Source organism: Nyctereutes procyonoides, unplaced genomic scaffold, assembly GCF_905146905.1.
Source record: "Nyctereutes procyonoides isolate TBG_1078 unplaced genomic scaffold, NYPRO_anot_genome, whole genome shotgun sequence".
Lineage (NCBI taxonomy): Eukaryota > Metazoa > Chordata > Mammalia > Carnivora > Canidae > Nyctereutes > Nyctereutes procyonoides.
In genome coordinates, this window is record NW_026575024.1 from 30,223,882 (window position 1) to 30,348,529 (window position 124,648).

Here is a 124,648-nt window from a genome sequence, read left to right on the forward strand (position 1 = left end):
ATGCTTAAAGGATCTGAACAGATATATCATCAAAGACACACAAATGAAAAGATGCTTAACATCTTATGTCATTGGGAAATCGCAAATTAAAATGAGATTTCACTACATACCTATCAGAATGGCCAAAATCCAGAACACTGACAACACCAAATGCTGATAAGAATGTAGAGCAACAGGAACATCTATTCTTTGCTGGTGGGAATGAAAAATGGTATAGCTACTTTGGAAGACAGTTTGATGGGTTTCTTACAAGTTAAACATAGTCTTACCATATGATCCTGCAGTCACACTCCTAGATATTTACCCAATTGAGTTGAAAACATGTCTACACAAAACTCTGTCTACAAATGTTTATAGCAGCTTAACTTATAATTGCCAAAAACTGAAGCAACCAAGATGTCCTTCAATGAGTAAATGAATAAATAAACTGTGCTACATGCATACAAGGGAATACAAGTTAGTAACAAAAAGAAATGAGCTATCAAGCCATGAAAAGGCACAGAGGAAACTTAAACACATAGGACCAAGTGAAAGAAGGCAGCCTGAGAAGGCTACCTTCTGGCAGTGCCTGGGTGGCTCAGTTGGTGGAGCGTCTGACTCTCAGTTTCAGCTCAGGTGGTGATCTCAACCGTTGTGGGATCGAGTCCTGTGACCACTAAACACTCAGTGCAGAGTCAGCTTCAGATTCTTTCTACCTATCCCTCTGCCTCTCCTCTCTCTCTCTCTCTCAAATGGATAAATAAAATCTTTGAGGAGAAAAAAAAGACTACCTTCTGTGTGATTCCAACTATTTGATTCTGAAAAAGGCAAAAATTTTGCCTGGGGTTTTCAAGCGCTCAACAGATAAATAAGTGGAGGACAAGATTTTTATGGCAGTAAAACTATTCTGTATGATATTATCATTATGAATACAGGATATCATACATTTTTCAAAGCCTATAGATGTAAAGCACAAAGAATGAAACAATGTAAACTGTGGATTTTAGTTAACAATGTATCGATGTTGGTTCAGTAATTGTGACAAACACACAACACTAAACTGAGATGTTAATATAAGGGAAATTGTGCAAGGAAAGGATCCATGGGAACTCTGTAGTCTCTGCTCAACATTTTTGAAAACTTAAAACTATTTTTAAAAATAAAATCTTTTGGGGGGCGCCTGAGTGGCTCAGTGGTTAAGCTTGCAACTCTTCATTTTGGCTCAGGTTGTGAACTCAGGGTCGTGAGACTGAGCCACGCCTCGGGCTCCAGTTTGAGCATGGAGCCTGCTTAAGATTCTCTCTCCCTGGGGGATCCCTGGGTGGCGCAGTGGTTTGGCGCCTGCCTTTGGCCCAGGGCGCGATCCTGGAGACCCGAGATCGAGTCCCACGTCGGGCTCCCGGTGCATGGAGCCTGCTTCTCCCTCTGCCTGTGTCTCTGCCTCTCTCTCTCTCACTGTGTGCCTATCATAAATAAATAAAAATTTAAAAATATATATATATTTAAGATTCTCTCTCCCTGTCTCCCTCTGCCCCTCCCCCTCTCAAAATAAATAAATAAAATCTATGGGGGGATGCCTGGGTGGCTCAGTGGTTGAGTGTCTGCCTTTGGCTCAGGACATGATCCCAGGATCCCGGAATCAAGTCTCATGTCAGGCTCCCTGCACGAAGCCTGCTTCTCCCTCTGCCTATGTCTCTGCCTCTCTCTTTCTGTGTCTCTCATGAATACATAAATAAAATATTTTTAAAAATCTATGGGGTGAGGGATAGGCAAAAAGGAGTAAAGGGGAGTAGGGGATACAGGCTCCCAGGCATGGAATGAATAAATCATAGGGATGAAAGGTACAGCACAGGGAGTAGAGTCCGTGGTATGGTAATAGCTTTGTGTGGTGATCAGTGTCAGCTACGCTCCAGGTGGGCACAGCATAATGTACAGACTTGTCCAATCAGTATGTTGTATACCTGAAACTGAAGTAACATCATATGTCGATACACATATCGACATGTCAATGAAAACATAACTAAAATCGGGACGCCTGGGTGGCTCAGTGATTGAGCATCTGTCTTTCGCTCAGGGCATGGTCCCAGTTCGGGGATCAAGTCCCACATAGGGCTCCCTGTGAGAAGCCTGTGTCTCTGCCTCTCTCTTTGTCTCTCATGAGTAAATAACTAAAATGTTAAAAAAAAAAAAACACACATAACTTGGGGGATCCCCGGGTGGCTCAGCAGTTTAGCGCCTGCCTTCGGCCCAGGGCGTGATCCTGGAGTCCCGGGATCGAGTCCCACATTAGGCTCCCTGCATGGAGCCTGCTTCTCCCTCTGTCTGTGTCTCTGCCTCTTTCTCTCTCTCTCTCTGTCTCTCATGAATAAATAAATAAAATATTAAAAAAAATAACTAAAATCTATTGATTTTTTAAAAATATTTTATTTATTTATTCATGAGAGATCCAGAGAGAGAGAGAGAGGCAGAGACACAGGCAGAGGGAGAAGCAGGCTCCGTGCAAGGAGCCTGACGTGGGACTTGATCCCGGGTCCCCAGGATCACACCCTGGGCCGAAGGCAGCACTAAACCTCTGAGCCACCCAGGCTGCCCCTGATTGTTTTTTTTTTTTTAAAGGCAATCCTTAACAAGGAAGAATCTAGTAGATGTACAGAGAATAGCACAGAGAGTCAAGTAGCAACAGAGAGGAAAGTGGCCAGGTGATGGCTCCCTGGCTACTGACATATTTCCAGTTCTTTGTTTCAGGCCCTCATGAGGCCCAGATGTACCTTCTTCTGCTCCTGGATTCTATAACCTACAAACCAAGGAGCATAAGCTTCTCCTTCACTCACGCTGCTCTAATGGGTTTTGATACTTATGAAACTCTTCTAAAGTTATTACCCAAATTGACCCAGTCTCCAGGTGATGTTATGACAGAAGAGGTCCAGGCTAGCCACCAAAAAGTAATTTCAACAAATTTCAAGTTATGTATATTTTCTTAAACATCACAAAAGGGATACTTAGATTAAGCAACACATGATAAAACCCCTTTCTTTCTTCTTCCACCCCCTTTACCACATACCACACGTGCTCCTACAATTCTCTCTTGAAAAACTCAAGACAATTTCCCCAACCCTGTCCATACACTTCTTGTCTTTCCCCTAGCCTCCCTCCATCCTGAGTCTGTATCATAAAAACCAAAAAGTGTTCCAGAGAGACAGAACTTTCCTCCTCCAACAATGTTGGGAGGGGATGGTTGAAACTGAGCAACAAAGCAAGAATCACCTTTTTAAAGATTTTATTTATTTATTCATGAGAGACACAGAGAAAGAGGCAGAGACACAGGCAGAGGGAGAAGCATGATCCCTGTGGGGAGCCCAATGTGGGACTCGATCCCAGGACCCCGGGATCATGCCCTGAGCCAAAGGCAGACGCTCAACCACTGAGTCACCCAGGCCGCTCCAGAATTATCTTTTGAGGGCAAAATGGTGGGGTACGCTGCCTCCTGGGAAGCCCTCTACCCTTCTCTTTCACACTGCACTCCCTGCCTGGGTGATCTCATCCACTCTCGTGGCTTCAATTACCATCTCCATGAGGGTGACTGCCAAATTTCTACCCACAACCCAAAACTCTGTCCTGAGCTCCAGATCCATATACCAACTGCCTAGTCAACATTTCTCTTTGGGGTCGAATCAGATAGGATTACATTTGGCTATGAGCAGAAGAGCCTGAAAATTCAGTGTCCTAAACAAAGGGGTTTCTTTCTTCTGCATTAAGAGTCTGGATGTACACAGCCCTTGGCTGGCATGGGAATACTGTTCAAGTGGAAGTCTCTCCGCAGGTCACTATTCTACCGCCCAGGCATGTTCCTCAACTTTATGTTCCAAAATGGTGGTTGGAGCTCCAGTCATCCCATCAACATTCCAGGCACAGGATGGAAAGTAGCAAAATGAGGAACAAGGAACAAGAGGCACTCATCAGTGTTTTAAGGCTGGAAGACCCTATGTAACACTTCTGTTTGTGTCTCATTAGCCAGAACTTAGTTCCATGGCCATGCCAAGCAGAAGGAAGGCTGGGAAATCTTTTCTTTATGCTGGGTGGCCATGTGCATGGTTAAAAAAAAAGAGATTTTATTGTTAAAAACAAGAAAATAGGTACGGGAGATGGGGGCAGCTCCACAGCCTCCCTCAACTTAACATGGCTAAAATGGAAGTATTATCTTGCCTCAACACATCCTGTTCCCTTATAGTCTTGGTCCTTTCCTGTACCCTCACAGAACCCTAGCAGAGGGGCAATTCTGTGGGATAGCAGCTGGCCAGGGGAGATGTCACTCAAACTAAGGAAAGGGCTGAGCAGAGAGAATTGTGCAATAAATCTCAACCTTTGGTCTGGAATAGAAACCAAAGATCCTAAACAAGATGCTCAAGTGGAACAACAACAAACGAGATTGGAGATTCCCGAGCAAAGGACCAGCATGCCTACTGGAGTAGGACACAAAGGTCTACTTGAAGACGCCAAGGACAAACATGCTGAGCTTGTCATCCAGCTGGCTACTGGGCCTGTCAATCCCATTCTGCCCTCCTTGCCTTTATATGCACTGTTTCCTCCTCCTGGAATGTCCTTCCCACTTCTCGACACGGATGACTCTCTCTATTGTCCTTCAGGGCTCAGATCAGGGGTCACCTCCTCCAAGAAGTTGTCCTGATGTTCCCGCTGGGAACCCTAATGACATCACACTGGAAAAGGGCCTGCAAGTGGGACAGTGTTGGTGCAGAGTTTCAGGAAAGAGGCTGATCCTGGTCCTTTGGGTGTCATTTGGGGCAGGATGCTGGAGACGCTCAGTGGGAAGGTGGGACCCCAGGGCTTTCTTTTATGAAAAAAGAGGCACCAACTTCTCTTACAACAGTGGAGGCAGGGCGCTACCAAAGCTGACCGTGGACTGGGCCTCCCACACTCCCATCTCTGATGAAGAAAATGGTGTGGCTGTGGGCCACAGAAAGGAAGTCCAGCTGGGTGGGGGCAGGCGGAGTAATTCCTGGAAGGAAACTCGCACCTAAGGAATCCGGTAGAGAAACACTCTAGAGGCCTCTGTCCCAGAAGCTCTCCACCTCCTGTCCCCAGGAAGGGGCAGGCAGGGCTGGGCAACCATTGGGGAGCCACCTCTGGATGCCTAGCCTCCATCCTCCCCTGCTAGCCTCCTGCCACATGTGGCACAATCAAGGACATAGGCCCTGAGGCCACTGTTGGGTCTGAATGGAACAGTGCTCTGTTCTCCCTAAACCTCAGCTTTCTCCTCTGTAGAATGAGGATGGAGGGCCCTCCCCACCAAGGGTTTGGTGGCAGGGTAGGTGGCAGGGTAAGCTACCCAGCTAGGCATCAGTACACTGTGGGGTTCAGCCAATAAGCTCTACTGGTGAATAAAACCATCTGCCCACCCTTCTCAAGGCCAGCTATGGGGGTACATGCCCTCCCCGGTGGTGAGTGTGTGTGCATGTGTGGGGCCCCAAGCTGGGGCAGAGCAAGCAGCTGGACCTGGGCAGGAGGGAAGGGAGATTGAGACCCTCCGCCCTAAAACTGCCTGCTGGTCTACCATGTCAGGCCAGGTGGTGGGCACTGGGAAAGGAGAGCCCTGCTTCTGCCTTCCCAACCCATAGTTCTCCTGAGAGACCCCTAGTGATAACCAGGGCTCGAGGCTCTCTGAATGGACACAGCACCCACAACAGGGTCCAAGGGGCCAGTTTCTTCCCGAGGCCCCAAAGAAAAGCAGAACATTGCTGAGTAGGTCAGGGCTGGGGGCCTGGCCCAAGTGGAACAAAGATTGTGTTTGAAAGGCAGGAGATAAGGTTGGAGCTTAGGTCTGGGAAGGGAAGCTTGAGAGGTCAACCAAGGGCAGGATACTTCTTGGATCACTTGGATCTTCTCCTGTAGGTAATGAAAAGCCACAGAGAATATCAGTGGGGAGGTGATGGGGCCAGATTTGTACTTTGGAAAGTTACCTTCAGTTGCCCAATAGAGATAGTTGGAAAGGCAGGGCATCCTCAGAAGAAGGAGTGAGCCAAGGCCAGAGGTGGGAAGCCTGGCCTGGAGAGACACTGCTCCTGGGAGGATACTCTCAGATGTGGATCCTTACACCAGCTTCCCCACCCAGGGAGAAGCAGAAAGCAAAGCAGAAAGCCGGTAAAGTCAGTGGGGGTCGGGAGGTTCCCAGAATGGCACTGGGAGGGGAGAGGAGGGCATCCAGGCACACAGAGGATGGTAAAGGCAGGGGCTCTACAGGATCCTTGTGCACGCCTTCATGAGGCCAAACCTGCTGGCAACTGAATCGAACATTCCTGAATTTGAGGATTCGCTGGGATTATATGCTGTCCTCTCTGTGTCAGACTGGAAGCTGCCCAAGGGTGGGGTCTGTAATTCCCAAATCATACTGAGAGGGCCTGAAATCGTGGGATGGGGGGTGAAGGCTGCCAAGTAGGATGCTGCTGAGGTCTGGAGACCCCCTCCCATGAGTCTTCACTCCTGCTCAGAGCCTGCTGCCCTGGCCCTCAGAGATGAGCCAATATGTAGAGCTCAGGGTGGGGATGGAAAGAAGCCAAAGTTGAAGGGCAAAAGAAAACAAGAGACTGGGCTATATTGGAGGGGCCAGATCCTTGGCCCGTTCGTTCCCCATACCCTCACCTGCAGCCACTCCCACCCTCCTCAGCTTTGCTCAGCTTCTGGCATGACATGAAGACCTAACAGCCCCCCATCACACACCTGTCACACACATAAATACAAACACATGCACAAAGACACAAGATACAGTGACACAATTATGTAACATACATAGACACAAAGCACAACCACACATGTTCCAAGAGACACACTAACACATGAACACGGATACGCACATAGAGCCACTGGCACACAGAGATGCACTCATTCACACAGACACGCACTCACGGGAGCAGTCAGGGGAGGCTGCCGATTGGATACCCTGCTGGCTTACTGGCCTAGGTACTGCCATCCCAAACTGAGTGGCACAGCACATCCCCTACCCCGGACCTGGCTACAGGGGTGCTCCACGTCAGTGACCTGACGGTAAGGGCAATATGCCTAGGAGGGGCAATGCTTAAGCTTAGGAACTTTTAGATGCGCAGTAGGGGAGGAGGTACAGTTTCTAGGGAGGGAAAAAAATGGCCCCTACAAAGGTCTGGGGTAGTGGGACAACTGTGATGCCCAAAGAACTGTGGGGCCCTCGTCTGGGAGGGGGAGGCCAGCCCCCCTACTGCTGGGAGACGTGGCTGAGAAGCAGCCCTTGGCCCCTGTCCCACCCGCGCCCAGCCGGGGTCCTCGTGGGGGCCCACTGTGCAGACCAAGCTTCATCAAGGAGAGAGCCAGGCCCAGCCTGGGCCCCAACGGGCTGACCTCACCTTCAGTCTGACCCTGGAGACTAGGCTAGGGCTGGGTGGCACGCGGAAGGTGGGATGGATTGGGGACTGTAAGTAAGAGGAGTCGGGACCGGGGAACCAGAGGGGTCTGGGCCGGGCCCTCCCTCACCAGCGGCTAAGCTGAGCCCCGAGGTGGGCCCTTTGGGGCGGGGAGACAGAGCCCTCCGCCGCCGCCGCCGCCGCCGCCGCCGCCGCCGCCGCCGCCGCCGGCCGCAGGAGGCCAACCAGGGGTCTGGAATTCCTCTTCCCTCCCTCCGCCTCCCCTCCTCACCCGCCCCCCACACCCACCCGGGAGCTGCGGGCGGGCGGAGGGGGGGCGCGGGGAGGGGCGGCGGCGCGGGCCGGGCTGGGCCCCTCGGAGAGGCCCGCGCAGGCAGGCCCCGCCCCGGCCTCGCACATCTGGGCCGGGAGCGCGCGGCCATCCGGCCCGGGGGCGGGGGCGGGGGCGGCGGGGTGCGCGGCGCGCGGCGAGCAGGAGGCACCGGCCCGGCGCACGTCGAGGGCTGCGGCCGCCGCGGCGGGGCTCGGCCACGGGCTGCGGGCCGGGGATCCAGGCGGCGGGACGGAGGTCGAGCTGTCGGGAGCGCGGAGGTGAGTTCTGGGCGCCGGAGCTCCCCGAGAGGAGAAAGGCGGCGAGGTGCGCCGTCCGGTGGGTCCCGGGCTGTCCGCTGAGACCCCCCCCCCCAAAAAGGCTTCCTAACCCTGTGGGGCCGGGCTGGGGACAGATCCTGCCAGCCGTCCTCTCCACTGGGGCTGCGGGTGCGGAAAAGCAGTCGGAGCGGTGACCGTGGGCTCCCACCCGGGCTTCGGGACCCCACACCGGCTCTGCGGAGGGCGGGGGGCTGAGGAGACCCCAGGGCGGAGGTAGGGGTGGGGCTGCGGGGCTGGAGTGGGGCCGGGGTCTGCTCCAATAAGCCAGTTTGTGGAGGACACAGGGCCTCGACCAGACACGGAGACCTGGGGCTTGAGACCCGGCTGTGTGTGTGTTTGGGGGTCACCTGGTGGGGGAAAGGGTCCCTAGGGCCTATGGTCTGGGAAGCTCGAGAGTGGCGGAGTGGCCAGGATGCTACAGTTCCAGACGTGGGCAGGCCTCCTGACCAGGGACCTCTGGTTTCTTTCTGTGAGGCCAGTTCAGGGGCCCAGGTAGGGTGGGGTCTCCACTCCCTGCAGAGGCAGTGGAGCCGATCTGTTAAAGCAAGCGTGTGGGGCGGGGGGGTAGAGAGACTGCGAAGGAGGGAGCTCTAAAATATGGCCTCCCTGTGAGAGCAGAAGGGGCTCTGGAGCCCCAGAAGGTAAGGGAGGTGATGGGGGGACTGGTGGGCAGAGGATGGGAGGGGCTTCAGATCCTGGGCTCAGTGGGACAGAGGTTGTTTGTGAACTGGCTGCTGCAATGATGAGGACCCAACAGGGGTGGGGCAGGATGTATGGAAAGAAAAGTTGAGGACAGGGAGGGGCCATGGGAGGCCATTTATGCCTCCCCCTGCCCCACCACAGGAGAGGCAGCCCCCTTGCCCCCTTACCCCACAACTCCTAGTGGTCTTGAGGGTTCCTCTCCAGAAACAGACTGGAACAGCCCTTTGGGTGCCATTTCTTATCTGTCCCTTGGCCCTGGTTGGTCCAATCTGTGGCTTGGGAGAAATGCCTGTGGCCTCTCTGCCTGCTGACAGAGGCCTATTCCGTTAAAGAGCCAGCAGGACATTGAGCAGAGAACAGTGGATGGGAGAGGCAGGGTCCAGTGAAAGGAAGCGGGCAGGGGAGGGAGGGGAACTGTAAAGATCTGAGTGGGCTCTTTGTCTACATGGGCAGAGGACAGGTATGTGTGGAGTCCTGAAATCCAGCAACACTACACACCCTCAGTGTTCTTTGGGGGTGTAAGTACTCAGCCTTAACGTCCCCTTTCCCAGGAAGAGATTCTGGGAAAATATTCTCCATCAGCCCAGAAGTCCTAGGCTTTTGTGAGTCTGGGACGCACTCTGGAATGGGAGTCTCCTGTTCTGAGTCCATGGACTCACCCACACCCCATCCTGGTCCCCAGTGACGGGTAGGTCATACCAATTGGGTAGAAGTCAGGGCCAGAGGTCAGCGTGAAGCTGAAGATTGGAGATCAATATGAAGCCAAGGACTAGGGGTCAGTCCATGGGAGGGTTAAGGGTCTGGCTGTGGGTAGGGTTGGGGTCAGGCTGGGGCCAGAGTTTAGCCTGTGCCTGTAGCCAGGAAATGAAGTTCCTTTCTGCATAAATCAGACTACCACACCCAGTTATGCTCAAACCCATAAGCATCACCAGTCTGAATTAGTGGGCCCCTGGGGTGGGGGTCTACTTTGCCCCATGTCCAGCTATGGATACTGCCCAGTCATAGCTTTGGGGAACCAGTGTTGTCCCGAGCTTCATGATTAACATTATTTTTAAGTGTTTCTGGGTATGTATGCATGATGGGGGATGTCCCAAAGACATATGAGGCTGCCACTCCCTTCTACTTCCATCTCTCAAGGAATCATCAGGATCCTCCTTCTTTAACACAGATTGATTTAAGTTCTCCCTCCCTCCCTCCAGAACTCAGAATGATTAGAATAAAAGTCTTAATAAGACCAAAAACTTCTGGGACACCTGGGTGGCTCAGTGGTTGAGCCACTTTGGCTCGGGGCGTGATCATGCCCCTTTGGCTCAGGGCATGATCCCGGACTCCCGGGATCAAGTCCCACATCAGGCTCCTTGCAGGGAGCCTGCTTCTCCTGCCTCTGCCTATGTCTCTTCCTCTCTCTCTCTCTCTCTCTGTGTGTGTGTGTCTCATGAATAAATAAATAAAATCTTAAAAAAAAAAAGACCAAAAACTTCTAACGAGGAAATTCAAAATCTACACCATGAAGGAAAAGAAAACTGCTCACACCTGTTCAAGTCCTCCCTTAATCAACCACTTTCCTTACCTGGACTTGTTGGTCTTCACAAGTCCCCTCTGTGACCCATTTTACAGGAAAGACAATGAAGCACAGAAATGACACAATCACTCTGGCCAGGTGCCATCATAGGCCTTTGCTGGCCCTGAGACCTCAGGGGAGGGGCACTCTGTGTCCACATACTCAGAGATGGGAGATAACTGGAGCAGCTTCAGACAGCTGGGAGGACTGTAGGCACAGTTTGGACATGGAATCCAGCTTAGAGTGATAACTCCTGAGTCGTTTTCTCCTGGAGGTTCCAGATTGATTTGCCTCCAAATACAATAGCATTGGTCCAGAAAATTCATTCATTCCTTCAACCTCCTACCACAGAGCCTGAAACAAAGAAATGCTCAGTGTTTGCTGAAGAATTGAAACAAACTACCAACAGGGCTGTCAGCCTCTCCCTTGTGTCCTCATTCCAGTGGTGTGCTGGTAAATGTTTTACCATCAACTCTCAGAGGGAGAAAAACCTGATGTAGAGGGTTTGCCAGTTTCTGTGGTGTAAATGCTTCCATCGTGGCTGATTTCAAGTCACCCATGTGCTGTCAATGAATACAGAGTTGGGAGGAGATGCAGAATCAGCTCTTGGGGCTGGGGAGGACCACCTCCAGCACACCACTCCCTCCCCCTAAACTGAGCCCCTGTTCTGGCTCTCAAGAGCCATACCCATGCCTACCATTGGCTTTCCCTTTTCTTAGCACCACCCTGCTGCTCAGAGTACCCACAAGCAGCCCCTATCTTTCTCATGATTCTCATTCCTGGGCATCAAATTGTGCGCCTCTGCTGACAGCAGGATTGCAAGTGTCTGGAAATTTTTTTTTAATATTTAATTTATTTATTTACGAGAGACATACAGAGAGAGGCAGAGACATAAGCAGAGGGGGAAACAGGCTTTCCACGGGGAGACCTATGTGGGACTCAATCCCAGGACCCCGGGATCATGACCTGAGCCAAATGCAGATACTCAACCGCTGAGCCACCCAAGTGCTCCAAGTGTCTGGAAATTTCTATGGTGCTGGACATGGGGAGTATTCTGGACATGTCAAAGTGTCCGTCCATCCTGGGGCTGGGCTGTGTAAACTGTGTGTGAGCAAGGGTGTGTGCGTTTGCGTGTGACAGTGCCCAGCTCTGTGTGTCTGCCTGTGTTCTGTTAGCAACACCTCCTGATGGGGCCACTGGCTAGAGGGAGTGGGCTCTGAGCAGCCTCCCCTGTGTATAGTGGGGAGCAGCCTCCCCTGTGTATAGTGGCCTATAGCTGAGGACAGTAGCATGGGTGATCTGAAGATTGGCCCAGAGGTATGTTGCATGGCATCTCTCAAACTCGAATGCACATAGAACCATGTAGGATCTTGTTAAAATGCAAGTTCTGACTCAGCAGGTCTTGGGCAGGGCTTAACAGCTCCCAGGGGTCCAAATGCTGCTGCCTCTAGCCTGGCCCCTAGAACTTCACAGGCACAAACTCAGGTTCCTCCCATCTTAGGAAAGAAAATGAAAACATATCCTCCCCTCCTCAAGCTCTGTGTTCCTGCAGCTACTGCCCTCACACCAGCCCCTGATCTCAGCCAACCTTCTTGCAGATGCTCACTGCATTCTCCTACCCTCTTCTCACTTCTTGACGAGGCTCGCTTGACTTCTACCCCATCTCCATCATTCACCAAAATGCTGGCCTGGGCCAATGAAAACAAGTGTTTCAAGGCTCATCTAATAACTTCTAAGGCATCTAGCTTCAAGTGCTTGTCTTAGATCTGAGATCTTCCCTGGAACCATAGCAGGCGTCCAGTCTCCTCAGGCAGCCTGCCTTCCTCCAGACAGCCTTTCTGTGCTGATTCTCCCTTCTCTTCCCCCGCCACTCCCTGCCAGGCCTCCCTTGACCATGACTCCCAAAGGCGCATCTCTACCTCTGCTTTCTCTCTGACCTCTGCATCTCATGTCATCTGGCTCCTTGTCTGTTCTCTTGGCAGTTTCAAAACTGTACCCAGAACTCTACCCCTTGCCCGTGCCAGCCTGACCTTCTCCAGTGTTCTCCACCTCACCGGCCACCTCCTAGCTCAAACTGGACAATGTCACCTTTGACATCTTCTTCTTCCTAATTCCCCATATCCAATCTGGCCATCTTCTGTCATCGGCCCTGTTGGTTCTAACCTCTAACTCGAGAACTCTGCTTCTGTCTCAAGACATACAGCCACCACTATCATCCATCACCTGGAGCCCTGAGAGGGCTTCTGCTGCCATGCTGCCTGCTGCAATCTGCAATCTCCATACAGCCAGAGGGACTTTGGAAATGCCAATTTAGTCATGCCTCCACCTCTGCTCTGCTACTTCAAACCTTTCAAGGTTTGCTGTTGGCCTTCATATAAAACCAAATCTAAAGTAGGGTCCCCGAAGGGTGCCTGGATGGCTCAGTCATCTGCCTTCAGCTTGGGTCATGATCTCAGGGTTTTGGGATCAAGTTCATGAGGCTCCGTGCTCAGTGGGGAGTCTGCTTCTCCCTCTCCCTTTGCCCCTCCCCCCTGCTTATGCCCTCTCTCTCTGTCTCTCTTTTTCTCTCTCTCTCAAATAAAATATTCAAAAATTTAAAAAATAAAATAAAATAGGGTCTTGGGGGCCTGCCTACAGGATCAGACCAGCCCAGCCTTTCTGCCTGGTTTGTATCCAGCTGTGACCTTGACAGCATCCTTTGTAATCTCAAATTCACTTGGGTGATTATCTGACTCTAATCAGTTTCCCCACCAGGCTGTGGGCCTCCAGGGCAGGAACAGTGTCTCTCTGGGTCGCTGATGCCTGCTAGCACCTGGCACAGAGTGAGCGCTTGAAAACATTTAGGAGCATCTTGATTCCAATAAAGCCACTGTTAAAAAGATATTTTTGAGACAAGCAGGGACTGTGGAACTAAACATTAGATGAGCCTGAGGGATTGCTGTTAATATTGTTACACATGACACTGGTGTTGCAGTGTTGTCTTTAAAGCCTTTATCTATTGGAGAGATGTATTGAAGATTTTATAGGTGAAGCAACATGATGCCTGGGATTCATTTCAGAGGACTCCAGCCAGAAGTAAACAAATAAAATAAATAAGCATTCAAGGAGGAAACAAAAGAACAAATAAATGCCGTTCTGTTTGTCTGTTCCTGCTCACTGTCACAGGGCCTGCAAAGATGCTAGCTGTCCCGGACGTGGGCCTGCAGGGGCTCTACATCGGTAAGACTCTGCCTCACCAACCTTGGCCCTGACCCACACCCCACCCGCCCTGGCACTGAGACCCACCCCCAGTCTGCATGTGGGTGTCTCTCCCACTCTGAGCGAGCAGACACAGGACTGTGTGTGTGAGTGTATGTCTGTGAGTGTGTGCACCCAACACTCATAGGACCGTGTGTATGTGTGCACATGTCTTGAGCAAGTTCTGTGAACATGGGCCCTGGTAGTAGTGTATTTGTGTTTGTCTGTCTGTCTCTCTGCCTGCGGGCAAGTCTCTGTGCACAGGACCTTTGTGACAGTGCATATATATTGGCAGGTGGGTCTGCATGCACAGAATTTTGCATGTGTGCACCCACTTCTGCCTGTGGCCTGGCCTGGGAGCGGGCTCTGGGCTCTCTGCAGGGGTGGGAAGCCAGGAGGCAGGAGGGACACTCCTCAGGAAGTCCATTAACAAAGACCTGGCGGGCTGGGCCTTCCTTCCTGCCTCCCGTCCCGGCTCCCCTTGAGCTACAGCAACTTGGCGCCTCAAGCTGGAGCTGGTGGCAGGGCCTGGGCCTGTACTGACCGCCTAGTTAAAGGAGCCCTGGGAGAGTGGCCACCATCCCCTGCCCTTCCAGCACCTTGGGACAGACTCTGACCCTACCCAGGCACTTCCTAGCGTCCCCCCACCCATGCCTCACATATGTTCCCCGGGGTGCCCCAAGGCCAGGGAGAGCTAGGACCTCTCAGGGCAGGACAGCTGCTGAAGGAACACAGGCCCTGGCCCTGGCTCAGCCTAAAGCCAGCCAGACATGTTTGACATGCCAATGAGTCTGCACACCAGACCCCATGAGCCTCCTGGGCCAGCCTCCCTATCCCCACACCTAAATCTCGGGGCAGCCGCAGTACCCCCGGTGTGGTGGTGATGAACCACCTTGAGCTGCCTGACAAGCCAGACTTGGGGCTGCCTTCCGGAGCTGCTCTGCCTCCTGCCCCCAAATGCCAGCTCCAGGTTTCCGCGTGTTGTGAAGGGAGGCTCAGAAGCCAACGTCCTAGTGTTGTGGGCATCCCCAGCTCAGGGCTGGGCTGGGGGAGTTCCATTCCCCTTCTTAGTCCTCACCAGGCAGCTGGCTGGGACCATCCTTGGCCCTTAGTGGAGGGAGGGTGGGAGGGTGGCTCCTTCAGCTCCTGATTAGAACCATGTGGCCAAATGCTACTGGGGAGGGGAGCAGACCCACCTCCTGCTCAGTTCCCTCTGTGCTTCCCCATCTTCCCTGGTTTCTCTGCCCTCCACCCTCACCTCTGCCCCAGGAGCCCACTCACCCCATCTCTTCTGCCCTTCTGGCTCTGGACTCAGTCTCCTCCATCCCCCATAATGCTTCTCCATCTCTCCCCTCCCCTTGCTGTGTCTGAGGGATGCTGGGGGAGACAAGGAGTTACCGGGTGAGGCCTGGGCCACCCTTCAGGGGTAGATCACCTCAAATTGATTAACAGGCCCTCCATCTGCCCCTTCTTCTGTCTTTTCCCTCCCCCACTAGACCCACTTCCCCAGCAAGATGCCTCTTGTCTCAGCCCAGTGAGGACTGATGGAGAACCTCCTAGTGCCAGGCCATTGGCCCCTATCCTGATTGTGCCAGAGTGACTTGCCCTCTCTTTGCAGGCTCTAGCCCTGAGCGGTCCCCTGTGCCCAGCCCGCCGGGCTCCCCAAGGACCCAGGAAAGCTGTGGCATCGCCCCACTCACACCCTCGCAGTCTCCAGTAAGCCTGGGAGCAAGGATCTTGGTGGTGGGTGGCCTGGATGCTATGGAGACGGGTCGTGCTCCAGAGAGCAAAGCCTGGTGTCTAGCAGAGTCCTGGTGGGGCCTGGGCTGGGCTGGGAGTGGTGCCATGCCTCTTGCCCCAGCACACCCCAGTCATGTCTCTCCCAGAAGAGTCAGCCTCAGGTGACCTTGGACTATAGAGGTAACAAGTCTACTAAGGTGAGCCCCACAGAACTAACACCCAAACAGCCCCGCTCTGGGATGACATCCATGGACCAGACCCCACCTATGGCAGGGGGACATCTGAGCATGTAGTTACTTTAGGGCCTTAGAGCACTGGGCCTTTCAGAGTTTCTCACCATCCTGTCACCCATAGCCCTCCCCGAATACAAGTTCTGTCTGGGGAAGTGAAGACACATTGCTAAAAATTAGCTTGGAAACTATTAACTTGAAGTATACAGGATATAACCCGCCCCTGCAAACTCCCTGGGTCACCCCAACCAAGGTGGTGTCACCCTAGTGATCCAGCCTGAGGACCCCCCTTGTTCTCAGAGAGCCCAGGCCTGGCCTGGGAGAAGGAAGGAGCCACTGTGTGCATGTGCACAGGCCTTTCTTCTCTGACACAAAACCGACACAGTCTGGTTGTCTCACTGTGGCCACAAAGATCTGGGGGGTCAAATATACGCAGATTCTTGTGTTACTAAAGCTGTCCCAAGGAGCTGTGAGATGGGGGTGGGGCTCAGGAATGGCCAGGCAGAAGGTGGGCAGAGAACTGAAAGAGGAAAACCAATGCTTAAGCCAAAAGCTTCAGAGGGCGACCGGAGAGGCCTTTGGGATTCTGAGCAGTTGGTGGCTCCAGGGCTCAGCCTGGAGCGTGGGAGGCGAGGGGAGCCCGGACAGGTAACAGAAGCCAGGGCCAGTCTGGACCACAGCCAGAGGAGAGGAGGGGCTTGGGTATGCAGTCAGTCGGGCCCTCATGCTGCTGCTTAACTCTGGGTCTCGCCCTCACAGAAGTCCGAGGCCCGAACCCCCCAGCATGCTCCTTTCTCCGTGGTGGTGGCCATCGACTTTGGCACCACCTCCAGTGGCTATGCCTTCAGCTTTGCCAGTGATCCTGAAGCCATCCACATGATGAGGTGAGGGTAGCTGGGCGCGGGGGTCTTCACTCCCTGGGATGGGCCTGGTCTCAGAAGCACTGTCACTGAGGACACATGGAATCTCCCCAGAGCTCCCTCCATCCTTAGCACACACAGAGAGATGCACATATATGTGTTTTTTAAATAAAAGTGGGATATCATAAGATTTGCCTTACTTTTAAACTTGCAATATTCTTTTGTAGATGTTTCATGTCAACACATAAAGCCACAATTTCTTTTCTTTTCTTTTCTTTTTTTTTTAATTCACCTGCTTTATTTTTTCTTAAAAAAGGAAAAAGAAAAAGGAACCAAACAAACAATAAAAACAAGGTAGCTGCCTGGCTCCCCTGGGATCTAGACGTGCATCTTGTTTGACAGAGCTGTTCTTCATATCAGCTCCTGTTAAAGCCACGATTTCTTTTAAAAGCTGCATAGTATCCCACAAGTACATATGTGTCATGATTTTTCTACTGATAGTTTTAGGAGGTTTCTTCCCCTCTCATTTTTCAGTATTACAAAAAGTGCTGCAATGAATATCTTCCTTGAAAGCCTGTGCTGCGCTTTGTGTGTGGTCAACAGGCAGATTCCCAGATTGAGCACCTCAGTTAAGGTCGGGGATGTGAAGGATCAGAGGCTTGACTGAGTTGACAGGCCACACAGTTGTTATGAAAGAAATGTGCAAAAAACCCATTCTGATAAGTTTTGTTTGAACAATGCCTTTGTTTGACACTCCCTTCTAGGCCTCAAGACCCTGATCTTTTCTTTGAGTGTGTCTTTTTTTAAAAAAAGATTTTATTTATTTATTCATGAGAGAGACACAGAGAGAGAGAAAGGGAGGGAGAGACACAGGCAGAGGGAGAAGCAGAGGGAGAAGCAGGCTCTGTGCAGGGAGCCCGATGTGGGACTCGATCCCGGGACTCCAGCCAGGATCACGCCCTGAGCCGAAGGCAGGCGCTAAACCACTGAGCCACCCAGGGATCCCCTCTCTGAGTGCGTCTTAGTGAAGCTGCAGCCAGTAGGTGGAAGACCCTTCTAGAAGACCCCAAAGCTCCAACCCAGACTGGGATGGGGGAGCAACGAGGCTTCCCCAGGGCCTGGGAGGATGAGATGGCAGGGTGGATGAAGAGACAAATATTAGGGTCACTTCCCCAAAGATACAAGGGACTTGACCTGCATGAACTGTCCTTCCCCTTTCTCTGTTCTATCCACATCCATATCAAGCCACAAAGGCTCTGGGCACTTAAAGCCCTCTAGGAGCTGCAGGGCATCCAAGCCGGCACGCTTGTCAACACACACAGCTGAGACCATGCTGGACTCCATGCTGGGGCTGAGGACCAAGAAAGGACACTGTCTGATGAAGGAGACAGTCACGGGAAGTAACTGGAAAACTTCTTGGCTTCCTCCCAAACCCTCCCCCAACCCTACCAGCCACCAAGCCCTGTCATTTCCATCTCCCTAATATCTCTGGAATACCCAGACACTTCTCTCCATGGCCACTACTCCTAAGTTTAGCTCTCCCCTCTCTCACCTGGATGGTAGCAATATCCTCCTCTCTGGTTTTTCTTCTTCATTTTTCTCTCCCTCCAGTCTGTGGCCACATGGAGACCAGTGACCTTTCCTCCCCCATCTCCTCCTCCTTTTCTCTCTCTTTCTCTCCCTTTTTCTCTCTCTTTGACTGGGCTAAATGGTTTTATTAGAGAAAGACAGGATTACAAAGGACTTAAGAGTTGGCACTAGGGCCCTTCTTCTTGCCAAATGTGGACACAGCATTAAGAAAGCACCAGTTCCAGGGGATCCCTGGGTGGCGCAGCGGTTTGGCGCCTGCCTTTGGCCCAGGGCGCGATCCTGGAGACCCGGGATCGAATCCCATATCGGGCTCCCGGTGCATGGAGCCTGCTTCTCCCTCTGCCTGTGTCTCTGCCTCTCTCTCTCTTTCTGTGACTATCATAAAATAAAAATAAAAAAAAAAAAAAAAAAAAAAAAAAAAGAAAGCACCAGTTCTGGGATGCCTGGGTGGTTCGGTGGTTGAGCACCTGCCTTTGGCTCAGGGTGTGATCCCGGGGTTCCAGGATTGAGTCCCACATCGAACTCCCCGTATGGAGCCTGCTTCTCCCTCTGCCTGTGTCTCTGCCTCTCTCTGTGTGTCTTTCATGAATAAATGAATAAAATCTTTAAAAAAATAAAAAAGAAGAAGAAAGCACCAGTTCTGCATCCACTGTTTGGCCTGGCCTATCTTCTTTTTCTTCTATTTGGCCACTTTGGGTCTGCCCTCTTACTTTCCCAGCATGGCCCAGGGAACCATGGACTTTACCTTCAAGCATGTGGATGGTTACTTCCCAGGTGGTAGCTTCATCTTCTAGGAGCAGGACCTGATCTCCTTGGAGTGATGACTCTCCAACAAGTCTATGTGAGCCTTGATCTGAGCTATTGGCCCCTAGCCAGTCACCTCAAGGGTATGTAGCTCCTGGGCGTGAATGAAAAGCTCTGAACCAGAAACAGAATGGCGGTCACCACTGCTGCTACCACAAATCTAGGCAGAAGGGACAATAGCTAGTTCTCCTTGCTCTTTCATACCTCTACACTTTTGCACATGCTGTTCCTTCTGCCTATATTCCCAGTTCCTTCCCCTAAAGGCTGCAGGGACAAGCTTGGCTTAGAGGGGTCCAGGCATCAGAGAAAGGCAGAGGGAGGGGAAAAAAGAAGTTTCAAGCCAATGACTAGACAGGGAGTTCTGGGTGGAGATCCAGATGGCACCTGCAGAGGGGGAGGTTTGGAATCTGGTTCAGGTTTTGAAGCCCTGCTGGAGGTGCAGTCAACTTGGGGATAGCTGTAAAGGTGGGTCAGATAGGAATGATCACCAATGCCTTGAAGGACATTGGCGGTGGAAGACAGCCTAGAAGGGGGCATACCATCTGGCTGGGAGAAAGCTTTTGCTAGTGTCCTCTAAGGATACGTCAGGAGGCCAGACCCAGACAGGTGAATGATGGCCTGCTGCTGCTTAAGAGTACAGCAAAGTGAAGTTCAATGGTGCACCTCATGGGTGGAAGCAGGAGCTGAGAATGTTGATGGGTCCTGTGGCCCAGGGATAGGGAGGATCCCATGAGCAGCATTTATGGAGATTTAAGTGGATGCCAAGCACCATCTTCACAAGAACCCTAAGAGGTGGGTATTATTTCCATATTACATGTAGGCAGACTGAAGCTCAGGAAGGCTAGGTGGCCTGCCCAAGGTCACACAGCTGATCACAGAGCTGGTTCCCAACCCCAGGAAGGGAAGGTTTCACTGGACCGCAGTGACAGCCCTGTGCCTCCACAGGAAATGGGAGGGCGGGGACCCAGGAGTGGCCCACCAGAAGACCCCCACCTGCCTGCTTTTGACCCCGGAGGGCGCCTTTCACAGTTTTGGCTACACCGCCCGCGATTACTACCACGATCTGGACCCTGAGGAGGCACGAGACTGGCTCTACTTCGAGAAGTTCAAGATGAAGATCCACAGTGCCACTGTAAGGCACGCACCGGTTGGGGGACCAATCCAGCCAGGGAAGCGGGGCCAGGAGGGGAAAGGAAGGGGCTCCTCTAGGGGGAGCAGAGGTAAGGGGGGGAGGGGGGGAGAGGCTGAGAGGGCGGGGCTAGAGGTGGGGCCAGGATTGGATGAGGGGCGGGGCTAACGAGAGGGGCTGGGGCCAGAGCTACTGAATAATTAGCAAGGACACTTCAGAAGGGAAGCACCAGGAAGTGGGGGGATTTTTAGAGAGAGGTCGTCAGGAAACGGGGGCAGAGCTATGACCTTCTGCAGAATTGCCAATATCCCTGCCAGGATCTCACCTTGAAGACCCAGTTAGAGGCTGTAAATGGAAAGAAAATGCCAGCTCTGGAGGTGTTCGCCCATGCCCTGCGCTTCTTCAAGGAGCATGCCCTTCAGGTGCGCTGTGGCCCCACCCCTGCCCACCGAGGCAGGGACCCCCGGGGTCCATCCTCTCCTCTCAGCCTATCTGTCAGGGGTCAGAAATTATCTTGTCTGGCCCCTGCCTTCCCATCTGATGAAGCCTGCGGGAGACATACAGGTGTTGGGGAAGGGGGTGTTAGGAATTGCTCCTACTCAGCTGGGAAGTCCGTGCTGAGGCCTGAGTAGTTCCTCCAGCTCCCATACCCTGAAGGCTGAAGACACCCCCCACCCCAACCCAAGCCAGCTTATCCCTCACTGCCCCCTCCTGCTCCAGGAGCTGAGGGAGCAGTGTCCATCGCTGCCAGAGAAGGACACTGTGCGCTGGGTGCTGACAGTGCCTGCCATCTGGAAACAGCCTGCCAAGCAGTTCATGCGTGAGGCTGCCTACCTGGTGAGGACGGGCAAGCAAAGTAGGGGGCGTCACTGGGGAGGGCTCCAGGGAGGCCCCAGGCCCTCCTTTACCCACCACCCTTGGGACCAGTCATTGTGTAAAGACCTCTGGCCTTCTCCTGCTGGGCACACTGGATGGTTGTTGCCCCCAGGAGAGGGTGTGAGTCTGCAGGAACAGAGAGCAGGGGGACAAGAGGCACAGCCAAGCCAGCTTAGCCGGTGTCTTAAGTTAGGTTCCCTAGAAGCAGAGCCCAAGACAGGGACTCTTGTGCACGTGGTATATTGAAGAAGGGCTCTCAGGAGAAAGAGGAATGAGGGAAATGGACAGGATAAAGACCCGAGCAGGAATGTGGTCTCAACTGGAGTCTAGCCTCAGCCCGGCCCCATGGAGAGCGCTAGAGGGAGAACTGTACCCAGCAGTTGACCACAGTGAGGCAAGGCACCTGGCTTTCTGTATATCCGTCAGTCTGTCTTGGTTGCTGGGGGGTGTGCGGGAAACTTCTCCAAGTGAGATGGTTTCCTCTACCTCAGCCAGCACCAGTATTGTCAGGGACTCCACCACCATGCCTCAACCACTGTAATTTCTTGAGCAAGGGACACAGGACTATGAGACGATGAAGGAAAGCGATTTGGACCAAAGCTGGGCTTCCTACCATAAGAGATGCCCAAAGGTCTGGAGAATGGGAGGAAGGGTGCACAAGTCAAGTCCCCCCACCTCCAGTGAGATGGAGTGAGGAATTAAGGAAGCACAACCTCCCAGAGCAAGACTCATTGTTTGGTCCTTGGGGGACATCCTAGGACCTCCAAAAGGCCTGCCAGTGCACCCCCTGGAAGATATCAGAGCCCCCAACCCCCACCCACCATGGGCCAGGTATGCTCCAGGTGTCAGATCTGTGTGTGCCTGCGCTTATAGGAGCTCACCCTGAGGTAGTGGGCATCCCTACTGCAGAGACCAGGATGAAAGCAAGGCTGTGCCCAGCCAGGATAAGCACTGCCCCCCACCCTAGTGCCCCCTGCCGGTTTATCCACCCTGGTTCCTCCCACACTGTTCCATGGCTGCCAGTTCAGGAAGGGCTGACCCTGGACAGGAAGTCTAGATACCCACCCATCCCCAACCCCCACCCAGTCAGAATCCAGGGAATCCCACAAAACCATAGAGTACTTCCCACAGGGATCCCCTGTCCTGATACAGGAAGCAGAAGATCCCGAGTGTTTTTCTCCCCTCAACTGACCTGTCCTGGCACCTGGAATTTTACTGTTGTCTCTTGGTGCCTGTATCTGATTCTCTGGGGAAGCAAGTTCTTCTGGGAGTGAGGAGGCCTATGGGTATTCTCTGCCACCAGCCTGGTGAAGGACATGAAGGACGAGGGTTCAGGGAGCCCAAGGGGACCCCCCACACATACCATCTCCTCTAATTGGTGGTCTGGCCATTACACCCCCATACACACTGTGCTAGAGTCTTCAGTTGGTGCTCAGCTGGCCAGCCCTGCACATGTGAAGGGGACCTTGCTGCAGCCTGGGCCACCTTGGGCAGCTTGGAGGGACAGAGCCCAGGTGCTCTAGGTTTCTCACTCTGTCTAGGGTCTCTTCCTCCTGGGCAACCCCATGGCATTCCTGGCAGTGGCAGTGCCACTCCCCAGCCTGGTCACAGGGTGGCTGGGAGGCAGTTCCACATGTGTGAAGAATTGGGGGGGGTGAGAAGCCCACCATGGGTGGGGTGTGATGGAGAGGTGGTGGGAGCCCCACAGGCCCTGGTTGCTTGCCCAGAGGTGCCATCTTAGGTGTGACACTTGCCCATAGAGCTCCCTGGCCCTACCCACCACCTCTCCCCAGGCTGGCCTGGTATCCAGGGAGGATGCAGAGCAACTACTCATCGCCCTGGAGCCAGAGGCTGCCTCTGTCTACTGCCGCAAGCTGCGTCTACACCAGCTCTTGGACCTAAGCAGCCGGGCTCCAGGCAGTGGACGCCTGGGTGAACGTCGTTCCATTGATTCCAGCTTCCGGCAGGGTGAGCTGCCCCCAGGGGCACTACCCAATGGTATTACGTTTGCCCTTGGAGGGTTGGAGGGTCACTGAGGCCAGAGGCTGGGCCATGTCCAACATAAAGAGGAGATAACCCCTCCTCCCCCACCTCTAGCCCAATCTGAGAGGGCAGAAACATCTCTGGTGCAATTCAGTCTGAGGGAGGAGGCACAGCCCTGACCTGGGGAAGCCCAATCTGAGGACAGAGATTTCATGTTGCCCTGGAGGATCATTGTCTGAGGAGGGTATGACTCAGCCCCCATCCTGAATCTGAGGGTAGGGGGAAACAACCTGTCCTGAGGGGAGGTACTCAGGTACTGACAATGAGGAAGTCAGCTCCCATTCTGAGCCAAAGGTGGTCTCTAAGAGTTTTGTCTTAAATAGCCACTGAATCAGCCGCCTCTAGCATCCTGGCACATCAGCTGTCATTCCCCTTCCTCCACAATAGCCTTGAGCTCCTGCTACCAAGCTCCAGCTCCAGTGTCCCTGGACTGGGCCCTGAGACAGCTATGGTCAATCTTAGTCACTCTCCCAGATACCATCTCCTGTAAGTAGGAGAGGTCCCTAACGCTAGGCTCCCCTGGATCACCCAGGACCAACCTCTCCCCACCTCCCCCAGCTACACACAGGTCCTCCAAACTGTCCCAACCCTGATTTTGCCATGCCTCAAGCCTGCCAGCGTTAAGGGAATGTACTGTAGCCAGAAAAACTTCCCCTCAGCTGTTGGTTACCCCATCAGGTTTTTCTGGACCCTCTGAGGTTCAACAATGCCTTCTCCTAGTTAGAAGTAGTAGAGCAGGAGTTTCAGGAGAACTGGCTGGTCCAGATACTCATGGAGGGTACTGGTGGGAGGATGGGGGTCAAGGTTGGTAGCTGAGGCACCTCCCTCTAACCCCACTGTCCTGCTGTCCCTCCCCGCCCCCCCAACCCCAGCCCGCGAGCAGCTGCGCAAGTCCCGCCACAGCCGTACATTCCTGGTGGAGTCTGGTGTTGGAGAGCTGTGGGCAGAGATGCAAGCAGGTGGGGGGACAGAGGGATGTTTCTTGGGCCCTGAGGGGAACCGTAGGGGCAAGGCAACCTTCTTGAAGTGGGTTCCAGACCCTAGAAACCCTGCCCCTACTCCTCCATCAGCTGCACCTAACCTGGTAGTCTCCCCATGGTCACCTGCACCTCCATGTCACTCAGACTCGCCCCTAACTCCCACTTCTCCGTGGGATTCTCTGCGGATAGAGTCCTGGAAACATTTTCCCCAAAACCCTTGCACCCCTTCCCGGTGGCCTAAGTTTCAACTACCTGAAGCCCCTTACAGCCACTCCTACTCCCATCCTCCCCGCAGGCAAGGGTCTCTGGTGTGGGGCAGGGCTGGGGGCTGGTGAATCTGGAAGGGGAGCAGAGCTGAGGGTGCAAAGCAGACCAGGAGTGTGTGCTCACGCTCGCCGCCACAGGAGACCGCTACGTGGTGGCAGACTGCGGAGGAGGCACGGTGGACCTGACCGTGCACCAGCTGGAGCAGCCACATGGCACCCTCAAGGAACTCTACAAGGCATCCGGTGAGTAGCCAGCCAGGCAGCACGCTGGGTACTCAGCGCTCGCGGGCCCTGCCACCGCCCTCTGGCGGCGGAGTCTGCGCCGACGTCCCCTTTCTCCCCTGCCCGACCCCAGGCGGCCCCTATGGCGCGGTGGGCGTGGACCTGGCCTTTGAGCAGCTGCTGGGCCGCATCTTCGGCGAGGATTTCATCACCACCTTCAAAAGGCAACGGCCGGCAGCCTGGGTGGATCTGACCATCGCCTTCGAGGCCCGCAAACGCACGGCAGGCCCGCACCGTGCAGGGGCGCTCAACATCTCACTGCCTTTCTCCTTCATCGACTTCTACCGCAAGCAGCGAGGGCACAACGTGGAGACAGCCCTTCGCCGCAGCAGGTGGGCCCCGGGGGCCACGGACTCAAACCAGGGTTTGCTGCTGGGGAAAGCCCCTGCAAGGGAGGATGTGGGTCCCAGAGGACAGTGGGAATCCAGCCCATCTGCCCTGTGCACATCTCTTGCCAGCCGACGGCAGGCGGAGGGCATGAGCATCCCAGCTAGAGTCCGCTAGAACCCGGGTGCCAACTGGGGCACAAATCTTGAGCCTGGGGGAAGGGCCAGTAACTTTCTCCTTGCACCACACCCACCTCGACAGCCACACACAAACACACACCCCGTAGCAGGCAGTGTGCCTTTGTTCCTCTGCCCAGAAGCAAAGAGGGGCTCCTCTCCTGGGACTTCATGCCTGGAACGCAGGCGGGCTGCTAAAGCCCCTGAGGGAGTGGGGTTGAAAGAACACACAATTTGCAGTCAGTACCCAGCCACACTGGCCTTCCAGGAACCCTGGAAGAACCCTGGACCCTGACCCATGAGCCTGTGCCCCCCCTTCATCAACAGCGTGAACTTCGTGAAGTGGTCCTCACAGGGGATGCTCAGGATGTCTTGCGAGGCCATGAACGAGCTCTTTCAGCCCACCGTCAGTGGGATCATCCAGCACATAGGTGAGTGCCTGAGCTTGGGTCCTCCACTAACCCCCGCATTCACACTCAGGTGCAGAAATGATTCTTCCTTATTAGTGCCTGGACACATCCACACATCCATACACTGCAATGAGACTCAGAATCATCTGGAACACCTAGAAGACACAGTGTGGTGGGTATTAAGAACTAGGAAGGATGATATGCATAGCCTCTCCAAGTGACAGAACCTCTGGTGCCTTGGTTTCCTTACTTATAAAATGGGGCGATAGTATTGGGCTCCCAAAACTGTTATCCCAGGGATTTCAATGAGCTGAAACATCTAGAGATGCGCACACAGTTCGGCAGTAGACACTTAGTACGTGTAAATGCGTATCCTTATCTAGCCCTCCACATTGTGGTGGGAAAGGAAAGGGGGTAGCATGCTGGGGAAGCAGAGCCCGCGAAGACTGCCAGAAGCACTAAATGAAAACTCTCGGTTTTTCTTCATCAGAACCTGGCTACTGTTTTAGAGTGAAATAGCTAGTTTCTAGTTGCCAGCTGCGTACAGGACGGCGGAGGGGAGGGGCCTGTGGCCGCAGCGAGGCGGCCTCAGCGGCTGGTGCTCTCTCACCTCCTGTTCCAAGCTCTCACCTCCGCCCCCCCCCCCCCCCCCGCAGAGGCGCTGCTGGCGCGGCCCGAGGTGCAGGGCGTGAAGCTGCTGTTCCTGGTGGGCGGCTTTGCCGAGTCGGCCGTGCTGCAGCACGCGGTGCAGACGGCGCTGGGCGCCCGCGGCCTGCGCGTGGTGGTCCCGCACGACGTGGGTCTCACCATCCTCAAGGGCGCCGTGCTGTTCGGGCAGGCGCCGGGCGTGGTGCGCGTGCGCCGCTCGCCGCTCACCTACGGCGTGGGCGTGCTCAACCGCTTCGTGGCCGGGCGCCACCCGCCCGAGAAACTGCTGGTCCGCGACGGCCGCCGCTGGTGCACCGACGTCTTCGAGCGCTTCGTGGCCGCCGAGCAGTCGGTGGCCCTGGGCGAGGAGGTGAGACGCAGCTACTGCCCAGCGCGGCCGGGCCAGCGGCGCGTGCTCATCAACCTGTACTGCTGCGCCGCCGAGGACGCGCGTTTCATCACCGACCCGGGCGTGCGCAAGTGCGGCGCGCTCAGCCTTGAGCTGGAGCCCTCCGAAGGCGCGGTCCCCGGCCGCCGCGAGATCCGCGCCGCCATGCAGTTCGGCGACACCGAGATTAAGGTCACCGCCGTCGACGTCAGCACCAATCGCTCCGTGCGCGCCGCCATCGACTTTCTTTCCCACTGAGGGCGCGCGCGGGGCGCGGTGCCAAGCCCCACCCTGTGCTGGGCCCCGCCCTCTTGCGGTCCCGGGTCTGGGGCGCCGGCTCGGCTCGGGTGGACAAAGCTGCTGGTTCTGAAGTCAGCGCCTCTTCCCCCTCCCTTTTGCCCGGGAAGATGAGGTCGCAGGATGGGTGGGGACAGACTCTAGCTTTGGAATTGGGCCCGGGTCCGCTGACTGGAAGGCTGAAATGCTCTGCCAAGGGCTGAGGTCAAGGACTGGGAAAAGGTTTGTAGGACGGTGTGCTCACGGGGGGCACGTGACCTCTAAGGCAGCATGCACCAGAAGACCAAACCACAGTTTGAACTGGGTGGGAGGTGGAGGTAGCTGGGAGAGGCCGGCCAGGGCGGCTGCAGGAGGACGGGGGATGTGCAGAGCTTGGGCCTGAAGGCCCCAGCACATGGACTGATGGGCGTAGCCAGCACAGGGCGCTGGACAGAGAAACCCTACGGTGTAGATAAATGGCTGGAGGCTGGCACAAGCGGCACAGGGGTATGGGACCTTCCCGGGTGTGGTACGGGCCATCCAAGTATGACTGCTAATCTTTAAAGTGCCTCAATTAACAGGCTAATGAGAAGGATACGGGATGAAGGCACTTATGAGAAGATGTGGGGGAAGCCGGCTGGGGGGGCCTTCAATCAGGGCAAATGACTCATCTGAGAAGGCCCCAAGGGCAGCCTATGAATGACCCGCTTGCACCCTCTCCCAGCCACCGACAGTAGGAGGTTGGAGGACTGTAGGGAGACTGGAGAACTAAGGGCTGATCCTGGCTCTGCCATCAACTCAGTGTGCCATTGGGACATTACCTCCCCACCCATGACGTGCAGCTGCCCACCTGCCTGAAAACCCTAAGGTGACAATAAAGCATTTATGCTTCAGGTGGGGTATAGCCTGCTGATACCTCACAAGAGAGGACCCCAACAGAGGAGTAGTGGAGGGGGCTGGTTCAAAAAAGGGAGTGTTTTCGGCTCTGCGCAGAGCTGGACACTGACCAGAAGGGGGCGCTGCTCTCTGTCAAACATCCCAAACAGAACTCGCCACTACCAAAGACCTCTCTCAGGCCCAGGCAGAAGGCTCCTCCCCATTTACTCTAGTCAGCTTTTCCCAGGCCTAAAATACCACACGTGCACACTTCTTTGGGGGCTAGGTGCTAGAATACCACGGAGTGCCCTTGCCTCCTAAAAAAATGATTATAGCCAAAACTGTTCCTTAGCCTGTCTGCAGAGGATTGTGGGTGTTCTTTTTTTTTTTAATTCTTATTTATTTATGATAGTCACAGAGAGAGAGAGAGAGTGAGAGAGAGAGGGGCAGAGACACAGGCAGAGCCCCATGCACCGGGAGCCCGACGTGGGATTCGATCCCGGGTCTCCAGGATCGCGCCCTGGGCCAAAGGCCAAACCGCTGCGCCACCCAGGGATCCCGATTGTGGGTGTTCTGAGAGCATCGAAGAACAAACACTGGCTGGCATCTGGTATCCACTGAAAATTTTATTTCTTTACGGTTTTATCCCAACCAGTCCTTTAAAAACCAAGTAACACAGACCTGGGGGCTAGGGCTTGGGGACTGCGCCTCCCTCCTACTCAGCGCTGACAGCAGTAGGAAAGAGGGAGGGAGCACGGGAGGGCTAAAGCCAGCCAGCAGCAGCAGTAATGGGAGTGACGACGTCACAGAGCCAGCTCCCTCCTCTCCCAAGCCCTGGCTAGATCCCCTATGGCTTGGGGTAGGGGTGGGCAGAACCCACCCCAGGCGCCCCCCTCCCCTCCTCAGATAGCCTCCTTGGGGGCTCAACCCATTTCTTCTGGCAGGAGACTGAGGCACACGGAGAGGAGGAAGTGGGAGAGGAGGACGCAGGAGAGGCAGGGAGGTGGCACAATGAAGGCAGAGGTGAGAGGCCCCTAGACACCCCACCCCTGCCCCCACCCCGGGGAGGGGCGAGGAAGCCACACCATCACACAGCATTCGGGGAGATGAGGTGGGGTTTAAGGCTGTGGGGGCCCGAGGCGTGCAGGGCCTCAGGCCTCAGTCGAAGCCGTGCCAGTCGCTGTGCTCTGAGTCGTATTCTAGCTCAGCACCCACGCACTTGACCCCATCAAGCAGCATGGGTGTGCCGTGGTGTCGGTCTGCAAGGCAGATGACAAATCAGGAAGCCAGGCTGGCCCCTTGGCCCCACCCACTCATTGGAGGCCCCTCCCCCACCTTCCCTCTGGGCTCTGCTAGGAGGGTGGGGAGAAAGGCAGCCGGGTATCCAGGGGGCCAGGGTAAGAATCCCTTTTTCAGACAAGGAAGATAGAAACCCCTTGCAGCCAGGCTGGCACCTCCCTCCTCTATCCAGACACAAGGCTCACACACTCACCCATGACGCGGGCCTGCACTGTCACTCGCACACAGGTGCCAGCGCCACCTTCACAGGCTAGCAGCATCTCCTCCTTCAGGACGCCCTCCTTGTGCGCTGAGTACTCACACTTGACACTGTAACCTGCACAGGTGATCAGCATTTCCATGGTCTCCACCCCTGCCTCTCCCAGCACTCACTGGCCTCAGCATGCCACCAAGACTGGCCACCTCCTCCAAAGGAGTAAGGATGGCCTAGGACCTATCTGCCCAGGGCTGGGCAAATAGGCCTTGGAAACTTCTCACTCTTCACTGAGCTCTACGTGACTCCAGACTGTGGACAACCCCATTAGGGCTCCAAGGGTCAAACTCAAGTTTCCAGGAGGAAGACCCACTGGCTCCCCAAAAAGGAAAGCAAGGAGAGGGGGTGGTGGGGAAAGAGGGGCAGGGCAAGCCCTGAGCATATGTGGTGGCAAGAGGTAAAGGCCAGAGGGAGGGAGCTCAATACACTTAAGGGAAAGATCATGAAGAGGAAGTAGGGGGACATGAAACTGAAGCTGGGGTGTCAGCGTACTGTGAAACTGATACCCTAACCTCTGCAGGGGCAGGAGAGGACTTGAAGAGTTGGCAGGGTAGGGAGTAGCAGCCCCAAGTCTGAAGCCTGTGCCTGGCGGGTGCTAGGAGGTAGCTGCCCAGGATTCCTGGGGCTCTGGCAGATTTTTCTTAAGGGACAGGCAGGAGGGAGAGCTGGAAGCCCAGAGCCAGTTCACTGGCTCCATGACCCCACTGAGGGAACTATAAGGTGACACACAGGCACGGGCCAGTAGTGTAACCCCAAGGCCTGAGGTATGGGACCTCCCGAAATGCCACACTGCAAGCCCATAAGGAGGCCTCATGTCCCCCAATTGCTGAACTGCCCATCCACCCTAGAAGGGGGGATAGCACCCATGCTCTCACTCCCGCTTACTTCCTGCTGGAAGAGAACAGGAGAACAGGCCTCCAGCACCTGAGCAAGGGACACACCTTCTGGGACGGGCATGACGCTGAGGAGCTTGAGGTGTAGGCTGGGGACTGGTGCTTCTCGGATGTCCTTGCTCAGCCTGTGCACTGGGGGCAGAGTGAAGGTAATCTCATACCTGTGCAGGATCTTCAGGAAGCCAACCTATAGCAGAAAGGTAGGGGGAAAGGAGGAGCACCTTGACTCTCAGCCTCCCCAGGGCCCACCCAGGTCCTGCCTCTTATGATCCTGTGGGCCCCTGCACCCATTGCTTTAGGGATCCCAGAGGGGGCCTAACTCCCTCCAGCACTCTAGCCTGTACACGCCCCAAGCCCAATGGCTCCCAGGCCCTTTGCCTGAGGACCTCATTCCCTCAGCTTGCTGCTCAGCATGTTTCACAGGCCCCACAGCAAATGGTGGCCCATTTTATAGATGGAAGCCAGTGAGTGGCTGAAGTCCGCACGGTGTGGCCAGGGTAAAGCTCTCCCTAGAGGTCTGGGCCACTCCTGCCACATGTAGCACATAGCAAGGCACTTGCCATTGCCCAAAAAGGGAAGCTCAAAGTCCCACAATACAGATCATTCACCTCCCTCCACCACTGCCAACACCTGCCCAGAGCCAATAGCCTGGGGTCAGGGACACTGGTCCTCTAGTCACTCATGTGGAGACAGGGGCAACACAGATTACACGGGATGGCGGAGGAGACAGAATTAGAAAAAGACACTAGATCAGCTTGTCAGTCTAGAGCTGGCCCCTGGGCACCAGCTACTGAACCCTGCTGGCACCTGAATGTGGATGCCTGCCTGCCCACTCAAAGGCTCAGTGTGCCCAAAGCCCCAGCTCATGGCCCAAGCCCTTTCTATTGTTCATACACAGTGACTGGCAACCAATGCCCCCTGGGAGAGATGCCAACCTGGGTAAGTCCAGCCATGTGAAGGGACACAAGCTGAGGTGGCTGCTGAGCGGGCAGGCTAACCAGAGTGCAGTCCAGGAGGCACAGAGGTGCACACTGTACCTACAACTCATGTACACACACACTGGCTTGCTCACAGTTGCAAGAGCTGGACAGCCCTGTCACTGGGGCTTGTTAGGACTGGCTGCATAAAGTGTTTAGCTTTTCAATGGGATAGGCAGACATCAGTGTATGCTAAAGGTCAGTCCATGTGGCTCTCTCATGCTGCAGGTGGAGGACCCACCTCTCAAGAGGGCTTTCTGGCTATCTCACCAATGGTGACCCTGTGGTCCAGCTGCACCAGTTGCAGAATTTTTCAGGGGAAATCCTAAGAGATGTGCAAAAAACACTCACCACTGCACCCATTTGTAACAGTAAAAAACAGAAACAGTCGTTAGTACCAGGAATAGGGAACTGGCTAAATCAATGATGATACATTTAATGGAATACCAGGCAACTGGAAAATCTCATGGAAAATTATTTACTGACATAGACAGGAGATGGTTCACAACATAAGCAAACAAAAAACAGTGTGTCCGCTGTGATACCAGCTGTTTTTGGAAATAAAGCAAAAAAAAAAAAAAAAAAAAAAAAGGCTGAAATAACACAAACCAAAATATTAACTATTGTTGTGTCTGGATAGTATGATGGTGTGTGCTTTTAAATTTCTTTATAGTTTTCTCTAGCTTCCAAGTTTTCCCCAATAGATGTCAATGGGTTTTGCAATGGGGAAAGAAGGGGAGAGAGAGCTATTCTTTAAAGTTTTGATTCATTCTGTTAATTCCCTTGAGGAAGCTGTCAGCTATAGGAAAAGAGCAAGGATTTTACAGTTGGGCAGAAATGATGAATCTGGACCCCTTCTCAGGGAGGTCTCCATGGACCAGATGCCTTCCCCTTGCTAGGGCATTCCTGTTCAACTCCAGAGCCCTGGCTTATTGTTCAACCTCATGAGGGGCTCATTCCCTGTTTCTCCACCAATCTGTCCCCTCCAGACACTTCCTCCTGCCCCTCCCAAGTGGATGTGGGATGTGACAGTGCCCCAGAAGTTGGAGAAGCCATGCTGGGGTGTGTGTGAGGTGTGACCACTGGGAGAGGTGGGTCCTCCACCCAGGAGAAAACATAGGGGTGATCAGTAAGCATTAATACCACAGAGACCCTTAAGCAGCCAGAGGTTTGGCAAAGAAGAGTAAGTAAAGTCACGCCTTGTTATCACCAGAATTGGCCTCACACCTGTGTGACACACATACATTCTTTTATCTCATTCTCACACCAACTCTCTGGGATGGAAACGGTCTTCATTTCAGAGAAGAGGAAACTGAGGTGACCTGTCCAAATTCACAGCTCCAGAATAGCAGGCCTGGACCTGATGTGCAGTATCCCAAGCCTTGACACCACCTTCCATTGCCTTGACACAACCATCTACAGGGTGGGGAGTGGATGTCATTGTTGGGATGACAATGATAACAACAGCTCCGTACCACTTGTTTGAGTAACATTCTAAAGGTACTCATTTCATTGTAATCTCACCACCTCCCATTTACAAACAGTGAGACCAAGGCTGAGGTAGGGACACAGATGTGCCTATGTAGCCAGCTTAGAAGAAATGGAACAGACAGGCCCAGGAAGCCAGGCAGGGCCAGGCAGCAGGCAGAGGGAGTCAGGCAGATGGCACGGGGAGGTGTGCACGTACCTTGACCAGAAAGCTGCTGTCACTCTCCTGGGTGACCATGACCACAGAGTCATGCAGCTTTTCATCAAAGTGGACATGGCTCTGGGAGCCTTCTGCATCGTGGCCTGCTGCAAAGCGGATACTCCGGACTCTGGGCTTATTGCCTAAGAAGAGAATGAGAAAGGGCTCCAGGGGCTGCGGGCTTCCTCTACTCCCCCTTGCCATTGTCACACACACCCCCACACACACCCCTAGCAACTGCCCTTGACATCACTTAGCACCCACTAGCTGGGCTCCTTTCAGGGCTAGGGCATATCCTACTGGATACTAGCGGTCATGAGGCTTAAGGCCCCTACCTGCCCAGTCCTCCCACAAAATATAAGCACCTTGGGAATGGGTGTGTCAGGGATTGGCTAGTATGACCCCTTACTTAGAGATGAGGCAGATGACAGAGATAATAAGAGTCCTCCAGACTCTCGGCAAGCCCCAAGTTGTGCAGATTCAGCCTGGGCCTTGGGTACCCTGCCCAGTGCTCTCCTTCACAGTGGCGAGCTCCCCATTGCTGAGATCTCTTACAGGTCTATGAGTGCCAAGGCCCCTGCCTGCCCCTCCTGACGACTGCAAACTGAGAGAAGAAGGGAGTGGGGACTGGAACAGGCTCTGTGGGACCCTTCTGAGGGTGAGAGAAACAAAGGGAGGCCAGAAACCACACCGAGCCCACCCAGAAGAGGCTGCAACTGTCCCTAAACTTCATCACTGATCATCAGCAAGAAAGATGGAAGTACCCAGGGCAGCCTCTCAGACCCCTCCCAAAGACACCCTTCCCTCCTCTATTTAACACACACACAAGGCCATCAGCTGTCCCTACCTGGGTCCAGTTCTCCAAAGCCAGGAGGCAGGGAGTTGAGATAGGCAGAACAGTTGGAACTGGGCTGAGGGCCTGGGCTGGGGGAGGTACATCTTGCCATGAACAGGACCCCAATACTCTGGCCCACAGCTATGGCCCTTAGGCCTCCCAAGAGCTTTGCCCAGAGTCCTTGTGGTGGGAGGGGCTGGGCCAGGCCTGGCCTGAGTTCTCAGATACTTGGTGGAAGCCTAGGGATGCAGGCTAGGTGCCCTGCTGAGCCCCTGGGAACTGACCCTCAAATTTTACCTAGCCTCCCTTGCCCAAAACCCTCTATGAGCCTTTTTGGATGCTAAATGAAGCCCAAATTCCCTTCTGTAGCTTCCTGTGGCCCTAGCTACCTCGTCACCCCAAGACTATTGCCCCCTAGCCACTGCAATGGAATAGGAAAGCTGGAACTTGGGGACATAGGGGCACATCCCTCCACAAATCAGCACACCAAGGAGCCAGCATGAGTCTTCAGGTTCCCTGCTAGGGCTTGGGTCAGTACCGGGATCCAGCACAAACAGTGGTATAATTACACTGATGTAATGTATATCACACACACACAGCCAATGAAGGCCCCACATGCAACAATACCCCTCCTGCCAGAGCCCACTGGAAGACTCATGCACACCCTCCCAAGCCAGGAAGGCACTTACCCTTGTTGGCTGCAGCCATGGATGCCTTCCCTGCCACAGGGTAAGACACGCAGCTCCTGCCAGACTCAGCCACTCAAGCGCAGCAGCCTCCCATGCTCCAGGGACACCAGTGGGAGCCTACAGGGTGGGGAGTGGAGAGGGCAGGGGTCAGAGCCACCCACGGGGCCCATGGCTGGGGGAAAGCAGAGATCTCCCTTTAGGGAAGACACTAAAACTCAACCCCCTGCTGCTCTCACCAGCCAAAGGGTGCTTGTACCTTCTAGCCTGGGGGCGCTTCTGCTCCCCACTCTGCATGTTCCCCAAGGGCCCTCACTCCTGCCTGATGCCCTGCTGCCCCAGAGCCTTGCCAGCATGTGCTGAGCTGCTGCTTCTGGGTGCCAGAGTTGGTACAGGACTCTTGTATCCAACCCACCTGAGGCTGGCAGGAAAGGCTGCCTGGAAAGGAAGGGGACCTCACTGGCACTTTTCAGAGGCTACTTCTCATGCCAGTGACCCCAAGGGCTCCACCCTCCTACAGCCAGATGCCCCGTTATTCAGGTGAAACACCCAGTGCAGCTGGTCCAGGTTAGAGTCAACAATATGCATGAAAGAAAGCAAGAAACAGGGCCCACAGAAGATGGGCCCTTGGAGCTTCCCTCCTGATAGCAGGTCAGAGCCATAAACAGAACAGAGCTGGGTGAAGGGGCTGCCCCATGGCAACCCACCATTCAGCCTCTGGCCTGAGTCTCTGAACTAGTCTCCTGGCTCAATGCCCCAAGGGCAGCCTCAGGGCAGGGGCAGCAGGAGGCACCCCCAGGAAGCCTGTGTGAGCAGCCTGGCCATTAATGGGCCAAGCTGGGACCATCTAAGCTTCAAGAAGAATAATGAGCGCAACTGCTGAAAACAGATGGAATACATAAAACTGCAGCATTCACAGAGATAAGAAAAAAGAGACAAAGCAAAATAAACTCCATCCCTCATTTGTCACCATGACAGCAGCAATGCCCTAACTCTTTACTCTGAGGATTGGCAATAAAGATGCGTGCCTGGGTGGCGCAGCTGGTTAAGCATCCAACTTTTGATTATGGCTCCGGCTCCAGTCGTGACCTCAGGGTCATGGGATTGAGCCTTGTGTTGAGCTCCAGACTCCGCAGAGAGTCTGCTTGTCTCTCTCTCTCTGCCCCTCTGCCTTCCTCCCCACCAAGCAGGAGTTCTCTCTCTCTCCCTCAAATAAATAGCCTTTTTTTTTTTTAAGAAAATTGGCAATAAAGATAAATAATTTGGCCTGCCCCTTAGCCTTTCATGTAACCAAATCATCCAGGTGGCTAAAGGAAACCTCTTCTTTTCAGAAGAATTCTTGCTATTAAATAACAAAGGAATGACCAAATGCTAAATAATGCTGCAGCCGCCAAAGAAACAAATGCTGGAGGTGGGGGGCAGTCCGGGGATCCTCAACCAGAAGAACAAAGGCTGACAAAAGTAGGTGCTCACAGATACCCAAGTGCCACTGACACATGGTCTGAGCTTCTTCAGGGGACTGACCCAGGTTTGCAGTGGAGGGATGTGGTGTCAGCCACACACACACCCGTCAGTCTCCTGTCACTCACATTGGGACAGACTGACCATAGAGGCCTCCTGAGGTGAGGCAGCATGAAGTCACAGTATCACTGACAAGGAGGTCCTGCCTGAAATGTCTAATCTGGATCTAAGGAAGCCCCTAGTTCCAACTTCCTGCTGACTCAAAAGGCTGAGGTGAGTAGAATACATGAGATGACTCCCCGGGGAAGAAACAAATCCAGAAGGCAGAATGTTCTATGGGACAACTGACCCATCATTTGGGTTTTTTCCCCCCAAACTACAAGAAAATTAAGGGAGTGGTAGTTGTTCTAGATAGGGGATGGGCCAGCCAGAGCCTGAGGCGGACGTTTTCTACAGTGGTATTGGACAAGGGGATCCCTGGTGGCTCAGCAGTTTGACTCCTGCCTCCAGCCCAGGGCAAGGTCCTGGGGTCCCAGGATCAGGTCCCGTGATCAGGTCCCAGGATCAAGTCCATCGAGTCCTGCATCAGGCCTACTTCTCCTCTGTGTCTCTGCCTCTGTGTGTGTGTGTGTGTGTGTGTGTGTGTGTGTATCTCATGAATAAATAAATAAAATCTTTAAAAAAAAAAAAGGAACAAAACTGCACTCCTTTGTTTAAATGGTGTCTAAAACTGCTTTTGCACTAAAGCAAAGCTCCTTTGAGTAGTTGCAACAGAGACCACATGGCCTGCCTGCAAAATCTAAAATATTTACCGTCTGGCCCTTGACAGAAAAAGTTTGCCAACCACTGCTCTAAATTAACACACAAAGAGAACAAGAAGGCAGGGTGCTCAATGGGACAGCTGACCTGGTTTTTTCCACTATATCAGCTACAAGAAGAAAAATAAATGGGGTAAGGGGTTTGTAATTACCTATTTAAAAAGGACATTTTGGAGATAATTGGAAAACATGAATAGGACTGGATCTTGCGTGGTGACATTAAGAAATAAAAGCTAATTTTGTTAGGTAAGATAATGGAATTGTATCGTATAGAGACATATGTCCTTATTTTTCAGAGAAATGGGCTGAAGTATTTAGAGAGGAGTAAACCATGAAAGACCTTGGCTAATCCAAGGAGCAAAGAGAAACCACAGGGTGCCCTCCTAGTTGGGGGCTGGGCTGTAGAGGACACAACCTCAAGGTCCCTTAGGTACCAAGCTGCCCTGGGAGCAGGCCTCAACTCCCGTTTCACTTTCCAGTGCAAGAGAAGCCCACCCAGCCCCAAGCACCTCATGGGCAGGGTGGACAGGAACAGACAGGAACCAAGAACCCTCAGGCAGAAGGCCTAAGGAGCTACAGGGAAAGGCAAGACTTTGGTCTCAGGTCTCAGGCCAGTACCCCACCACCGCCACCACTGGAAGTTAGCTCCCAGGCCCAGGGTATAGGGAACGGAACTACTTATCTCCCCACTTATCTCTGGCCAGGGCCACTCTGGGGTCAGTCCCAGAAGGGCAGCCCCTTAGCCCTGGAATGCTCAGCTTGTCCCCAGACAGACTGGCCGTTGAAGTGAAGCCTCCCCAACCCCACCCACTCTAGCCATCCCTTGAAGCTGTGGATTCAAAACATGAGAAAAATGGCCAAAAGCATACCAGGCCCTCTTCCTACCTTGTGCAGAGGCTGCTCTGGCCACACAGGAATGACAGCTCCATGTCTACAAGGTCCCTCCATCTCCCAAGACACTTCCCAGAGACCCAGATGAAACTCTTAACCAGTGGCTGGTAAGCAAAGGCTCCTGGAGACTCCTTCCACAAATATTCTGACCCACTACATGCAGAGCCCCCTCCCTGTCTTCCCTATCAACCCACTGCCTACTGCCTGCCTGTCTTCATCCAGACTCTCCCTCTGGCCTGGAACAACCCTTGCCCCCAACTAATACCTAAGCTCATTCTCAGCCCAAGGGCTTTTTTAGGGTACACAACTCTACCTCACCACCTCCCATCCCAAGATAGGCCTAAAAATCTTTAAAAGGACCCCCTTTAAAAAATAAATTAAATAAATTAATTCATGAAATATGTTTAGCACCGCCTGCAGCCCAGGGTGTGATCCTGGAGACCTGGGATCGAGTCCCACATCAGGCTTCCTGCATGGAGCCTGCTTCTCCCTCTGCCTGTGTCTCTGCCTCTCTCTCTCTCTCTCTCTCTCTCGCTCTCTGAATAAATAAATAAATAAATCTTTTTTTAAAAAAAATTAATTAAATAAATAAAAGGACCCCCTTTCCCAGCTTCTAGGATCATTTTATGTTCCCCACATTGCCAGAGCAGTGACTATGTTTGTGCCAAACCCTGTGTACACACTACCCAGCCTAGCATGGGGCAGGGAGCAGCTGGGTCCAGTTATATTTGTTAAATGAATGAATAACCAAACTAAGGGGAACCCAAGCATGGGCCTTGGTTGGGACCTCTAGGTAGATGTGACATGTCAAGGCCAGTATCTCTATACCGGAAGCTCTCAGAAAGAGGAACACCCCACCCCACTCTTAGCCAACTCTTACTCCAGAGGGTCCTCCCCTCCCCCCATCTCGCAGAACATGGCTTCCCACTGGGCATTATTCTGGCCTTGCCACAGTTACTTCCCTTGAAATGGAATGCCCCCTGAGGGCAAGACCAGCATCTCCTGCACTGCCCAGAGCTCAATCAGGCCTGCCCGTAACCCTTGGGCAGTGAGAACACGGAGATGGAAGGCAAGTGACTTAAAGGGCCCAGAGGAGGCTGAAAGAAGCAAGCCTCCTTTCTCAGCAGAAAGCCCTGTCAGTCGAGGTCGCCTGGGAGCCATATTCTCATTCAAACACAATTCCTCATCAGAAGTGGGAGGAGAGGGGATCCATCTCCCTTTGCTGCAGCTGTATCCATAGGAACTGCTGGGTCCCCTCACAACCCCAGGCCTCCTCCTGTGCCAGCCACGTCCTGAATGTGGTCCAAGCTGCAGTCACAGAGACAGGAGGGACATGGTCACAAGCACGGGCTCCAGAGCCCAGCAGTCCTGGTTCACATTTAGGCAGCTTGGAAAGTTAACTCGGAGTCTCTGTGCCTCAGTTTCCTCGTCTATAACACAGGAATAAGCAGTGACCTCTTCCTCTGAGGGTTTGGTGCAGCCGATACCTGAAGCTCTGCTGGCACTCCCCGCTCTGCCCTCATCTTTGCAAAAGCAAATCCCAAAGGCCTGGTTTCTGAAGCAACAGCAATTTCAGGGCAGCACCAGTGGAGAGGCTCTTCAGTCTAATCCTGGAACAGTCAGGAATGGCCCTCAGGGGGGGCCCCAGGGACTTCAGCCTTCTCAGAAAACAGCTCAAGGGTTGAGGGGCCCCCTCCCCTTCCCTCCTCCCGCTTCCCTCCTCCCCCACTCCCAGGCTAGCCAGGTCCCCCAGGGATAACCAGAGAGCAGACTGCTGAGAGTCCACTGTCCCCTTCAACCAGAGGAAGATGTGAGGAGTGTATATCCTGAGAAATGCCCCCTCCTCAACAACAAAAACAAAAGGACACCAAGGTCAGCCCCCATCCCAGCTTAGCTGGGCTGTGAACAGGTCATCAGTGATACCATGGACAGTCACAGGATGGGGAGGGCTGGCCCGCTCGGAAGCTGGAACAAGGAAGGGCCTTGGTGGGGGCTTCTCTGGCTCTGTTATTCTCAGGGAAATTGAAGGAAGCTTCTCTCTGGGAGACAGAGCTGAATTCCCTCTCAGCTTTAGAGAGAAAGGCTGCTTCAAGGTTACCCTACACAGGTCAGGGCTCAGCCAGGCCTGGTGGAACTTCTGGCAGGAGAAGGCCCAGGAACATGACAAGTGAGCAAACAAATGGACAAAGAGACAGTTACACAGATATCCAGAGTTCTCAGCCCCCTAGACTCCAGCCCCACAGGGTGCTAGCTGCTACTCCAGGCTGCCCCACACTGGGACCCAAGGTTCCAGACAGGAGGGAGGACCAGGACAGTCTGTCCTCCGCAAAGTGGAGCTCCAGAACATACCCTCCATTCCACAGCTGCACACCTATACCACACCTCCCTGCCCTGGAAGCAGCTCCTAGATCCCAGGCACCACAGGGCGAGCCCCAGCTTGTCCTCTGGTTTATGGCTGGGAGCAAGGCCCCAAACTCCTGGGGTCTCATTTTTCATTTATTCCTCCATCTCCATTCTCAACCTGTTCAAGGACTTTGAGCCAGGATACTCCACAACCTTCCACCCCACCCCTCCTCCACCCCCCCACCCCCTCTCTGGCCCCACTCTGCCCCACCCAAACCCACGGCTCAATCCTGGTCCAGCCTCTCATTAAAGCTCAAGCTTGTGGGATCCCTGGGTGGCACAGCGGTTTGGCGCCTGCCTTTGGCCCAGGGCGCGATCCTGGAGACCCGGGATTGAATCCCACATCGGGCTCCCGGTGCATGGAGCCTGCTTCTCCCTCTGCCTGTGTCTCTGCCTCTCTGTGTGTGACTATCATAAATAAAAAAATTAAAAAAAAAAAAAAAAAGCTCAAGCTTGTAAACAGAGCTCCCATTGAGACCACACCGACCTGCTAACTCCAGAACCTGATATAGAACTGGGTACATAGTAAGGGAACCACATACCTAGGACAAGGCCTGAAAAGGCAAAACTGGATGTCGGTTTGGTTGTGGCAATTATACATCAACTCAGTCTGGATGGGACTCCATTTCCTCCTCCCTCCACCAGGCCAAAAGTGCAAGGATAAGTATGGTGTTCTCTTTCTCACAAGCAGGGGTGAATTAGGGAAGAGACTCCCACCATCCCACCCCCTCGTGTATCCACAAAATGTGCAATCCTCCTCTGCCCAGCATTCCCTTCTCAAAACCCCCCATCCCCCAGCTAGGGGGTCCTTAGACCCTTCTCGAACTCTAGATTGCCTGCCCCACCCGGTGCTTGCCCTGAGCCTGTCACCTGAAGGCCCCAAGAAGTAGAGGCCAGGCCTAGTGGGGGGGGGGGGGGAAGGGGGGGAGGGTGGTGGCACTTGCTCCTGACCTTCTTCAGCTCCCTGGGAGAGAAATGCCCTACCCCCACTTCCCAATGCCAAGATTTAAGAGGAAAGGCAACCCAAAGATTCTCTTCTCAGTCCAGCAGGGCTTCAGGTCCAGAACCTACATAAAACCCCTCCAGCTGAGATGACAGGAAGGTGCTGGCCAAGCCCCCAAAGGCATCAGGAGCCCAGGTCTAGGACCCTGTCCTCTCCTGCCTCTATCCCCGTGGGTGTGGTGGCCCATCACCGCCCCCTTCTCATTTTCTAGGGGGACCGATGCAGCTAGACGTTCCCCCTCCACCACACCCCTCCAGGGCTTCTAGGCGGCAGCTTTGTCCCTTCCCACCCTCACCTCTGCTGACGCAGGAGTCTCAGGAGCCTGCACTCCCCGGTATCACCGCCCTCCTCCCCGTAGGTGCCCAGGCAAGAGAGGCTCAGAGGCTACTTGTCCAAGGTCACACAGCGAGGCGTGACAATAGCGGGGGAGGGGGAATGCTGACGGTGCTGACCCCATTACGCCCCCGCCCTCGCTGTGTCACTCGTGCCCCCGACGGCGCGCCGCGGAAAACATCCCCGCTCCACCACCTAACGGTCACCCGCGGCTTCAGGCCTGACATTTCCCCAGCTCAGTTGCCAGGGAGCACTCCCGTGTGCGGCCCCACGGCGGAGCCGCCGCCCCAGCCCCGCAGGGTCCCAGTCACCGACTGCCCGGCACGGGAGTGCATCTCGGCGAGCAGAGCGGAACTGGGAGGTGGCGGGCGGAGGAGCAGTCTCACCGTGCAGGGCGCACCCTAGGGCCGGTCGGGAAGGGTCCACCACAGCGGCGGCCGTGGCGGTCGCGGCGGCAGCGGGGGCTCAACGCCGAGCACGAGGAGCGAGCCCCGCGCCCGCGCCGCCGCCGCCGCCGCCCGCCTCATGGGTACGCCCCCTACCTCTACCCATTGGCCCGCCGAGGGGGTGGGGCGAGAGCGCTTCCGACCAATGAGCGGGCGCCAGAGAACCGCCAACAGGCGTTGCGCCACCGTGTCACGTGCATGGGGCCCGCGGCTGCGCGGGGCTAGCCCACGCCTACCCGCGACCCGGCGAGTTCTCGCGATGAAGGCAGCTAGGCCGCCCGACGCTGCCTGGGGCTGGCGTGGGCCAGAAGCGGCAAAGGGAAGGAGGGGCGTCTCCAAGAGCCCCCGCCTGCGTCCCAACTTCGACTGAGGAGCTTGCACCGCACCTCCTGCCCGGGCCCTAACTCGGAATGGGATTCCCCTGGCCTCTGTGTCCTCGAGCGGCCGTGAGGCGGGACTCGCCTTTCTCACTAGGCTTCCAAGCCCGCCTCGGCAGTCGATATGGGAATCTCTGGGTCCTGTTCCGGAGCTGAGGAACCCGCCATCCTTCCCACTCTGCGACCCTCCTCCCCATCTACCCACCAGCCCCCTTCTCGGAGGGGGAGGAAGCGCTCTCGCACGGACTCGCCCGGCCGGCCCGAATAAGCATCAGAACAAAGAAAGCTCGCGGGATGAGCCTCCAGGGACCGCAGCCTCTGCTCCTGGTCTCCATGGAGGCGGTCGCCATGGCAGCGGGAGGCGCCTAGTTTCGCGCGGGTGGGGTGGGGTGTGGGCAACTGCACGGAGCCCCCGGGCGAGAGGTGTGGCCCTAGGCTCTTTAGGTGTTCCAGCCGCCGCCCCCCTGGCGCTCCTGGAGCGACTGTCCTCCCCCAATTTCGCTGGCCGTGAGAGGGTCCCTAAACTTCCTGCGGGGAGCGGTCCGGAGCACTAGGTTCCCTCCTTACAAACAGTGGAACTAGGAGAGCGACGGTGATGGCTCGGAGGGTCGGCTTCCTTTCAGAAGGACCTCGGCCGCTGCCTTTGAGGAACGGCCAAGGCTCCTATCATCCGCTGTGTATCCCTGTGGTCCCTAACCTGTCTCATGGTCTCTGGTCTCCGCACGGTGGGCGAATTAATTTTCCTGAGCTATTGTTTCCATCGCATCTTCCCCTGCTCCATAACCTCCGTGCTCTGGAATTGTCTCCAGCAGAGCTTCACAAACTTTTTGGAAGCATTTTGGGTGATTCGTGCGCACTCTGGCGTTTGAGATACTGCCCTCCAGCGTGGGCATTAGGAGATTTCACATTCTGACTCCTGCCACATACTTTCTAACTTGCCAACCCCATCGTTCTATGTGCCCCACTATGCTCCCCCTCAAAAGAAAAATTGCATTCCCATGTCTATACTATTCTTCAACGTCTAAAGGTGGCAGACAGTGGGCTCAAAGTGGGCTACAGACATATTTTGTTTAGCCCATACAGGACTTTTTAAAATTCTAATTCTTCCTCTTCTTTTTTTCTTTCTCCTCTCCCTCTTTCTCTTTTTCCTCTTCATCCTCTTTGTCTTCTTATTCACCTTTTGAAATATCAGAAGATCTAACAACATGGATTCACATTCTAGCCTGGCACCAGAGTCTGGCACATCAACTTGCTGTTGTCCCCACTAATCCCTGTTTTTCCCACACTGATTTTTACCTTCTGGGTCTGTGCAGACATTTGATTTCCTGATACCCTCCTTATGCTACCTTTCTACATAGAATGCCCTCCCCACTCACCTCTCATAGCCAAACTCACCCTCCCTTCAAGACCAAGTTAAGGCCTGCCTTTTTAATGTCTACAGCCCTCCTCAAAATACAGAGACTAGCTGCTTACTGGGCACTGCCTGGGGCCATTTCCTACTGTCAACTCCTTTATTATTTTTTTTTCTGTCAACTCCTTTAAACAAATATTTACTAAGTGTGTATGATAAACAAATTACTCTGGAGTTAGAGACACTCACAGGTCAGGATGGGAGGTATGCCACACAAAGAGTTGTGGTTTCTTGTCCCTGCCAAACACATCTCACACTCCTAGGTGTTGGGCAGAATCGCCGACTAGCCAATTGGAAGGACCTCTAATACAGAGCTATCCATGCCTGGGGATACTACAGGCTCCCAGGGAAGGTCCCAAGGCCACAGTAAGTACAGATGGTTCTGGAGAGCTTCCAGGAGAAAATGTGATTCTTTGTGCTGGGAGGAAGCTAGATTAGAAGGTACATGGCTGTCCCATTGCAGCTCAATGGGTCTGTGCACCAAGAGGAGGGATGGTAATATCAGATTGATGCCCAGGCCCTGGGACTTCCTGTGCAGAGGGCCTTAACAGAGCTTTGAGGGAAGCCACAGTCTCCCTGGAAATTGGGGGTTATATGGGAAGGAGTTAAGAACAACTCCAATTTAGCAGAACAGATTGAATACATTCCAGTTCCAAACACGTGGTATTATGGACTCTATTCTTTAAAAAAAAATTTCATTTATTCATGAGAGACACAGACTGAGAGAGGCAGAGACACAGGCAGAGGGAGAAGCAGGCTCCTCGCAGGGAGCCCGATGTGGGACTCAATCCCAGATCCCAGGATCATGACCTGAGCCGAAGGCAGGCACCCAACCACTGAGCCACCCAGGCATCCCGACTCTATTCTATTTCTATTTTAATAAGAATTAAACAACCATAACCTTGTTAGAAAACTTCTGGGCAGTATCTAATAAAGCTGAAAATGCCAACCCTTTGAACAGACAATTCCACTGGTTTCGTTACATACCAAAAGACAAGAATACAAATATTCATGGCAGCACTATTGGTAATAACCCCAAATTGAAGACAACCCAAGTGTCCATCAACAACAGAATGAATAAAGAAACCATACTGTATTCATACAATGGCCTCTCCTATAGCAATGACAAAGAACAAACTCCACCGAATGCATGCAACAACGTGGATGATTCTCACAGACAATATTGGGCAAAAGAACCCCTGCCCCCAAATAGTATAAACTGTATTGTATATTCTAGTACCTGTCTTGGTAAACATATGTATGCATTTCTCTTGAGTATATATTGAGGAATGAAATTACTGGAACATAGCTGTGGCAGCTTTTTAATCTATCACCTTAGCTATGGTGAACTGCATTTTCCAGAATTCCCTTCTGATTACAGTGGGCCACAACAGACATTTTTGCACGAGATTTGGAGAGTGGAAGGAAAGCAGTGGCTGTATTGGTACACTTGCAAAATGTGGGCAGGAGCTTTGTAGCCCATAAACTTTGTTGCTGATCTGCTGGATCACGTCATTGACATGGGATAACAGTCAGGCCTGCAACTACTCCCCCTTTCCCTGGATCCTCCTTCAACTTCTTTGACTCTTGGGCCAGATAACAGAGGGCACCAGCCTCTACTGCTGGACACCCACATCATCAAGTAGGAAATAACACGAGTTCCAGTTTGTGATTAAAGGTTCAAGCTTATGCTAATGGATTCCAGTTTGTCCTTTCTCTCCCCTACTTTATATCCCTCTTTCCTTCCCAGTGGCCTGACCTGTGGGCTTTAAACTCCAGGATCAGTTGTAAAACCATAGTCTTACAGAGACCATTTAACAGTTACCCAAAGTCAAATTCCTGTAACAAATTCTTTTTGCTTCTCCAATAAAACTCTAACTGATACAACAGCATAGGCATATATTTCATTTTATATGAAACTGACAGGGATGCCTGGGTGGTTCAGCAGTTTGGTGCCTGTCTTTGGCCCAGGGCATGACCCTGCAGACCCAGGATCAAGTCCTGTGTCGGGATCCCTGCATGGAGCCTGCTTCTCTCTGCCTATGTCTGCCTTTCTGTGTCTCTCATGAATAAATAAATAAAAACTTTTTAAAAAACCTGACAAACTGTTCTCTGAAATGGTTGTACTCATACTCCATCAGCAGAGTATGAGAGTTCCAGTTGCCCCACATTCTCATCAATACAAAAATCAGCAGTTAGTTTTGTAAAAACATGATACTGTGCAAAACCAAAGCAAGGCAATGGGCCGCCAGTCTTCAGCCTCTGCTCTGAACCTTGAGCCCCTGTGGAGGAAATTTCACAATATCACGATCACAAATGCACATATTCTTTGTCCTAACAACCCCAGTTCTGGCACTGATCGTGCAGATATACTTGCACAGGATACTAAACTATGAATGCATGAGGTTATTAATTGTTACATTATTGTTATTAATAAAATAAGGTTAGAAACAACTTAAATATCCAAAGAGAGGACTGATTAATTAAATTCTGTACAGACAATACAAAATAAATGGCTTTAAAAACAGGAAATTTCAATGTTTTGATATGGAAAAATCTTGTATTAGTTGAGGTTCTCTGGAGAAACAGAACTAATGTCAGATGATATGGAGGCACATTATATAGGTGATACAGATAGAGATTTATTAGCTAATGTGATGAAAGAGGCTGATCTACAGAATTGAGTCAGCAAGTTGGAACCTAGGAAAGTCAAATCCAAAGGCTGGCAGGCTCAAGACACAGGAAGAATTGACATTTCAGTTAGTGTCTGAGACAGAAAAAAAAAGTCAATGTCCCAGTTCAAAGGCCACCAAGAAGAAGAAATTTTCTCTGACTCAGGGAAGAGATATCTTCTTTATTCTATTCATGCCTTCAACTGATTGAATGAGGCCCACTCACATTAGGGAGCGCAATCTGCTTTATTCAGTCTACCTTTAAATTTAAATGTTAGGGACGCCTGGGTGGCTGAGCAGTTGAGCATCTGCCTTAGGCCCAGGGTGTGATCCTGGAGTCCCAGGATCGAGTCCCACATTGGGCTTCCTGCACAAAGCCTGCTTCTCCCTCTGCCTATGTCTCTGCCTCTTTCTGTGTCTCTCATGAATAAATCTCAAAAAAAAATAAGTTTAAATGTTAATCTCATCTGAAAACATCCTCACAGAATATTTGACCAAATATCTGGGCACCTTGTGGCCCAAACAAGTTGGCATGTGACCATTACATATCTATAAAAGATCATATTGAGTGGAAATCAAGATAGAGGACAGAATGGGCAGTATGTGTTCCCTTCAAGGTTAAAAAAAAGGTGAGGAGAGTAACAAAAAGGGTGCATATTTGCTTGTATTCACAAAAAGACATTTTGGCAGAATGCACAGAAACTAAAAGGTTAACCCTATTAGAGGTGTGTGGACACCAAAGAGACTTCTTACTTTTCTATGTGCATTAATTAGGTGTGTTTTTCTATTCAAAACATTAAGTTACAAAACATTTTAAGTGCCACTTTGCATGCCTTCTCCTCTCTTCTAGGATTGTAAACGCTTGGAGAGGCAAATCATGTTTTATGCTCATCTTTGTGTTTCTGGCATTTAGTACATAGTTGGCACTAAATGCACATTTGAAGAATTAATTAATGAATGAACCAGAAGAAAGCAGATTCAGTGTGGGTCAGAAAGGGAAGAGTAGGGTAAGGATCAGAGCGGGAGAAATATGGCAATGGCTATTGGAGTTTGGAAGCTTGGGGAACAAGAGAGATATTTAAAGAAGAGTTATAGGATTATAATGTGTGATGTAATTCACTTTCATATTTATTCCCAAGAAACATTCAATAAAATTCTCCATTGTTTTGGAGATTTAATTTGTAGGGTTTCAGATATGATTTTAGATTCAGGCATATCTGGATACTAGGAATAGCTGGGGTCAGCGTTGGAACTCAGGGAAGAGGAGGACTTGGCTCAGCCTCTAGCATGGAGAGAGTCAGCAGTTTCTTGAGAGGGTGATCCCTGCCACCAAACTTTTACTCTGGGCCCACTGTGTTCCTGTCAGGCAGAACCATACCCTAACCCACCTCCTGGTCCCCAAGCCCCTCTACAAACCATTCCTATCAGCTCCACACACAGGAATCTACAGATGTGGTCCATGATGACAGACCCAGAGAACAGAACTCTGGAGACCCAGTGCAGACTACAGCAAGATAACAGTGCTAGAGCTGAGGTCAATATGTGTGAGGGTTGGTGGTTAATTTGGGGAAGGTGAGGGTTGGTGGTTAATTTGGGGAAGGTAGAAGGTCAGGTTAAAGCCAATGTTAACCTGAGACCAGGCTGAGTGCAGAGAAGAGGCTCAGACCAAGGTTAGGAGTAGTCATCAATTTTTATTTTTATTTATTATTTGAGGAACTTAGGTGGACAGAATTTGACTACGCATACTCCTTAGTTCATGACACTCTCTCTTGCTTGTCCATAAACAGCCCACTATGAACACCTGTAAACCCACCACCTGTCCAAGGACTAAAACATTACAAATAACTTGCATGCTTCTTGCATCTCTGCCCTCCGCTTCCTCTCACAGGTAACCACCCTCCTAGCTTTTACACTTTTATTACTTTTTCCTCTTTGTGGTATACAGCTTCTAAAATGGATCCCAAGTATCCCTGTCTCCTAGTATTCACACCCACGTGTACCACACCCCTTGAATGTGGGCTGGACCTCATGACTTACTTCTAATAAATAGGATACAACAAATGTGATGGATGTCACTTCTCTGATTACATTAGATAAGATTGTAACTGTGATCTTGCTAGCAGACTCCATTAACTCTCTCCTTTGCTGGCTTTGGTGAAGTAAGCTAATATACTTACTGGACAGGACCACATGGGAAGGAAATGAGGGCAGCACCAGCTAACAACCAGTAAGAAACTGAAACCCTCAGTCCAACAGCCTACAAAAAAAACTGAACTCTATCAACAACCACATGAACTTGGAAGTGATTTCTTCCCCAGTCAGGACTTCAGATGAAACCACAGCTCTAGCCAACACTTTGATGGCAGCCTTAGGAGAAACTCTGAAGCAAAGGACCCAGCCTGGACTCTTGACCCACAGTAAATATGATATAATAAATGTGTGTTAAGATACTAAGTTTGTGGTAATTTCTTATACAGTGATGGATGCTAATACAAATACTTTTCAATTATTTTCTATTACAGAGACTGTCACTGTGAACATCGCTGTACATGTGTTCCAAAATACAAAACACAAGAACTTAAATTTCCCTTGGTATATGTCCAAAAATAGAATCATAGGGTTCCAGAATGCTCTAGTAGTCACTAAATTATCAAGAGTTAGGGTCACTTCATGGCCATAGTGTCTTGGTCATGTTTGAGAGTCAAGCTTGGCTTCAGTTCACAGAGCTAGGGATGAGTCTGTGAGCAGGATAGGGAGTCAAGCAGAGGACAGATTTAGGGGTCAGTCCATGGGCAGAGTTGAGGGTGTGTGGTTACATTTGGGGAGAATCTAACCTGGGTCTGGAGTTGGGTTTTGACACTGTGAGGATGGATTTGGGGGTCAGTCTAAGACCAGGGTTAGAAGTTAGGCTGTTCTAGTGCACAAGACCTGACCCCTATGATATCAACAGCCTACCAGGCAGTGGCTACCCAGGGCCCAGGTGCCCATAAGATGAGCCCTGCTCTGGGCCTACAAGGCTCTTTCACTCAAAGGGAGGAGGTGGTGGCGGAGTGCAGCATAAGAGAGGCAAGAAATCTAGACAGAGAGAGAAGGCAGTCAAGGGAAAGATAGCACAACTCTTTAATGGGGGCCGTGTGATACCATAACTCCCAAGTATTCTCAAAGGTGCCCACAGTAAGGGAGAGTAATTGGGACAGGCACAGCCCATGTCTTCCCCACTCCTCACTGAACCCACTCATCCTTTCCTCTCCAGCTGCTGTGTTCCCCAGCCTCGATCTGGGTCCCAGGTGAGTGCCCAAGAGAGGCAAGGGTCTCCCTCAGCTGCCTGGGGCAGCTTCCTGCACAGCTCAGAGCGCAGAGAACTAGCCTGGATGGAGACAACACTGTCCTCAGAGCTGGGCTTGGACCTGTTTCTAGGAGTGTGGACCCAGCGGGAGCACTGCCTCTCAAGGCCCAGAGCAGGGAACATCAAGGTGGAGCCCCTGGGGTTGGGCGCTGCTTTGGAGAGCATGGCAGGTCTCTGCACGTGGCTCCTGGGTTCTGGAAAGCGGTCCATTCTCCTGACCCGGATGTAGTGGAAGAAGGTGGCTCAGTTCCAGGCTCCGCTCTTAAGGCTCCTGCCTCGCTGCCCCACCGCCCACCCCATACGTGCCCCACCCCAAGGGAGGGACGTGTTGGCTCCCCGGGAGGCTCATTGGACCTGCTGGCTCGGCCCGCCCATTCGTCCATCGGTAGGCCAGTGGGTTCGTGGGTGGGTGCTTCGGTCGCAGTGTCTGGGCTCTGGCGGGTACTGGGGTTTCCTGCTCGCTCCGACCGGGCCGTGGCTCGCGGCTCACCGCTCACCGCTGCTTACGCTCTGCCTGCTGGAGCCGCCGCGAGAGGTCGTCGATGCGCACGTTCTTCAGCTGGAGCAAGTGCTCCAAGCGCCTCACCTTCATCTGCAGGACCTGGGTCGTGCGGCACAGAGGTTAGGTCAGCTGCCTGCTGCCCTCTATCCCCACCACCGCAGGCCCTAAGCACCCATTGCCCCACCACTGCCCGCACCTTCCCAGGGCACCCTCACCTGCACAGTCTCCTGAGAGGCCAACAGCTCCTGCTCTTTTTCCGCGATCTGGAGGACGAAGCTTGGGTCGCCCTGCACTGCCTGGCTATATCCTGGAGGCCGAGGCCCGGGCAACCGGCCCTCCCTGGAGTGGGAAGCTGCTTAGCAGAGGCTTGGACCTTGGGCCCCACTCTCACCCTTCCAAAGTCCCTCGGGCAGGCCCTCCCTCCCCATTCCCCTGAATCCTCCCCCTCCTGGTTCCTGCCTTCCCAGGAACAGCCTGCCCCACCCTTACCTGCCAGTGTTGGGGGATTACCAGGCCTGGTAAGATAGGAACTCCCAGCTTCCTTACCTGAGCTGCCCCCCTCCCTGGGGGTCCAGGGCACCTTCCCCTCCGGCCTTCCGGGACAAACCTGAGACAAGGCAAGTAGAGGAGTTAGCCATGCTAGAAGTCCTATTTTCCCAATACGAAGGTAGGACAGGAGGAAAGCTGCTCCTGGGAGGGAAGAAAAATAAAGGCCACTTTACCCACATCCATGTAGCCAGTGCCATCCTGAGGAGCCAGCTCCTGAAAGAAGCCCAGGGGTGTACTGTGAGATCGGGCTCCCTCATCCCCAAGGAACCCCATATCTATTCCATGGTCTCCAAGGCCAGGCTCCCTCTGCCAGACTCCCTTCTCCCACACTTATCAGAAAGGTGGGGCTTCCTGCTGCCTGGGAAGCTTCCGCAAAGCAGTGGGAGATGTTTGAGCAGGGTGGCACCTGTAAGGAGCTGGTGCCCTGCTTCCTGCGCCTCTGGCGTTCCTCCAGGCGCTGCCTCAGCGGAATGAGTACTAGCTCCACCACGCCCGGCGCGCATTGAGCGATCTTGCGCATCACATCCTCTGGTACCGAGAAGTTCAGTTTGTTCAGCACTTTCCTGGAGGATAGACACAGGGATGGCAGACTGGGTCCTCAGGGAATGAAGTGAGGGACGTGATGGAGGAGGAAGTGGTGCGGCTGGGGCGGGGGGCGGGGGGGGGGGGGTAAAGCCGGATTCTCAGGTATCCCATTTCCTTGTCTCCTCCCCCAGTAAAAGAGTCCCTTGATTTTGTTACCAGATTCTGTCTGCGTTATGTCACCAACAGAGTCCCAGCCTGGGCTCTAGGACTCTGTTGGAGACCTTAGGAGATGTGTGTGGGGGTGGGGGTGTTGGGGCAGCCCTGCCTGGGATCCGGGGGTAGGGGATGGAGATTCCGGTAGTGCACCAGGTATTCTGCTACCTGTTTAGGTGACCCCAGTTGCTGAGCTTCTGTTGGAGAGAGTTGGCAGGGACATAATTGTGCATCTCCACCATCTTGGGGAAGTAAAACTTGATGACTTCTGCGACCAGGACTGAAGAAATGCGAGCAGACAGAGAAAGTGGTGGGGGGGGGGGGAGAAGGAGTAGGGAGAAGATGTGCATGGAATGGGAGAATCAGGGGTTGCAAAGTGGTAGGACCAAGCAGAGAGGTAGAGATGTGGAAAGGGAAAAGATGACAGGGAGGGAGGGGTGTTGAAGGAGAGGGAAAAGTGTTCAAGAAAGCAAGATCAGATATCAGCAATCAGCCTCCAGTATACCCCAGAGGAGTGGCATCCCACCCCCATTAACTCAGGCACATGAAAAGGTCACAGGTCCTCTAGTAGAGAATGAGTCTCCAAGACAGCCCATCAGGAGCCTGGGTTCCACCCTAGTCATTTACACGGATACTCCTGCATACGCAGGTACACACACACACACACACACACACACACACGCAAACTCCAACCCTAAAGTACCAGGAAAGAGTCACAGATTCACACAAGCAGACACGTGTGATAAGATCCCCCTATAGAAATGCATATAGGACAAAGTGTGTAGACATACAGGACACACACATGCCCATACATACACAAGTCCACATAAGGTACACACGCACACACAATACAGAGACACACAAACACACACACACACATTTTTTCCATCACTCAAGTTCCAAGAGATAGTCATGAACATACACAAGCACAATAAGTCACACAGGGACCAATAAATGCATACAGAGATGCATACTCTGTCATTAAAATCTCAGGAGAGAGTTTCAGACACAGAGCCTCCTAACAATCACAAAGAAACACACATGCAAGCAAGAAGTCCTACATGCATGCAGGACAGAATCATCAATAAGCAAATGAATATACACATGCTCAGACTTCCACAAGACAGATATAAGGAATGCAGCAATGAGGGATGCCTGGTTGGCTCAGTGGTTGAGCATCTGCCTTAGGCTCAGGGTGTGATCCTGGGGTCGTGGGATGGAGTCCTGCATCAGGTTCCCTGCAGGGAGCCTGCTTCTCCCTCTGCCTATGTCTCCGCCTCTCTCTGTGTCTCTCATGAAAAAATAAATAAAATCTTTTTAAAAATACAGCAATGAACAAGAACACACAGAGAAATGGACAAAAACAGACACACGTCTTAGTCATTAAAGTCTCAGGAGTCACAGACTCACACAAACACACCACACATGCATGAAGGATAGAACAAGGGGACGTACATATGGACACACGCACACTCACATTCCCATAGAGATAGAAACACACACACACACACACACACACAACTTCTACAACTGAACTTCTAAGAGATAGACACCCCCCAACAAACACACATACCCACACACACAAAAGCACAGAGACATATGCATACAGACCCCTTACACATATACACACAGGACAGAACGTGTCAACAAACATGGACACAAGGGATACACACAGGAGCGCACACACACTGAGGTGCACACCTCCATCACTGAAATCCCTGGAGAGATTTCGCTTGGGCCGGGACAGAGGTATGTTGTCCACCCACAGGTACAGCTGGTGCAACGCCTCCTCGTCCACGCTGCCCGCCATTGGCACCGTCGGCAAGGCCAGGCTGTTCTAGCCGTCCAGCGTCCAGCCTCAACCTCACGATCCCTCAGGCTCCTCTTCTCTTGCCACTGAGGGCGACGAGACCTGCCTCCACCCCTCTAATCCGGACTCTCCTCCCAGCTGGGAGCAGCCATATTGTTTTCTGAAACCATGGCAACTATCCTTGACTTGGCAGGGAGCAGGGATTTCTGGGAGTTGTAGTTCTCTCCCTCTCCTTACTCTCAGGCCCCAGCTTTGAAAGGCGATTAAGTGGCCTTGTCTTCCCAGCATCTGCGCCCACTTCACCTGATCAGCCGTTGGCCCACTCAGGAATCTGCCAAAGCCAACCAGACCCTCAGAATCCCTGCACCAGCCTCCCCAGGGCTGGGATTTCCCCTTTTGGATCCTTTAGTGATCAGTCCCAAGTGAAGGCAGTATCCCAATGTTTATCAGCTTTTTCTGGCCATCCACTGTTAATCATCTGCTGCTTCCCATCTGGATTGTGTGATAGGCTGTGTGACAGTGCCTCCCTGCTGGGTCCCTCCTCCAGAGCTCTGTGCTACTAAGGCCACCACCACTACTACCCTTCCCAGCAGTGTCCTGGTAGGACTTTTAAATATATTTTTTTAAATTTTTATTTATTTATGATAGGCACACAGTGAGAGAGAGAGAGGCAGAGACACAGGCAGAGGGAGAAGCAGGCTCCATGCACCGGGAGCCCGATGTGGGACTCGATCCCGGGTCTCCAGAATCGCGCCCCGGGCCAAAGGCAGGCGCCAAACCACTGCGCCACCCAGGGATCCCCTGGTAGGACTTTTAATATGAGACTCAGACTCCCAGGTTCAAGGCCAGTGCCTAGGGCAGGTTATTTAACTCCTTAACCCTATTTCCTCTTTGGTGAAGTGGGAATGGTTCTCACCTATTTGTCCCAATGGGGTAATAGGGAGGAAAATGGAAAGGTATTTACAGAAGATCTGCATTTATATGGGGACTGGGGGAGATGGGAGTTGGCCACAGGTGTAAAAGCTGTAGGAGCTCCTGTAGACACTTTCACAGCCCCCATCTCCTTTCAAAGAGCTATTCTTCCAAGGATTAAATGGATTTCAGTAGCCAATTCCACTTCAAAAGAGCACGAATTGTAGCAGGGTTAGGGATGTGGGTCCTTCCTTAGTGAAGGGACACAGTAGCAGCCAATGAGCCAGAGAAGAAAGCTTGCTTCCACCAAAGGCTACCAATGTGGCTTTGGGTAGAATCCTGGATCTTTCTGTGCCTGTTTTCTCATGGTTTTACTTCCCTCAAAGGGGATGTATGAGCATCTGAAGTGCTTAGCACAGCGCTTGGCACACAGCAAGGGCCCCATTTACATCAGTTGGTGCTACCATTAATGAGATGACCTCAGTTCAGCAGAAGAGGAGACAAATGGAAATAATTTGCCTTGTTGGTATTTGAAGTAAGGGGCTGGGTTGAACAGGAGAAAGGCTACTGCTCCCCCCTTACTCCAGAGCAGGCCAGGGGGTAGGCTGGGCTTCCTTTTGACTTTCCGGTTTCCTCCTCCACAACTCAAATGGGGGTGGGGGATGATGATAAGGGGGAACCCAACTACTTTTGCTGTCACTCAGCAAGGTCTACAGGGGAAGCCTGAGCACCAGAAGTGTGGAAGGCCAAGTGTGGAATTGGCACTCTACTTTGTTTTAAAGTCATACATGGTGGCCTTGCCTTTCTAGAAGAGATCACACCCAGCGCAGGCAGGGGACAAAAGATGACCTAGACAGTCTACAACCCCCCAACATTCCAGGGTGGAGAGAGGAAGAACTGAAAGGAAGTGGTAGGGAGGGAAAGGCAGCAGTGACATGCCAGCCTTAGCGGAGGTGGGAAAACCGGTTTGGGGGCCTGGAGCTGCCTGGCAGCCCCAAGCCCAGGCCCTCCCCCGGCTGGAACTGCTGGGGCCTATAGGCCTCAGTGAGGGAGGGGCTGAGCCACGAAAGGGGTAGGATCAGCAGAGACTCCAGTCTTCACCTTTGGACCGGGGTGCCCCCCAGCCTTTTGGGGGTGCAATCTGTCCCAGGAATTTTATCTTCCTCCTGCCACTGTCCCCAGGATAGCCACCAGGCTTGGAGATGCCAATCATCAAAAGGTCTAAAGGGTTCCCTCTTAAGGCATCAAAGATAAACCAAGGGATGCCCTGTATGTTCCTCCAGACTCCAACTTGCACCACAGAAGTTGCCCCAACACCCCTTTTGCTCTGCCTTCTGACTCCAATCCTGCAAGGATCTTCTTGGGCTTGATAGGCCTGGTTGCCGGTGTAATTTGGCCCAAGAGGGATTGCTGGCTCCCTCCCTCCTCTCCTACCCAACTGACCCCCAGCTTCTTTCTAACCCCAAAGCAGTGCAAGGCCTGGCCTTCCTCAAACCCAAGCCAGTGTGAATATGTCACCTGCCTCCCCAAGCCTAGACAGTATTTAGATATGGAGGTGGCCCCTCACCCCAGTCAGGGCCTCAGCTGTGGCTACCCTCTCAACACTTGGCTCCATGTCCCACCAGAACAAGGACCAGAGGGAACCAGGAAAGGACGTGTTCCCAAGACAGACGCAAGCCCAGACCATGAAGGATGCACCCTTGGCTGTTAAAACGTTCACCCCCACAAAAGGGGGGTGGACGGATTTATTGAATTCAGACTGGCAAAGGAGCGGCTGGATGGCTGGACTATGGGCCCAGCCCCAGGCCCCCTGCCCAGGATAGGGCCCTGCCAGAGAGGGAGGAGAGGCATGGCCCCTGCAGCTACCCACAAGGGAAGTGCCCATTACCACTCCCCTGGAGGGCCTCTTGGGAACCTCCAATCTGGGAAGAAAACCAAGGGCCAAAGTAACCTGGACTGGACCAGAGAAAGGGATTGGGAAGATGGGGAAGCAGGCAGAGGCAGGCTCAGGAGCCTGTGGTGAGTTAGACTGTGCTTCTCAAGGCGGCCCAGGGGCAGGGGTGGGGGGCTGCCAGCCTTGTGGGGGCCTAGGCTGGACCTTCCTCTGGAGCCCTTCCCAAAATGGCTTTGGGGTCCCCCCTACCAAAGACCTGGCATGGACGGCAGAGGGGAGAGGCACTCTCCGGCCAGGAGCTTCCAGGGCCCATCCCTGGCTGCTCCTGTGGCCTAGTCCACTGATGGCACGGTGTGGTAGCACCGGACAGCTCCCCACCCTCCCCACCTGGTCCCCCAAGCCCAGGGGCAAATGGGGAGGAAAGAGGACTCTGAGAAAGAGGCAATAAGCAGGCAGTGAGGCTGACGCCAGCCCTGGGCCCTATGGAGGTGGCTGGGCCTGTCACCAGGCCCAGGGAACATCACTAAAGGATCTGGAGCTCCCCACTCTGGCTCCATCTGCAGCAGTCGCCCAGAGAGTTCTCCACCCTGGGCTGGTGCTGCCACATCCGGGTAGGGCATGGCTAGGCCCAGTGGCTCAACTCTGATGTCCAAGACCCCGAACTCCCGCCTGTCTGGCGTGGTTCTTTCTGGTCACGTGGACCAGATCGTGTTCCAAGTGAAGGATGTGGCTCTGCACTCGGTCGTCGATGGGGAAGGAAGTAAGGTACCTCTTGACCATAGCAAAGTAAGCCATGGCCTCCCCAAAGCTAGGAACAGGCACCTCATCACCATCCTCCTCCTCATCTTCATCATCTTCATCCTCCTCATCCTCCTCCTCTTCCTCCTCTTCCTCACTGTCAGACTCTGAGTCCTCTTCACCCTCCAGGAAATGGAGGGTTGGGCACTGGGCCTCCTCCTGGGCACCGTAGCCCCCAAAGCTGCCACCGGCTTCCACTACCCCCTGGGCCCAGTCCTCGGCCTCCAACCCCTCAGAGGAGCTCTCTTCCTCCTCTTCCTCCTCCTCTTCATCACTGTCATCAACATCACCCTCTTCTTCCACCTCCTCTTCCTCCCCCAACTCCTCTCCTTCCCCCCCTTCCTCCTCCTCGCCTTCTTCTTCCTCCTCCTCCTCCTCCCCTTCACCCTCCTCCTCCTCTTCCTCCTCTTCTTCTTCCTCCTCTTCCTCCTCCTCCTCTTCCTCCCCCTCACTCTTGAGGGCAGTGGTGATGGTGGCATTTGGGCCACCCCCGAAGCCAGCCTCACGGAAGCAGGCAGCTATGTCCGAAGGCTCCACTGCCTGCCAGGCAGCAGCCACAAAGTGCAGGGCCTCCATCAAACCTAGCTGCAGGCCCGAGCGATCCTGGCCCTCTAGTGCGGCCATGGCCTTGAGGAGCATAGCCTGGCGGTAGTGGCCCTTCACCTGTTGGACCACTCCCCGCTCCAGCGGCTGCACGGTGCCCGGAGGGAAGAAGGCCAGCTGTACGTGCCGCAGGCCCGAGGTATCCAGGGACTGGGCAGCCAGGCGGCCAGCCAGCAGCAGGACTCGGCGAGACTCCGCAGCCATGCGAGTGTCCAGGGCCTTCAGGTACTTGGCCAGGGCCTGGGTGGTAACACCACCCTTAGAGTTGGCCGTGTAGTCGCAGGGCAGGCCAGCTTGGCCTGCACGGGGCTTGGCCGACTTGCCGGCCACAAGCGGGGGCAGCTTCTCGCTGCCGTCCGCGTTGGCGCACAGCAGGACACTCAGGCGCTGGGTGGCCCTGCGCGCCCGGCCATCGCTGCCGCACAGCCCCGCAGCCTGGTCGGGCAGGAAGTCGTACCACAGACTGGTCTCGATGGCGCTGAACACGTCCTGGGAGGCGTAGCCCTCGGCCACCGACGGCGGCTGCTCCTCCCGAGCGCGCCAGCCCGTCGAACCTCCGCCACTGCCCTCCGAAGGCACCGCAGGCGGGCTGGCGGCGGCCGCCGGGGGCCGGGGGGCAGCACTGCGCGACCGAGCGCGGGCCACACCGCTGCAGGACACCACGCCGTGGCGCCGGCGGAAGCGGTCCAGCCAACCGTTGGAGGCGGTGAAGTCGTCCATGCCCAGCTCCTCGGCTATACGCAACGCCTTCTCCTTGAGGATGATGCCCTTGACGGGTAGGCCAGCGGCGCGGATCTGCTGAAACCAGGCGATGAGCAGCCCCTCGAGCTTGTCGTAGGGGGACAGCTTGTTGGTCTTGCGGCAGGTGGAGGCCACCCCGTACTTGCGCTCCGACGCCAGGATGGCGCGCTTGTTCTTCAGGATGGTGCTCAGCGTGGACGGCGGGATGTTGAAGCGCCGCGCGATCTCGCCCTTGCGCAGGTCCGGGTTCTCCTCCACCTCCTGGATGATCCGCGACTTCTCCCGGAACGTCAGCTGCCGCCGCTTGGGGCCCATCCCGGCGCGCCCCCCGCCCCGGGGCCCGGCGCCACCGCCGCCACCCCGGGGCGGGGGGCCCGGGCCCGCGGCGGGGGGCACCTGGCGGCCTCTCCCGCGCGCCCCGCCCGAGACAAAGCGGCTCGCGGGGCGGCGGGCGGGGCGGCGACCCGGCCCGGCCGGGGACACCTTCGGGGGCGCCGGCGGGCGCGGCGCCGGGCGGCGGGCGGCAGGCGGCGGGCGCGGGCGAGGGCGGGCGGCGCGGGCGCGGAAGGCAGGAAGTGCCGCGGCGCGGGGAGCGGGGAGCGGGGAGCGGGGAGCGCGGCGAGCGGGGCGGAGCGGGCGGAGCGGGATCTCGCGGGAAGCGCGGGGACGCCCGGCGCCGCCTCCCCGCCCTCCGTGCCCACCGCCCCCCCCACGCTGCCCCGGGCCGACCGCGGGGGGGCGCTGCGGCCTGCTGGACCCGCCGGCGCTCGGGCGGCCGGCGACCTGCGGGCAGGGGCGTCGGACAGGCCTCTGCACCCAGTGGGCAGCGATCTGCTGCGCATAAAGAGTAACAACTGTGTTTTGTGGGGTTTTTTGTTTGGTTTGTCACAGCAAAAATAGTTCACGCCTTTTGGGGAAACTGAAAAATACGGGAAACTAAAAATCACCTTTCACCTCAACACCTGGAGAGATGCGCACAGGTAACATTTTGATACGTTTCCTTCCAGTCTTTTCTCTAGGCTCATGCAGTTTTCTTTTTAAAAATTTATTGCATAAACCTGGCATCAGATGTATAGACTGTATGTCTGGCTTCTCCTGCTGTTTTACCTGGCATAGAATGATGAGAATTTTGCCACGTCGATAAAATATTGCCAACATACTTTTTAATGGTTGTATATTGTTCCAATTATGGGTGAACACCAATCTATGTACAGCCTATTGTTATACATTTAAGTTATTTTTATAAGCAACATTACAATTTTAAATCTATTTGATAGTAATCCCATAATCCATAGGTAAACCCTAGTAACATCTCTGTGTGTCACTTTCTGGGCTTTTCCGTGCATACAGACATAAATGTTTGTATTTTCACCTACAGAAGTAATATATGTATATGAATCCCTGAAACCTCCTCCTGTACTGAACACATAAAAATGAGATATTCTTAAAACAATGAATGCATTGCAGTGTTTTAAAAAATCTTAGGGTAGCCTGAGGTGTAGTCAGAGAGGAAGCCTGTGACCCAGGGGCATGGGCTGAGGACCTGGGGCTGATTAAGGCTTCAAGTGAGGGGGCGTGTACAAGGAAGAAAAGAGGACCAGGGACAGTGCCCTGGGCTCTCCAAGGTTAAGGGTTCAAGAAACGACTAACAAGAAATTCATGAAAAACAGCTGAAGAGATAAGAGCACCATCAAGCCAGTGTGGTGTTTCTGTAGGCCAGGTGAAGAAAGTTTACTCATTGCTGTGTTCGTGTGTATTTTTCTTTTCATATGTGTTTTGGCCATTTGAATCCTGTGATTTTTTTCATACTCTTTGTTGATTTTTCTCTTGTATTTGCCTTTCTGGGGACTTCTAGGAGCTCTTCATAGGCTCTGAACACAAAATCTTTGTTAAGTATGTTGCAAATATGTTCTTCCAGTCTGCCAGCTGTCCTTTAATTTAGCCTAGGGAAATCTTAGATATGGAAAGTTTGTAAACCTTTAGGTAGGCAGGTCTGTCAGATTTTTCCTTTATTGCTTCAGGGTTTTGTGTCTTACTTAGTTAGGCCTTTCCCACTCCTGAGACATAAAAAATATTCTTCTAATCACCAGATCTAGGAGAAAATGTGGGAGACTTTTCCCTACAGGAGTCAAATCAAAAAAAAAAAAAAAAAAAAGGAGCCAAATCAGTTCTTGGTCCATAATAGGTGATGGTCCGTATGCAAAGGTGAGTGTAGGGCTACCTGTCTGAGACTCCCTGCTATACATTTTCAGGAAACCATGTCAACATTTTGGTGATTTCATCCATATGTCCCTCCTGCCTCTTCACCCATCCTGGCTTACAATCAATGTGTGCTTGGGTAAATGCAGTGTGGGTAGGCTTATTTTTTCCTACTTTGCTGAATTTCCCACTTTTTTTTTTTCAATAAGTGAGTATAACAGGTCCTTTAAAATGAAAAGGAGGCGATCCCTGGGTGGCTCAGCGGTTTAGCGCCGCCTTTGGCCCGGGGTGTGATCCTGGGGTCCCGGGATGGAGTCCTGCGTTGGGCTCCCGGCACAGAGCCTGCGTCTCTCTCTGCCTGTGTCTCTGCCTCTTTCTCTCTCTGTGTCTATCATGAATAAATAAATAAATAAAATCTTAAAAATAAAATGAAAAGGAGACTGGAAAGCTTTCTAAGAAGCATGAAAAATAATGATTAGATAAATGGAATGGGTATTAGGCCTGGTGGGCAACTTTGGACAGCTTGGACCAAAAGAAGAGAAGGTGGACTTTGGACTTGTTTAAGGTGGGGAATTGGAAAGATAGGGATTACAGAGGGAAGTGGGGGGAAGATCCCAGGGTTCCAGATGGATTGGCATGGGGATTGCTCAGTTTAGAGGGAGTGGAAATGGACCCTATGCCCCAGCTACAGGCAGTGGGTAGATGAGATGTCTAGAAATGGCTGTGTATTCAGCACATGTGTGTGGCTTTTTTTTTTTTTTTTTGGTCCTGGAAATGGCCATACCAGTATCCTCTGTATGGCACCAAGAATGGGCCTAGAAATTGAAGACAATGTGGGCCTGTTGATGGAGGTGGATACAGTTAGCAGGAAAGAGGTTGTCCAGCCATTTGAGGACATCTCCAGAGTTCCTAGAGCCAAAAGTCCCAAGAGAAATACCTTATCTCTCCCCCAGTCCTCCATAATTCTATTCATGCTTTCATTTTTAACAGCTTTATTGAGATATATTTCACATATCATACAATTCACCCATTTAGCTATATACAATTAAATGACACATGGAACTATCATCACAATTTTAGAACATGTTTATCACCTTAGAAAGAAATCCCATAGCCTTTAGCTACTATCTCCCTATCCACTCCCTGCCCCTTCCCCAGCCCTAAGCAACCACTGATCTACTTTCCATCTGTAGGTTTCCCTGTTCTGGACACTTCATATGAATGAAATCATGTAATATGTGTCTTTTATGACTGGCTTTTTTCACTTAGCATCATGTTTTCAGCATTCATCCATGATGAAACCTCAATTGGTACTTTATTCTTTTCTTACAGCTGAATAATATTCTATTGCATAGATGTATGACACTTAAAAATGTTTTTTTATTTATTTATTTGACAGGGAGCACACAAGCAGGGGTGGGGGTTGGCAGGCAAGCAGAGACCCTGACATGGGGCTCAATCCCAGGACTCTGGGATCCTGACCTGAGCTGAAGGCAGATGCTTAACTGGGTAAGCTACCCAGGTGCCCTGATACATGACATTTTTATCTATTTGTCATTTGATGGACATTTGGATTATTTCCGTGTTTTTGACAGTTATGAATAATGCTGCTATAAACACTTGTTTACAAGTTTTTGTGCAGACATATGTTTTCATTTTTCTTGGGTATATACCTAGGAGTGGAATTGCTGGGTCATATGGTAACTCTATGTTTAATTGTTTGAGGAGCTGCCAGATTGAGATCACAGTCTTTTAATTAACTTAAAAATTATACCTGTTCTTTTTAAAATATTTGAAAATACTGAAAATTTTGAGGGTAGAAACATTTAATTCCACTACTCAGAGACTATCCTTGTGGGATACTTTATCATGCATATTGTTTTTAATGGGACTACACTTGGCATGATATTTTGTAGCCCATATTGTGAACATCTTTTCACGTCAGTAATTATTTCCATCAGTGAGTTTCAAACTTCTTTTGCTCTAGGAACCCTTTCTTCAAAAGACTATTTTCTGAAAGCCCAATATGTAATCATTCAAATATTAACAATTACTGATTGGGCCCCTGCCGAGTGCCAAGCATCCCTACTCACCACCATGCCTGTTCTCTTTAAAACTTGCAGGTATTACGCAGTATAGAGGAGTCATTTCATTAGCTACACCCCTGTAAATACACCCAGCTAGCTCTCTGTATCTCATTGCTATTAATGGTGGTTCAATGACCATATATCTGTGTGTACTTTTATCATCTCTTTAAGAGAAATCCCTAGAAGTGTTATATTGGGTCAGAGGCCAACCTTGGACTTGGGCCTATATGAGGTGCTAGGAGATGGAAGGAGAGGCAGATGACTTAGTCTCTGTTCTTCATCAGCTCAGTTAGCTTGAGGAAATGAAGTTCAGGAAAGGGAAAAGAAGAATTCAATAAATAAAGCCATACCTTCCAATAGTTCCCTTTTCTTTTTCTTTTTAAGTAGGCATCACGCTGGGCCTAGAGCCCAGTGTGGGTCTTGAACTCACAACCCTAAGATCAAGACCTGAGCTGAGATCAAGAGTCATATGCTTAACCAACTGGGCTACCCAGGCACCCCCTAATAGTTCCCTTTTATGAATTAATTCTGTGTGTACTTGCTCCATCAGTGTGAAAGCTAATAACCTAATGTTCAGCATTAGGGAATTAAATATATGGCATTATGGTACTAATTAATATGGATGCATCTTCAAGCAAAATGAAGAAAGCAAGGCGTAAAACAATGTTTCACATACTGTTTGCTATATTTGTAAAAATATGGACATACATATGCTTATACATACCTGCACTGTGCATTCCAGTAGCCATGAGTCCCATGTGGCTATCGAGCATGTGAAATGTGGCAAGTCTAAGCTGAGATGTGCTGTAAGTGTCAAATGCACATTGGACTTTGAGACTTGGTATAAAAAGAAAAAGGTACCGGGATCCCTGGGTGGCGCAGCGGTTTAGCGCCTGCCTTTGGCCCAGGGCGCAATCCTGGGGACCCGGGATCGAGTCCCACGTCGGGCTCCTGGTGCATGGAGCCTGCTTCTCCCTCTGCCTATGTCTCTGCCTCTCTTTCTCTCTCTCTCTGTGACTATCATAAATAAAAAAAAAAAAAAGAAAAAGGTACCTAAACTATCTTTTAATTTTTTTTATTTTTTTTTAATTTTTTATTTTTTTGTGATAGTCACACACACAGAGAGAGAGAGAGAGGCAGAGACACAGGCAGAGGGAGAAGCAGGCTCCATGCACCAGGAACCCGATGTGGGATTTGATCCCGGGTCTCCAGGATCGCGCCCTGGGCCAAAGGCAGGCACCAAACAGCTGTGCCACCCAGGGATCCCCAGGTACCTAAACTATCTAATTAATAACTCTTATATTGATAATGTGTTGAAATGATAATATTTTGAATATATTAGGTTAAATAAAATATTAAAATTTCAGCTGTCTCTTTTTATATTTTTTATTCTTTATTTTTATTTTTTAAAAAAGATTTTATTTATTTATTCATGAGAGACACAGAGACATAGGCAGAGGGAGAAGCGGGCTCCCCGATGCCGGACTTGATCTCAGGATCCCGGGATCACCACCTTAGCCAAAGGCAGACACTCAAACCCTGAGCCACCCAAGCGTCCTTCTTTTAATATTTTTTGGTGTGGCTACTTGGAAATTTTAAGTTCTGAATGTGGCTCATATCTGTGCCTCCCCATTATGTTTCGATTGCCTAAAACTGTCACAGACTATCTCCAGAATATGCAACAAACTCATATTGGTGGCTGCCTCTAGGCAGGGGTGCTGAAAGTTTTTAGTAGGGTGGGAGACACTTTTCACTGCTGTTTTGTACCATTTGAATTTTGTCCCTTGTTTGAATTTTTGGTACCATGTGCCAATTAAAAAAAAAAAACATTTATCGTGTTAGAAGCCATGAGAAAAGGCACTGGAAAAGTGAATACTGCAAAAAAGATGCTGTGTGGGAACAGGCTTGGAGAAGCAGAAGGATTCTGCAAACGTGATAATTTTTTCTTCTTTTCTGCCAAGGTACTGGGGTCACACTAGACCTCCTTAAGTAAGCCCAGAGCTTGATGTGTACAATCCAGAGCCAGGATATTCTTTTCATGGGACGTGGAGGTTTCTGCAGTCAAGAACTGTCACTGTACTCAGGACTTGGTTGGATGGGAGGAGTCATTCCTCCTATGATAGAATTGCAAATATTTATTTTAGCTTATTTTTATTGACTACCTTTTTTTTTTAATTGAGCACATAATCTGTGATCTAATTGTTGATTGGGGAAGACACAAAGAGCTGATGTGTAGGATGCTCTGAAATGACCCTTCTGTGGTCTTGGCCTTTCCTCATTGGCCCAGAGGTGACCTCTGAGTGTGGGATTTCAAAGGATTCAAGGATATAATACTCCCCCACTTTTTGTTGGCCACACACACACCCTCCCCACACCCTGTAGAAGTGTGTGTGTATGTGTGTGTTGGAAGGGGATACCTGTTGGGTTGATTTTGAAAATGCAACCCCTTGGTTTTATTTCTGGTGTTTGAGGTGGGAGGCCCACAGAGTGTCTCCTCCTCCCTCTGACCTCTCAGGACAGTTGCATCCTGGGCTGTGAGTAGTGGCTGGAGGCTGGGAACTGGATCCTTGATCCAGGGTGGATGGACCTGAAACCTCAGCCCTGTCCAGCATGAAGCATAGCACCTGACACATCACAGAAGCTGAGCAAAATGTTGGGTGAAGGAAAAGTCATGATCTGCACCATCCTACCCCTCTTACATAGGACTGGGGTCTTTGTATCCCCTTCTTCCACAAGTCCCCTAGCTCACTCAGCCCCACACAGGCCAGGCCTTCCCTTCTGCCACTCCCACCCACTGCCCGTGGTATCAGAGGGATGCGGCTGCAGAGAAGGGAAGCAAAGCCTCAGTTCCTGCTTTCCTGAGCTGTGTTCCACCCAGCCAGAGGCCGTCTCCTTGCTGGGGAGATGAGATGCAGAAGCACTTACTGCTAATTCACTTTTTACTGTAGCCTTCCAGGGCTCATTCCAGGAAAGCAGGATTGCTGAAAAGTCATCAGTTGTAAGATGCTCATTTTAAACTAGTGACAGATTCCGTTTCCTTGGTCATCAAAGAAACACCAATTAAACAATGTGGTGCCCTCGACATCACATTAGCCAAACCGTCAGTTGGCATGAGATTATTTCCATAACTTGGTTCTGAGGTTGGAACACCTTCTTTGGCCCCCGTCGCCAAAACCTCAGTCATTAGAGCCTCCACTGAGACTGCTGGAGAAAACAAGACCCCCTGGGGTCATCTGTAACCCGGGGCCCCATGAGTTACACGTAGGTCCCCACCTCGGGTCTACCTCCAGTGCCGGGTGTGTGGGGAGGCCCCGCTGGGTACTGACGCTTCCCGGACACAGCGCGCTGCCAGCCGCTAGGGCCGGGAGGCTGCAGGAGCGCCGCGCCGGGGGTGAATTTTTGCTCTATCACTTGCCTTGGGTGACCTTGAACGAGTTAATGAACTTCTTCACGCCTCAACATCCGAGTGGATGATAAAGTGGAGTGGCGAACTCAGACCGCACGGTGAAGCCGCGGAGTGGAGCCTCTCACGGTGCCTACCGGTGAGATTGTAGGTGATGTTAAATCTCGGGGGGTGGGGGGGAGAGGTCCCTCTGAGGCCACCCCAGCAGGTGTGGCTTCCTCAGGGACTTTCTCCACCGAGGGTAACTCCAGACCACATCCCGAGAGGCAGAATTTGGGAAGCCAGGATCCTCGAGTCCTGGCTGGGGGAGCGAGAGGACGGTGCCTGGAGGCTTCAGAGGCTCCCCAACTCCTTAGCCCCAACCGAAGCCGGGAACTGGGCTGGGCCCGGCTGGTCAGCCTCCGCGCCTTTCACCCCGGGCCCCGCCCTCGGCCCCGCCCTCCCCTACCCCGCGCCCCCATTGGCGGCGTCCGGCGGCGCGGCCGCTGTTATTTTTCGAATATATAAGGAGGTGGAGGTGGCAGCTGCCGCCGAGAGGCTTCCCGGACTGGCGGTCGGTCCCCGCGTCCCTCCACCCCGCCCCACCCTCCCCGCTTCCCTCTCCTCCCTCCTCCCTCGCTCCGGCCCCGTGGCTCTTCCTCCCTCCCCGGGCCTGCTCCCCACCTCGTCCCGGGCAGCTGTGCCCCGCGCCGCCCCGCGCGCGGCCCTCCCGCCTGCCTCCTGCGGGCCCCGCCGCGATGGAGCTGCCCCAGCCGGAGCCCGCGCCCGCTCCGCCTCTCAGTCCGGTCTGCCTGGGCCGTGGAGCCGAGCGTCCCCGCCACCTCCTGGGCCTCCAGACGGGAGCTCACGGCCTCGTGGGGTCCCCGGAGCGCGCGGCCGCTTCCTCGCCGGTCACCACCCTCACCCAGACCATGCACAACCTCGCCGGGCTCGGCAGGTAGGGCGCCCCACCGACGCTGGGTGTGGGGTGAGAGGCCGGCACCAGGGTGTTGGTCCCCGGCCTCCTGTGGAGCCCCGCGTGGGAGCCGGATCTGAGAAGCGGAGTGGGGAGGTGTCCTGGGGAGTGACTGGTTCAGGGATCTGGGACTAGGGCGATGAGGCCGGGTCTGTGCTGCTCACACCCTCCAGGTGGCTTGCTCCTGGCAGCGGGAGCCTCTGGAGACACCCGTCCCACCGACCACCCACCCCACACACCCTCATGTGCCTCCACCATGCTGTCTCTCTAATCTCTGCCCTAACCACCACTATTTTGCCCCAAGTAGTGGATCTTGAGCCTGGAGTGGAAAGTTGAGGGTGGCAGAGGAGCCTGGTTCTCTTATGTCCTCCTGTCTGTGCCCCTGCTCCCTCCACCCCCAGTTCTTTCCGGAGGTTAAGGGTTAAACACTGATCCTGCTTCCTGAGCAACCTGCAGTGTCCAGGCTGGGTTGCCCTCAGCAGCAGTTGAGAGCTAAGTCTTGCCCTTGCTCCAGAAAGGCTTGTGGATGAGTAGGGGTCTGATGGGTTCCGAGAAGGGGCTATTCTGCTGCCATCCCCCAGAATGGCCCTCAACCTACCTACTTGCTCTTGCCCTGGGGCTCACCTCCTGAGGAACCCAAGAGGACCTTTCTTAACAAAGAAAAGCTATTTAGGGCCTCTGCAGAAGGCCTGAAAAGAGGGCAAGACCCTCAGGGCCATTGCCTCCCTGGGGCAATGGTGGGCCCTTCAGAGGTGGGTGGGTGGTGGGCACATAGGCCAGTCAGCCCTCAAGCCCCAGTTTACCTTCCTCCTTCCCTGGGTCCCTGTTGCCTTCTCAGTGAGACCCCAAAGCAGCAGGTAGACAGCCTGCTCACAAGCCTATCCCTGTCCCGGAGGCGGGCATCTGAATCCTCCCTGTCGTCTGAGTCTTCTGAATCTTCTGATGCAGGTGAGGCTCAGGGGTGCCAGGGGACTTAGGGGGGCTGCCTGAGTCTCTCCACTTCCTTGCTGATCGGACTAACATTTCCCCTACAACCTGGTGGGCGCAGGAGCCTCCACCTGCTCACCCCTGTTGGGGCTCACCACACCCAGCCCAGACTGGCTGAGCGGGCGGTAGGGTGGGGCCCTCTGGGGAAGATGAGATCTTACCTATTTAAAACCAGGCGCCAAAGTCCCTGAACCACAGCCCCACCTGGGAGGCATCAGGGCTGAAAGTTGGTCATTTTATAGCGTTCACTTGCCCTCAGCTGTAACCTTTTCCTTTAAAAAAGCTGTTATCTCTTCTAAAACATATTGCTTTAAACCAGTTCAAGTAAAATGCTTAGGAACATTTTGGTTTAAAACCTATACCGAGGAGTTTCCCTAGTAAACAGGGAGTGGAGCCTTGCACGATTTCGGGGGCAGTGTGTCAGCCCTTGGGGTTCATGGGTGGGTTTCTGTTTCACTATTTTTAAGTGTGTCAAGATCTAAAATAGAAACTGGTTTCTCCCTTTTCTGAATAGAGTTGGGACATGGTGGGGGGAATATGTGCAGAAGATGCCACCACTTTTAGACCAAAGTGCTCTGTCACCCCAGGTCTCTGTATGGATTCCCCCAGCCCCATGGATCCCCAGAAGGCAGAGCAGACGTGAGTAGAGAAAAGAGATCCCCACTACCAAGGAGTTGGCCCCTGCCTTTGGGAATCTTGGTTCCAGCATAAACCCACTGGGGAAGTCTGGGAGAGTGGACAGACCCTTCTAATCTGTGTGGTGGTGGTGGTGGTGGGGGACTCGTTGATCTCCCAAGTCCTGAGATTCTGCTTCCTGTCTCAGAGAAGGACCTGGTCCCAAAGAAGCAGCTGAGTGTGGGCTCAGGGCCAGGTGGTGGGGACAGTCGCTACTGGGAGCAGTGGATACTTCAGCCAGCTCTTGGCCTATGGGATATAGGCCTGGTGTGTGTCCTGTTTTTCTTTTGCCTTTACACATGTTTTGTTTTTTTTTTCTGTGAAATATCACTATTTTAAGTTATGCTCCAACCAGTTCAAAACTTTTAATTCACTGTAGTCCAAACAAAACAGTTGCTGCAGGTTGGTTCAGCCCTTGGCTGTCCTCTCAGCAACCTCTGCCTTCAGTGACACTTAACCCTTCTGGCCAACCCCTGGACCAGGCCCTTTGTGAGAGAGAATGGAGAGGGCCTTCTGCTCAGGACAAATCCTTACCCCTTGGTTGTGGGGCATGAGTAGTATCTCCCAGAGCACAGCTGTTCCCATCCAGCTGTTAGAGCCCCAGCAGGAAGAGCAGCTGCCAGGCAATAGTGGGGACAGCTGGGCATCCCCAAACTGGGCTCAGGGACTATGGCTTTGGGGTTAGGGTAGTGGCTGTCTTTCCTCCCACTGCCTTTGATTAGACTGGGCTGGGCCACAGGGTTTGTTCACAAACAGGAAACAGGGAGAGAACTCGGTGGGGGTGGGGAGGGGGTGGGCAGGGGAACTGCAGGTTGGGTTTTGGTGGCAACACAGAACTGTTCCTGCTTAACTCACGAGGCCCAGGTGCAGATTGGAAACCAAGCCAATAAAATTCATCATTCCTGATGCCAGGTTGTCTGGGCACAACCACTCCCCACACCTGGGAGTTGTCTCCATGACATGAGCCCTCAGCGGGACCCCAACCTCTACACCTGCTTTGACAGTTAGTTTCTCAGAAAGAAGTGTGTGTGTGTGTGTGTGTGTGTGTGTGCGCGCGCGCGCGCGCGCGCCTGCACTCCCATAGACACACAAAAGCCGTTCGTGGCAGGTGGTCTCTGGTAACATAGCTAAGGGGTGGGGCTTATCTACAGAAGCTTGTGCCCCAGCCTCAAAAGGAACATCTGTTGGAATTCTTTGCCTGCTGGCCTCTTCTAAGGCAGGAGAAGGGGGTGGGACAGAGGCTGGGTCCTGCAGAATTCCAGAGGAGGGAGGAGAGGATGTGACCCTGAACATTTGTCGCTAGGGGGTCTGGCATGGCACACTAACCCAGGCCCCTGTCCTGGGGTCAGGACAGCCCCATGCAAGGGGAGGAAAGCCCAGTCCTGCTGGCATCCAGGCCCTGGAGATACCCACATTGTCCGCCACGGTCTGTCATCACGGGATGGATGGATGCCTTTCCTGGCGGCCATATGGCCCTGCCGAGATGATTTGCATACAGGTGGAAGGCCTGTGGGCAGGCTGGCGAGACCGTTGCCTTGGTAGCGCCTTAGCCACCCTGTGACCTGCCCCAGCTGTCTCTGTTGCTCCTTTCTCTGGGTCCTCTTCCATTCAGGGCAGCCTTCAAAATCCCAAGCTGCTTCTCCCCCTACCCAGTACCTGAACCCTGGAGAGTCATCATTCTTCCCTCTGCTTTCTACTGGCCTGAGCCCTGGCCCCCAGGCCTTGTGGACCCTGGGGCCTGATGCTGGGGGTGGGCACTGGGCTGTAGTGGGAGGCGGGCTGCATGGGACTTTTCTCTTTCCTAGGTTTGAGCAGGCCATCCAAGCAGCCAGCCGGGTCATCCGAAAGTAAGTACCCCAGCCTTCCTCATGCAGGCTCTGGTGGTCTGCCTACCACAGGCTCTTCCCATGCCCACTGTTGGATGGAGTAGGCATGGGGAGGGTGCTCCTCCATTCCCTCCCAAAGGGATGCACAGAGCTCTGTGGTGGAGGGGCATTCTGCGTCTTCTCCTTCACTGCCCCCTACTCTCCAGCCCTGACATGTCCTGTTTCCTCCTGCAGCAAGCAGTTTGCCATTCGACGCTTCCAGTCCTTGCCGGTGAGTGTCCTCTGAGGCCTGACACTGGAGGCTCAGGCACTGGCCAGGCTTGAGGAGGAACAGGAGGGATCCGGGGTCACCTCCCCAGAGGGTAGACTTGAACGGGTCTGGTGTCCCTGGTCTGGCTGTGGGAGATGGGGTTTTGGAGGTGGACGGGAGAAGGTAGGGCCAGGGCTGGTGCCAGAGGAATGCAGCCTTCAGTATCTGCTGCCCTACCTGGCTCTCTAGGTGAGGCTTCTGGGCCACAGCCCTGTGCTGCGGAACATCACCAACTCCCAAGCACCTGGCAGCTGGAGGAAGAGTGAGGCGTGTGGCCGAGCTGCCCAGAGCTCTGGGGAGGACAAAGAGAATGTGCGCTTCCAGAAGGCTGGAGTGTGGGAGCACTTCAGGGAGAGAAGGAAGGGGGTGTGCTGGGATGGTTCTCTGGCATTTGATGACACCCACCCATGCTGCCCACAGGATGGGTTTGTCTTCAAGATGCCATGGAAACCCCCACATCCCAGCCATGCCCATGCTTCAGCAGAGTGGGCTGACCGCAGAGAAGCCTTTGCCCAGAGACCAAACTCAGCCCCTGACCTGATGGTACATCAGGAGAGCTGAACCATGCAGGGCGGGCTTGCATGTAGGGTGGGTGCCCTTAAAGGCAGCCTGGGGAGAGGGGGAGGGGGATTCTGAACCCCTAGGCAGTGGGGAACCTTTTTCTCAGAACGATGGGGGTGGGGGCTGCCTTGAGTCCCCACCCCTGAGCAGCCTGTGTCTGTCCCCCACCACCACCCTGCACAGTGTCTCACCCCTGAGCAGAAGATGGAAGTAGAGGAGCTGAGTCCTCCAGCCCAATGCCACTTCTCCTTGATTGCCCCCCGGGGGGCCTCCGAAGAAGATGATGGATTTGTGGACATCCTGGAGAGTGACTTAAAGGTAACCAGTCTTGCCCCACCAGGCCATCCACCTCCCAAGGCCTGTGAGACTATGACATCATTCCAATTTCAGAAGAGGAATCAGAGCTGATGGAGTCACAGTGTGACCTCTGGCCTACCAGAGACCAGCAGGTGGCTGGTGCTGCAATGAGGGAGGGTGCTGCAGGGCAGAGACAGGTCCGACCCTTCCACGTGGCTGCGCTTCTCAAGCAAAGTGGGGGGTTTCCTGGTCCTGGGGGTCCACCCTGCGTGGATGGGCTGGCAGAGCCAAGGAGGGCCTTGCTGGAGGACTTGGGGCCTAAAGGGTTTCCTTTGCCTGAGGTGTGACCCTATACTTGCTGATTTGGCCTCAGGATGATAATGCGGTACCCCCGGGCATGGAGAGCCTCATTAGCGCCCCACTGGTCAAGACCTCAGAAAAGGAGGAAGAGCAGGTGGGTCTCTGGGGGGCCCACCACCCTCAGAACTTGGAGGAGTGGGGCCCTACCCTCCAGATGGGGTTGGTAGAGGGCAGGGGCTGGGCACTCTGACCCCGACCTGCCACTCCTGCCAGGACCTCATCATGTACAGCAAGTGCCAGCGGCTCTTCCGTTCTCCATCCATGCCCTGCAGCGTGATCCGACCCATCCTCAAGAGGCTGGAGCGGCCCCATGACCGGGACCTGCCCATACAGAACAAGCGGAGGAGGAGTGGGACTCTTCCAGAGGAGCCACGGGAGGCCAAAGAACCTGTGGGTGCCCTCCTGGGGTGGGGTGGGGCAGCCACTGTCCAAGTCTACCCTGCAAGCTCTTCTTGGCTGGATCTGTGACAGAGGACAGGTGCAGGGAAAGAGGTACCAGCCAAATGGGGGCACTGAGGGGCAGCCTCACCCCTGACCCTGGCCACTATCTACCCTGCAGAAAGCCCGTGTGCTTCGCTCCAAGTCCTTGTGTCATGATGAGATTGAGACCATCCTGGACAGTGACCACCGAGAACTGATTGGGGATTACTCCAAGGTACTAGCAGTGAGGGGACGCTCAGGAGGCTCGACCCCTGTGTGGCCCCTGAGCTCAGCAGCTGCTTTGGTACCTCCCCATCCCCATCCACGTCCCAGGCTTTGTCCTTTATTCTCACCTAGACTCCTCTCTCTGGCTCTCCTTAGTTTCCTGATTCTACCCCAAATCTGTCTGGGGCATCAGCTGTTAGTATGGAAACAGTTTCCAAGGTTGAAACACATCTAGCTTGTAGCCTCCTCTGGCCTTGTTGTGGGGCGGCCTCATTGTGGGGCAAGAAGTTCACCTCTTATGTTCCCTTCTTCATTTCCCATGGGGGAAGGGGGTTGTTCCCTGGATATCAGACTGAGAAACGCCTCTTGGTTGCTATGGGAACCAGAGCTGAATTTGATGGTCAAAGCAGGTGTGGCCCTCTGGGCTACTAGTCTTGCCAATTTCACCTTTTTCCTCCTCTCTGTCTCTTTCTCCCATCTCCCTTTCTCAATCTCTCTCTCTCCTTCCCTTCAGGCCTTCCTTCTGCAGACTGTGGATGGAAAGCACCAAGATCTCAAGTACATCTCACCAGAAACGGTACACAGGGATGAGCCATTCTCCAGGCACAATTAGGGTGGCTGTTTGCCTGTTAACCTTCCTTGGGGGGATGGGCTGCATAGTCAAATTGGTGGTAGGGTTGAGGTCAGCCCCTTCCTGCCAGCCTGACTTGCCAGGACCCACCTCTGTGGCCCACAGATGGCAGCCCTGCTGGCAGGCAAGTTCAGCAACATCGTGGAGAGGTTTGTGATTGTGGACTGCAGGTATCCCTACGAGTATGAAGGCGGGCACATCAAGGTGAGGTGGGCTGATGGGGACAGGCCCTGAAGATCCATCTGCTCTATCCTTCTTCTGTGGGGAGGGTGAATCAGTGGAGGGTGGCTGCACCCTCTCATAGGGGAAAGATCCTGTCTAGTAAGAGGTGGAATCACCTGTTTGAAAGTTGGGGATTGCAAAGGAGGGACCTGCCACTCAGCCCCAGGGCTGTGGTCTGACCTCTAACTCCTCTGGCAGACTGCCGTGAACCTGCCCCTGGAAAGGGACGCTGAGACCTTCCTGCTACAGAGCCCCATCACACCCTGTAATCTGGACAAGAGAATCATCCTCATTTTCCACTGTGAATTCTCATCTGAGCGTGGTCCCCGCATGTGAGTCAGCTAGCTAGTATCTGCTCCTGACCTTCCCTGCCGGCTTTTGGGTGCTGGAGCCATCTGGTACCCAAGAGGCCTAAGTTATGTTTCAGCCCCTCCTAGACCTGGGCCTAGTCTCCTGGCACCTTGGAACAGAACTCACCCTACCTTCCTATGCATGGCACACTCTTCCCACCTCCCTCTCCCCATCCTTCTCATCAGGCCTTATGTCCACCTTTATCCATTGTCACCACCCAAAATCTGGTTCTAGGTCTCCAGCAGTGTTCTTAATACCCAAGGACCCAGTCCCAGTCCTTGGTGATGCTGGCCCTTCCAGGGTTTGACTGATCTTTCTGCTCCCCACCTCTCATGCTCACTAAGTCTTGTCCAGATCTCTCAAATTGTATCCACTTCTCTCCTTTATGCTTCTTCTTTATCTGTCCAGGTCTGTTATATCTCACAAAGATTGTGAATTGCCTTCTAGAAACAACTCCTTTGATCTACCTCCTCATCTCCCCAACCTCTTCTGGACCCAAAAATGTTCTAAATGATCTAAAACATTCTTATGGCTGACATTCCTGCATTCAAGCCTTTTGTGGCTCCCCAAGGCCCACAGAGTTGTGGGTGCAATGAACAGGTCTCCCGAGGTATATCCTGCCGCACACCCAGTTCTGACTCCCACATCCCTGCTGGTCCCAGGTGCCGTTTCATCAGGGAACGTGACAGAACCGCCAATGACTACCCCAGCCTCTACTACCCTGAGATGTATATCCTTAAGGGCGGCTATAAGGAGTTCTTCCCACAGTACCCGGTACCATGGGTCAGGGTGGCTGAAGCCTTCATGGGAGGGCCGGGCTGCGGGAAAGGGCCCAGCTAGCAGGTAGCCCAGGGAGAAGGGAGGTTTCTTTCCAGAGTTCCCATTCCGCTGTATTGACTGGCACTCCCATCCTGCTTTAGACTTTTTGTGAGCCCCAGGACTACCGGCCTATGAACCATGAAGCCTTCAAGGATGAGCTGAAGACCTTCCGCCTCAAAACTCGCAGCTGGGCAGGGGAGCGGAGCCGGCGGGAGCTCTGTAGCCGCCTGCAGGACCAGTGAAGGGCCAGTGCCAGTCCTGCCTATCTTCTTTGCCTCACTGCCTGTGTGCCAGCCACCCAGGAGCCCGAGGGTCTGCTGGAGGCCCCAGGTGCCATCCAGGGGCAGGACAGTGAGGGTGTCCTGTCTGCCCCCAGCCCTAATCCCTATGTCTTACTTTAATCATATTCCATATCTTCATGCCACCCTCACCCCACCCCACCCTGCCCCACCTCACCTCACCTCACCTCAGCCCAGCCCAGCCCAGGACAGCCCTGCCCCTGGAAGAGCCCAGTCTGTTGACTTTGTGAAATTGGATTAAGTCTAGCTCAAAGGAAGTATTTTGTGTCCAGTGGAAACTTTTTGCTTTTTTTTTTTCCTTCCTTGAGTTAGCCCTTTGTCTTCTTGTGTCCAGAAAAGCCCCCTCTTTCCTAGGGGCTTTGTTTGTATGTGGCTGGAGAAATGCCACAGCCCCGCAGGGATGGGCCAAAGCAGACCTCGTCCCTGGCCCGGGAGTTGGCACTCCTAGTTGTGTCTGCCATGTTTCCTTTCTCTTCCTCTCTCTCTCCTGTCCTTCCACATGAACACCTCTAGCACAAACAGAAGCTCTTACTCTTTCCTGTTTCAGTGTTACCTACATGTTTGATTTGTTTGTCTGATCTTTTGCCCATCTCAGGGTATGCATAGGCTGATGTTTAGGTTCCTCTATCCACTTGGGGTTAGAGACTCCAAACATTCATTAGCCATTTTGACCCTGGCTTCCGTTGCCTCAGAAAGGGATGTCCTCCTCAGGGGCCTTTGGGGGAGGGCTAAGGCCTACATCCTCAGCCCCCGGCAGCCCAGCCCCCACTGCTGTGAACCCCAGGGCCTGACTTGTCAGAACTCGCTGCTGTCTTGTTGTGGAGGGACAGATGGTTGAATGGATGGATGATGGATGGATGGCTGGATGGATGGCCACGGATGCCCAATGTCTCACACACACAAACTGCTGAATGGAAGCATTTCAGTGAGCATGACAGCCTGCGGCAAGAATATACATGTCTGTTTGTGTGGACGAAATCTTCATATTTTAAGGTTTGGAAATATTCAAGACAAAATGTCATGGAAGCAATGAAACCAAGGATGTAGCCACATCTGGATTCCGAATCTCAGGATGTGTGGAGGGCTGTGCTTCAAGGCCCTGTTGATTCATCTGTTTGCGCCTTGGTTCAATAAAGCACTGAGCAAGCTACATAACTGGCATCATGTCCTGTGGGCCTTTGACCAGAACTTGGCAGACCATGAGGGTGGGATAGGGTTGAAGGCCAGAAGACGCCTGTGGAGGTGGCCTCATGTTCTTGCCCCCAACGCAGCCTCTCCTATCCATCATGCAGCTACTCCAGCACCTCTGAACTCCCCTTTCCTAAAATGTACGAAGGGGGCCAAAATGACCCTGTCACTGCTCAAGAATTGTTAGTGACTCTCCACTGGCCCCAGGATAAACTTAGAAGACTCCTGGCAGGGCCCTTTAGGACCTGGGCCCTCCCCAGCCCCATTCCTCATCTCTTGACTCAAATACCCATACTTTGCTCTTTGCATTGCCTTCCTTTGCATCTGTTGCATCATCAGGAATGTTCTCCCCCATCTGTTATTCCTCCTTTGAGACTCAATTTCAAATGTCACCTCCTCCCAGGAGCCTTCCTGCCGTGTCAGAGAAATGACTTTCCTCTCTGTATCCCCAGCACCCAGCAGAGAGGTTCCACCACCTAGGAGATGCCGAGTTCAAGATCAAGAGAGGGCTGATCCAGGAGAACCGGTCCCAAGCCCAAACCTAGTACCTCAGGAGATTTCCTCAGAATACCACTGCAGGTGACCTCTGCCCCCAAATGTGAGTCTGGTGGTAGGGCCTCCTTCGCACATGTACAACTGAGGTACTTCCTGATAAGAGTGCAAACATGCTGGGCATCATTACCACTTCTGTCAAAAGTCCACCTACCTTCTGACTAGGTAGTGCCAATGATGATTCACTTCATTTTGCAGATGGGAAAATGAAAGACATTTCCTGTTAGGGCAACAAGGGACTCCAGATTCCCAGGCTGAGTCTAAATGATGCTTGCCCTATCTCTAGCTTTACCCCCCGCCCAAGATTCTTATGCCCAAAGACTGAATCTCCTTCCCTCCCGCCCCCAGCCCTGGGCACTGTCATACTGAGATTTGCCAGCTCCACTCGGCTTAGATGGTCTCAGGAAGCCCCACTCCCTCCTTCCTGGTTATACGGAGGAGGAAGGCTGTGGGATGCCCAGAGAGGACATACGCTTGCCCCCAAGTGACAAGCAGATACACGTTGAGCAGGCATTTCAGCTGCCCAGGATTCTCCTACTCCTTGGTCGCAGCCAACAGGGTGGAGTTAGGCTGCCTTGCTTCTACTCTGAGTGTCCTCTTTCCACTCCATGGGTCAGGATCAGGCCACATGGGGAGAAGAGAGCAATGGGTGCTGAGTGTCTAACAATGCCCAGGCTGTGTGCCAGGTGCTGACATTCAAGGCTACATCTGTTCCCTTCATATCACACCATCAGAATCATAACTGTGGTCACAAGGCATTTATACTGTTCCAGACATTTACCTATTGTCTCCTAAGCTTACCAGGTAGGTATATAGCTCATTTTGCAAGGGAAGAGAAGGAGGCAGGGAGGGGGCCTTGGTCAACCCAGGAAACAAAACTTTCTCCAGAGAGGGTCCTGGTGCTGACATATACCCTGAGGGGAGTGGGCCTGAGCCTGGTAAAGGGAATGCCAGAGGTTTGTCCCTCCAACTCAGGTCAGGACCCCATCCATCTACTCCTGGGAAGTCCAGGAGATGGGGCAGAGGAGTTCCAATCCCTCCTCCTCCCCAGCAAGAGCCGTAACTTTCTTCCTGGATGCTCATAAAGGGGAGCAGATCAGGCAAGGAAGTGGTTTAAAATCCTGGGCTGTTGGCCAGTTTTAAAGGTTGTTTTGCTTGAGCCAGGGCGGGGCAGGAATTCCAGCCTGGGTGCAGTCTGCTTCCATGGTTAAAGAGCTTCATGGGGCCAGGACTGGCCAAGTCAGTGGGCTCTGGTGAGATCTGGACATCTGAATTGCTCACTGGGTCACTTGTTTTTTGTTTTTTTTTTTTTTAAAGATTTTATTTATTCTTGAGAGAAAAGAGAGAGATGGAGACATAGGCAGATAGAGAAGCAGGCTCCCCATGAGGAGCCCGATGTGGGACTCAATCCCAGGATCCCGGGATCACGCCCTGAGCCAAAGGCAGATGCTCAACCACTGAGCCACCCAGGTGTCCCTCACTGGGTCACTTGCAATATCAATTTTTAAAAATGTTTTCTTTTTAAATTAAAGAATAATCAACATTTCCTCAAGGGCACACATGTTTAAGCATAGAGCATAGACCCAATGATCCCTTGAGACCCCCTTGAGCATACCACACAGCTCAAGATACAAGACCTTTCTAGAATCCCACAGGGGTCTCTTGTGTTCCCTCACTCCAAGGGTCCCCCAGTATTCTCACCTCTATCATGGTAGATTCGTTTCTCCTATTCTTGAGCTTTGTATACACAAAATCCTACAGTTCATAGTTTTATGTCTGGCTTCTTTCAGATTTTGAGATTCGTTTATCTTTCCTTTGCAGTGCTTTGTTCTTTTCATTGTTGTATAGTATTTCATCATATGAATACACTCCTAAATTGAATTATTCATTTTATATTTTTTTCTTCCAGTTTTCAATTAAAAAATTAAGATACAATTTATATGCAGTAGAATTCACCCATTTGAGCATCTGGTTCAGTTCTGAGTTGTGACAAATGGATGCAGTTGTGTAACCACCATCGCCACCACCAGGATATGGAACATTTTCATTCTGCCCTCACTAGATTCTTTGGGGTGATCTCAAATGGTATTGGGAATATACTCAGGAGTGGAATTGCTGGGTCGAGATGCGTTCCGTGCAGCTTTAGTGTTTTCCACATGGTTGCTATAATATTACCTTCCCACGAGCAGAGTCTGAGAGTTCTGGTGCTCCATATACTCTTCAAAATTGGTGAATTTTGGGACATCTGGGTGGCTCAGTGCTTGGGTATCTGCCTTTGGCTCAGAGTGTGATCCCGAGGTCCGGGATCGAGTCCTGCATTGGGATCCTTGCAGGGAGCCCGCTTCTCCCTCTGCCTAGGTCTCTGCCTCTCTCTCTCATGAATAAATAAAGAAATAAAGCCTTTAAAAAATTGGTGAATTTTAATTTCTCTCTCTTAGCCAGGAAATGTGATTGTTGTTTAGAACAAAGGGCTCTGTGAAGTGCTGAACCTACACGTTGTGGCATAGCAGCAGCAAGGTTTCAAGCATTATAAACCCAGCTTGTTTTTCCCAGAGTTTTCCCAACTCTCCTATATTGAAGTAATGGTCTTAATTTTCTCCTCAGGTCAGATTCTTTAAAAAGTTAAAGTGACTCTTTGTAGTTAATTGGCTGTATGTTATTGGCTTGAGTCTGTCCACTGACAACAGCTCACAGCCACCTAGAAAACTTGGGATATTTACCAGGTCTTCATCCTTGGAATTGAACACATAGGACCCATTTTCCAGTGACAATAAAACTGTTGGTACAGAAAGGAGGGATATTTAGACAAGGAGGTCCACAGCCTCGTGGAATCTGGAAACAATCAGGAGAGGGAAGTTGAGTAATGGTGAAGTTGCCGTTCTACAGCCAGGAAAGTCATGCCTTGAGAGAACGCTGCAGGATGTAGACTTGTTCACAATCAATTGTTCAAAGAAGACAGCTGGTTATGGGACAGAAGGTAAGAAGTATTCCCACCCAACCCACACAGGAATTTGTGTGGGTGCCAGGCAGTATGCTGCTAGGGCTGCCTCTGCCCCACCTCGCCTGCATCAGCACACACCCCTGGGAGGGGGTGGTGCGCCTGCAGTGGCAGCCAGGCTCTGAGTCAGCAGGGCTGGGGCAGCAGGAGGGGAGGGAGCCTCACGTGGCTGGGCTTGAGCTGCCTCGTGGGGCCTCCTGGCTGTCAGCCCTGCAGGAAGCTCCACTGTTTGAAAGGACGAATCACACATGGCCCCATCCCCCTGGAGCCCAGCCAAGACTACTTCCATGGGGCCTGGGGCTCCCCAAGAGTGGGATGGAGCTCCTAGGGTTGGGTTGTAGAAGGTAAGCAAGGCTGGGGTTGGAGGAGGCTTATCACCTTCTGGAGCCAGGAGCAGGGGCTGAGTCAGCCCCTGGGGTGACTATCAGGGGACAGCGAAGAAGGGAACACGCAGGGGAGGGGAGAGAGCAGGCTGAAATCTATTGATGTGCATACCTCCCTTAGCACATGTGTCACATCAGGAAAGTTACTTGATCTCACTGTGTCTTAATTGCTGCATCTGTAAAATGGGGATTGTAAAGCCCCTCCTTCAAAGAGTTGTGGGTTGGATCAAATAAGTGAGTGTATGTACAGCACTCAGAACAAAGACTATCTACAGCAAGTGCCATACAAGAGTCTGCTATAGCTGTTATGACTTAGGGCCAGTGTGAGGATTGCAAGATCAGACAGATAGAAGGGATGGGCCTGAAGACAATTAAAAGAAAGGCTCCAGGCTGAGAGTTTCCTTCCTTTCTGTGCATGGGCAAGCCCCTGGGTGATGGGTTGTAAGAGAAAAGCCCAGAAGCTATGTGTAGGCTGGTGGTCTACTGCACCAGTCCAGGCAGCAGTTAGGAAGATGTGGCAGAGACAGAGGAGGAGGCTATTGGTGTGGCCAGTGGGAGACTGCTTGCACAGGGCAATGCCATCTCTGAGGTGGCCTAGGGAGGAGGAAGAGGACACAATGACAAGGCTTGTCTGACTTTGGTCCCCTTTATTCTAAGGCAACCTTATCTATTTAATCTCAGCTCATCTGGATTCTCAAAAAACCAGTTCCCTTCTTAGTTTGCTGCTCTACTCTTCAAGAAACAGCTAGACATTGTAAACCGGGAGTGATTCAAAAAATCCACTGCCTGGGACTAGCAGATTCCATCCAACAGCCCTCCCCACATCCAGAAGTAGGTGGTCGCTCAACTAGTCTGGCCTGAGGACTCAGGATCTGTAAAGATCACTAATAAGGGTTTCTAGCTGTCAAGACCCCATGGGGCTGTCTCCGAGGAAAGTGTGTAAGTAGGACCCAGGGGTTGGTCCTAATGTCCAGGAGAAGCAGCGCAGCTTCCCAAGCCAGGCTGCCCACCAGCGAATAAGGACCCTGCTGTGGCTTGGGTAGGTGGGGAATGGAACCTGTTTTCCAAATTGAATCAGTATGTCACTGTGCACACATCATAGTGGTGGGCACCAAGGGGTATCGGAAAAGGCAGGAACCAGGCTGCCTGCCACTGTGGGGTTGGCCTCACCCTGACATGGGCAGACAGCAGTGGAGGGTGGGAGTATAGGGAAGGGGCCAATGCAAGAAGCTTGTAGGCACCCCTGCCCCCCCAATTCAGAGGACCACTGAGAAGAACAGGGCTGGGGAGTGGGGTGATGAGCACCTCTGCCCACAGCCAGAGGGAGGGGAGGAGAAATGACAGACAGGAAGGTGTGGTTCCCCAGCCATTTCTAGACAGGTGGGCCAGGCCTTAAATCCAGCCACCTGCTTCCTTGAAGCTCCTCTAATTTTTTTGTAGTGCTTTCATTTTACTTTTTCCCCCTTCTCTCCTCAGTTTCTGTTTCTACCTCACTCTCTCTCTCCTTCTGTTCATATCCCATAAACCCATACCTATTGTATGCCTGGCTCGGCTGCAATCTCTAAGGTAACTGCTATGAAAGCCTCATACACAAGAGCATGCAACATGCAACATCCCCACTCAGCACACTCAGACTGTTCCATTTTGTCTTCAGGGCAGGTCTTATAACTCCAAGAAGTACCAGGAGGTTCAGCCTGTCCGTCCCTCTGCCTGACTCCCATCCGTCGAGAAGGCCCCATTTGCTTTCCAGTGCTGACCAACACCTCTCTGACACCTTCTCCTATACTGCCTCTGTATTAAGGGTTGTCAACACTTATTGACTTACTGAGTGCCTACCATGTGCCAGGCAACATCCTGACCACTCCACACGCTGCCTCAATTAGGAATGAATTAGACTGTATATGACAGCAACTCCACACAGCTGTTGAGCAAGATCAACATGTGTGCTCTTCCCACAAGGCTCTGCAGCATCTAGGGGGACCCAGGCTCCTTCCTGCCTCGCTGTCCTCAGCATAGGGCTTTTGATCTGAAGGCACAGGTTGGCTGAAGGCTGTAAAAATTCGGGAACGGCACCTGACTCAACTCTGCTTTTTATCAGGACACCCAACCTGAGTCTTCCACAGCCTTCCATGGAAGTGGCTCAGGCTAGCTTCTCACTGCTGCCTCCTTCACATACCTCGCACAGGGCCGGCCAGCCAGCCCCTTGGTGGCCTGGGACTTGGAGTGGATTCACTGCCTAAGGAATGGACAGAGGCTGGAATGCTGTCTTCCAGATGCCAGGTGGCCCCCAGCAACCAGAGCCCTCTGCCGGCTCTCTGCTATAATCAGTTTGTAATCAGCCAGCAGACATGGGTTCTGGCCCAGAGTGATAGGGACCAGGAACCAGGAACTGAGCCAACATGACCCCCAGCCTTGTGACTGAGTCCCCACACCGCCTCTGGGCCTGCCTCTCCATCTACAAATATAATATTATGTGTTGTACCTTTGGTCAAAATGCCCACCTGCCCTGGCCAGCCCCCCAGCTACCTCCTCTAGACTTCCTTCAGTGCCCCCCTGCTCACATCCTATGGCCAGAGGGGCCCAGAGTACATGCCCTGCCCTCGGAGGGTCCTTGCCTGAGCTGCCCTGCCCTTCATTTCTTCAGTCACCAAGGAGTCTGTTCTTGTTGGCTCCAGGTCTGTTTTATACATGGCCCTGGGGAGGGAGGATGAGTGCTGCAGCCTGGGCAGGCCCACAATGCAAAGGGGGCAACTGAATGCTAATGGGCAGTCCAGGGAAGGTTTCCCCTAAGTTTTGGTCTGAGCACATTTTGAAGGGCAAAAAAAGGGGAGGAAAGGGCATTCCAGGCTGAGAGAACAGCCAGTGTGGAGGCTCTGAGGCAAAGAACATGGGTGTCTTGAGTGGTTCACATGCCAACAGGTGAGCATATACATGCACGTGTGGGGATGCTCAGGGAGGCAGTGAGGCTCAGGACAGTTCTTGCAGGGCCCCACACACCTAGGAGGAGCCTCTAGTTGCAGCTTTACCCCACTGCTTGGCTCTGGGGGCTGGTGCCTGGCAGTACCCCTTTCATTTTGAAATAAGTCTCTTCGGGCAGCCCGGGTGGCTCAGCGGTTTAGTGCCGCCTGCAGCCCGGGGCGTGATCCTGGAGACCCGGGATCGAGTCTCACGTCGGGCTCCCTGCAGGGAGCCTGCTTCTCCCTCTGCCTGTGTCTCTGCCTGTCTCTCTCATGAATAAATAAAATCTTAAAACAAAAAAAAAAAAAAAAAAAGGAGGAAGTCTCTTCACTATACCTCTGATAGCCTCCCTCAAAGCCGTGTCACCTCGCGAGAAGTGGGAGTGGGAATATGAAAGTTAGAAGTGGTCAGCCTGTAAACCCTGTGGGGCCTCACTGGGGCCCAGCGAAGTGACCTACCTGCCAGGGGCACGCAGCTGCTGACAGGTGGGGACGGATTTGAATCATTCTACTCCAACCCGAACGCTGGTCTTAATCCGCGGCAGGAATCCACAACCCCAAGCTCCCCGGACCCCTGCCTAAACAAGCACCTTTCACCTAAAAAAAATAACAATTTCCAAAAAAAAAGCCCAGGAATCTGCATTTTAAGAGGCACCCCAGCGACTCGCACGCACACTGCCCGGTTCGAGAAACGGCCAGACACTTTTAGGCCCCACGAGCCTCACGAGGGTGGCAGGGGCCGCGGTGGCCCGAAACCCGCCCGCGACAACGCGGCCGCTCGGCGATTTCCGGAAGGTTCAGACGCCGAGCAGCTGCGCCCCCTCGCGGTCGCCAGGGGCAGTGGCCTGGGGCTTGGCTGGTCCACGGCTCCGAGCGGGAACCCCCACACCCGCTCTGGGAATAACCGGCGTGGGCCCCTCTGGGAGTTCGAAGCAAGGCCTCTCTGGTGGGAGGGCCAAAGCCTTCCGCGCCGGAGGTCCCGATATCAGAACGCCACCCCTCCCCACTCCCCGACACAGAGAACCCGACGGGGGCGGGGGGGGCTACCCCACCCGCCGACCCTACGCGCGTCACCTGGCGCGCGCGCCCGCGACCACTGTGCGCAGGCGCCTAGGAGCCGCGCAGCCGCCATTGCACTCCAGCTGCCGAGTGGAGCGGCCTGTTAGCAGAAGTCCTCGGGCAGGTAAGGAAGGGTGAGTACGACGCCTGGAGGACAGCGGCCCCGGGGCTGAAGGGACAGCACTCTCGGGGCAGGGTGCCTCGCTTAGGTGTGTTTGACTGGAGCAAGGAACTACAATCCCCCAAATGCACTGCGCTGCAGGCTTGCGCGAGGCAGTGACGTGAAGGTTTTGGTCGCTACCATGTCTATGTGAGGGGGGGAGGGGACACAGTGGCGAGGGTTGATGACGCGCTCTTGGTGAGGCTGGAGGGTCACCAGAGGTCAGCGCCAGGTCGGCTGGCAGCCGTTCTCAAAGCGCCTTCGCGAACCTTCCTGCTTGACCAATTTAAGCTGATGACCTACTTACCCTGCAGTATTTAGAGGTTACTTCAGTGTGTATTTTCTTTCTTTCTTTTCTTTTCTTTCTTTTCTTTTTTTTCTTTCCTTTTTCTTTCTTTCCTTTCTTTCTTCATGACAGAGGGAGAGGGAGAGACACAGTCAGAGGGAGAAGCAGGCTCCATGCAGGGAGCCTGACGTGGGACTCGATCCCACGTCTCTAGGATCACACCCTGGGCTGAAGGCGGCGCTAAACCGCTGAGCCACCGGGGCTGCCCCAGTGTGTATTTTCTAAAAACAAGGACATTGTCCTATATTCAGGATATTCAGGATCAGGTAACATCGATTAAGACTATAACCTAAACTGTATATCGTCCTGATAATGCCTATGTTGAAACTACCCTTTTTTTGGCCAGGGACCCCATCACACCCTGCGTTCAGCTGCCCTGTCTCCTTAGTGTCCAGTGCTCTGGAGCAGCAACCCAGGATCCCTGGACTCTTGTGACTTTGACACTCTTAAAGATTCCTGGCCATTTGTATTGTAGAACCCGGTTTGGGGTTGCCTGAAATTTCTTCACTATTTGACTTATGGACAGAAGTCCTGCTGATCAGATGCCATTATTCAGAGGCAGGGAGTACATCCTGGGTGGCGGAGGAGAACCAGTGACCAACCAGCCAGAGCAGCCCCCAGATATGCCCCCAGACCTGTTTTATGGTTGCCTACCCTGCTGGGCTTTCACACTTATCTCACCGAGGTCTCTGGCTTCCCTCTAGTGTCCACCCTGGAGCCATGGTCTACGCCTTCCTCATCCACACCTTGCGGGCTCCACAAGCCCAGGACATGGGCCTTTGCCGAGTACTCTACTCCTGTGTCTTTGGTGCTGAGAATTCACCCAATGACCCACGACCACATGGTGCTGAGAGGGACAGGCTCCTCCGAAAGGAGCAGATTTTGGCTGTGGCCAGGTAACACGCAGGCCTTCACTGAATGCATGCCTGATTGTGATGGGTTTGGGAGGGGGAGTGCGTGGGAGGGTTGAGGAGGCACAGAGAATCAGACTAAGAGGCAGAGAGAAAATCTGAGTAGTGTTTCCATGAGTTGTCCCTCGTTCACAAGTATTTGTGAAATGCTGCTATAATTATAATGACTCTTATAACTAGCATTTATCAAGCTTGTACATATGTGTTAAGTGTTTATGTTCTGAGCATTTCATGTATATGAACTCATTAATTCTTGTAACAATCTATGAGATAAATAGAGTTATTATCCCTGTTTTACAGATGAATAAACTGAAGTACAGGGATTTAACCAGCCCAAGGTTATGCAACTAGAACATGGCAGACTGGAATTTGAGTGTAGGCAGGCAAACCTTGGAACAGATTAAACATGCTTTGCAGTGCAGGATTTCTCAGGGCTTTTAGTATATGTGCAGGCTTTATGAACTCCTAAGGAGGAGAGAGAATGTGATACATAGGGACTCTGAGCCCAGAGCCTCCTGAAAGCCTGGGATCCACAGAGAACAGTGTGGAAAACACTGTTCCAGATGTGGTGGCTGACCTTGGACCTTCCCCTCCCAGAGCCAGATGGAGCCAGTAAGTGCCAGAATCTCTTTGCCTCTCTGCATTTTGTGTGGGGTAGAGAGATTAACATTCTGGGGCAGCCCTTTTGCCATCACTTTTTTCCTCTGGGCCTCCCCCCCCCCGCCCCGCCCCTGCGTGGCACAGAAAACCAAAGGTCTTTAAAACCAGACTGTGCATGGCCCAAATTAGAAGGTGATTCAGGAGGGATCAGACTGTGATTACAAAATCCTAAATGGCCAAGTGGAAGGTCTTTCTTTTTTGTTTGGAGAGTGTTGTAGGATGGGACAGGGGTGGAGAGGGATAGCCCAGTTGAGTGTGGCTTTTACTTCTTGTGGCTTGCTTTTCTTTATGTTAAGGAGGCCTCTGTGAAATTGGTGGGGGCAGGATCTTTTTCTTTTGGTGCCCTTTCCTGGCCCAAGGGGCTATGTTCAAAACCTGCCTTCTCTCTCTCTCTCTCTCTCTTTTTAAATATTTTATTTATTCATGAGAGACACAGAGAGGCAGAGACACAGGCAGAGGGAGAAGCAGGCTCCTTGCAAGGAACCCGATGTGGAACTCGATTCCAGATCCTGGGATCATGCCCTGAGCCAAAGGCAGACGCTCAACTGCTGAGCCACCCAGGGGTCCCAGACCCCTTATCTTGAACACATGGAATGAAATGATTCAGGGCCTGGAGGCAGGAGCCTGGATTCCTGTCATGGTTCATGCTTCCTGCTTTGTGGTACTGAGCAGGTCATTTAGTTTCTCTAGGACTCAGTTTCTGCATCTGAGATGTGGAGTTAATAGCAACTCTCAATTCTCAGGGTGGCCGTGAGGATGACAGAAGTCTGATCTACTCACTCTCTGCAGGCAGGTGGAATCGATGTGCCGGCTGCAGCAGCAGGCATCTGGCCGGACCCCCATGGACCTGCAGCCTCAGTCCTCAGATGAGCCAGTGCCCCTGCATGAGGCCCCGGTTGGGGCCTTCCGTCTGGCAGCAGGGGACCCTTTCCAGGAGGTGCGGACAGTGGTGTGGCTGGGTGTGCTCTCATTAGGCTTCGCCTTGGTGCTAGATGCCCATGAGAACCTACTGCTGGCTGAGGGCACACTCCGGCTCCTGGTACGCCTCCTCCTCGACCACCTTCGGCTGCTGACCCCAAGCGCTAACCTCCTGCTTCGGGCGGATCGCATTGAGGGCATCCTTGCCCGCTTCCTGCCCCATGGTCAACTGCTCTTCCTCAATGACCAGTTTGTCCAGGGTCTGGAGAAGGAATTCAGTGCTGCATGGCCCCGCTGACTCCTCACTGGGATGGGACTTCTGAAGGGGCAAGGAAGGAGGACAGGGATGGATGGACACACAGCCAGGTGAAGCTTGGCATTGGCCTCCTTCCCAGCCTGCTCCCAGCTCTCGTGTGGTACCACACCCAGGACAGGTAGATGGCTCAAGTTGGCAGAGAGAAGGGGGGGATGGGCAAGGGGTAGTGGGGAGGAATCCCAGAACATCCTGTCCCTGGAGTTGCCATCTGACTCATTCAGACTGCTGCAGTGGGCCAGCCTCACCTGTCCTTGACCCCAGTTTCTCCCATCTCCAGCAGCCAGCCCCCAAAACAGTCCACCAGTTGCTAGTGTTGGAGCATGAGGAGTGGAACTCAGCCCACTTTCTCTTTCCAAATCCACAGTTGTTGCAGTGCAAAAGGAATCACAGACTCCCAGGGTGGGGGATCTGGCTGCTGCCTTTACACCCACTTAGGTAGCATTACCAAAGATTTTGTCAGTGAAGGCCTGCTTGGTGTCCAGCCCCATCACAGTTCACAAATGTGTCATTCATTCAGCAGGGGGATTCTTTTTTTTTTTTTTTTAAGATTTTGTTTATTCATGAGAGAGACAGAGGCAGAGACACAGGCAAAGGGAGAAGCAGGCCCCACTCAGGGAGCCCGATGTGGGACTCGATCCCGGGTCCCCAGGATCACGCCCTGGGCTGAAGGCGGTGCTAAACTGCTGGGCCACTGGGGCTGCCCCAGCAGGGAGATTCTGTAACTCATTTTGGGCCCAGCCCTTGCCAACCAGGCAGCCTTGAGATAATCATAGGTTTCCCTCGTCTGCAGGGAGAGAAGGTACCATCAGGTGGGTGCAAGAGATCTGGCCAGAGTGAGGTTCATTCTTATTTTGAAGTAAAAGCACCAATTGTTTGATTTCACTCTCTGTTTCTGTAAGTTTGGCTAATGCATATTTGCTTCAATGAGTACTTGCCTCTCTGAGTTGGATATCTGAGCCTTTATGGTCAGAGATGCCCTCCAAGAAGCGGAGACCTCTTGTGCCTCACATCACTCTTGTCTCCTGTGCCTCCTTTGGGTAGGAGTACTTGTTTTCTCTACCAAAATGTGGTGGGTTGACATGGATCTCCGAGAAGCAGAGCCTGAGATAAGGATTAAATACAAGTGTTTTACATGGGAGGTGATCCCAGGAAGCACTGGAAGGGGAGGCAGCCCATACAAGTATCAAGGATACTTGGATTATCAAGGATAGGTAGGGAGCTTTGTACCTCTAGGGACCTATATTACAGTAGTCGGCTCTGAATGAACATTGGAAGGGTGAGGGGCTGTGGATGTTTGTCTGCCATTCCCTTCAGTCAGTGGTTGTGAGTTGGTCCTAGGGCAAATTCCCTGGCTCTTTCTGCCTCCAGAAAAAGGCAGTGTGGAGCTGGGCCTCGCTGCACAGTGGTCGAACCCAAAGGGATGTGCATGGGGCACCAAACTCCTATTAAGAGTCATTAATCAGCAGCTCCTAGTGGTGTTTTAAAATTATTCCATTGGAAAAAACCTCCATCAACAACAGTTTTCATGATCTGAATGTTACCTGTGAAGCATGGCTTTCTTGGATAGGAAAAACTAGCCTCCTAGGTGGTCAGGATTTAGGTTTGTGCCCCATCATGCTTCCCAAGTATCCGGTGCCATTTGGCACCCAAAAAGGACCCATTCACACCCACTCAGGAGGCAGCACCTATGATCGAGGTTTTGTTTTCTCGAGTCTGCAGCCAACACCATCAGCCATGTTGTGTTTTACACCATTACCATTGGGACAAGGCTACCTTCTCCATCAAAGGGTGCCACAAATCACCCTCTGACTTTGAAGACCTAAAGGGACCTTACTCTGTGTGTGGCAAGTCGTGCCACTGGAAATGTTCCACAGATCCTAGTGGGACACCAGTGCTCTATACAGTTGGCTCTCTTGGGCTACCCTTTCCTTCATTCCAGGTTAGTGGTCCTGGTGGGGTGCCCATGTTCTCACAAGAACAGGCTCCTCTGGCTTTGTTTGAAGGGCTCAAGCTTGTCTGGTCTGAAACCTTTCTGCCAATTTTTCTTTTCTTTTTAAAGATTATTTATTCATGAGAGACATACACAGAGAGAGAGAGAGAGAACAGACACAGGCAGAGGGAGAAGCAGGCTCCATGCAGGGACCCCGATGTGGAACTCGATCCCAGGACTTTGGGATCATGCCCTGGGCTGAAGGCAGATGCTCAACTGCTGAACCACCCAGGTGCCCCCCTATAGTGGTAAGTTTTAAAGGCAGGTAGTATCAGTCCTCTTTGTTCTTCAATAATGAGTTGGCTATTCTGGATCTTTTGCCTCTACATATATACTTTAGAATCAGTTTGTCAAATCCACAAAGCATCTTGTTGGGAATTTGATTGGGATCACATTAAATCTGTAGACCAAATATATCAAGTTGGGAAGAACTGACATTTTGACAATTTTGAGTCTTCTGATCTGTGAACGGGGAATAATATCTCCACTTATTTTGTTCTCTTTTGATTTCTTTCATCAGGGTTTTGTGGTTTTCTGCATATAAATCTTGTGCATATTTTGTTATATTTGTACTTAAATTTCATTTTGGGGGTGTTAATGATACCTGTGTAAATGACAATATATTTTCATTTCAATTCCATTTGTTCATTTTTGATATAGAGGAAAGTGACCTTTAAATATTAATTTTATATCCTGCAACCTTGCTATGATAATTTATTCATCCAACAGTTTTTCTTCTGAATCTTTCGTATTTTCTACATGGGCAATCGTGTCATCTGTGAACAAATAAAGTTTTATTTCTTCCTTCCGAGTGTATTTAGCTTTTATTTCCTTTTCTTACTGAATTAGTAGCACTTTCAGTGCAGTGTTGAAAAGGAGGGGTGAGATGGGACCTCCTTTTCTTGTTCCTGATCTTAGTGGGGAAGCTTCTAGTCTCTTGCTATTGACTGATGTTGACTGCAGATTTTTGTAGATAGTCTGTATTAAGTCGAAGTTCTCTTCTATCCCTAGTTTGCTGAGTTTTTACCATGAATAGGTGTTGGATTTTGTCAAATATCTTTTCTGCATCTACTTTTATGATCATATGATCTTTCTTCTTTAGTCTGTTGATATAATGGATTATATTAACTTTTTCAAATGTTGAACCAGTCTTGCATACCTGGGATAGACCATATTTCGTCAGTTATAGTGTATAATTCTTTTTATACATTGTTGGATTTTATTGCTAATATTTGTTGAGGACTTTTACATCTATGTTCATGACCGATATTGGTCTGTAACTTTCTTATATCATCTGGTTTTTGTATTGGTGTGATACTTGCCTCATAGAATGAGTTAGAAAATATTCCCTCTGCTTCTGTCTTCTGGAAGAGATTTTAGAGAAACAGTATATCTTCTTCCTTAAATATTTGGTAGAATTACCAGAGAACCCACCTGGGCCAGCCTTGACTTTTTAAACTGTTTTATTTTATTTTGAAGAGTTTATTTATTTGAGACAGAGAGAGAGAGAGAGAAAGAACACAAAGCAGGGGGAAGGAGAGGGAGAAGCAGACGGCCCCTCTGAGCAGGGAGGATTGAACTCCAGACCTGGAGTTCAATCCCAGGACCCTGGGATCATGACCCGAGCTAAAGGCAGACACTTAACTGACTGAAGTGCACAGGTGCCCCGTTTATTATTTTATCTTATTTATTTTATTTTTTCAAGATTTTTATTTATCCATTCATGACAGACATAGAGAGAGGCAGAGACACAGGCAGAGGGAGAAGCAGGCTCCACGTAGGGAGCCCGACGTGGGACTCGATCCCGAGACTCCAGGATCGCGCCCCGGGCCAAAGGCAGGCGCTAAACCACTGAGCCACCCAAGGATCCCCTATTATTTTATTTTTTAATTAAATTTTATTTTTCAAACAGGTAACATGGTTTAGAAATCAAAATGATAGGGACGCCTGGGTGGCTCAGTAGTTGAGTGTCAGCCTTTGGCTCAGGGTGTGATCCCAGATCCTGGGATTGAGTCCCACATTCGGCTTTCTGCAGGGAGCCTGCTTCTCCCCCTGCCTATGTCTCTGATTCTCTCTGTGTGTCTCTTATGAATAAATAAATGAATAAATAAATCTTTAAAAAATTAAAAAGATAAAGTTTTTATTGAAAAAACTTGCTCCCACCTCTATCCCCATTCACTGTGTTCCTCCCACTGCCTCAAGGATAATAGTTTTCTAGGTTTTCTACGTATCTCTTTACACAAATATAAACAAATATGAACTTGTATTTTTTTTAAGATTTTATTTATTTATTTGAGAGAGAGGGCACAGAGGGAGAGTGAGAAGGAGAAGCAGACTCCTTGCTGAGCAGAGAGACCAATTTGGGGCTCAATCCCAGGACCCTGAGATCATCACCTGAGCTGAAGGCAGACACTGAGCCAGCTGAGCCACCCAGGTGTCCTAAGAACCCAACTCTTGATCTCAGTTCAGATCTTGATCTCAGGGTAGTGAGTTCAAGCCCCACCTTGGGCTCCACACTAGGCATGGAGCCTCCTTAAAAAAAAAAGTTTAAAAATATTATTGAAATATAATTGATACACAATGTTATATTAGTTTCAGGTGTACAGCAGAGTGATTCAGCAATTCTGTACATTATGCATTGGTCCCCACAAGTGTAGTCACCATCTGTCACCATACACATTGTTAACAATATTATTGGGTGTATTCCCCATGCTGTACTTTGCATCTCCATTGACTTACATATTTTATATCTGGAGTACCTTTTACTTCCCTTTATCTATTTCACCCATCCCTCCACGCCTTAATCCTTTTAACATGGCAGATCTCAGAAAGCATTGGAAAAGAAAAATGACTTCCTGAAAATGTCTTATTTTTCCATGAGGTGGAAACTCTGGGCTGAGGCCCCACTGGACTCAGTTCAGCTTGGCCTAAGAGAGCCTGCAGACTATGAAGTTCATGAGGCTCTGTGTGACTCAGACCTCTACCCTCTTGATTGTTCCAGTCCTCCGCTGCATGGATTTGGTGCATCCCTTAGTGTTGGAATGGCAGTTGCCTGAGCCCTCATCCAACCCATTGTAGGACACTCAGCACTGCCTTGGCACATCATATGTGTATCCGAGCCATCAATTCTCATCTTCTCCGGTTCTGTGGTATTGTCAGACTCATTTGGGTCTCAAGATATGTAGCTCCTCTCTTCTCTCGTGGGTGCTGTGTCTGTCCAGACTCAGAATACCTGTTCTTTCCTTTGATGCACCTTCAAATCATGCATTTGGGTGTAGCAAACTTTTACTAAAGTTTAAGAGGATAGAGGAGAATTATCTTAAACAACAAAGAGCAAAAAACTTGATTGATTGTTAGACATTCCTGTTTTCTGAGTGTCTAGATCATTCCCCCTAAAGGGGTCTTCTTACTCCTAGCTCCTCCTGGAGCCTAAGCATCCCATCAACTTTCAGGCTGTTGCCTTCCTTCTGTTTATTAAAAATTGTCTGTCTTCTTTTTTATTATATAATATATATATAACATAAAATTGACCATTTTAACCACTTTTAAATGTACAATTTAGTGGCATTAAGTATATTCACAACAGCCTGTTTCCAGCATGTTTTATCATGCGAAGCAGAAACTGCGCATCCATTAAGTGGTACCTTCTCATGCTTCTTTCTGTGCTGTTTGTGCTCAGCAGCCTTGTTTCATTCGTGTTCATTCCCCTGTCCTGTTCATACTGAGCAGTGTAGGGCCTCATCCCCCACCCAGCTTGACTTCAGGCCTGCCTATTGATGACATACTTGTGCCCACTTAAAAAGGAGAAAGAAAAAGACTGTTCTGGGTCTCCCATCTGAAGCAACTCAAAGCACATTTTCAATTCTGCTTTGAACTTACAGACTTTTACAGGATATGATTAAATTCTCAAGCAAGAATCCCTTCCCCACTAATGTTTGTAGGCTTAAAGGGGCCCATAGAAAGATATATCTTTCCAGACATGAATTGTATATACCCATTAAGAAGCAGATATAGCTGTTAAATTTTTTTAAATCAGTTTTCTCTACCTTCCCGCCATTACATATGTTTATTTGTGTGTTATTTAGTTTCATGTTTCTTTTTCCCATCAAGCTAGGACCTCCAGAAGGATTCACATTGTGTCTCTTATTTTCTACAATTAAACATAGCACCTGGCATGTAGCAGGCACCCAAAATATATTAAACAAATGGATGAATGTATGAATGAGAGGTAGTTTTTAGGAGGTCCTTGAGGCCAGGGAATCTGCAGTCTCACCATGTAACAACTTTTTCTTTCTCCTGGGAAGCAGATGGAAACAACAGACTGCCTCTGTTATCTCTCAAGGATGATACGCCCAGAACCACATGTCTCTTTCCCAGATGATAAGCTGCTTGTTACAGCAAAGGAAGCAGTGGTGTTGCATTTGCAACTTTCCTGCTACAAGCTCCTTGTGTTCAGAACTTTAGCTTGCGTTTTACACTGCTGCTGTTCATTGGAACGAATGATCCTTCTCTTCAGTTTTCTGAAAGAGATTAGCGTTATGATTGGATGTTAGCATAGGCCTATGATTTCTGCCCCTAGGAAAGGTGAGTAAGAGTGGTCAGAACTCCTCCTCTCTCCAAAATAATCGTCTGGGTTGGAGCAACAGCCTAGCAGTAGTCAGAGCAACACCTTCTATGTTCACCCCAATTATGCAGGCCATGATGGCTTGAGGGTGCAGAAATCTTTGGCCCAGCAAAGACTCTGCCTTAAGCTAGAGTTGGCAGCACAGCATTCACTCTCTGGGCATTGCTTGGGGTCGATACTTGATCAAAAATAAAAGGACATTAAAGCCCTATGACAAATGTTTGTTTCAGTAACAAATAAATGCTACTTAAGTAGCATTATGTATAAACAATAATCTGAGGTATCCATATCATGATATGACAATATCCATCATTTCTTTTAGTGAACAAGTCTCAGATTCTGCTAAAACTGTGTTGCTTGTGGCCAGCATTTAAAAAGGAAGGAGAGGGGATCCCTGGGTGGCTCAGTGGGTTAGCACCTGCCTTGGCCCAGGAGTGATCCTGGAGTCCCAGGATCGAGTCCTGCATTGAGCTCCCTGCATGGAGCCTGCTTCTTCCTCTGCCTGTGTCTCTGCCTCTTTCTCTTCTCATTCTCTTTCTGTGTGTCTCTCATGAATAAGTTTAAAAATCTTTTAAAAAAATAAAAAAGGGGATCCCTGGGTGGCGCAGCGGTTTGGCGCCTGCCTTTGGCCCAGGGCACGATCCTGGAGACCCGGGATCGAATCCCACATCGGGCTTCCGGTGCATGGAGCTTGCTTCTCCCTCTGCCTGTGTCTCTGCCTCTCTCTCTCTCTCTCTGTGACTATCATAAATAAATAAAATAAATCTTTAAAAAAAATAAAAATAAAAAAATAAAAAGGAAGGAAATTATAAAAGGCAGTTTTGGAATTGGGGGATGATGGATGTATTCATTATCTTGGTTGTGATGATGGTTTTGTAGGTATACACATAAGTCAAATCTCATCAAATTGTACACTTTAAGTATGCGTAGTGGTCAGGAGATAAAGAAATCCACCAACAAAAAGAGCACTGGCCCCCACAGAGAGGAAATGTTTAATATTTCAGTGACTATTTCAGTACAGTTGGGACATTTGGGTAATCCTGTGTATTTTTAAATGCTTTGAAACGCTGCTCGGGCCTCTGGACTTTACTCATGCAAGGAATCATTGGCCTGAACCAAGTTAAGCAACCATGCTCTAAAGAGACAGAATAGTCTCATACATGAGAGTCTTCTTATGTTCTAGCCTGTAGGGTTTTTGTAGAGGCCAATCCCCATCTAGCTGCCCCAAAAGGAAGCCAACCAGTGGATGTGTACAGAACTCCCCAGTGCTTTTTATTGCCTCATTCTTTTTTTTTTATTTTATTTTATTTTATTTTATTTATTTATGATAGGCACACAGTGAGAGAGAGAGAGGCAGAGACACAGGCAGAGGGAGAAGCAGGCTCCATGCACCGGGAGCCCGACGTGGGATTCGATCCCGGGTCTCCAGGATCGCGCCCTGGGCCAAAGGCAGGCGCCAAACCGCTGCGCCACCCAGGGATCCCTTATTGCCTCATTCTTAATGCAAACAGTGTTCTCCAGACATTAGGGGAAAGACTGCCAACACAAAAAAGAAACTAAGCAAAGAGCAAAAAGTAGCTTTAGAGGAAAACCATGCAGGGAACATTAGAAAAAAAAAAAGTAAGCCTCTCTAATTACTATTCTCAGTAATTAGATTCAGGAAGATATCACATCCATAAGGTTTGGTTTATGGAACAACAGAGTATAAGAATGAATTCTCAGAAAGTAAAGGTATTGCTTACATTAAAATTTAATTTGAAGATCTGGAAAATAAAGGAACCCAGGAAACAGGACAAAATACAGGAACAGAAAAGGTAAGATACAGGAAATCTTGTTGCTTTGGACAGAAGAGAAAGAAGGTACTTGAGATTTGCTGGCTAGTTCTAGGAGTGGGAGATATTGTGGGTGCCAAGGACTCGTGTGGTAGACTGCCCTGACTGATCATTCCACCCTTCATTCACATCCTTGCCCTGTGGCTTTACATCACCTTCTGAAAGAGGTGGAAATCTATTTCCACTCCCATTGAATCTGAGCCAGTCTTAGTGACTTGCTTTGGCCAGCAGAATGTGGCAGAAGTGATGGGCCATATTGGAGTTGAGGCCCAAAGAACATTTTGAGCTCTCAGAAACCTGCCAGGCCATCATGAAAACAAGCCTAGGCTAGCCTGCTGGAGAGTGAGAGGCCACATGGAACAGAGATGATCCATCCCAGCTGATATTGTCTTTGGCCAGTCAGTTCCCAACAAATTTGGGAACTGGCATGAGTGAGCTGGACTAAGATAACAGTGTAGCTGAGCCTCAGATCAGATCACCAACCTGCAGAATCGTGAGCTAAATAAATGGTTGGGATTTTAGTCAGTTACATTTTGGGATAGCTTTTTTACTCCCCGAAAGCCAACTGCTGCAACCAGTTGTCTCTAAGTCCTTTTAGGGGGCTTTCCTATATCTGCAAAGGCTGGAAAGTAGAAAAAATACATTTACCAGAGTCCTTTGCAGCTAGAGTTAAGAATATAAAATGAGGAATGCCTGGGTCGCTCAGTGTTTGAGCGTCTGACTTTGGCTCAGGGCGTGATCCCAGGGTCTTGGGATGGAGTCCAACATCGGGCTCCCTGCGGATACATCTCCCTCTGCCTATGTTTTTGCTTCTCTCTGTGTGTCTCTCATGAATAAATAAATAAATATTTAAAAAAAGAATATAAAATGAGGGGTGTCTGGGTTCCTCAGTGAGTTGGATGTCCAGACTTGTGATTTTTGGCTCAGGTCATAATCCATGGGTCATGGGATCAAGTCCCCAGTTGGGCTCTGTACTTAGCGGGAATCTGCTTGGGATTCTCTCCTTCTGCCCCTCCTCCTGCTCACACACACACTCTCTTAAATAATCTTTTAAATTATATAGGTAGATGATAGATAGAGACATAGAGACATAGGTATATATGATCCATTAGATGCCCCCATCAGAGATTTAGGGGGTGGGGGCCATCTTCCTGCTACCACTTCTGTCGACAGCAGGGACACAAATGTGAGGGTCTAGAGCCAGTCTCAGCAGCCAGACTTGGCATTCCTGCACTGACTAGATATTGAGAGAGAGCTGTGTGGAGCTGCGGGTGACAGCAGGGGCCTTCTTGCTTCTGCCTGGGTGATGTGCTCTTGATTCAGTTACTCCCCTTGGCAGCCTCCTGCTGCCTGCAGCTACCCCTCCCCCACACATGCCACCTCCAATTTTGAAATAAACTAATTCTCTCTATAAAATTCCTACCTGTTGGGGAAAAAAGAAACTGACCAAGTTATGTGTTGGTGAAATAGAGGACTGAATTGGATCACCTGAAACCATCAGTACCCTGCCGGTGGGAGTGTAAAATGATGCAACCACTTTGGCAAATTGATTGGAAGCTTTTTGTTTGTTTAAGTAGTCTCCATGTGCAATGTGGAGCTTGACTCACGACTTTGAAACCAAAAGTCATATGCTCTACCAACTGAGACAGCTAGCCATCCCTAGAAGCTTCTAATAAAGTTAAACGTATCCTATTGTCCAACAATTTTTAAATGAGTGCATAACTCCACAAAAAGATTTATATGTGAATGTTCATAGCAGCTTTATTGCTAGTAGCCTGAACCCAGAGAGGCCCAAATATTCCATAGAAAATAGAATGAATAAAGAAATTGTGGCATATTTATATAATAGAATACTACTCAGCAATGAAAGAACAAATTCCTGAAACAAGCAACAACATAGATGAATGTCAAAAACACGTTGGGTAGAGGCACCTGGCTGTCTCAGTCAGTGGAGCATGCAACTCTGAATTTGAGCACCATGTTAGGGTAAGAGATTACTTTAAAAAAAAAAATGCTAGGGGATCACTGGGTGGCTCAGTGGTTTGGTGCCTGCCTTTGGCCTAGGGCATGGTCCTGGAGTCCCAGGATCAAGTCTTGCCTCAGGCTCCCTGCATGGAGCTGCTTCTCCCTCTGCCTGTGTTTCTGCCTCTCTCTCTCTCTCTCTGTCTCTCATGAATAAATAAATAAAAATCTTTTTTAAAAATACTACATGAAAGATGCCAGACACAAAACAGCATGTATTTATTTGATTTTGTTTATTTTTTTTAAATATTTTATTTATTTATTCATGAAAGACACACACACAGAGAGAGGCAGAGACACAGGCAGAGGGAGAAGCAGGTTCCCCGCAGGGAGCCCGATGTGACAGGCGCTAAACCGCTGAGCCACCCAGGGATCCCCTTGATTTTGTTTATATTAAATTCAAGAACAGGCAAAAACTATGGTGGAGTCAGAATAATGAGTTAGGGTTAAGATTGATAAAGGAGTTATCAATTGATTGATAAAGGAAATATTCCAGATTTTGGTTCAGGTGCTGGTTACACGGGTATTTACATAGGTAAAGATTAATCAAGTGGCACACTGAAGATTGATACATTTCACAGAATTATGCTTCTAGAAACAAAGCCCTTTCATGCACAAAATAACTACAGTGGTTTCTGTCTTCTTCACTGGCTCCAGATCCTAGGGGAGGGGCCCTAGGACATGAGACAGCAAGAGGGGCTGAAAGCAAGCAGGGCAGCAGCAATGTTGCAGGAAGCTGGGGCCTTGGAGGGATGTGGTCAGGGGAAGGCTCCTGTATTGGGGGAGGTCTGTGAATTTTAGGAACTCTGGTAGCTTGGAAGCCACATCCTGCCCATGCACTCATTTACTTGTTTTCCTACAAATCTCAGGTAAATATCTGTTGCCAAGCAACTTATGTCAGTGATTTTCTGGAAGGAAGGGCAGGACAGAAGTTCCTGAGTGACACATGACCAGCAACACAATGCCCTGAGGCTGATGAAGAGGCCATGCTGATCAAAGGGGCTAACTAAGCCTTGGAGGAGCCACCTGTAGCAGGGACTGACCCGCAAGGTAACATGGACCAAGCCCTCTTCTCTTGAGACCACTGAGAGATAAGGTGAGCTTATACCAGACCCTGTTATGTCCAAAGATCTCATGCAGCTGGTTTAGGCTGGTTTAGTCCTCTCCTGGAAGCCAGAGGACTCAGAGGCCCTGAACCGTAGGGAAGAAAATACTAGAAGAAAAGACACTGGAGTGGGGTGCCTGGGTGGCTCAGTCGGTTAAGCGTACGACTCTTGGTTTCTGCTCTGGTGGTGATCTCAGGGTGGTGGGGTCCAGCCCTCTGTGGGCTCTGCGCTCAGCTTGGGATTCTTTCTCTCTCTGCCCTTTCCATTCCTCCCCCCCATTGGTCTCTCATCTCTCAATCTCTCTCTCTCTCTCTCTCTCTCTCTCTCTCTGATAAATAAATCTTTTTTAAAAAAGAGAAGACACTGGAGTGTCACCCGCTGTTTTTCTGGAGTGGTAGCCTTATGAGTACAGATTTTAGTTTTCTTCATCAAGCAATTCTGGTTTTCCCTATATTAAACTATATTAGCATATAACTTTTCTCCAGCTTCACTATATATATTTTTTGTAATGAAATTGGCAGTGTGAGAAATGAAATAGTTTAAATAATAACAGTTTAAAAACCTATCTGAAACAAGATTGTAAAGGCAGGGTTTATATTTTGTTTTTCAGTCTTGGAGAGTTCCCTGAAGGGACTCAGACATGAGAACATTTCCCTTTTTGGGGCCCTCTGTCACTATTCTTTGGGCCTGACTCTGCTCTCTGGGGGGAAATGTGAGCTGGTGGTTGCTGAATCAACACATATAAGCCACACAGCCTTCCTTGTGGCACTGGCCTGGGGACTTGGGCCTTGTGGCACTGGCCTGGTTATGAGCTTTAAAGTGGAGTGCTCCAAAGGCACTCACTGGAGGGAATTGCAGCCTGGCATATAGATCACTCTCTTGACCTTCCACTAATAAATGGACAGCGATCAATAAACTACAAATGGATGGGCAGCCCTGGTGGCTCAGCGGTGTAGCGGCACCTTTAGCCCAGGGCGTGACCCTAGAGACCCCAGATCAGGTTCCCTGCATGGAGCCTGCTTCTCCCTCTGCCTGTGTCTCTGCCTCTTTCTCTCATGAATAAATAAATAAAATCTTAAAAAAAATTAAACTATGCATGGAGACAAATCTAGATAGACTTAAATATAGAGAACAAACTGAGGGTTACTAGAAGGGAGGTGGGATGGGTGATGTAGGTGATGGGGATTAAGGAGAGCATGATGGGGGATCCCTGGGTGGCACAGCGGTTTGGCGCCTGCCTTTGGCCCAGGGCGCGATCCTGGAGACCCCGGAACGAATCCCACGTCGGGCTCCTGGTGCATGGAGCCTGCTTCTCCCTCTGCCTGTGTCTCTGCCTCTCTCCCTCCCTCTCTCTCTCTCTCTCTCTCTCTCTCTGTGACTATCATAAATAAATTAAAAAAAAAAAGGAGAGCATGATGTCTCTCCTTAGTCATGATGAACATGAGGTGAGGGATGGAAGTGTTGGAGCACTATATTGTACACCTGAAACTAATATTATACTGTATGTTAACTGGAATCTATTTCTTCATTTTTAAAAGAGATTTTATTTATTTATTCATGAGAGAGAGGCAGAGAGATAGGCAAGAGGGAGAAGCAGGTTCCCTGCAGGGAGCCTGATGCAGGACTCAATCCCAGGACTTCAGGATCACAACCTGAGCCAAAGACAGACACTCAACCACTGAGCCACCCAGGTACCCCCTTAACTGGAATTTAAATAAAAACTTAAGAAGCCAAAATAAATGAATTCTATTCATAAAACAGAATGGAATGCAGTCAACAGTGAAAGGCAAATTAATATAAATAGCCAATAGGGTCCAAAGATGATTTTATATTGTATTTTACTTTAAAACTTTTCATTTTGAAATAATTAGACTTACAAACCAGTTGCAAAAATAATAAAATGTTTACATCTTACATAATCATTTCCCAATGATCAAAACCAGAAAATTAACATAGAGTATTATTAACTAATCCAAAGCCTTGGTCAGATTTCCTCATTTGTCCCACCAACATCCAGAGATTTCATGGTCCAATTTGGGATCTCACATTGCTCTCAGTTCTCTTTATTCTTGTTTAATCAGGAATAGTTCCTCAGTCTTTCTTTGTCTTTCCATGGTGGCCTTGACATTTTTTGGGAGTTATTCTGTATATCAATGCTGTTCAGTATACTTTAAAAAAAAACTCCAATAGAATTTTATGCAATGATAGAAATGCACATCAGGACACCTGTGTAGCTTGGCAGTTGAGTGTCTGCCTTTGGTTCAGGGCGGGATCCCGGAATCCCAGGATCGAGTCCCACATCAGGCTTCTTGCATGGAGTCTGCTTCTCCCTCTGTCTGTGTCTCTGCCTCTCTCTCTCAGTGTCTCTCGTGAATAAATATATAAAAATCTTTTTTAAAAATGATAGAAATGCACAATATCTTTTCTGTACAACATGGCAGCCACATAAATACAGCATCTGAAGTGTGGCTCGCGGGGCTGAGGAACTGTTTTACATGCTATTTTAATTTGTGGGAAATGGCTACTGTGCAAAGTGGCTACTATATTGAACTAGATGCCTGCTGAATGTCCTTCATTTGGGTTGGTTTGGAATTTCCCCATGATTGGCTTCAAATTATGAGTTTTGGCAAGAATTCCACAGATGGGATGATGTGCCCTCCTTTGGGTCCCAGACAAAGGTGGCAAGAAGACTATGTAGGCCAGAATTTTTATTGTGGTAATATATACATAACATAAAATTAATCATTCTGACCATTTTTAAGTGTACAGTTCTTGGCATTAAGTATATTCACGTTGTTGTGCAGATATCACCACCATCAATTTCCAGAACTTTTTCATCTTCCCCAGTGAAACTCTCTACCCCTTTCCTCTAAAATTTAAAATTAGAATTACCATATGATCCAGGAAGTCTACTTCTAGATACATACCCAAAGAAATGAAAGCAGGGATGTGAACAGATTTTGTATACCCATGTTTATAACAGTATTATTCACAACTGCCAAAAGGTAAAAAGCAGTGGATGAATGGATAAACAAAACGTGGTTACTCATATAATGGAATATTATTCAATCTTAAAAAGGAAGGAAATTCTAGTATATACTTTAACATGGATGAACTTTGAAGACATTATGCTAAGTGAAATAAGCCAGTCACGAAATGACAAATATATGATTCCATTTATATAAGCTATCTAGAATAGGCAAACTCAGAGACAGAAAGTAAAATAGGAGCTTCTAGAAGCTGGGTGCAATGAAGAGTGGAGTGTTTAATTGGTAGACAGTTTTACTGGGGAAGATGAAAAAGTTCTAGAAATGGATGGTGGTGATGGCTGTACAACAATGTGAATGTACTTAATGCCACAGAACTGTTCACTTAAAAATGGTTAGAATGGTAAATTTTATGTTATGTGTATGTTACACCACAATAAAATAGCCGTACTGTTCCATAGCAACTGCACCATTTCACATTCCCACAATGTTCAAGGGTTCCAGTTTCTCCATATCCTTGCCAATACTTGTTATTTTGTTTTATAATAGCCATCCTAAAGGTTTATGTCAGCTATAGACCAGATTTTTAAAAAAATTTTTTTATTTATTTGACAGAGCATGTGCACGTACAAACAACAGTGTGGGGGAGAGGGGCAAAGGGAGAGGGAGAGAGAGAATCTTCAGCAGAGTCCCCACTGAGTGCAGAGCCTGAGGCAGTGGCTCAATCTTCCGACCCTGAGATCATGATCCAGAGTTAGACTGAGCCATCCAGATGCCCAGTCTCTCTTTCATTTTTAAGTTGCAGGGTAAAGTATAACAATCTTAAGTGTACAGCTGATGCATTTTTACATATGCACAAGCCCATGTGCCCACTGCTCACATCAAGATATAGAACATTTCCATTCCCTGCAAAAGTTCCCCTGTACCCCAACCCAGAAGTCAACAGTGAATGATTTTTCTTTCTTTTTTTTTGATTTTTCTTTATGTAGATGAGTTTTGCCTGTTTTTCAAACTTGCCTTACCTTGCAACTGGGGAAACAGACAGCATGTACTTTTTGTACTTGACTCTGCTAGCAGTGGTGCCCATTTATCTGGGGGAGACTCATCCATGCTGTGTATAGGAATTGTTTGCTCTTTTTCACTGCTGCATACTATTCCACAATGTGACCACACCACAGTTTATCTCTTTATTCTGCTGATGGACCTTTGGGTCGTTCCCAGAGTTTGCCTATTGTGAACAAAGCCACTATGAATATTAGCTATTGTGCATGTGACACACACCTAGGAGTGGTGGCTGGGTGATACGTTTGGCATAGGTTTAACTTAAGAACTGCCATTTTCTGAATCTTTTATTTATTTATTTATTTATTTATTTATTTATTTATTTATTTATTAAGATTCTATTCATTTATTTGACAGAGAGAGAGCACAAGCAGGGGGAGCAGCAGAGGGAGAGAGAGAAGCAAGCTCTCCGATGAGGAGGGAGCCAGATGCAGGTTTGACCCTAGGACCCTGAGATCATGACCCCAGCCAACGGCAGACCCTCAACTGACTGAGCCACCCAGACACCCCTGAATCTTTTAATATTTCTTAAAACCAGGAAAAATAAACCTCAACCTGGTTATTGTCTGAGTATTTAGTGGCTTCTAAGGTATAAGACTTTAAGCCTGTACCTGGAACACAGTGGGGGGCTCAGTAATTGCTGGCCTCAGCCCCAAACAGAGGAAGGGCCAGGCAGCTGGCAGGCGCTGTGGGGAGGTACCTGGTCCAGACCCTTGGGCAGAGAAGCCTTTCCCACACAGCACTCAAGACCCACAGCCAGCAGTCTGGGCAGCCCAAACTTGGCGCCCCTGCCCTGCTCTCACCTACCCAGCCTCCTCGCACTGTGATCCTGCTTCCTCAGGCCCAGCATTGGTGTCGCTTCCCTGTGCACTTTGCGTATCACTAGATATTTATTGGGCACTAACTTTATGCCAGGCCCTGGGTGCCCCGGTACAAATGCCATAAAGACCCTCCCCCCTCAAATTACTCGGCAGGAGGAGTGATTGCTTGGCGTAGGAAGCATGGGGACCCAGCCGAGCACTGACTCTGAGGTCGGTCATCCACTTGAGTTCTAGCCAGATTCTGTATTTCCCCTGGAAGTTTGTTCTGGACAAACAAAATAATCTGATCCTCTGCGCCCCAGCAGGAGCCTAGGTCTGTCCGGAGCGCCCGTCCCGCGGGTCCTGGCCCTGGAACCACTGCCAAGCGCCCACCCCCGCGGCCCAGTGGCTCCGGCTGGCCGCGACGCCCCGCCCCCGCCGCCTGGCCAATGGCCTCGCGGTCCCGCCCCTCTCTGCCGCGCCCCCTCCTGCAGGGGAGGGTTCCGGGGTGTCTGCGGAGGTCCGCGGGTAGCCGGGTAGTGGCTACCGAGGTAAGTTAGTCGTCCTGGGCGCGGTCGGTCCCATGGGCTCTGGGCGCGCCGATGGCTTTCGGAGCGGTGGTCAGCGGAGGCAAGAGCGGAGCGGGACGCGGAGTCCACCGGGGCGCACGGGGTCCGGGGACGGGACTGGCTGCGCGGGGCTGGGGAAGAGCGGGTCCCGAGGCGCCGCGCTTCGCGGCCAGGGCTCAGTGCGCCTCAGCCAGCGCCGGGCGGGGGCGGGGGGGGGGCGGGGGGGCGGGGGTGGTGTGCTCGCGCTGGAGGGGAGGTTGGGCGAGCAGACAGACGCTGGCTGCCGAGCGCCTCCAGCGCCCCGCAGGCCGGGGGTGACCCTGGGGCGAGGCCTAACCTCCCGGAGCCGCGGCCGCGCCTAGAGGCCGCCGTCCTCCCCGGGGCCTTGACAGTCTCGGACACACCGCGACACTGACCAGAACAGCCTCCCTCCCTCCGCGGGCCTGGTTCCTTCCAGGAATTGGAGCCAAATCAGTGAGGCCTCGCCTCTCTCGTCCGGGTGGTTATTTCTTTCCGGGACGCACTCAGAGCCTCCGGGGCATTCAAGGTAGGAACTTCTCGCAGCGTTGGTCCGCCCTTCTCTGAGACCGGAAGGAGGTGCTAGGAAAACATTGGGGAAAAAAAAAAAACACAACCAAAAAACGACGTTCTCCTGTGCACGCTGTGGAGCCTTAAAAACTTCTGGAAGGACAGTCAGCGATCTGAGAACTGCGACTGCCGAACAGGGCAGGTTAGCATGCAGTCAGCCTTGTCTGAATGATTTACATACTGTTCGTACCAGAGAAGGGACTACGTCTTTCAGCCTCCCTGGCACACCCTCATCTGGGGACTCCCCTCACCCAGGCAGTGGCCTTGGTCCCTCTGGGGTTGTGAGTCTCACTTGTTGCAGCAGCCCCTATGTTCTGTAAGGTGTATGGTGAACTGCAATGAGACAGCAAGTCCTGGGTTCAAATCCTGTTAGGGCCACTGGTCTGTTTGTACAACCCAGCATCATTTCTCCTCTCCTAAAGGAAAGAAAATTAGAATGTGCCTGCCTATAGTAGATCATGAATAAATATGAACAAATATGGGCTTCCTTTCTTTTTCGTTGGAGCATGTTCTACTTCCATACCCCCCAAACTCTTGTCCTTAGGGCTGTGGCTCAGATGCAGAAGAATGTATCACCTGACTCTATCCTTGTCCCTCCCCACATGCCATGGAAAGAAAGGAGAAAAGTGTCATTTAGCCACCTAAGAGTTCTTTGCTCATCTCCTGAACGCTCAGAGGACCCCTGCCCCATCTTCTTGAACCTCTTGACTTCTGTCATTGACACTTGCCACACCAGTAATGTAGCACCTGGTGGCTGACAGAGCAAGGCATGCCACATGAGGCTATGAGGCCAGCAGACAGGACTACTGCCCCATTTCCCATATGGTGACAGACTGGTGGCCCCAGCTCTGCTCTGCAACATTATCTTCTAGAGTCCCACCCAAGCCACATACCCACATTTTTGCTCCAGTCTGGCTCCTCTTCTGACCCCTTTCTTCCCAGAAAACCCACTTGGACATGTCATAGTGTCTCAGACTTGAGACACTATAATCACCTGATCAAAATGGAGCTTTGGAATCTTCTCTGCACCACAGCTTCTCCACCAGATTCTCTGGCCTGCCTAAATGGCACCATCCATCTACCTAGTGCCTGAGGAGTTATCCTTGATTCTTCTCTCTCCCTCACTTCCCACATCCAGGACCCACAGGAATCCAGCCACCTCTCACCATCTCCATGGGCAGCATTCTGGCCATACCCATCCTGTGGCCCCCTGCTTCAGCCTCCCAATTGTCTCCCTGCTTCCATCATGGCCTCTGTACAATCCAGGTCCTCACAACCAGTCAGATCCTCTCCCTTCTCTGCTCAGAACCCCCAGTGGCTTCCCATTTCACTCCAAGAAACCCCGCAAAGCAAAAATAACCCCCAGAGTCCTTTCCTGCAACACTGCACATGAGCCACCACTTTTCAGAACCTCCTTGACCTTGATCCCTTCCCCTCCCCTTAGCTTTCTAAACCTGGACCACCCAGACCTGCTTTCTGTTCTTCAAACATGCCAAGGTCATTTCCACCTTAGGACTTTTAAATTGCTGTGCCCTCTGCCCAAAATGCTGATCTTGCAGCTCAGAATGGCTCAGCTCAAATGTCACCAATTCAGAAAGTCTTCCCTGACCACCTCTGTCCATGCAGCACGTCCTTCTCCAGGGATTCTGTCTCAAAACCCTGGTTTATTTTCTTCGTAACTTGGTTACTATTTGGAATTCTTATTTATGTACATGTTTACTGATTTGTTATCTGTCCCACCCCAATAGAATATAAATTGGATGATGGCAGAGATCTTGTCCCTCTTATTCCCTGCAGCTCTCCCTGAGGGGGAGGCAGGTAAGGAACTCACAGACAACCCCATCTATAATTGCAAATTGTGGTAAGTCCTACCTAAGCAAGTAGTAGCAATTGCTAGTAATTGAAGCACTTGTGAATGTCAAGCTTATGCAGTTGAGCTACTGTATTGTCAAAACAAGTCCTCTGAGTCATTTTAGGGGTAAAGAGAAGCCTGTAGAAAGCCGGTAATTTGCCCTAGATCATACGGTGAGTGGAACTAGCCTCCTATCCTAAGAACATGTATGTGGCAAGCTTTAATGGTGGGCTTGCAGTCATGTTCTGGAAAGGACCTGACCTCTGATCTTTGCTCTTCTGCTAACTAGCAAGCCCCTTAATTTCTTGGTACCTCATTTTCTTGACCTTTAAAGTAGGATGATCCTATTATTATTTTGGGCTTTTTTCTCTTTTTTCTAGTGTACCCCAAAGAAGCAGCAGTCCTTGGTGGAGTCCTCTTGCTATCAGCGACTAGGGACACATACAGACCTTGGGACCATGGCAGGGAGTCAGAACCCTCCCCAACACTGACCAACCTGCAGGGCGGGCAAAAATGGGGCCTAGATCTCGATCTGATTTCTTTCTTTCTTTTGGATATGATTTCTTTTTTTTTTCCTTTCCCAGATATGATTTCTTTTGGTCATCAATTTCATTTTTAAGTAGGTTTATTGAGGGCCTCTGGGACTCAGGCAGTAATAAAATTGGTTGATTAAAGAAAGAAGCAAACATTGCAGAAAGTTGAGAAAGAGAAGTGATTGCCTTCTGTCCAACCCCGCTCCCAACTCTGTCCATATGTGGTGTGTTTTCTTTCAGTCCTTTTTTCCCTCTCCGTCCATCCTTTTATGGGCCAGAGCCCCTGTGTCACTTTAGAACCTAGACAGCGATGACGTTTGCTGAGGACAAGACTTATGAGTATATTCGCCACCATTTCAGCAATTTTGGCCGAATTCATGTTCTGGAGATACTCCCTTACTTGTCCTGCCTTACAACAAGTGACCAGGTGAGCAGGGGCGTGACAGCTGACCCGGGGCGGGGGGAGAAGGGCCATGGGCACCAGAGCTTTGCCCAAAGCCAGGGCCAACTCCTTCCTTCTCTGTCATCTGCATCCTGCTTTTCTTTATTTTATTTTATTTTATTTTATTTTATTTTATTTTATTTTATTTTATTTATTTTATTTTATTTTATTTTTTCCTGCTTTTCTTTCTTTTTAAATTTTTTAAAGATTTTTTATTTATTTGAGGTAGAGAGCAGAGGCAGAGGGAGAAGCAGACTTCCTCTACTGCGCGGGAAGCCCGATGCGGGGCGTGATCCCAGAACCTGGGATCATGGCCTGAGCTGAAGGCAGGCTCTTAACTGCTCAACTGACTGAGCCACTTGGGCACTCCATCCTGCTTCTTGACCTTGATGCTTCTCTAACTCGGAGAATGAAGTGTGATTCAGGCTGGCCTTTGCGACGTGGCTGAGCTCCCTCTCGTGTCCATATGGTGTAGTGCTAAAATATAGGGTGCTGGCTGCCTGAGATTTCTGGGCCTCAGTCCCATCTCGTGCTTCCATTGGGACTTTACTTTGTCTCTCTTATCGTTGTTCATGCTGTGTTGACTCCATTCTCCTTGTCAGGGGACCCTGTCCTGATAGGGAGCCCAGGGCTCTGTTTCGAGAGTTCACGAGAGCCAGACTGCTCTAGCGTTGCAGAAGCTGGCTGTGGCCCCAAGTGAAGTGGAGCTGGCCGCCTCCTAGATTTAGCTGCTACCAGATGGCACCAGCACTCTGCTTCCACCACGAAGCTGTGGTGGTGGTGGCGCCGCAGGCCTGTGGCTGATGGGGGGAGGTGGTGGTGTCCGGCCCCCTCCCTTGTATCTTGGGGCTTGTGGGGATGCCTTGTGACTCATTTTGCAGTAAATGTTTCCTGTGGGTTTTCATTTCTGCTGTCTGGTTGCTCATCTGTATGTGGGATTTCAGTGGATCTAGAACCCCTGTCGCCCTGAGATTCCTTATCAGGATCTCCCAGGGCCCCATGCTCCTGATTGTTAGGGTTGGCTTTCTCTTACTGTCCCTTTTGCCCCCTTTCATCTTTTGTTCCCTCTACACCCTTTCCTACTCTGCTAATCCAAACCCTTTCTTTTTGCCTTGGGGGCTGCATAAACAAACCATAGGTTTTGGGGATAGACTAACTGGGATCTGTCTGTAGGCTCTTTACTTCGGCTAAGTAAGAAGTACTTACTTCGGCTTCCTCACCAGTAGAGTAGGGGCAATAGCATTACATAAGATAATTCTTGCAGCGCCCCAAGTGTGGGGCCTGGCACATAGTAAGAGCTTATTTCCTGGTACCCGCCTCAAACACTGGTCTTGTCCTAGGCTCTCACCTAGTTTCAGATGGCTGCTTCGCTCTTGGGGCTACTCGGAGCCTCTGCAGCTATCCTCTCCCGAGTGGGAAAGGGGCCAGGGCCACCTGGCTTGAGCAGGGCAGCTGGCTGTGTCTTCCAGGATCGACTGCGGGCCTCTTACCAGCTCTGGGGGAACCAGGGCACCCTCTGGGAGCTCTTTAACAGCCTTCGACGGCGGACCGGCTGGGTGGAATCCTTCATCAAGGCGCTGAGGGTCTGTGAGCTGGCTAGTCTGGCTGACGAAGTGGCCTGTGTCTACCAGAGCAACCTGTCCGGTGAGCTTCCTGCCCTGGCCCTCCTCATGGAACCCATGTCTGTTCCCCTGGCCTCCATTCAGCCTGTCCCCTCCCCCCTGTACTTCCTGCCTCCCTCTGACATCCTCCCTCCCACCATGCCTGGGCAGTAGACAAACCTGGGTGTAGATCCCAGCTTAGCCTCTTGCTAACCATGTCTCTTTGGCAAAGTCCCTTAATTTCTCTTAAACCTCAGTCTTCTCCTCTGTAAAATGGGACTAACGACCAGACTTCTACATCGTAGGACCGTGGTGGATACCAAGGGATGATGGATGGTGTGTTGAGTGCTTAGCTGGGGCTGGACACCTCCCATGTGCTCAGCAAATGAGGCTTCCTCTAATTTATGTGGCTACGACACTTGCCTTCCACCTCTTTCTCACTTCCTCCTATCTCACCCTCAGTTTACCTTCCTCTCTCCACTCCTCTCTTCTCTTCCCCTCCCTTCACTGTCTCCTCTTTATCCCTCATAGATTCCTCCTTTTCTTTCCCTCATCTCTTCCTCTCCCCCTAGCTTACCCTGGAGCCTTCTAGGTCCTCCACCCCAGCTGTGTTACTCCTCAGCCCCCTCTTGATGCTCCCTGCCAGGCCAGGTGCCCAGAGGGATCTGGTGAGGACAGATCTGAGGGGTCAAAACAGGAAGAAAACTCAAGCCAGCCCTACTTATGTTTCAAACTAGAGACAGCTCCTGAGACCCTGCTTAGATTTACAGCCTTAGAATAGCCTCCTGTTGGCTTTCTTTCTTTTTTCCTTCCCTCCCTTCCTTTCTTTTTTTCTGAGGGGTCAGTTAGTGGTGACAGCCATCCACAACGAGGAAGAGAGAGCCACTGGGTTCCAGAATGCCAGAGGACAGAGAAATGGCAACTGCTGACCCAGTCTAGGTGGTGAGAGGCTTGTGAGGTCCCCCACGTGCTCGCCCTATCCCTTCTACCTCCTTATTATCCTCCCTCCCTCCCTCCTTCCCTTCTTTCTCCTTCCTGCTACTGTCTCCCACTCAGTGAATCTTGTCTCTTCTAAGTACATCCCACATCAGGACAGCTTTGGGAGCTTCAGGGGGCTGAGAGTTATCAATCCAGGGGACCAGGAACACCTAGGCCTCTCCTGTCACTGGGAGCATTCCTAGTGTCCCCTTGACATCACTATATATATCTTTGTCCCCCAGGGGTCTCAAACCACCCCCAAGCCCCAGCGGAGCCACAGTTAGTTCCTGCTGTGGTTCCAGGGCCCCCTGCACCTGCTGTGGCCCCCAGTACACCCACCAACGGCTACAGAGAGGAGGAGCCAAGTTTCCCCATGCCTGTCCAGGACACCCAGCTACCAGAGTCCCTGGAAGAGGTGCGTCCTCACAGTCTACTTTGGGTCCCCTGCTTTTGTGTCTCCACCACAAATCATGCCTAAATCTCTGCTCAGAACCTCAGGGCTTCCTCAATGGAGATATGCTCCAAATTGGCTTTCAGACTGCTGACCAGGGCTTCACCCTGTGGCAGCCCCCAACTCTCCTATCAACCTGCTGTGAGGTCACGGTTTTGAGGTCTTTGCACTGGTTCATGTGATGAGATGTTGAACTAGATTGAGGGACCGGGGAACCATCAGTGGAGGGATACTGGGAAAGCTGGAAGTAAGGGGATGGATGGAGTTATCATTGCCGGTAAAGTCAAATTCAGGGGGGAAATGACTGATTCTATCTGGATGTGATAAGTGGACAATGGGGTGTGTCCAGGAGACACCAGACCATGGACTTGAAGTCCAAGAAAGGGGTCTGTGCAGCAGCCTCAGAGAGGGAGACCTTTTACAGGGCAGGCAGATGAATAGAGTCTCCCCATGGGATGGTTTGTGTTTTCTATTAGGTAGGTTTCTGTAGGCAGAAGGTCTGTCAAGGACCAAAGCCAGAGCCAGGGACTTCCTTGGTTTCTGTGCTTTTTGGCACGGGCTGAGGCCTGGCCTGTAGGAGATGCCCATTTCTGGGAGAAGCAACTGCCTCATTTCTATTTTCCCTCTTGCAGAGTTCAAAGAAAGTCCCACAGATGCCCCATTCTGGGGCTGTGAGAAGGCCAGCTGGCCCCCAGGAGCCCTCCTCTGACATGGCAGCTGTCAACCCTCTGACTGCCAGTGGGCATCAGGAGCAGGATACAGGGCTGGGAGGTGCCCACATAGCAGGTATGTGTGGAATCTGGAGTTACAGGCTTCTCTGACCTCCCAGTGAGGGTGAAGACTAGAGTTGCCCCTCTGGCTTCCATGGACAGGAGGCAAGGGTGGGAATAAAGAGGATTTACCTCAGGGAGCAACCTGAATCCTTAGAGGGCATATCAGTATTTTGCGCATGTCACAAACCATTCCAGCATCTAGTAGCTTAAGATAGGACTATTTCCCTCCTGATTCTGTGGGTCAGCAATTTGGGCTGGCTCAGAGTAGTTCTTCAGATCTTGGCTAAATTCCCTCTTGTGTACACACTGGCACACATGCACACTCTGCGTAAGCCTGTTGGCTGGGGCCCCTTGGTTTGCTTCAGTGAGTCCTCATCCTTCACCAGATAAGTCTCTTTCATTGCAGCTGAGCAGAATTCTGAGAGAGCAGGCACCTGGGACAAAGGCTCAGAACTGGCAGCTTTCCTCCTACCTTATTCTGTGGGCCAGAGCAAAGCACGAGGCTAGCAGAGTCAAGGAGTAGGGTGCCAGACCCCATCCCACATTGCAGAAGGTGTGGATATAGCTAGAGGAAAAGGATTAGGGACTCTTCCAAGGGGACCGATGCTGCAGGGGTTCTCCAGGACCTGGAGGATGGTGCAGAAGGCCGGGGCCATCTCCTGGCAGGGGAACCCTTAGGCACTGCCCTGCCCCAAGAGGGGCTCTAGCTGCCAGTGAACCACTAAAGCCTCTCAGCCCCTAGAGGAAGTATTATTTTCATCAGGTGAGGGCCTGGGCCCCCACACTAGATCTTTGCACCCCCACTTTGGGAATATAGAGCTGTCCACTCTGACCTCTCAGGCTGGCATGTCTCTGCATTGTTATTTCCTAAACTGTGTTCTGTGGAACACTATGGTCTTCCCTGCCTTTGGTGTCCCTGGGATAGCCACAAGGCACGGGAACAGTTAAAGGCTCAGAGAAGCCATCTTAGCGCCCTATGCCCATGTCACTCCAAAAACCTTTCCCAAGCACCCATTTATGCTGTGCAGTGTCAGCTTCCAGTAGAACACCTTTCAGGAAATGGGAGCTTCAGAGGACTGAAGTGGACCAGGGAGGCAGAGGGCACTTAGATATCAGGACATGCATGGACATGGGTCCTGCAAGATTCTGTGGTGTTAGGTTTTGGGGGCAGCGAGGTGGTACATCCGAATTACTCCAGGCCTTTGTCAGCGGTAGAGCCTGGCATGTGTGTTCTCAGAGGTTCCATTGGTAATCATCATCCTCTGCTCCCTCCTGTTTGCCCTAGTTCAGGCCCTCCTCTCAAGGTTGGCTTTGTTCCTGCACCCCTTTCCCTCAAGTCCTTAGGCCTCCTGGGAGATTTGCACATACTTGGGGCTGGGGGGCCTCTGGTGCCATATGACTACTGTGAACTCTTCTACTGGAGCCACCTCGCCCTGGTCCAGGATGGCTCCTGCTGGTCGGGGAGGGGAAGGTGGCAGAGGCGGGAGCATCCAAAATTGTACCAAGCTAGGGAGTAGACGCAGGAGGAAAGGGGGGTGTTCCAGACAGGAGAAGAAAGAGCGGAGGATAATTAACGATCTGCAAACTCCTAGATGCTGTCAGGGGAAAGGATCATTTCATTCTCATGAGAGAATAGATGCAGTTTTAGGTCCCGAACTAAGGATAGAGAGGACCACAGGTGCACCTGCAGTAGTTGGACCGTTGGGCCTGGGGTACAATGACCAGAGGGACTCCACGGGTGGGAGGTTGGGAGGCCTGGATGCAGTAGGTACTTGAGCTAGGCTACAGAGATTTTTCTTCAGCCTTCTGATCCCAAGGCGACTGTGATTTTAGGGTAACGGTCCTGTGGTTTGTGTTTCCCCTTTTATTTTGCCACCTGTAGGCACGGCCTCCGGCCTCACGTCAGCCCATGGGCCTGTGTCTCCAACTGTCTCCTTCAAACCCCTGAGCCGCTCCATCCCCAGGGCCAGCCGTTTGCCTGCACCTTCAGCGTTAGCTCTGTCCATCGGCACTACCTCCTCTTCCCCTAGCTCGGTCTCTGCAGGGGTTGCTGGCGACCATGGTGAGGCCACCATCTGCTCCACTGTAGCAGGGGTGTCCACTGGTGCACTGACTACCAGCACAGCACCCTCCAAGGTGCCTACCCACTCAACATTTGACAGGATGGCGCCTTCCAAGTTGCCTGCCAGCTCAAAACCCTCTGGTACAATGCCCACTACGAGTCTACCACCGTCCAAACTGCCCATCAACTCAACACGTGCAGGCACAGTGCCCCCCAGAGTGCCTGCTGGCCTGGTGCCTGACCACAAGATTTCTGCAAGCACAGTGCCCAGCAAGGTGCCTGCCAACACAGTGCCCAGCATCAGCAGCAACGTACCCTCAGGGGTGAGTCTCTGTCCCTTCTAGCAGTGATCCAGGCTTTCCCCCCAAGCCCTGTTCTTGGACCCTTTCTAGTCTCCATTCAGCCTCTAGCCTGGGCTGTTCCATGGCTTCTTCTTGAGGGTGTAGGGAGAGAGCTGAGATCTAGCCTTGTCCAGACACCACATCACCACCTTTAGAATACTAATAATTATTAGAGCTCTTAAATGCTGCTGCCTCAGGAGGGCTGGGTGGCCTATTTAGAGCTTGCAGCTCCTGGTTAAACTCAGCAGTGCTGTTTGGCAGATGGAACAGTGATGGGTAGAGCAGGGTGGCCTGTCTGCCTCAGTGCCTTGATTTTTGCCCCCAGGATATCCAGTCTGCCCTTCTGTGACCAGGGCTTTACAGACAGCAGTCTTAGGCTGGATTAAAGCAGCCTGAGGGAGCCACACTGACCCAGCCCCCCACAGCTGCCCCCTCTGGGCCTGCACCTGAGGCCTTGCTGCTGCGGTCTGACAGAGGAACCAAGTCCGTTGGACTCTTCAGGCACATGGCCAGGCCTCTGACCCTGTGGCTGCTCCACAGCCCTCAGGCTAGGCAGAATGTCACAGAAGGATGATGCCACAGCCACCCAGGGCCCAGGGAAGGGGATGAGGGTGAGCTCACAGGCAGGCCGGTGAGTAGGGGGAGGGGTGCCTTGAAGGAAGTCACCACTGATACCTTTGCAGAGCCTCAGGGCCCCCCCTCCTTCCCCACTGCCCTCCTGCAGAATCAATGGGTTGAGTCTCCAAGAGGGTGTGGCTTCCTCACTGGACTATGGGCTGGAAATTAGAGGGTTGGGATTCTAGTTCACACTCTGGCCAGGAATGGAGTCATCTCCAGTCCCTTCTAGCCCCTCCTTTCTTTCCCAGGAGACTGCAACGGCTCCAGTACCCACAGACATTTCCACCAGAGACAGCTTGCCCGGCCTCGACCATAGCTCTGCTGGCTGGGGCTCTGAGTTGGAGCTGAGCAAGCCAGGCAGGCTGGCCTCCCAGGTGGACAGTGAGCCATTCTCGGGCTGTTCTGCGGACCTGGCCCTCAGCTACAGCAGGTCCTTGGGCGCGGGACCTGACAATGCCCCAGAGGAGAATGAGTACCAGTCGGTGGATTCCATCAGGATCCAAGTGGTCCAGGATCCCAGCGCTGACCTACTGGAGCATAATCCTGGGCCACGTGCCACTCCACAGCCCACAGTCGAGGAGGAGCCCGTCCAGGCCAGCTCCTGGGCTCCGTGGCTTGGGGTAGCCACCACGGGGGTGTTTCTGGCCATGCTCCTGGCTGTGCTATATAGGCGGCGCCTGCTCCAGTGAAGCCCCTGGGCCCTCCCTGCCATGGATCAGCTCCCTTCCCCCTGGGATGTGTAGCCACATCAAGGATTGTGCTGTCTTCCTGCCTTGTCCCCTTTGTGGGGCTGGCAGAGCCAGGGGTCAGAGGGGAGCCACAGGCCAGATTTCTGTCCCAGCTCATGCCCTCCCCCTGTGTTCCAGACCTTGCCTATCCTGCAATCTGGATTGTCACCTTTATTCTCTGGAGGAAGTGAGGTACCCCTATCTAGGCTGTATACCCACTTGCCCAAGTCCACAGATCAGGAGATGCTGCTGGATTGTGCAGCAACATCAGCAGTGCCCCCCATCCTGCCCTGGCATCCGGTGGCTAGCCAGATATGCAGGGTGGGGGACCCCATGGGACCTTCCTCCAGACCCCAAAAGCTCAGCCATTACTGTAGGATCATCAGGATGGTCTATCTCCAGGGACATGGCTGCTTGAGGTCCCCCAAGAAGTGGTGGAGGTCCAGAGGTTCTCCTGGACCCCTGGGGAACATAAGGCAGCTGCTAGACTAAGGCCTGCCTCTGAAGTCTTTCTCCAGCCGCCTCACCCCCCTCTTCCTTTTCCCTCCCTTCTGGTCTCCATGTTCTTGAGCTTGGTGGGGTCAGGAGAGGAAGATTTGGGGAGGAGAAGCCTGCTGGGTGGTTTGGATTTCAGGTCCACCCTTTCCGGGGCTGTGTGGCCTTGGCAGATGATCAGACTTCTCTGGTCTTGCTTCACCACATGGACAGTGAGTATCATGGCTCATCTCCACTTGGTTCTTCTGAGATTGAAGCATATGAGTGTTTGTCAAATGCCTGACTCAGAGTAGGTAAACACTGACAGCTTCCCCCCATCCCCTGCCCCGCCTGGTAGACTTGAGGGTATAAGAGGCAGAATGCCCGGTGGGTAAGGGTGCTACTCTGCAGTGTCAGGTGGCCCAGGGCTGCACCCCACTCTGACTTTCACTCACTCTGTTCTGTCACTCTGTGCCTTTGATTAACCTCTCTGTGCCTCTGTTTCCTCAGCTGTAAAATGGAGATGAATAGTAAAATTTTATAGGTATATAAAGATAGATCTAGTGTATTAAATGAGTTTATCTACATCAATCTTAAAATGGTCCCTGGCACTTATTAAGGACTGGATACGTGTTGTTACAAATGTGGAGGGGCTGCAGCACTTGGTTACACCTTAGGAGGCAGCTCTGGGAGAGGGGAGTGAGGCATGTCTACTGGGGTAGGGGGAGGGTTGGCCCCGAGCAGCCAGATAGATTGGGGAATATCTTCATGGAGTTTTTGAGGCAGCATCTCTGGACAAGAAGCAGGCACCAGAGCTCCAGGAGCTGCTTCCATTCCTGTGCTCTGCAAGAGGCAAAGACTAGCTCCCTGGAGAGATCCTGGGGATGGTAGCGGTGCACCCCCAAACTGTCAGCTGGTAGGCTCTATACCCTGCTTTGGCTACTACAGCCTTTCTTTGTACTGCCTTAGGGTGCTCAGTGACCTCTACTTTTAATGACCTCTCCCTCTAAACTTTTCAACCCTCACTCCAAACCCAACAGCCTACACCCTGAGAGTCCCTACCCAAGCTGTCTGCAACACTTGACATCACCCTTGCTCTTAGCCCTCTGTGATCTCCCTCACTCTCAGATACCCGGCTCAGTAAACAATTCATGCCCAGGTTCTAGTTTTAATGTGTTGCTCTCCCAGGATAGCTTTGGAAAAAGAGTATCTCAAGAAAGCAATGTGTAGTCCCAAAAGATGCTGCTATGATGGTGGAATTTCTTGTCTTTTTTAAAATTTTATTTATTCACGAGAGACAGAGAGAGAGGCAGAGACATAGGCAGAGGGAAAAGCAGGGTTCCCATAGGGAGCCCGATGCAGGACTTGATCTCAGGACTTTGGGATCATGACCTGAGCCAAAGGCAGATGCTCAACCACTGAGCCACCCAGGTAACCCTCGCTAGTGGAATTTGAAGCACAATTACCAGCCGTATGGGAGACCCCTTTAGGTAAGGTGTATGGGAGTCATTCAGGGATCTACCAGGCACTATTCAAATGATACTTCCCGGAAGCCCTTATCTGGCTTACATGGAACAGCATTCCTATTTTGGCTGTGGACAACTGAAGGCCTCTAAAATGCCAATTTCAGGCAGAATTGGGAATTGGCCAGTGTAATGAGGCCTGTGGCCAGGAGAGGGCTTGGGGTAGTCCATAAGATGTGTCAGATCCCAGGAATCCCGGATTTGGAGTGTGGCTTTCAGCTGCAGGAGGGTGTGTGTAGGAGGATGACACAGACAGGTTACCCTCATTACCATGGCCTGGACCATGTGCAGGCCAGGAAGGGAGAGAGAACCTCTACCCCCAGTGTCAGACCCAGCCCCCTATCCTTGGAGATTTGGGAGAACACACTTCACTTCAGTGTAAAGGGTGGGGTGGGGCCAGAGACCTAGTGCTATCCCAATCGCTTGGAGCAGACTCACCAGCCGTCAAAGTATGCTTATCAATCCCTCTCTACCTTCTCTCTCCTGCTGAAACATTTCCCTCAAAACCTAAGAGCCACCATAGCTTCTCTCCCCTGGAAAACACAGATCTCGTTTACTGACTCTACTGAACCAGAACAATGCTATACCCTCACCTTATTTTCCTTGCTATATGTGCTCAGAGTAATTGGATTTAGGGGAAATTTCTGGTCAGAGATCAAGAAGACACTCCTTACCCTGCTGGGCTTTAGATTATTCACAGCTTTTTTAAAGAAATGTTTTTTTTTTTTTTTTAAGATTTATCCATTTATTTATGATAGAGAGAGAGAGAGAGGCAGAGACACAGGTGGAGGGAGAAGCAGGCTCCATGCTGGGAGCCCCACGTGGGACTCGATCCCAGGTCCCCAGGATCAGGCCCCGGACCGAAGGCAGCACCAAACTGCTGAGCCACCGGGGCTGCCCTCAAGAAATGTTTATTTTGGAAAACTTTCAAATAGAAAAATAGAGGACACCTGGGTGACTCAGTGGTTGAGCCTTTGGCTCAGGTCACGATCCCGGAGTCCTGGGATCGAGTTCCACATTGGGCTTCCCACGGGAGCCTGCGTCTCCCTCTGCCTATGTCTCTGCCTCTCTCTCTGTCTCTCTCATAAATAAAATTTTAAAAATAAAAATAGAATATAAGGAAACGTATCTAAGAAATATCTATAAGAGGAAATAGGATGAAACCTCCCCATGTGCCCATCACCCAGCTTCAATAATGATGTCCTCATGGCCAGTCTGGTTCACCCCTGCCCAGTTCTTTTTTTTTTTTTTTTAAGATTTTATTCACTTATTCATGAGACACACACACACACACACACACACACACGGAGAGAGAGAGAGGCGCAGAGACACAGGCAGAGGGAGAAGCAGGCTTCATGCAGGGAGCCCGACGTGGGACTTGATCCCGGGTCTCCGGGATCGGGCCCTGGGCTAAAGGCGGTGCTAAACCCCTGAGCCACCTGGGCTGCCCCAGTTCCCTTTCTGTTCAGGTTCCTTTTGTAACTCAGAGACTGAGAGTTTCAGACAGCCAAGGGGCATGCTTGATGAGAATTTTTTGATAAAGGCCTATTTCCTCCCAAGGCAGCATTAGGCATTCTCTTCTTAGTTTCTTGGCCTCTGTGGGTGACATCCCATTTGAAACAGTTCAAAGAGTGAGAGTATTGAGTCCCTGTCTTAGAGGAGACCAAAGGGGGTGGCTCCACTGACAAGCTCCTTAAGGGGTCTGGCTACTGCTCCTGTCCCACAGAGGCGACATTTGGGTGTGTCCAGTGGCAGCTTACCTGTTGCACCAGGGGCCTCCTCCAGTTCTGACGGGCAGAAATTACCCATCTGGGCCAGATTCAAATTCCATTGCACATCTCTTGCTCTTACAGGAATCTCTTAGGATGGAGTCATTCAGGCCTTGAGGTCACTTGCTTTCCATGAATTGCTCCCACCTCCCGCCCCACCCCGGGAAAGCAGTGTTCAGCATTCCCCGTCTAAATCTGTGCTGAAGTGATTACTCTCCGTGGATGAAAATCACATGTCCTCCCCTCCCCCCACCTTTCTGTTTTCTGTCCAGATGAGAGGTGTAGCACCTCTCCACCTCTCAACATCACCTGGTGTTGGACATGGTCCCCCAGCATTCCACATGCCTGCAGCTGCGGGTGACAACAAAAGGGATACACAGGGCTGCTGCTGACCCCATACCTTGCTGGGCTCCAGGTCCTGGGCTAAGCGCCATACGTGGGTTAACCTGCTCAGTCCTCAACCCTGTGTGAGGGGCACCATTATGACCCAATGTAGAGCTAGTCTGCAAGACCAGGAGGGAGCAAGGACCAGAGGAGACAATGCAAAGGAAAGTTCTGACTGCTGAGCCCCAGACCTAGATGTTTTCTATGCTTGCTCATGACCTGCAGCTGATTGCATGTCTGGAGCTGGGAACCCCATTAACTTTTATTTTATTTTTTTTAGGATTTTATTTATTTATTTGACAGAGCACAAGCAGGCAGAATGGCAGGCAGAGGGAGAGGGAGAAGCAGGCTCTCCAATAAGCAGGGAGCCTGACAAGGGTCTCGATCCCAGGACCCTGGGCTCACGACCTGAGCCGAAGATAGACGCTCAACTGATGAGCCACCCAGGTGCCCCCGGCGACCCCATTTAAAGTGAGATTTCACACCAACACTCTCCTGCACACTGTGCCAAGATCTGCATGATGTTGTAGTAGTGTAATAATGTACAATATTATACCTAATAGTCTCACAATAGGACTATAATCATCATGTGTGGGCCTAGGCTTGATGGCCTGAGGGTGTGTGAGATCAAGCAGGGTGGCACAAGCCAAAATGCCAAGCCTCAGGAAGCCAGTTTGGTGTAGCAAATGTTTATTAAAGGGTTCTCCAGGGAATCCTTGGGTAGCTCAGCGGTTTGGCACCTGCCTTCAGCCCAGGGTGTGATCCTGGAGTTCCGGTATCGAGTCCCACGTGAGGCTCCCTGCATGGAGCCTGCTTCTCCCTCTGCCTGTGTCTCTGCCTCTCTATCTCTCTGTGTCTCCCATGAATAAATAAATAAAATCTTAAAAAAAATGGTTCTCCAGGGGGTGCCTGGTTGGCTCAGTCAATGGAGAGTGCAACTCTTGATCTCGGGGTTATGGTTTCGAGCCCCACGTTGGATGTAGAGATTACTTAAAAATAGAAAAAATAATAATAATAAATGTAAAGGATTCTCCAGCATCAGGTCTAAGGCCTAAAATGAGATAGACCCTTGCCTATCCTCCAGTGGTTGGCAATGACTCACAAAGTGGGGTGTATACAAATAGGCTTTCATATCATACCTTCATGTATTTATACAATATTTTGTACCTACTGTGTGCAGAGTATTGGGAAAGGCATTAGAGATACAATAACAAAGCAAAGACCTCACTCTAAGGGCCCCCTTCCATTACTTTGTTACCAACACAATAGTAGGTCTCTAAAGGAGTGTTCCTAAAGCAAGGGTGGGGTGTTGTATTGATTGGTTCCTTAATATTAATAATTACTACAACTAAATCCAGGAAACAGTACCACTTGGAGCCTATAGGGAATAAGAAGACTACAAAGTATAAATTTACAAACATACCCAACGAGAAAGGCTACAGTGAAAGCTTCTGACAAGTGTTGGAAACAGAACAGCTGAAACTTTTATAGACATTTAGGGGAATAGAAGTTGGTAAAACTGTTGGCAAACTGGCAGTATCCTGCTGATATTGATCATATGCATAACTTAGGATGTAGCAATTCTGCTGTTGGGTATGAACACAATAGTGACAAGAGTTTGTCTACCAAGATACGTGCAAGAATGTTTCTCTTAAAGGAGTGAAAATATCAGTGAGGGTGACAAAACATGAGAGACACTTAACTCTGGGAAACAAACAAGGGGTAGTGGAAAGGGAGGTTGGGCGGGGGGTTGGGTTGACTGGGTGATGGGCACTGAGGGGGGCACTTGATGGGATGAGCACTGGGTGTTACTCTATATGTTGGCAAGTTGAACTCCAATAAAAAAATATTTAAAAAAAAAGAATTTCTCCTGTCTTTTTTTTTTTTTTTTTTTTTTTTTTTTTTTTTTTTTTTTTTTTTTTTAGTGCAAGACTGTTTCTAATCGCACTGTTTCTAATAGCCCCAAACTGGTATCAGCCCAAAGGGCTCTCCAAGGTAGAGTGGCTATATAAGCTGTGGTGAAGTCACAAAGTAGAATACCAGGATAGAGCAATGAGTACGAATGAACATATTGCTCTACACAACATGGATAAATATCACGGACCTGATGTTGAGCCAGAGAAGTCAGTACACACACAAAAAGCCCTCACTATAGGATTCTATTCCCATAAAAAATAAGAAATAAGCAAAAATGGTCCATGGCATTGAGAGACCAGTTGCCTTTGGGAGGGATAGAGCCAGGAAGAGACATTCTGGCGGGTGGCTCTGCCTCCTGATCTGGAGGTAGAATATGATTCCTGAGTATGTTCCATTTGTATCCAGACTCCCTGTTGGAGATACAGAAATACATCAAGATCACCCAAATGAGAACAAACAGGCTGTTCATTCAGAGCTTGCAGAAGAGTCATCCACCATCACTTGCATTTGGCCAGAAGGGATTCAGAGGCAGGGAGGGGGTAAGTGTTAAACTGGGAAAGAAAGGGAGGCTCCAGATGTGTTATGATTGGAGGCTGTTTGCCCCGGACACTGGAGACTGGCTAACAGAAGGGGCACCTCTGGGATTGGTTGGGGAGCATATTTGGTTTCTCTGGTTGGTCCTGAGTTGGTAGAGACGGAGTGGTGGGGACTGGGAAGAAGCTGGCAAACACTGAGTTCTGGTTGTTCCGGGCCCACTTACTACTGCTACAGTGGTTTGGCTTTCCAGGCTGGTTGCTGCAGAGGTTTGGGGTCCAAGTTCTAATGTCATATATGGTTTGACCACTGTCCCTTTGTATATTCAGTCTCTCAGAGAGAAGAGCATGGACACTGAGAGGGGGCTCCCCTGCTGGGATGGCAGCTAAGTGGGCACATACATATTTCCTCCAGCTCCCCATCCCTCCCCAGAACCTGGGGGCCTGTCTGTGAGGGTGAGTCCTGCGGTTAGAGTGCTCTGCCCAAAGTCACTGCTGAGCTGCTACACCCACCAAGGGTCTTTTTCTTTAAGGCCTGGCTTCAAGCCTAGCTGTTATTGGAAGCCTTCTTTAGTTAGATCCCTCTCATTTATATTAGGCTTCCTAAGTTCCCACAGCTTGCCTCAAACCCTGCAGGGTAAATTCCCATTTCCTTGCTTGTATTTTAAAAGCCTGTACTGAGGCAGCCTGGGTGGCTCAGCGGTTTAGCACTGCCTTCAGCCCAGGGGGACCCAGGATCCAGTCCCATGTCAGGCTAGCTGCATGGAGCCTGCTTGTCTCTCTGCCTCTGTGTCTCGAATAAATAAATAAATAAATAAAATCTTAAAAAAATAAAAGTCTGTACTGTCTTTCTTCTACGTACTCAATGTTATCTTCTCTCTCTCTCTCTCTCTCTCTCTCTCTCTCTCTCTCTATATATATATATATATATATATATATAAATAAACAAAGACAGCACCCACAGTGCGCACCCCCACCAAATACAACTTTTTATTGAAGTTAAATGTCCATACTGGAAAGTGTACTCAGAAAGGAGGTAGGGATTGCGGCAAGAAGGGTGGAGGTGGGCAGAGAAAGCAGGGGGTGAGGGGAAGGTGAAGAAGGGGAGGAGGCCCTGGGTTCTAGTTCTGGGTCCACAGCCAACTCCTGGCATCCCTTATCCTTGTGGGCCCAGAAATAGTGAGGCTGGACCCAGTGATATCGAATCCCTCTTCCTCCAAGGCTTGGTCCCATCAGCCCTTGAGTGTCCTTGGCGTGGATGGCTGCATGGACTTCCTCCCCCTTCTGCTTTTTCTTTCCCACTCCCCGGGTTCCGTTCCATGCCATCTGAGTCACTGATTTCCTAGCAATCAGACACTGTCTTCTATTTAATCAATTCACTTGTATTTAACATAAGAAGAAAGCAAAACCCTTCCATTATCACATGCAGCTGGAAATTGGCTTCTTGTAGGAGGCCTGTCCAAAGGAACGGGGAGAGAGAAACTGGTAATTGTTGCAAGAATGACTTCTTTTCCTACTTTTATTTGCAGTCATTCTGCTGTTATGGCTTCTAGAACTTTAGATCCTTGGACATTTTCTTCATTCAACTTGCAATTATGAGGGTCTTATGGCCAGATGTCTGCTTGTAGTGAGGCTACTGCAGTACAGAACTTTCAATCTAGGGGGCTCATCTAGGACCTCTCCTCCTTTTCTCTCCTGCCTTCATGTCAGGAGTTTTCTATTCAGAGACCTGCACCTCAGCTCTCAGGGTGTGTGGCACCCTGTTACTTTCTGGTCTGGCTCAGGGGACTCCTTCCTACCCAGTCCAGCAGTGGTCAATACTCCTTGAATTTTCACCTTCTTTATAATTTAGTCTGTTTATCTATCATCTATCTATCTATCTATCTATCTATCTATCTATCTATCTATCTATCTCATCTATCAATTGGTCTATCTTATTTTAAAGGTTTCTATTTAAGTAATCTCTACACCCCACATAGGGTTCAAACTCATGACCCTGAGATCAAGGATTGTATGCTCTTCCAACTGAGCCAGCCAGGCACCCCTAATCTAGTCTCTTTAAAACATCTTTTTTTTTTAAGATTTTATTTATTTATTCACGAGACAGAGAGAGAGAGAGAGGCAGAGACATAGGCAGAGGGAAAAGCAGGGGCCTTGCAGGGAGCCCAATGTGGGACTTGATCCCAGGACCTCAGAATCACACCCTGAGTCAAAGGTAGATGCTCAACCACAGAGCCACCCAGGCATCCCAAAACATCTTTCAATTTTACATACAGATAATACATGAAAATGTGCTTGCTGTAAAAAAAAAAAGTAAAACTCCAAACCAAACAGAATTATTAGGCCAGAGTTTCTCAAACTTCTGTTTAGATACCACTCCTCTAAAGATCTTGTTAAAGGTGGGTGCTGACTCATTGAATCACTGCATTCCTGAGGAGACTTTTTTTTTCTTTGAAGATTTTATTTAAATTCAGGCTAGTTAACAGATAGTGTAGTATTGGTTTCAGGAATAGAATTTAGTGATTTATCACTTACATACAACACCCAGTGCTCATCCCAAGTGCCCTCTGTCACCCATCTAGCCCATCCCCCACCCACCTCCCTCCAGCAACCCTCAGTTTATTCTCTGTAGTTAACAGTCTCTTATGATTTGTCTCTCTCTGTTTTTATTTTATTTTTCCTTCTCTTCTATATTCACCTGTTTTGTTTCTTAAATTCTACATGTGAGGGAAATCATATACTTTTCTTTCTCTGACTGACTTATTTCACTTAGCATAATACCCTCTAGTTCCATCCATGTTGTTGCAAATGGCAAAATTTCATTCTTTTTGATGGCTGAGTAATGTTCCTATATATATAGGCGATTTGGCAATTGTTAATAGTGTGCTATAAACATTGGGTTACATGTATCCCTTTGAATCAGTATTTTTGTATCCTTTGGATAAATACCTAGTAGTGCAATTGCTGGGTTGTAAGGTAATTCTATTTTTAAAAAGATTTTATTGATTGATTGATTGCACGGGGCTGGGCAGGGGATGAAGGGGAGGGAGAGAGAGCATCTCCAGCACACTCTGAGCTGAGGGCAGAGCCTGACATGGGGCTTGATCCCACAACACTCTGATCATGACTTGAGCGGAAATCAAGAGTCAGATACTTAACTGACTGAGCCCCCTAGGTGCCCTGTGTAGTTCTTTTTTTTAAGACTTTATTTATTTATTTGAGATAGAGGGAGAGGGAGA

General features: G+C 51.3%; 6 protein-coding genes across 17 annotated transcripts; 3 read left to right on the forward strand and 3 right to left on the reverse strand.

Moving 5' to 3' along the window:
- The first annotated feature begins 7,852 nt into the window (after positions 1–7,852).
- HSPA12B (heat shock protein family A (Hsp70) member 12B) lies at positions 7,853–27,454 on the forward strand. 3 transcript variants are annotated; one of them, XM_055301446.1, is made up of 14 exons: positions 7,853–7,976; positions 13,465–13,518; positions 15,155–15,252; positions 15,423–15,473; positions 16,266–16,390; positions 19,706–19,892; positions 20,207–20,311; positions 20,610–20,726; positions 22,559–22,733; positions 23,681–23,767; positions 24,193–24,297; positions 24,410–24,668; positions 25,167–25,270; positions 25,906–27,454. In XM_055301446.1, exons 2-14 carry the CDS (start codon positions 13,476–13,478, stop codon positions 26,541–26,543), a joined length of 2,094 nt encoding a protein of 697 aa, XP_055157421.1. In that variant the 5' UTR covers positions 7,853–7,976; positions 13,465–13,475; the 3' UTR covers positions 26,544–27,454. The 3 variants fall into 3 exon arrangements, with proteins under 3 accessions (XP_055157421.1, XP_055157414.1, XP_055157431.1); XM_055301439.1 differs by having other exon boundaries at positions 7,853–7,975; positions 13,458–13,518; XM_055301456.1 differs by lacking the exon at positions 15,423–15,473 and having other exon boundaries at positions 7,853–7,975; positions 13,458–13,518.
- A 589-nt stretch (positions 27,455–28,043) lies between these two features.
- ADISSP (adipose secreted signaling protein) lies at positions 28,044–41,495 on the reverse strand. The gene is made up of 6 exons (XM_055301468.1): positions 41,363–41,495; positions 34,071–34,187; positions 32,547–32,689; positions 29,931–30,069; positions 28,930–29,052; positions 28,044–28,696 (listed from the first exon to the last, which is right to left on the reverse strand). Exons 2-6 carry the CDS (start codon positions 34,087–34,089, stop codon positions 28,596–28,598), a joined length of 525 nt encoding a protein of 174 aa, XP_055157443.1. The 5' UTR covers positions 34,090–34,187; positions 41,363–41,495; the 3' UTR covers positions 28,044–28,595.
- A 6,140-nt stretch (positions 41,496–47,635) lies between these two features.
- On the reverse strand, positions 47,636–55,350 carry SPEF1 (sperm flagellar 1). The gene is made up of 7 exons (XM_055306542.1): positions 52,719–55,350; positions 51,186–51,297; positions 50,686–50,842; positions 50,453–50,492; positions 50,277–50,337; positions 49,946–50,069; positions 47,636–49,829 (listed from the first exon to the last, which is right to left on the reverse strand). Exons 1-7 carry the CDS (start codon positions 52,825–52,827, stop codon positions 49,722–49,724), a joined length of 711 nt encoding a protein of 236 aa, XP_055162517.1. The 5' UTR covers positions 52,828–55,350; the 3' UTR covers positions 47,636–49,721.
- An 89-nt stretch (positions 55,351–55,439) lies between these two features.
- On the reverse strand, positions 55,440–58,275 carry CENPB (centromere protein B). The gene has a single exon (XM_055306531.1). The coding sequence runs from the start codon at positions 58,088–58,090 to the stop codon at positions 56,270–56,272; it is 1,821 nt and encodes a 606-aa protein (XP_055162506.1). The 5' UTR covers positions 58,091–58,275; the 3' UTR covers positions 55,440–56,269.
- Positions 58,276–63,387: 5,112 nt separating this feature from the next.
- CDC25B (cell division cycle 25B) lies at positions 63,388–75,651 on the forward strand. 3 transcript variants are annotated; one of them, XM_055302219.1, is made up of 16 exons: positions 64,577–66,401; positions 67,258–67,367; positions 67,994–68,045; positions 69,887–69,928; positions 70,142–70,178; positions 70,407–70,529; positions 70,638–70,760; positions 70,962–71,096; positions 71,449–71,529; positions 71,649–71,825; positions 71,995–72,090; positions 72,595–72,657; positions 72,817–72,915; positions 73,132–73,265; positions 73,947–74,058; positions 74,205–75,648. In XM_055302219.1, the coding sequence occupies exons 1-16, from the start codon at positions 66,202–66,204 to the stop codon at positions 74,343–74,345; spliced, it is 1,725 nt and encodes a 574-aa protein (XP_055158194.1). In that variant the 5' UTR covers positions 64,577–66,201; the 3' UTR covers positions 74,346–75,648. The 3 variants fall into 3 exon arrangements, with proteins under 3 accessions (XP_055158186.1, XP_055158194.1, XP_055158202.1); XM_055302211.1 differs by having other exon boundaries at positions 63,388–66,401; positions 70,407–70,760; positions 74,205–75,651; XM_055302227.1 differs by lacking the exons at positions 67,258–67,367; positions 67,994–68,045 and having other exon boundaries at positions 74,205–75,650.
- A 7,483-nt stretch (positions 75,652–83,134) lies between these two features.
- On the forward strand, positions 83,135–115,874 carry AP5S1 (adaptor related protein complex 5 subunit sigma 1). Of its 8 annotated transcripts, XM_055345427.1 has the most exons (8): positions 103,631–103,824; positions 106,179–106,248; positions 107,056–107,242; positions 108,727–108,901; positions 110,079–110,251; positions 110,920–111,073; positions 112,943–113,445; positions 114,330–115,874. In XM_055345427.1, exons 3-8 carry the CDS (start codon positions 107,126–107,128, stop codon positions 114,768–114,770), a joined length of 1,563 nt encoding a protein of 520 aa, XP_055201402.1. In that variant the 5' UTR covers positions 103,631–103,824; positions 106,179–106,248; positions 107,056–107,125; the 3' UTR covers positions 114,771–115,874. The 8 variants fall into 8 exon arrangements, 4 of the variants coding, with proteins under 4 accessions (XP_055201421.1, XP_055201385.1, XP_055201402.1 ...); XR_008667010.1 differs by lacking the exons at positions 108,727–108,901; positions 110,079–110,251; positions 110,920–111,073; positions 112,943–113,445; positions 114,330–115,874 and adding exons at positions 83,135–83,673; positions 84,750–84,941; positions 86,406–86,968; positions 98,188–98,414; positions 102,831–103,504 and having other exon boundaries at positions 103,600–103,824; positions 106,179–107,130; XR_008667007.1 differs by lacking the exons at positions 108,727–108,901; positions 110,079–110,251; positions 110,920–111,073; positions 112,943–113,445; positions 114,330–115,874 and adding exons at positions 83,137–83,663; positions 84,750–84,941; positions 86,406–86,968; positions 98,188–98,414; positions 102,831–103,504 and having other exon boundaries at positions 103,600–103,824; positions 106,179–107,130.
- Positions 115,875–124,648: the final 8,774 nt, after the last annotated feature.

Bases quoted from the DNA above. Each gene is read 5' to 3' on its own strand.
- CENPB (XM_055306531.1), bottom strand. From the start codon at position 58,090: ATGGGCCCCAAGCGGCGGCAGCTGACGTTCCGGGAGAAGTCGCGGATC.
- CDC25B (XM_055302211.1), top strand. From the start codon at position 66,202: ATGGAGCTGCCCCAGCCGGAGCCCGCGCCCGCTCCGCCTCTCAGTCCG. The intron at 71,826-71,994 runs GTGGGTGCCCTC...TCTACCCTGCAG, and splicing joins CACGGGAGGCCAAAGAACCT to AAAGCCCGTGTGCTTCGCTC. The intron at 74,059-74,204 runs GTACCATGGGTC...ATCCTGCTTTAG, and splicing joins AGTTCTTCCCACAGTACCCG to ACTTTTTGTGAGCCCCAGGA.
- ADISSP (XM_055301468.1), bottom strand. The intron at 30,070-32,546 runs GTACGTGCACAC...TTTCTGCTATAG, and splicing joins ACAGCAGCTTTCTGGTCAAG to GTTGGCTTCCTGAAGATCCT. The intron at 28,697-28,929 runs GTGAGTGTGTGA...TCTGCCTTGCAG, and splicing joins AGTGCAGGCCCGCGTCATGG to ACCGACACCACGGCACACCC.
- SPEF1 (XM_055306542.1), bottom strand. From the start codon at position 52,827: ATGGCGGGCAGCGTGGACGAGGAGGCGTTGCACCAGCTGTACCTGTGG. The intron at 50,493-50,685 runs GTGCCACCCTGC...GGCTTCTTTCAG, and splicing joins AGGGCACCAGCTCCTTACAG to GAGCTGGCTCCTCAGGATGG. The intron at 50,338-50,452 runs GTAAAGTGGCCT...GCCTTGTCTCAG, and splicing joins CACTGGCTACATGGATGTGG to GTTTGTCCCGGAAGGCCGGA.
- HSPA12B (XM_055301446.1), top strand. From the start codon at position 13,476: ATGCTAGCTGTCCCGGACGTGGGCCTGCAGGGGCTCTACATCG. The intron at 13,519-15,154 runs GTAAGACTCTGC...CTCTCTTTGCAG, and splicing joins CCTGCAGGGGCTCTACATCG to GCTCTAGCCCTGAGCGGTCC. The intron at 16,391-19,705 runs GTGAGGGTAGCT...GTGCCTCCACAG, and splicing joins GAAGCCATCCACATGATGAG to GAAATGGGAGGGCGGGGACC.
- AP5S1 (XM_055345410.1), top strand. From the start codon at position 107,126: ATGACGTTTGCTGAGGACAAGACTTATGAGTATATTCGCCACCATTTC. The intron at 110,252-110,919 runs GTGCGTCCTCAC...TCCCTCTTGCAG, and splicing joins TACCAGAGTCCCTGGAAGAG to AGTTCAAAGAAAGTCCCACA. The intron at 113,446-114,329 runs GTGAGTCTCTGT...TTTCTTTCCCAG, and splicing joins GCAGCAACGTACCCTCAGGG to GAGACTGCAACGGCTCCAGT.